This window comes from Oryctolagus cuniculus, chromosome 19 (assembly GCF_051225735.1).
Source record: "Oryctolagus cuniculus isolate XC-2025 breed Fujian yellow rabbit chromosome 19, ASM5122573v1, whole genome shotgun sequence".
Taxonomy (NCBI): domain Eukaryota; kingdom Metazoa; phylum Chordata; class Mammalia; order Lagomorpha; family Leporidae; genus Oryctolagus; species Oryctolagus cuniculus.
In genome coordinates, this window is record NC_142885.1 from 42737813 (window position 1) to 42859423 (window position 121611).

Here is a 121611-nt window from a genome sequence, read left to right on the forward strand (position 1 = left end):
CCGTGTGGAAGACCTGGGTGGAGCTCTGGGCTCCTGGCTGTTGTTTGGCCTAGCCCTAGCTGTTTTGGGCACTTAAGGGGTGAGCCTGTGAATGGAGTAGTCTGTCACCCTGGCTTTCAAAGAGATAAGTAGAATCACCCCAGAAAGAAATAGCACGCGGCCAGCATTGTGGTGCAGTGGTTAAGGGCCTGGTTTGAGTAATGGCCGTCCCGCTTCCAATGCAGCTCCTGCTCACGCACCTGGGAAAGCCGCGGAAGATGATAGTGTGGACATTTCAGCCCTTCCCTCCATTGCAGAGCCAGCAGGGAAAGTCAGGACTACCAGGCACAGCAAAGGACAGGGAGGGAACCTGACCCAAAGCGGAAGGAAAAAACCTGAAAAATCAGACTGCTACAGCCCTTGTCCTCAGCTTGGCTATTTCGAACCACTGGCTGCGGAGTTGACACCTTCCGCTGCCTGGTGCAGGTGAAACATGAATATGCCAGGGAAAATGAGCATGTCCAGAAAAAGAATATATACGTACGAACGTCTAGAGTGCCCCAGTGAAACATCATACACTGCGAAGCCCCCTCAGCTCTCCTCGGGCTGCATCCTTTAATAGGAGCGATTAAGAGTTGCCAGACGTTTGCACCCCGGAGCTGGGGTGCGGCGGATTAAGCTGCCAGTTGCAACACCGGTAGCCCATATCAAAGCGCCAATTCCAGTCCCAGCCACTCTGCTTCTGAACCAGCTCCCTGCTCATACACCTGGGAAAGCTGGACAAGTGGTAGAGCCCTTGCTGACGCGCATGGTGGACTTAAATGGAGTGACTAGCTCGTGGCTTAGGCCCGGTCCAGCCCCCAGCCATGGCAGCCATCTGGAGAGTGAATGAGAGGTTGGAAGCTTGCTTGCTCGCTCTCTCTCTCTTTGACTCTCCCTGTCACTCTGCCTTTCAAAAATAAAGTAAATCTAAAAAGAGAAAAGTTCAGGGCCAGCATTGTGGCATAGTGGATGCTGGCTCGCGAGTGCCGGGTGCTCCACTTGTGATCCAGCTCCCTGCTAATGGCCTGGGAAAAACAGCTGAAGACAGCCAAGTGTTGGGGCCTCGTCACCAGTGTGGGAGACCTGGATGAGCTCCTGGCTTCTGCCTGGCCCAGCACTGGCTGTTGTAGCCATCTGGGGAATGAACCGGTGGATGAAAGATCTCTGTCTCTCCTTCTCTCTGTAATTCTGACTTTCAAAAATAAATATTTTAAAAAAGATTTAAAAATGTACCTGGAATATAAAAATAAAACATTTTAAAATTCAAGAGGCGGGGCTGGTGCTGTGGCATAGTAGGCTAAGCCTCTGCCTGCAGTGCCGGCATCCCATAAGGTGCCAGTTTGAGTCCTGGCTGCTCTACTTCCAATCCAGCTCTCTGCTATGGCCTGGGAAAGCAGTAGAAGATGGCCCAAGTGCTTGGGCCCTGCACCCATATGGGAGACCTGGAAGAAGCTCCTGGCTCCTGGCTTCGGATCAGCTCAGCTCCAGCCATTGTGGCCACTTGGAGAGTGAACCAACAGATGGAAGACCTCTCTCTGTCTCTCCCTCACTCTGTCTGTAACTCTATTTTTAAAAATTCAGGAGACAAGTTACAGTTATCAGAAAGTAGAACAAAAAGGTGAAAAGATGTATAATAGCAAAATGTCTGATAGAGTAGAGCCAGGAGCTTCAGCGTTTGAGAAGAGCTCCAGAAAGAGGTAACAAAGCAGGTGGAAGAAAGAAAATCATCAAAGAATAATACGCATTTGAAATCTTAAGTTGTAAGTCACATGCCCCTTAAATTGCTAATATAGTGAATTTTTTTAAAGATTATTTATTTGAAAGTCCGAGTTACACAGAGGAGAGGCAGAGAAAGAGAGGGAGGAGAGAGAGAGAGAGAGAGAGAGAGAGAGGTCTTCCATCCTCTGGTTCACTTCCCAGTTGGCCACAACAGCTGGAGCTGCACCAATCCAAAGCCAGGAGCAAAGAGCCCTTCCTCAGGGTCTCCCACGTGGGTGCAGGGGCCCAAGCACTTGGGCCATCTTCCACTGCTTTCCCAGGCCACAGCAGAGAGCTGGATTGGAAGTAGAGCAGCCAGGACTTGAACCGGCGCCCACATGGGATGCCAGCACTGCAGGTGGCAGCTTTATGTGACACGGTTGGGAACTCCTGTGGTTTACAGGAGTGACCTAACAGCACCCACGCTGCTGAGCTCTGCGTAGCTCTCCATGCACGGCACTTCTGCAACGACCCGCTCCTGCAGCCAGTGTAGACAGGGTAGAACTTGTCACGGCATCTACACTGCTCCACATCCCACTGGGCCAAGAGCTCTTGGGGAGTTATTTTGTATTTCCTGGAACAGCCTCTCTTTGGTTGGTGATCAGTAAGTGTGTGTGTTGGCTGATGTGCGACCCCCGTCTCTGCCTGTCTCTAAAGTCCCTGGGTTTGAGCTATAATCTGGCAGGATGGGAACCCGGATGCCATAATCCCGAATGGTGAAATCCCCAGAAGATTAAATCCTGAAAATAATTCTGAAAAAAAAATTTCCTTTTTTTAAAAAAAATTTATCAGAGTTGTAGAGAAAGAGGAAGAGGCAGAGAGAGAGAGAGAGATTGATTGACTTTCCATCCACTGGTTCATTCCCCAAATGGTCGCAATGGTCAGAACTGGGTTAGGCAGGAGCCAGGAGCCAGGAGCTTCATCCAGGCCCCCCATGTGGGTGCAGGGGCTCAAGCACTTGGGCATCTTCCTCTGCTTTCCCAGGGGCATTAGCAGGGAGCTGGACTGGAAGTAGAGCAGCTGGGACTCTAACCATATGGATGCCAGCATCACAGGCGGTGGCTTTACCTGCTGTGCCTGCCCCTTGAAAAAAATCTTCAGTACATTATTTCAAAGTCATGTCTTTTGATTTTTAAAGAGGGATTTTATTTAAGAAACATTTAAAAAAAAAACATTAAAAACACAACAGTTCCCTAGGCCACTTAACAAAATAAAATATGGAGAGTAATAACATACATATTTTTGCAAACACTCAGATATACTAATGGTAGCCACGTATTGTGGGTCTCTGACTTCATCTGGGGACTCTGCACTAAGTGGAGAGTCTCTCCTAAAAATCAAGATCCATGTGCTCCTGTGGCTCTCGGTCTGCAAACTCCATCCTCATCCCTGTCTCAGCTCAAATAAAAACTCCTTGGCGAGGGCTTCCGCGACCTCCCAGCCAACACCCAGCTCCTTGCCAACTCATCTCCCTGTTCATTGGCTTCACAACTCATCCTAATCTGTATTTATCTTGGGAGTGTATTAGCTTACCTAATCATCGTCCCCTGCTGCTGCCGCCTAAGTTAGGGCGGCAGGTGTCTCCAGTAGCCCCACATAGAACAGCGTCTGGTTCATAGTGCTCAGAATATATTGAATGAATGAATGAATGAATGTGTGAGTGAGTGGGGGACCCTAGCACCCTTTCTTTTCACTTTTCTGGCTCTTGGCGTCTCCTAGTGATGCAAGGCTGGTAAAACGGTCATCTTCTATCTTGGAAGTACAGGTTAGGGTCTTGGATCTATTTGTTCACCAACACAGCTCTCTGATTGGTTCATTTTCTAGTATGGGGTGGGCAGAAAGAAAGAGGAAGAACATGATTGGCTGCTTCCTTGGCCTAGGTCCTCCTAGTTAACCTAGGAAAAGGTAAAGGTTTGAGAGCAAGGTAGGCACCCACACCTGCCTGGGAAAGAGGCGGGGCCGCAAAATGGATGTAGCAGGTAACAGAGATTGGAGGCTTGGGTGGAAATTAGAACAGGATCCTAGGAACCAGGAGGAGAAGGAAGGAGAGGGCACTGGAGCTCACAGGAAGAGGGGACAGAGAGACAAAAGTGAAGGCGTGGCCGGCGCCGTGGCTCACTAGGCTAATCCTCCACCTGCAGCGCCGGCACACCAGGTTCTAGTCCTGATCGGGGCTCCGAATTCTGTCCTGGTTGCCCCTCTTCCAGGCCAGCTCTCTGCTGTGGCCAGGGAGGGCAGTGGAGGATGGCCCAAGTGCTTGGGCCCTGCACCCCATGGGAGACCAGGATAAGTACCTGGCTCCTGCCATCGGATCAGCGCGGTGCGCTGGCCAACCGCGACGGCCATTGGAGGGTGAACCAACGGCAAAAGGAAGACCTTTCTCTCTGTTTCTCTCTCTCACTGTCCACTCTGCCTGTCAAAAAAAAAAAAAAAAAAAAGTGAAGGTGTGGCCAGGTGAGCGCAGCACACACCCGCGCGCGGGGCCCTGGGGAGCCCTGTCCCCCACTGAGCTGTAGGAGGTGGTGCTGGTGGCCTTTTTAGGTCATCTCAGAGAACTCCGCCTACTAGGCTGGGCCTCAGTTTCCTTGTCTGTAAAATGGGGGCAGCTGTACACACTGGTGGCAGGGACATCAGGGCGGGGGTCCCCCTGAGGTCTGCTCCCATGGTTTATTATTTAGTAGATCCATCGAGTGCCAGACCCCGAGGAAACAACCGTGACGACTTCCTGGGAACCTCCATGGGGACAAATAGTCCACGACATAGCACCACCTCTGCCTCTCGCTCCCCCCGGGGCCCATGGAACTCTGCAGGCCACAGGACTGCGGTAGGTGCTGGAGATATAGCCACGAGCCAAGTACGTATTGCCAGGGTGGGCATTCGACCTGGCGGTTGAGATGCCCGGGGCCCGGATAGGAGCGCCTGGGGTCGAGTCCTGGCTCCACTCTCCATGCCAGCTTTCCTGCTAATGTGCACCCTGGGGAGACAGCGGGTGACGGCTCAAGCCCTTGGGTCCCTGCTACCCACATAAGAGACCCAGATCAGGTGTTTTTTGTTGTTGTTGTTGTTGTTTTTGACAGGCAGAGTAGACAGTGAGAGAGAGAGAGACAGAGAGAAAGGTCTTCCTTTGCCGTTGGTTCACCCTCCAATGGCTGCTGCGGCCGGCCGGTGCACCGCGCTGATCCGAAGCTAGGAGCCAGGTACTTTTCCTGGTCTCCCATGGGGTGCAGGGCCCAAGCACTTGGGCCATCCTCCACTGCACTCCTGGGCCACAGCAGAGAACTGGCCTGGAAGAGGGGCAACCGGGACAGAATTCGGAGCCCTGATCAGGACTAGAACCTGGTGTGCTGGCACCACAAGGCGGAGGATTAGCCTAGTGAGCCGCGGCGCCGGCTCAGATCAGGTTTTTAGCTCCCAGCTTCCTGTCTCAGCTGTTGTGGACATTTGAGGGCTGAACTGGCAGCAGGAAGCTCTGTTTGCCTGGGTTTCTGTCTTTCTCTGTCTCTCCAAAAAAAAAAAAAAAAAAAAAAAAAAAGTAGAGATTGGTTCATTCACACATGAAGGATCTTTGGAAATGAAGACTTAGAGAGAGAAAGAATCTTCCCAAGGCCATTGGTGGGTGCCCAAGCCCCTTCACACCTACAGCTTCTGTGACCTCTGACCTGTCCAGGTACTCCCCAGCCCCGTCCTCAAACCACCTCCCCAGCTGTGGGCTGCTGCTCCTTACTGCTCCAGTGGTTGCCCCCCGTCCACCCCATGGTTTCCTGAAGAGCCGCGCTGGGATGACCTGCTGGGCCGTAGTGGGAAAGGTGGCCAAACGCTCAGCAGCAGGGGCAGAGCATGGAACTGCACCTGTTCGCCCGACCCAGTCCATCCACCCCGGCGTGAAAGCATGTATTGGCCCGAGGCCCCACTGAAAGCCAAGAAGGCTGAGATGTGACTGAGACAAGTGGAGAGGATTGCCCAGGGCCCAGTGCTGTGGCCGCCGCCTGCAGTGCCGGCATCCCGTATGGGCACTGGTTCGAGTCCCGGCTGCTCCACTTCCGATCCCGCTCTCTGCTATGGCCTGGGAAAGCAGTAGAAGATGGCCCAAGTCCTTTGGCCCTGCACTCACGTGGGAGATCTGGAAGAAGCTCCTGGCTCCTGGCTTCAGATTAGCTCAGCTCTGACCGTTCTGGTCATTTGGAGAGCGAATGAGCGGATGGAGGGCCTCTCTCTCTCTCTCTCCCTCTGCCTCTCCTCTTTCTGTGAAACTTTGACTTTCAAATAAATAAATCCTATGAACTTTTTTTTTTTTAAAGATTGACTGGATGTGGGGATGAGGTGTGGGAGGAGCTTGGGACGAGGAGTCCAGACAGATGGCACGATCATCCAGACCCTGTCCCCTCTGCTCTGGGTTTTCCTGGTCTTCAGGGGGTGGCGCTGGAGGACAGAGAACTTGGATATCCCTGCGTGATATGTTTTTTAATTAACTTATTTGAGAGGCAGAGTTGAGAGAGAGGGAGAGGGAAGAGAGAGAGAGAGAGTCTTCCATCTGATGGTTCACTCCCTAAATGGCCAGAGCTGGGCCAATCCGAAGCCAGGAGCCAGGAGCTTCTTTTGGGTCTCCCACGTGGGTTCAGGGCCCAAGGACTTGGGCCATCTTCTACTGCTTTCCCAGGCCACAGCAGAGAGCTGGATGGGAAGAGGAGCAGCCGGGACTCGAACCGGCATCCATCTGGGATGCCGGCATTGCAGGCAGGGGCTTTACCCGCTATGCCACAGCGCCAGCCCAATATTATAATGACTATTTTTTTTTTTTTCTTTTCGGCTTTCATCCATGGTTCCATGGTTCCGTGGTTCCTGGTTCCTAACTCCCATAGCTCTTGCTATTTCCCAAGTTACTAGAATCATACTGGGACGACTTAGGGCTCAGAGAGCAGAGCCCTCCCCCTCCCCCTCCCCCACCCCGCCACCTTTTCCTAACTCTGCAGGCTAATTCGGAGCAGGTCAGTCCAAAGTTCCAGCGGCAGAGAGAGACAGGATTGAACGAGAGGACCCCAGCAGGTGCCCCCTGCAGAGTGGGCCGCTTGCCCCGCATATCTGGATCCCAGAAGTGATCAGTGCTGTGTGCAGCGGAAGCTTTCTCTCCTCACTCTACCAGATGCCCTAAGCTTCACCAGGGACCTCCTGGGGGGCGGGGGCGGGGAAGGGCCGAGGCAGCCCCCAGAGAGCATCCTGCCAGCCTTGGAGAAACATCTGATCTGCGATCTGCAAGGCGTGGAAATCCTGACCCCTGAGCAGAGCCCTCCCGCGAGAGAGCCAGCGATGGTGCTGGGGCGCCTCCGCGTGTGTCCACAGACCCGCAAGGTCGCCCAGTGCTCTTGACCTCCAGGCGTCTGGTCCACCGCCTGCGGGACGCCAGCTGGCTGTCCTAGTGCCGCTTGAACTCAACACGTCCATCCTCTTCGCTCCGACGCCAACTCCTAGGTCTACCGGGTCTCCACTGCGTCAGAGGGCAGAACGGGCTATCTGACCCCTCAAGCCGGCCCCAGAACCCCCTCTCTCACTCTCTCCCATAGCCGGCCTGCTTACTGCCGTGTTCTCACCTCCCCAGCGGCACACAGATGAGTCAGCCGTGCATTCTGGAACTCTTTCTCTAAGCTTCCATACACACCACACTCGGTCCTTTTGCCTCCAATTTCCCTGGTCCCCTCTCTGTTCAATTGCTACAGGTTGGATGTCTTGCTTTCAATTATTCTCTTGCATAACTCTAAAACCTCAAAGACTGAGACGACCAAATCTGAACCTGTAGCCCTGAGCTCTGTACTAAAAACTCCTGCATCTTCCTGCAACTTGACACGCACCATCGGCTTGCTTTGTCCTAAACCAAGCTCCCGATGCCACACCCGTTTAATCCTGAACCTCATCGTCCCCAACTCCAAAGGAGTCACAATCCATCCACCAAGCTGCAAACCACCCAAACCAGTGGGTCCTGTTCCGTTCCACCCTTTCTCACAACCCTAGTTGAGACCAAGAGTGCACAGATGTCCCTCTAAAACCTGCCCCCAGGAGATCGGCACCCGCCTTTCAAGCACAGGTTGCAGCTGGGGTAGGAAGCTGCCCTGGGTTGCGAGGCTTGGGTTCTAGTCCTTCCCGAGCTTGCTCCGTTCATTCCCTCCCATCTTATCCAAACAATGGCCGAGCTTGCCTAGTGAGTTGTCAATGTCTCTAAGCCCTCAGAGATTGAATATCCAGGAATAAACTTCATTCTTAGTGTTTCCACCCAGCGGGCCCTCCGCCTCCCTTCCTGCCTGCCTGCCATTTCGCTTTGCCGCCACCTAGTGGCTCAAAATGGAAGTGACGCGCCTGCGCTCTCTCCACCCTTTACCCTCTGCCTCTACCCCGGGTCAAATTGGTACCTATCCCTTTAAGACATTTGGCCTAGGCGGAAGAATTCGCGATAAGCGTAGAGGCAAAAACGCTTGAGGCTCCCTCCGATTGGTCTAGTCCGGGTAAGGGGCGGGCTGTAACAAATTCCACGTATGTCATTGGTTTTTCTTCCGGCTCCGCCCCGGAAAGCAACCGAGGACGTCCATGATTGGATAGGGGACCTGGAGGCGGATTCGGAGCGTGGCGCGGGGTTCTTCGACCCAGTCACGGTTGCGGTGGGGTCGGCGGCATGTCCGGTGCTGGTGGGGACACCGGGGGAGAGGGCACTGCCGCTGCCGGCCCGTTCAGCTTCAGCCCGGAGCCCACGCTCGAGGACATGTGAGCAACCCTCGCCCGCCTGGGAGCGTGGAGGTCGAGCCCTTTCTCCCGCAGATGGGGGCGGGTCCCTCCACGTGGGCGGGAAAACGGCGGCGGCGCCCGGGACCCCGGCTGACCCCGGGCGAGGCCCGCGGAGCGGGCGCGGCGGAGCACAGCCGAGGCCGGGGCACGGGGTTTGGCCCCGTGGGTGACACGGGGGACGTGGCGGTGGCGCTGCCTCCTGGGGGAGCCTGGGGTTCGGCCGTGCGTGCGGGGGAGGCCGTGGACACAGCGACAGGGGATGCGGTAACGCAAGGGGGCTTGCTAGAGGGGCTCAGGCCTGCGCAGCGGCGCGCCCATTCCCATGAAGAGGGCATCGTTTGCTCAGGGCGGTGGTCCCAGGCCCCCTTGGGAGACCTGGGCGGGGCTGTGTCTGGTTCCCCTCCCCGACCCCCTGACTCTCCGGTCCTGTTCCAGTCGGCGCCTCCATGCTGAATTTGCTGCGGAGCGAGACTGGGACCAGTTCCACCAGCCTCGGAACCTCCTCCTGGCCTTGGTGGGGGAGGTAGGGGAGCTGGCGGAGCTCTTGTGAGTAGGGGCTTCCGGAAGAGGCTGTGTTTGGGGGGTGGGAGGGGAGGGAGGCGGCATTCGTGGGGTCATCAGACACCCATGGGTCCTGATGTTTCCCTCCTCGCTGCCGGGTTGTGTGCCTGGTGCTGCTGTGTGGAGGTGACAGCCGCCCCTGCGCGCTGCCCTGGGAGCGGTGACCGTAGCCTTGACCTCTGCTGCTCGGGCTGCGGGGAAGATGTTCCGTGGAAGACCCGCCTGTGGCACGGGAGACGGGGTTCGGGGAGCGGGGCACGGACTACGTTTCCCTGGGCAGGAAAGGGGCGCCTTCAATCCGGGAGAATCTGTTATTTTGATTATGAGAAAGCTCAGGGATTCTGTGTCTGTTTTGTTCCTGGTGATAGATAACTACTGGATGAGTGATAGGGCTGTGGAGGACGGGGGCGGGTCTAGCGAGTGAAGTGCATACCGAGAGAACGCCAGTGTAGACCAGGTCCAGGCCAGGGCAGTCCCTGCGGGGGTGGGGGAGGCCAGTGGCCCCCTCTTCCAGATCTGTGCTGGGGCTTCTGGGATGAAGAGGGACGGCCTCAGACAAAGCAGGCATGGTAGTGGTGGGAGACTGACAACACGAAGCGAAGTGATTCTTAAAAGACCTGGAATGTGACGGGTTCCATGAGGAAAATAACACAAGGTGATGAGAGAAAAGGGGTTTTTTTTGTTTGTTTGTTTGTTTGTGTTTTTTTTTTTTAAGATTTATTTATTTGAGAGGCAGAGAGAGAGAGAGGTCTTCCATCTGCTGGTTCACTCCCCAGATGGCTGCAATGGCTGGAGCTGAGCTGATCTGAAGCCAGGAGCCAGGAGCTTCTTCCAGGTCTCCCATGCGGGTGCAGGGGCCCAAGCACTTGGGCCACCTTCCACTGTTTTCCCAGGACATAAGCAGAGAGCTGGATTGGAAGAGGAGCAGCCGGCCTCAAACCGGCGACTCTGTGGGATGCCGGCACTGTAGGTGGTGCTTTACCTGCTACGCCACAGCGCCGGCCCCAAGAGAAGACTTCTAAGGTGCTGATAGCCGAGACCCGAGTGACAAGAAAGATGGGGCAAGATCTAGGGATGGATGGGGGAGTAGAGGGGCAAGCATTCGAGGTAGAGGGAAAAGTCGTGCAAAGGCCCTGGGCCAGCTGGCCTGTGTGCAAGGCAGAAGCATGAGAGACAGTGGTGAGTGGTGACGTTGGGAGAAGCTGCGGTTGGCTCGTGGAGGGCCTGGCCCATTTCTCCCAAGCCCGGCTGGGACAAGGGGTGGCTGTAGCAAGGAAGGGACAAAGCGTGATCCGTGCACTTTTGGAAAAAGGGCTGTGGTTAAGAGGAGGTGATGTCAGCAAGGAGGTGAGGCAGGCGACGAGGGAGTGGTCCGGGTGTGAGGTTTGGGCCAGGGGAGCAGCGGCATGGGTGGGGGGGGAGTGGAGCTGGGCCTCAAAGCTTCATCAGCAGGAAGATGTCCTCTCGGGCCACTTTGCGGGCTCAGTAGGGACAGAGGCCTGGGCACTGCCCTTGGGGTCTCTTTCCCACCCAGTATTTCCCAGGACCCAGAGGGCTGCGTTGTCCTTGGAGGAATTTGGGGGAGGGGGAGGAGTGTGGGAGTTCTTTGCTGCAAGGACTGGGGTGCTCCTGAGGGAGGCCGAGCCCTTGTCCTAGCTGGCATGTGTGTATGTGTGTTTGTGCACATGTGTGTGTTCTGCCGCCCCAGCCAGTGGAAGCCGGACGAGGAGCCGGGCCCCCAAGCCTGGCCCGCCCGGGAGCGGGCCGCCCTGCAGGAGGAGCTCAGCGACGTCCTCATCTACCTCGTGGCGCTGGCAGCCCGCTGCCGCGTGGACCTGCCCCAAGCGGTGCTCTCCAAAATGGACACCAACCGGCGACGCTACCCAGTGCACCTGGCCCGCGGCTCCGCCCGGAAGTACACGGACTTTGGCCGAGGGGCCGGCTCGGAAGACCAGGCCACAGGGGCTGCACCGCTTGCCTGTGAGTCCCCGGGCCAGGGCCCCACCTAGGAACGCGGCCTCGGGACTGGCAGCTCAGCCTGGCATCCGAAGAGCAGCGGGCGGCCCGGCCCTGGCACTCCTGGTCCTGTCCTAACAGATCCGGGGTCGAGGGCCCCGCTTCCGGAAGTCTGCCTCCCAGGAGCAGCCGGGAGATGGCTTCCTGGTGTCTTCTGCCCCAATAAAAGTTCTGGGTCACGAGTTCCAGGTTCTTGCTGGCTGGCGGGGAGGACCGTGCGCAGAGGCGCCCCTGAACCCCATTCCCCGGTGGTTACGCAGGGATCCTGGGCCCAGGCAGCCCCGCCGGGCCTGAGAAGGAGACGTGAGCCCTGGGGGTTAAGAGCCCAGGTCCTGGAGCCAGGCCATCTGGGGTCCTTACGGGCCAGGTGGCGGTCACCAGTGATGTCATCTTTGTGCCGTGGGGGTCTTCAGCCATAAGATGAAATCCCAGTGCCCGCCCGATGGGGGTGTAAGGTGGTGAGCTACTGGTGTGTCTAAGATGGGGCGCCAGGCCCGGAGGAGGGCCCTGCGACGTTGGCAGATACTTTCAACTGGAGACTTGTCAGGGGCCCTGCGAGTCAGAGCAGGGCCGCCTCTCCCTGGGAAAAGTGAGGCCCGCCCATTTCTAGGTGTTCCTCCGCACCTAGAGCTAGCCTTGTGTGTGATGTGCGGGACCTGACATCGGCGAGATCCCAGCGGCCTGCCTCCCCCACGCGTGGGGCACTGCCCGAGTCTTCCCTTGACAAAACCAGCAGACCCTCAGCCACCAGCTGTGCCCTCCCGCAAGGGCCGGGGCCTCCTGGAGGTGACGTCCACACTTACTCCTTCATCCACCCCGGGCTGGCGTTCACACCAACCCCACCCCTCTTCCCGCATCCCCCATGCTCAGACATCCCGTGGCTCACTCCCTGCTTCCTCCCTCTGGTGCTTCGGTCAGGCTCCCACCCTGATGCCATCTCTTAAGCCATCGCCTCCTGGATCCCTGCACACCAAGCTCACACTCAGCATGTCCAGCTCGGGACAGAACCACGGCCTCACGTAACGCTTCCGTCCAGCGTCTCATCCCATACCTTCCTCTCCGTGGCAGTGACCCGCGGCCAACCAAGCCGAGACACCAAGTCAGGCCCGCCTCCCTCTAATGCCCACGATGTCAGGTTCATCCTCAGAGCCCATCTGTGTTGGCACGTCCCGCCCCAGGGTGGGTGAGGCCTCCTTCCACATCATCTCTGCTGCAAAGGCGGCATTTGGAGACCCCTCCCATCCAACAGCTCCGGGCAACACCACTGCAGTCGCCCCGCCCCTCCCCGGCTGAGTCTGCATCGGGATGTCCCGCGTTTTAAACCTTTGCCATAGGGCTAGGAGGCTGCTGCTCCACTCCACGGGGCTGCACCCGGCCACACCTTGCTCGGATGCGCTGTGCTCGTGGGACCCTCAGATTGGCGACTTCAGGCCCCCGCACAGTTCAGTTGTCCCCTGGGTTCAAAGGCTACCCCAGCCTTCCTCCTCTCCCTCGCGCACCTCACTCACAGGCACGGGTGGGGTGCAGATAGAACACTTTATTCACTAACACGGGCCGAAGGAATGTCGCGAGGGGGACCGGGCACGGTTTCCAGGGACCCCAGCAGGGGAGCCGCCCTGTCTCCGGTCCCAGGGCAGCCAGGCCCGCCGTCCCGCCTCTCCCCAGACCCGAGCACCAAGGTTAGTGCACCCAGGGCAGGTCCCAGCGTGCGCCTCCCCGGGCCCGGCGGCTCAGCTGCCCTCGCACTCGGGGCAGCGCTCGGTGGCAGTGGCTGCTGTGGCGCCGGCCGGTAGCTTGAAGTCCCGGCCACAGCCGGCGCAGATGTAGAGGCGGCGCCGCATGTGCGCGCGGCGGTGGCGGATGAAGTGCGAGCTGAGACGGAAGCGGCGGCCGCACTCCGCGCACGGGTAGGGCCGCTCGCCCGTGTGCGTGCGCGCGTGCTCCGCCAGGTTGGAGCGGTGGCCGAAGCGGCGGCCGCAGACGGAGCAGCGGTGCGGCTTCTCGCCCGTGTGCACGAGCCGGTGCTTGGCCAGCGCCGAGCTCTGCGCGAAGCGCGTGCCGCAGTCGGCGCAGGCGTACGGCCGCTCGCCCGTGTGCGTGCGTCGGTGGCGCGCCAGGCACGAGCTGCCGCCGAAGGCGCGCCCGCAGTCCGGGCACGCGTACGGCTTCTCGCCCGTGTGCACGCGCAGGTGCTGGGCGTAGTTGGAGCTCTGCGCGAAGCGGCGGCCGCAGTGCGCGCACGCGTACGGCTTCTCGCCCGTGTGGCGCCGCCGGTGCTGCCGGAGGTTCGAGGCGGCCGAGAAGCGCTTGTCGCACTCGGGGCACTCGTAGGGCCGCTCGCCCGTGTGCGTGCGGCCGTGTTTGGTCAGCGCCGACTTCTGCGAGAAGCGCCGGCCGCACTCGGTGCACGCGAACGGCCGCTCGCCCGTGTGCGTGCGTGCGTGCTTGGCCAGCGTGGAGCGGCGCGCAAAGGCGCGGCCGCAGTCCGGGCACGCGTGGGGGCGCGCCGGGTCGGCCGGTGGCGCTGGCGCCTCGCTCGGGACCTGCGGGGAGAGGGGAGGGCGACAGGTCAGCCCTGACCGAGAGGCCCCGGAGCCGGCAGCCGCTGAGCCTCAGTTCCCAGTCTGTGAACAGGAAAAGCGGCGGGGGTCTGGGGGCGGGTGTGCCCACCGAGCGAGAACACGTTTCGTGCACAGCTATTTTTATTAATTCATCAGCTACTGGGAGTGTGCGATGTGCTGGGTTGCAGGAAAAGAGAAGTTCCTGCTTTCAGGAAGAATGGATAAGGCGAGTTGGGGGGGGGTGCTGAAGACTGGACGCGGTTTCAGGACAGCTTGCTGGTGTGGTCACATAAGCAAAGATCTAAGGGAGGTGAGAGGGCAGGCTGCGTGGATATTCCCCGGAAGAACATGACAGGCAGCCCGTGGAGTTCCAGAAATGGCAGGAAAAAGCGAGGACAGCAGATTGCGTGCGTGCGCGCGCGCGCGTGTGTGTGTGTGTGTGTGGGTGTGTGGCTGGCTCACTTTAAGGCCTTGTAGCCCACAAAGAGGACTTTGCCTTTGAATATAAATGGGAAGATGAACCACTGGGGGATGGCGGGGGGAGGAGGGGTGTGAGCCGGCAGGTGAGCAGATTAGACGTTTTAAAAGGCTTCAGTCAACTGCTGGGATTAAGGCAGGGAAAGCGGAGAGCGAGAGCGGGCGGCACCGGTGCCCAGGGAGGCTGCTCCAGCCCCCTGAGGAGCGCAGAGCCGGCGCCTGGAACGTGGGGGCGGTGACACGCACAGACTAGCTGGGAGAGGTGAAGAGAGAGGCGGCAGAGGGATCCAAGGGTTCTGAGCTTAGCAGCCGCAAAGGCAGTGTTGCCGGTGGCCAAGAGGAGGACGGTGGGAGGGGCAAGTCGGAGGTGACATCAGTTTCGGGCCTGGTTGGCCCTACAGCCCTGGACAACGCCCCGGAGCTCGGGTTGAGGCTTAGGCTGGAGAGGTGTGGTGAGAAGCTGTTAACCTCTGGGCGGTTTTCAGAGCTTGGACACCACCCAGCACCCGGGGAATGGGTAGAGCTGGCGGGGACAAGAGGCGGAGCAGGAGCTGGCAGTGAGGGAGGACCGACCCAAGAGGCCAGGGCAGGGCAGATCCAGCTCTCTCTCTCTCTGATCAGCTTTTAAGAGCAAGAACCTGGGGCCCGCTTTGTGGCATAGCAGGTAAAGCCATCGCCAGCAGCGCTGGCATCCCATATGGGCGCCGGTTCAAGTCCTGGCTACTCCACTTCCGATCCAGCTCTCTGCCGTGGCCTGGGAAAGCAGTAGAAGATGGCCCAAGTCCTTGGGCTCCTGCACCCACGTGGGCTCCTGGGTTCAGATCCGCCCAGCTCCAGCCATTGCAGGCATTTTCAGAGTGAACAGGCAGATGGAAGACCTCTCTCTGCCTTTCTGTAACTGTGCCTTTCAAATAATAAATACGTCTTTAAAAAGAAAAAAAAAAGTAAGCACCTGTCATTTTTTAAGCTATGAAGAAAAAGGGCAAAAACCCAATGCTATTCTGAGGCCTGAAATGAAAAAAAAATTTGTTTTTGAAAGTGAGCCAGTTTCATGAGGTCTGGGCTTGTAGAGATAAAATCAGACAAAGGAAATCAATGGTTTAAAAGCAGCAGGTGAAGGGAAACATTTGGTACTTAAAACACTTATGGGGGTGCATTGCTTCCTTAGAAAACAGCCAGTCACCCTGCAGGACCGATGGTGATGGGGGCCAAGCAATTAAGGACGTGGTTCACAGGCCAGTGTCAGGGCACAGCACGTTAGGCTGCTGCCTGTGACCCCAGCATCCCACATCCAAGCACAGATTCAAGTCCTGGCTGCCCTGTTTTCCAGTCCAGCTCCCTGCTAATGCAATGGGAAAACAGCGGAAGATGGCCCAAGCCCTTGGGCCCCTGCCATCCACATGGGGGGCCCAGATGGAGTTCCTGACTCCTGGCTTCAGTCTGCCCCCTGTCCCCGGCCACTGAGGCCATGTAGGGAGTGAATCAACAGATGGAAGATCTCTCTCTTTCTCCCTACCTCCCTCCGTCTCTGACACTCTTCCTTTCAAATAAACAAAAATAATTTTTTTTTCTTTTTCTTTTTAATTTGACAGGTAGAGTTATAGACAGTGAGAGACAGAGAGGTCTTCCTTCTGTTGGTTCACCCTCCAATAGCCGCTGCAGCCGGCGCACTGCGCTGATCCGAAGCCAGGAGCCACGTGCTTCCTCCTGGTCTCCCATGCAGGTGCAGGGCCCAAGCACTTGGGCCATCCTCCACTGCCTTCCTGGGCCACAGCAGAGAGCTGGACTGGAAGAGGGGCAACTGGAACTAGAACCCGGCGCCCATATGGGATGCTGGTGCCACAGGCGGAGGATTAACCAAGTGAGCCACGGCGCCGGCCCCCAAAAATAAATCTTAAAAGAACCTAGTTGGTGGCCAGCACCGCAGCTCACTAGGCTAATCCTCCGCCTGCAGCGCCGGCACCCCGGGTTCTAGTCCCGGTTGGGGCGCCGGATTCTGTCCCGGTTGCTCCTGTTCCAGTCCAGCTCTCTGCTGTGGCCCGGGAGGGCAGTGGAGGATGGCCCAAGTGCTTGGGTCCTGCACCCGCATGGAGACCAGGAAGAAGCACCTGGCTCCTGGCTTCGGATCGGTGCAGCACGCTGGCCATAGCGGCCACTTGGAGGGTGAACCAACGGAAAAAGGAAGACCTTTCTTTCTCTCTCTCTCTCTCTCTCTCTCACTGTCTAACTCTGCCTGTCAAAAAAAAAAAAAAAAAAAAAAAAAAAAAAAAAAAAAAAAAAAGAAGAAGAAGAAGAACCTAGTTGACCAAATGACGGGCCTGGCACTTAGTAAGGACAGGATAGGGTTAGCACCGCCCGCGTTCAATCTGCATAAAAATTACCACTATTTCCATTTCACAGAGGAGGAAAGCAGGCTAAGAGAGGGGGCAGGGGCGGCCAGGAAGCAGCCAGTAGCAAGGCTCCAAGGCCTTTTGCCCCCAGCCAGCAGCAGTTTGGGGCTTAGTCCCATTCCGGCCTGCCTGGGTTCCACACTCTGTCCGCCTCCAGCTTCCAGCCAGTGCCAAGCCCTGGAAAGCAATGGTGATGGCTCAGCTCATTGGGTTCCTGCCACCCACGGGAGACAGCCTGGGTCAAGTTCCTGGCTCCCAGCTCCTACCGTTGTGCGTATCTAGGGAACGAACCAGCAGACGGGAGCTCGCCCGCCCTCTGTCTCTCAACATAAATTACTGTTTTGAAAGCAATCGAGTTGTGGGAACCGACTCAGAAACTGGAAAACACGGCAATGTGGGAAATCAGCAAGCAGCCAGAGGCGCCCTGGTGTAGACGGCGCAAAGGACGGCCACTGTGACGGCGGTGACCCCTCATCTGCAGTTTTGCCTTCCTAGTTTCGGCGACCTGCGATACCGTGGGCCGAACAGAGGGAGTGGAAGATTCCAGAAATACAGAAATCTTAGGTTTGAGATGAATTTTATTAAAGGATATCATTCTACTGTATTAGTTACTGTTAATCCGCCTCACTTAGAAATTAAACTTTATCAGAGATATGGATAGAAGAAACCCAATGTGTACACTTATAGGAGCCAGGACCATCGTGGCTTCGGGTGGTCTTGGAACGCCATCTCCCGCTGATGGGGGGCAGGGAGACCACTGCTGTCAGCAGGGAGGCTGCAGCCTTGGCTGAGCGCACGCCCCCAGGCCACGCCTCAGAGGGATGCTACAACTCGCTACTTTAAATGGAGACGCTCCCCCACAGCCTCAGCGGGCTTGGCACAGGCCGAATGCAGGGTTGCACAGGCTGCAATCTCCCGGCTTTTGCCTTCTGCTGGGCTGACTTGGGCACACCGGCCAGCCATCGTGGGAGAGAACGTTTCTCGGTTTATGTACATCTTTCTGGTCTGTTTTTTTCCCACGCACCCTTCTCTAAGGTGACCATGGCCAACCTCAGACTGCATCGTGCTGGGTCCGCTGATTTAGGGACAAGAATTCTTTACTCAAGCAGCCCTGGGGTTGGCCCCCGGGAAGGAGGGCTCTTGGATGGCTGAGGAAGAATCTTAGCAAGAGGCTGAGTCCAGGGGCCCGCACTACGGTGTCACCGGTTAAGCCGCTGCCTGGGATGCGTGTTGGATTGCTGGTTTCAGTCCCCGGATGGAGGTCCAGGCTCCTGGCTTTGGCCTGGCTGGGCTCTGGCCATTGTGGCCATTTGGGGAATGAACCAGTGGATGGAAGACCTCTCTCTCTCTCTCTCTGTTTTTCCTTTTCTGTTGCTCTTTCAAATAAATTAATTAAATCTTGGGGGGGCGGTGGAACATGCTGGACCCAGCTCATGAAGACTGGAGTGAGTCCCTCCCTCTCTCTGCCTCAGTGGCGGTCCTGAGTCAGGCTAGGGGGCATCAGAATTCCCCGGCACGACACCAGCAGACACCAGAGGGTTCTGGGTGGCTGTGCGCAGGTTTTTACCTTCTTATTATGTATCTGTTCTCAGGTATGTAAGGAAAGTAAGAAGTTACATGAAACCCACAAGCTCATCAATATCATTGGTTAAAGACAGGCAAATTTATTTAACAAAACAATGTCCATCTATTTAAACAAGACCATGAGTAAGTAAATAAGGTGAGAACAACATCTGAGTAACGCAGGTGATTGAAACTTAGCAAATACCAGACAAGAGGGCCCTCGTAGGTCTAAAATTTTACAACTGTTAGATGGAAAAGAATGGTATTTGCACTGTAACAACGGGGCTCTATAGAGATACAATGTAGTGGGATAACATAAGCAGGTGTTGGAGGTTAGGGATTTTTGTCATCCCGATTAAATATTTTTTAACAAGGGCAAACATCTCGGCTGCCTCCTCAGCCGTTACTTTTCTAATTAATAATGACAACTGCAGGGCAGGTGTTCTGGCACAATGGTTAGGCTGCTGCTGGGGGCATCCCGTACCGGAGTGCGGGTTTGAGTCCTGGCACTTCTGAAGCAGCTTCCTGCTAATGCGCACCCCGGGAAGCAGCAGATGATGGCTTGAGCTCTTGGTTTCCTGCCACCACATGTGAAACCCAGATGGAGTTCTGAGCTCCTGGCTGCAGTCTGGTGCAGCCCTGGATGTTGTGGGCATTTGGGGAATGAACCAGTGGATGAAAGTTCTCTCTCTCTCTCTCTCTCTCTGCCTTTCAAATAAAAAATGGAACAAAAAAAAAACACCTCTACTGGTTATTGAGTAGTTGTGCTACGTTCTTTTTATCCATGTTCTTGTTTTAATGCTCACAATTCTTTGGGTTAGGTACCTCTGCCCGACCTTTTATAGATAAGATGTAGAAGTTAAATGATGACCCAAGCCCTACAGCTAAAAATGGCCAAACCGGAGCTTAAACTAGGAACACCCAGCCTCTTGGCTGTGATACAATTCCAATCTCACAGACTTGAGTCTGGAGCCCCCCCTACACAGCTGTCTCCTGCCCCTGGACCCTTCGAGGGGGCAGGTACAAGGTGTAAAACAAGACCCTACCCTCCAGTGCAGTGTCTTGCTACAGAGAGTACCATCTACAGCAGCGCTGGCAACTGGCTGGAGGCAGATGTCAGGTCCCACACCCCCCACCCCAGTGCCTGGTCAAGATCCTCATTTTAACAAGACCCTCAGCTGGTGTGCATGCAGAAACCTGATCTAGAAGGGAGAAGAGCAAAACCCCTGGAGAAGCAGGGGGGAAGGGGGAGGTGGGCCCTGCAGGTGGGAAGGGGTGGGGCTGTCTGGAGCTGGGGCGTGGGGTCAGAGTTAGGGTCAGGAGTCCGAGATGAAGCCACAAGGACAGGAGCTCAGAGCCCAAGAGCTCTCCGCACGCCCAGGGTTAAGAGCTAATAGTCGATCCCGAGGGGTTGCAGCCCAGGAGAGAGGCAGGTGCGGATGGGCACTGAGCCCTATGAGATAACCTTTTCTTTTCCTAATCAGGTGTTAGAAATTAGGTTTGGATGGGCAGAGAGAATATACGGAGCCTAATTCCACCCACAGGACGGATGGGTGGCAGCTAAGGGCCACAGGCTATCAGCACAGGGAGGCACTTTTGGGATCACGGTTTACAGAGACATGAAGCAAATGAACTTGCTGTGGACACAGGGCTACCCGATCCTGCGATGATCTTAGCTCTCGGTTCCACCCTCCTCCTCCAACCCCCAGCACCCAGGGGACACTCCTTAGACCGGCATCCAAGGGTGTCGGATCATCAATCCATTTTACAGACGAGAAAACCGAGGCACATGAGATAAATGGTGGAGCTAGGGTTTGCTACAGTCAGGCACTGTGTCACACCAGTCTTCCCCGGCTGCCCGCCCAGCTCCATCTGGTCCAGTCATGGTTGCCAAAAAAACAGCCCCTTCTCACCATCACTGTCGCTACCACCTCGGAGCAGACTACCAGCCCTCCCTAGCCCAAAGCAGCCAATCATTCTTGCAAATAGAAAACCCAAGCCCACCCCTCCGCTGACTTAAGGCTTCTGATGGCATCACACACAACCCCAAACAGATTCCTACCCCAGGCGCTTCCTTCTTTGGCCCCATGAACCTTTCTGGTCCCATCTCCTTCTCTGAACTTAGCAAGTTTCCTCCTTCCGGAATGCCTTCCTCCTCCTTCTCCTTTTCCTCTCCCTCCTCCCCCTCCTCCATTTGTCAACCCCTAACTAAGCCTTCCTGGCCCCAAGGCAACAATGCCTTCTGGGAAACCCTCTCTGCCGGGAGCTGTCTCTCTCCAGGCCTCCGGGGTGGTTTTCCTGTTCACCCCTTGTCCTCAGCACTCGGCCCAGAAAGCCTTTGATGAAAAATCTTCAGGAAGATGACCTGGCCCATGGCCCTGAACTTCCAGGAGAAGAAGAAATAGCAGCCAATACTGACATGTTTATTCTGTACCAGACATGGTTCTAATTATTCTAGCTCCAAGATTTATTGATTTATTTATTTGAAAGCGGAGTGATGGGGGGGGGGGAGAATGAGACTGATCTTCCATCTGCTGGTTCACTCCCCACATGCCTGGAACAGCCAGGACTAGGCCAGGAACTCGATCCGGGTCTTCCACATGAGTGGCAGGAACCCGAGTACTTGGGTTATTATCTGCATTGGCAGGGAGCTGGATCAGAGGAGGCACGGCTGGGGCTGGAACCAGCACTCCGGTATGGAATGCGAGCATCTCAAATGGGTGGCTTAACCATCATGTGTCACAATGCCAGCCCTGGTTGTGACTCTTATATGGATTAACTCGTTAGATCTTCACAGCTCCAAGAAGAAAGTGCTGCTACGGCTTCCCTTCTACAGACGAGGAAAGTGAGGCGTGAAAAGGTTAAGACACGCGAGGGAGCCGCAAGTCCACCCTGGGCTCCGGAGCCTCTGAGTTTAACTCACAGGAGGATTCCCAGGGCCGGAGAGGAGGAGGAGGAGGAGGCCGGCCGAGCCAGGAGGTGGGGGAAAAGCAGAGGTGGGAGTGACCCTGGAAGAGGGGGCCCGCGGAGCCCCGCTGCCCCCTGCCCCTGTGGGTCGCACCACACCCACTAGGGGGCAGCAGCACTTTCTTCCCCTTCCAAGCGGGCACTGAAACTGGCTGGGCAAGAGACCTCCAGCCGCACCTGGGGCTGCCGAGGCCTAGAGCAGCGGAGTCCTGTGGGATCCCGGGAGGCGGAAAGATACCTGGTGGCGGGTCCCGTGTGGGGAACTCGAACCCAAACCTTCCCCAGGCTTCCTCTGCGGCCTGCCCACCCATCCACCCAGTCTCGTCCTCCATGCTACTGCAGGACCGGCCCAGACCCCCTCCTTTGTGCCTCCCAGAGGGCCATCCCTCCACCTGGGACAGGAACCCCACTCAGACCCCCGCTGGTCTCACCACTGCCTTTACTAACTTGGAGACGTGCGGCCAAAGTGTCCTGAGCTGGTTTCCACACTGCCCAGTGCAGCAAGGGAGCGGACATTTAGCCTCATGGCTAAGATGCTTCCAGCCCACATCGGAGGGCCTGGGTTCGACCTCAGCTGCCGCTCCTGAAGCCAGGGCACCCTGCCAAGGCAGACCCCAGAAGACAGCAGGAATAGCTCAGGTCATTGCGCCCAGCGCCTCTCTCCAACTCCCAAATCCCTACGAAGTGGAGCCCATTCCACCTGCATCACAGACTCCAGGTGTTTACGAGAGCATCCGGGACACAGAAAATGCCGTGCGAAGAGTCAGCTGGGGTTACTGAAGCTGTTCCCTCTCCCCGCTAAGTCCAAATTCTGTTCCCACGCTGGGCCTGGCCACCCCACCCCCTCCACACGCACACACCCTGTGCCCTGCCGCCATCGGTCTAACCCCACTACACATGAAGCTTCTTGGGGCTCCGAGAGTAGTTTCCTCTCCAGCACCCAGCACGGCGCCTGGCGCACACAGCGGACATGGCATCTGCATGATGGGAGCTGGACAGTGGGCAGAAAGAAGAAACGACGCCAAAATTCCAGGTCTGCGGCCAGGGGATGCAGCAGGGGCAAGATGCCCTGGCTTCCGACTGACGCTACGCCCCCGGGGCTCGGCAGGCACCTACCTCCTTGTTGTCCACGGGGATCTTGAGCTTGACCACTTCATACTTCTCCTCACCCTCCTCCTCCTCACCCTTCACCAGCAGCACCATCTCCTCCTGCATCTCCTCCTCCTCCTCCTCCTCTGCCTGCTGTTCCCCTGGCATCTTGGTATCCTGAGGGAGAAAGCTGGGTCAGAAACTCAGGACCACCCCCCACCCCCCACCCCACCACCACCACCACCACGGCCCTGGCCCAGGGAAAGCCAAGCAGCCCTGATGTCCCCCCAACCCTACCCCGGTCCCATCCACCCTAGCTCGGCGCCACCCGTTCACCCCACTCGTCCCGGCATTCAAGGCCCCTCAACAGTTCGAATCTCCGGCCCCACAGTCGCCACCCACCCCGCGCTGAGTCACTCCCTGGAGCCCCGGTCGGCGCCCGGGAGCTCCAGGGCACGGGCTCGGAGGCGGGATGGGGCGGGGACCCCGGGGAGGAGCGCGCACTCACCAGCCGAGGGCTCGGCGCTCGCGCTGCCCCAGGCCTGGGCGCCCGGCTGTGGGGCACTCTGCGAGGCCGCGGCTCGGGGGACGGGGCGGAGGCGGGGCCCCAGCGGCGGCCGCTCATTGGCCCGACAGCAAAGGCCCCGCCCCCTGGGGGAGGAGCGCGGAGGGACCCAGGCGTCCGGCCCAGACCTCCGAGCGAGGGCGGCGAGCCCGGATCCGCCGCCCTGCGCCGTTCCCTCCCGGTTCCCCGGAACCTGGGGCCGCCCCCGGCGCGGCGTCCTAGGTCCTCGCAGCCGGAGTCTAACTTACCCTGGCGGCTCGGCTCCCGGGGCCGCCTCAGCCGTCTGCTCCGCCCGGACTAGGCCACGTGCCGCGCACTCCCGCCCCGGCCTGGGCCTCTGGCTGGCGCCTGCAGGCGGCCGCGGTGGCCTCCACACCTCTCCCCTCCCCCCCTTTTTTTTTCTCGGCCGTCTTCTCTCCTTTCTCGCCGGGCTCCCGCCTCTGGGCTATTTCGCTCCTTGAACACAAGCGTCCCGAGCTGCCGCCCAGTGCGCAGGGGCGCCCACTTTGCGCTTGGGTCTCTGGGCTGCACCACGGGGGGCTGGCCCCTTGTACAGATGAGTTCATTCTGGGTCGGGGAGGCCCACGGATCTGCCTACATTATGCATGGAGGGTGCGGTAGGCACCCTGACAACGGGGCAGCCTCGATGGGAAATTGGGTAGCCCAGGGCCAGGGCCAGTCCACGGAAGTATGTATTATTTTTGCCTCCAGAATATGTTTACTTTTAAAAATCGGCTTCAAGACAGCAGGAGTCTCTGTTACGAACTCTAATTGCCAGCGTCTGGAAATGGAGATATCCCCACGGAAGTCTGCATTTTCCACTTCTCTTGCAGAAGCAGGCATCTGGTGCTCCCATTTTGTGATCGGGCCACATCTCAGAAATGCAGAAGAGAACTGGCACTCAGTAACTGCCTACAGTCCATGTTGTCTCTGCAGCAGCCCTGTGGGGAACCAGTAGTATCATCTCCATTTGACAAATGAGAAAAACAAACCCGAGAAAAGTAAAGTGATTTGCTGGTCAGCAGGGGATTCCAACCTCGTGCTCCCTGACTGCAAGAAACCCGCCCCCCCTTCTCTCTCTCTCTCTCTCTGTCTGCAGAACCCGAGGCATAATTTGAATATCAGGATTACAGCTATTCAAATTTTGCCTCTTCCCCAGAGCTGGGAGAAAGGGAAAGGCCTAGGTATTCACATGCAAGATATAATATATATAATTTACTCGAAAGACAGAGTTACAGAGAGAGACCGATCTGCCATCCACTGGTTCACTTCCCAAATGGCTGCAATAGCCAGGACTGGGCCAGGCCAGGGCAGGCCAAAGCCAGAAGCTTCTTCCAGGTCTCCCTTGCGCGGGTGCAGGAACTCAAAACACTTGGGCCATCTCCCACTGCTTTCCCATGCACATTAGCAGAGAACCGGATCAGAAGTGGAGCAGCCGGGACTCGAACTGGAGCCCACAGGGGATGCTGGGGCTGCAGGCAGCAGCTTAACCCACTATGCCACAGCGCCAGCCCCTGACTGTGTTCATTCTTAAGTATTTATTCAATCCTGTTATGCACACAGCACTGTTGTGGGTATTGAAGATGAAGTAGAGAAAGAAGCTGTCAAAAAACTGGCTCCTCGAGCAGGCATTTGTTTGGTGCAGCAGGTAAGAGCCCTCGGGACACCCGCCCCCCATATGGGGTGGCTGAGTTGGAGTCCCTCCTCTGCTTTGACTTCCAGCATCCTCCTAACGTACACCCTCAGCCATAGCAGGTGACGGCCCAAGCACTGGAATCCCTGCCGTCCCTGTGGGAGACGTGGGTTGAGTTCTAGGCTCCTGGCTTTGGCCTGGCTGTTGAGGGCATTTGAAGAATGAATCAGCTGATAGAAGATCTCTGTCTTTGTCTTTCTCTATCTCTCTGCCTTTCAAAGAGAGACAGACTTGGCTCCCATGGCACTTTTTTTTTTTTTTTTAAGATTTCTTTGTTTATTTGAGAAAGTTACAGACAGAGGGAGAGGCAGAGAGTCTTCCATCTGCTGGTTCATTTCCCAAATGGCCACAATGGCCAGAGCTGCACTGATCCAAAGCCAGGAGCCAGGAGCTTCTTCTGGGTCTCCCAGGCAGGTGCAAGAGCTGAAGGTCTTGGGCTATCCTCCGTTGCTTTCCCAGGCACATTAGCAAGGAGCTGGATCAGAAGAGGAGCAGCAGGGACAGGAACCAGTCCCTGCTGGTGCCTCAGGCAGAGACTTAGCCTACACTTCTAAACCTGTCAAAAAAAACAACAAGGTGATTTCAGATGTCATGACAGATTAGGCTGCTGAGATAAGAGTAATACGCAGGAATGGGGTAGGAAAGTCTGGCTTCACGGCTTGCTTTTTTTTTTTTTTTTTTTTTTTTTTTTTTTTTTTTTTGACAGGCAGAGTTAGTGAGAGAGAGAGACAGAGAGAAAAAGGTCTTCCTTTTTTTTCCATTGGTTCACCCTCCAAGTGGCTGCTATGGCAGGTAAAGCCAGGAGCCAGGTACTTTTCCTGGTCTCCCATGCGGGTGTAGGACCCAAGCAGTTGGGCCATCCTCCACTGCACTCCTGGGCCACAGCAGAGAGCTGGCCTGGAAGAGGGGCAACCAGGACAGAATCCAGTGCCCCAACCTGTTAGGAAACTGGCGCAGTTGTAGCCAGATAGCCGCATGGCCCAGCTACCTGAGCCAGGCTCCACCCCCATCCTAATGGGATTCGATGCTCCTGCTTCCCGGCCCGCCCTCAGGCAAAGTTTTAAAAGGGTCTGTTCCTGCCAGCGCTGCGGCTCACTAGGCTAATCCTCCGCCTTGGGGCGCCGGCACCCCGGGTTCTAGTCCCGAATCCTGGTTGTCCCTCTTCCAGGCCAGCTCTCTGCTGTGGCCAGGGAGTGCAGTGGAGGATGGCCTAAGTGTTTGGGTCCTGCACCCCATGGGAGACCAGGAGAAGCACCTGGCTCCTGCTATCGGATCAGTGCCGTGCGCTGGCCACAGCGCACCAGCCGCGGTGGCCATTGGAGGGTGAACCAATGGCAAAGGAAGACCTTTCTCTCTGTCTCTCTCTCACTGTCCACTCTGCCTGTCAAAAAAAAAAAAAAAAATAGGGGGTCTGTTCCTGAACAAGTGCTCTCTTGGCCTCTCTTGGCTCCTCTCCTCCTCTCCCTTACAGTCTCCTTCTCTTTTCCCTTCGCCGCCCCTTCACTCCGGTCTGTAGGGTGTTCCCCAATAAACCCTTTCCCTTACTCTGGTGTCCGGTGTGCTTTGCGATGGCTAACATTAAGATATAACACAACTGGGACTAGAACCCAGTGTGCTGGCGCCACAGGTGGAGGATTAGCCTAGTGAGCTGCAGCGCCGGCCAGGCTTCATGGCTTTTATAACAGTCTCTGCACCTTAACTCATGAATGACACTGTAGGGTTTTTTTTATTTTATTTTTTTGTTTCTTTTCTATTTAATTTTTTTCTTTTTCTTTTTTTGGTTGGGTTTGTGTTTTCTATCAGTGAAGGCTGAGAGAGGAGAGCTTACAGTGAAGCACAACAGTTTCTAGGCAGACGCTTCCTGGTGTCTGTTGTATGAGAAGCCGATCACCCAGAATGGTGGACTTAAGAAAACTTAGAACTCTGGGGCCAGCGGTGCGGCGTAGCAGGAAAAGCCGCCGCCTGCAGTGCCGGCATCCAATATTGGCTCCTCCACTTCTGATCCAGCTCTCTGCTACGGCCTGGGAAAGTAGTAAGAGATGACCCAAGTCCTTGGGCCTCTGCACCCGCGTGGGAGACCCTGAAGAAGCTTCTGGCTCCAAATTGGCCCAGCTCTGGCCATTGTGGCCAGTTGAGGAGAGAACCAGTGGGTGGAAGACCTCTCGCTCGCTCGCTCGACCAGTGGATGTGTTAGGTAGGAATGTTACCGGAGAAATTGCAGGGTGGCCACACTGGGAATTTCCACAGCTGTGGTTACAGGATCCACAGGGCTAGGGATTGTGGTCCAAAAATATAGAGAATTGTCCCAACAACTTGTTAATGATGTACAAACCCTATCCACCACCATTCAGGACCTTCAAGATCAAATTGATTCCCTAGCGGAAGTGGTTTTACAAAATTGTAGAGGCTTAGACTTGCTTACTACTGAACAGGGAGGTATTCGCTTGGCTTTACAGGAAAAATGTTGTTTTTATACTAACAAATCCGGCATTGTTCATGATAAAATCAAGACACCTCAAGATCTGGAGCGTCGTCAACGTGCCATGGCTGAAAATCCCTTTTGGACGGGATGGAATGGACTGCTTCCCTATTTGCTACCGCTTCTAGGCCCCATTGTTGGGTTGCTTGTGCTATCTATAGGTCCTTGTCTTTTCAATAAGCTGATGACTTTTATCAAACAGCAAGTAGATAATTTAGCAGCCAGACCAATTCAGATACATTACCAAAGTCTGGCCATGGAAGATCCCATGGAGAACGTTACCTCTCTCTCTGGCCAGTGAGGTCTGGCCGGTGAAGTCACAGTCCCTCCAAAAACTGACTCTCCCCTTCGGTCTGCCACTGCCCCAGTCAGGAGCCCAGGAAGGGGGGCCCAGGCCTATCAATAAGACGAGCAGTAAGCCAACGACGGGCACCTTCCCGGAACTCACCCACCTAGACAGGAGTCCTTGGGGACTGGCAAGGATATCCAATGACGGGTAAGAGGTGCTGGAGCTCAGGGTCGATTCCTAAGACAGGCTCGCTCATCACGCTTGGCCTAACCGGTAGCCATTTCTGTTTAATTGATAAGAAAGTGGGAGATGTCGGGGACCACGCAGCATGTGGCCTCTTAGTGGAAAACTACTGAGGCAGGGCCAGACAGCCCAGGCCGGAGAGTACTGATAACGCAACCTTGTGTGACCTTGTGCCTTAAGACCTTGTAACCTTTCCCCTACTTGCACAAGCATTGCAGCTACAAAATAAACTCCCCCTCCTTCCCCCGCCCGACGTCCTGCCCTCCTAAACGCCCCTCCTTCCCAGCCCAACACCCTGCCTTTATGATATATAAGTGTGTGGTTGAAAAATAAAAATTGCAGCTTGATCAGGACCCTTGTCTTGCTGCCATCTTTGTGTCTCCTGTCCCTTCATTTCTCCTTCTAGGTGCTCGGCCCCAGTTGACGTCCCGCGGGACGGGACAGGTTCATAGATGGAAGCAGCTTCGTCAGACGGGACCTGCTTCTCAGGGTATGCAGCAGTTACGGCATGCTCTGCCCCCAGGAAGTTCTGCTCAGTTAGCAGAACTGATCACTTAACTAGAGCTCTAGAACTAGGTAAGGACAAGAGAAAATAACTCCCAGGGGTCTAAACAGCAAAAGGGAACTTACCCCAAGGAAGGCTAGCAAACAGATTTTACACAGCCTCTGTCAATGCTATAGGTACCAACCTGCTTGTACTTATAGGCACCTTTACTGGATGGGTAGAAGCCTTCCCAACCAGAACTAAAAGAGCTCAGGAAGTGACCAAAACTCTCCTGAAGGAAGTTATCCCACGCTTTGGTCTTCCAAAATCTTTACAAAGCGACAATGGGTCTTCCTTCATCTCCCAGGTTACACAAGGGATTTGTAAGGCCCTAGGAATAACCTGGCACCTTCACTCTGCATGGAGACCTCAGTCTTCCAGTAAGGTAGAAAGAGCCAACCAGGCTCTATGAAAAACATCACAAGTATAGAAATGTGTGCTTGGTAAGAAAGGTTAAGAAGGAAAGAGTTTTTTAAATAAGGAAAGGACATGGTTTGTAAGAATGATTATCCTGATGACTAGTTTACTCTAGACTGGAATGGAAATGATGGAATGTTTCAAGTAAGTTGAAGAGGGTGTGTAGAAGTCACAAAAGGTTATAAAAGAAATATTGGACATGCTAAGTGCTGTTCCGAGAGGTATCTGTGCCATGCTCCAGGAAGAATGTTGTCTCTGGGTCAATCAGACTAGACAGGTACAAACCCAAATTCGTACTTTTGCTGGATAAAGCCAAACAGCTCCAGGACCAGGCCAAGCAGGGCTGGGACTTCTGGCCTGACATCTGGTCATGGAAATCCTGGCTATCCCCTCTCCTTGGCCCAATAACTTCTGTAATCTTGCTGTTTCTCTTTGGACCATGTGTTTTTAATGCCCTTGTTTGTTTTGTCTCTAACAGAATAAAAGCTGTCGAACTCCAAAGAACTCCAAATGGTCGTCAGACAAGGCTTCCAGCCCATTCCACTGGACGACCTGAACAGCCCTCTGGACCGAGCAGGACAGTCTTTCCAAGGCCACTGTTGCACACCATAAGACAGATAGCAAGAGGAAATACCCGAATCCTCCTCGACACCCACATGCCAGCTTCGAAGAAGTTACAGAAAACGGAACTCCACCCATAATCCCAAAGAAGAATTTTGGGTATTGCCTCTTGAGGGGGGAAATGTTAGGTAGGAAGTCAGTTATGAGCTTATGTGTGTGTGACATAAAGGCCTAAAGAGAAGGCATCTATGTCCAGCATATGCATCTGCATCTCAAAGTCATCCTGACAATGTTTCAGGGGCAGCCCGGTATTCACATCCTGCCCTGCCCTACCCCCTTCTACCTGATAACCTGCCAGGTGGGGGTCCCCGCCCCTTCTGCCTGACAAATCTTCCACAATCTCCCAGATGCAGCCCAGCATCTGCATTTCAAACACCCTGCTCCGGATCCCCATTCTCTAGGGGGTCCTGCTCACCCTGCCTCTGAACCCAGGATGGCACCAGCTAGGATTCCTCCTGTCTGATACCTTCAAGGGAAAACTCAGATAGGAGCTTCTTAATATTTACAGCCATAAAATCCTTCATTTAAGGAGGAGATGTGTGAAGACAAAGACCCATCTCCTTAAAAACCCCTGGCCTCAACCAGACTGCACGCTCAGCCCTCTGCCTCTCTGCTGAGCCGCCCGTCTGATCTCTCTCTCAGGTCCTGTCTGGAGAGGTGCCCATCCGTCCTTACGGATGTCCCTTCCCTAATAAACCTTGCTATTTTACCTCCCACTACTCTCTGTCTCACGCCTGAATTCTTTCTTGGGCGAAGACAAGAACCCTGCATTTCTCCGGTAACAAAAATACTTGTAATTAGGCATTACACTAAGTGAAAGTTTATAATGAAAAAAAAAAAAGTGATTTCAGCTAATGGCAGGTGCAGTGAAGGAGATGGGGAAGATGACCCAGTAGGGAGTGGCTGTGGTTGGAAGTCTTGCTTAAGGTGGAGAGGGAAGGAATCCCTGGGGAACTGGCACTTGAATGACAAGAAAAGGTCACGGGTGCTGACAGAATTCACCAGCTGGCCAGCGCCGCGGCTCAGTAGGCTAATCCTCTGCCTTGCAGTGCCGGCACACCGGGTTCTAGTCCCAGTTGGGGCACCGGATTCTGTCCCGGTTGCCCCTCTTCCAGGCCAGCCCTCTGCTGTGGCCAGGGAGTGCAGTAGAGGATGGCCCAAGTCCTTGGGCCCTGCACCCCACGGGAGACCAGGAGAAGTACCTGACTCCTGCCATTGGATCAGCGCAGTGTGCGGGCCATTGGAGGGTGAACCAATGGCAATGGAAGACCTGTCTCTCTGTCTCTCTCTCTCACTATCCACTCTGCCTGTAAAAAAAAAAAAAAAAAAAAAAAAAAAAAAAGAATTCACCAGCATAGAGAGTGAGCAAAATTAGAGTCGTCAAGCTCACTGAGGGAAGCAGCTGACAAGACAGCTGGGGACAGGGTGAGTCCTACTGCAGGCTTCGATCTGAAGGGTGCTCCTGTAGTGGCAGCCCCTTCCTAGGGGGGCTGGTGTCACCTGCAGCAGGGACAGGCTGTCCATCGCACTAAGAACTACAATCCAAGAAGCGTACTTGTCCCTGCAATATTTCCCCACCGTGAATTTCCTGTGGCCCAGGAGATGATTTGCATCTCTGGGTGGATCTGGGGAGCTGATATCCTCCCTAGTTTAGGGGACTCCACCAAGTACCCTGGGGCCACCCTCCACCTTAGCTATTTGAAAACCTAGCAGAGTGTTTGGGACAGGGCTGCAGAGGCCTCGGGGCACAAGCCTGGCCTCTTGGCGCCTTGTTGGCTGGATCTGAGAGTGCCAGAAAAGGAAAAAGTAATAGAGAAATGGAACAGAGGGAGCCCGGGGCCCAGTTATGGCTGGAACCCCACTTATAGCCAAAGCAAGGCTGGTGCGCCCGAACTCAGGCGACTCAGCCAGGGCCCTGTGCTGGGGGCAGTGACAGCCCCTCCTGGAAGGAGTCAGCTCTGGCTGGAATCTAGGTGCTTGCAAAGGGAAGGAAAGGGCTCCATCCCTCATTCCACAAACGTGCACAGGTAACTACTTACAACCGGATCTAGTTCCTTTCATAATAAAGAAGTTGTGGTTTTAAAAAATATGAATATATTGGAGCAGGCCTTTGGTGCTATGATTAAGAAATTACTTAGGGGAGCTGGCGCTGTGGCATTGAAGGTAAAGCCACCATCTGCAGTGCCTGGATCCCATATGGATGGTGGTTCGAATCCCAGCGGCTCCACTTCTGATCCAGCTCCCTGTTCATGCGCTGGAGATAGCAGTGAAAGATGGCCCAAGTTCTTGGGCCCCTGCACCCACGTGGAAGACCTGGATGAAACTCCTGGCTCCTGGCTTTGTCCTGGCCCAGCCTTGATCATTGCAGCCATTTGGGGAATGAACCAGTGGATGGAAGACCTCTCTCTGTTTTCTGCTCTGCCTCTTCCTCTGTGTCACTCTGCCTTTCAAGTAAAATATATAAATCTTATTTTATGTGCTTATTTATTTTTTCTTCAGGTTTTTTTTTTTTTTTTTTTTGGACAGGCAGAGTGGATAGTGAGAGAGAGACAGAGAGAAAGGTCTTCCTTTTCCGTTGGTTCACCCCCCACAATGGCCGCTGTGGCAGGCGCGCTGTGCCAATCCGAAGGCAGGAGCCAGGTGCTTCTCCTGGTCTCCCATGGGGTGCAGGGCCTAAGCACTTGGGCCATCCTCCACTGCACTCCCTGGCCACAGCAGAGAGCTGGCCTGGAAGAGGGGCAACCGGGACAGAATCCGGTGCCCCGACCGGGACTAGAACCCGGTGTGCCGGCGCCACAGGCGGAGGATTAGCCTAGTGAGCCGCGGCGCCGGCCTATTTTATTTGTTTTTAAGAAAATGTACCCGGGCCGGCGCCGCGGCTCGCTAGGCTAATCCTCTGCCTGTGGCGCCGGCACTCCAGGTTCTAGTCCTGGTCGTGGCACCGGATTCTGTCCCGGTTGATCCTCTTCCAGTCCAGCTCTCTGCTGTGGCCCGGGAGTGCACTGGAGGATGGCCCAAGTACTTGGGCCCTGCACCCCATGGGAGACCAGGAGAAGCACCTGGCTCCTGCCGTCGGATCAACGCGGTGTGCCGGCTGCAGCACGCCAGCCACAGCGGCCATTGGAGGGTGAACCAACGGCAAAGGGAGACCTTTCTCTCTCTCTCTCTCTCTCTCTCTCTCTCTCACTGTCCACTCTGCCTGTCAAAAAACAAACAAAAAACTCTATCGGCAAAGTCATCTTTTTGCAGCTATCTTCTGAATTATTTTCTCCATAGCAGGATTTTTAATGGGGGAGTGACACGGCCCGATGTAATTTTACAAAGTTCACTGAGATCAACTTGAAGTCTGAACTGGTAGGGAAGGGAAACAAGGTAACCGGCAAAGAGAACTCCACCAGCCCCCGAAGGCGTCCATCCTGGCCAGGGGGTGATGCGCACAAATGGGCGGAAGCCCCCGACCCCGGCGCCCAGGAGCAGGTCCCAGGGTTTCCAGGGCGCGGGCAAGCTGGCCAGGGAAGGAGGGCCGGCCGCGCCGCGCCGTAGCGAGCTCTGATTGGCTTTCCAAGGAAGCCAATCAGATGGCTAAGATCTCGCGAGAACTTCCGGCCGAGGGCGGACCAGCCCCGCGCGCTGAGGAGCGGAGAGGCTGGCACAGGCGAACTTGCAAAGCAAGCGAGAGAACTTGATCGCTTAGGGATGGGGGAACTGCCTCTGTCTACTTTGTCCTTGGCCAATCAGGCCAATTCCTCTTTCCCCTCCCTCCCTATTGGCGCTCTCCTCTGACAAAGCTGGGAGTTGCAGGCCGGCGCCTGAGCACGCACGGGTCGCTGGGAAACGGCCTTTTCCGAGATGGAGGCGCCCCCGCGGCCCTCTGTGGGCCGTGCAGCCAGCTGACCTGATTCTCCAGAAGCACGGGTCTCACGGAACACCCGCTCCCCGGCGCAGCCTTACTTTTCAGGGCTCCACTGGCCCCTGGAGCAGCCAGGCCTGGGACCGAGGGCTTCAGTTGATGGACCTGCTGCCCCACCTCCTTCTGTTAACCAAGTGTCAAAAACTAGAAAACCACTGACTATGCGAGAGGACCCATTTCATGGGCTCGAAAGCGCTAGGGACCCGCTCAAGGTTGCGCAGGCTTGAGTGTTTTGCCTGGGGCGACCCCTCTCTCGACTCTTGCCATGGATGTGTGCGGGGTTGCTTCAAAATCTTCGTGGGGAAGTTGCAATTAAAACGTTTTGGTGTGCAAAATTCTTGAGATCCGCGCACAAAAAGTTCATGAAAATGCGCGCCACACACACACACACACACACACACACACACACCCAGCCCTCAGACAAGAAGCAGTTTATTAGCAAGGAGACAATGAAAACATGGCTGTGGACCTTGGAGCAGCTCTGCTCTGCACTCCCTCTCCCGGAAGTCCTGCCCTCTCCCGGCCAACTGATCTCTGCTGTTGCCCACCAAGATCTGTGCTTGGCCCGGCACCGGGTACCAGGAACGCCGTGCCTGCTGTCACGGTCCAGAAGCCAGGGTGGGCTGAGGCTCCTCCAGGTCCCTCAGGCCTGAGCCCTGTCCCAAGGGTGCGCTTCCTGGTCAAGACCAGATCCCGTGGCCCCTGGGTCAGGGGCGGGTACCGCCTGGGCCACACAGCGATGCCTCCCCGCTAGCAGGATGATCAAGGCGTCCCTGCCCGGCTGCAGATCCCCAAGTTCCTCCAGTCCCATTGTTACAGCCCTGAGGTCGCACAAAGCCTACTTCAGGGTGTTGGTCTCCCGGGGAGCAGTCAGTTCCGGACAGATAAGAGGCAGCAGGAACTCAGGGTTTGGCGTCCCCAGGCGAGTGTTTACTGAGTGCCAACTGTGCCAGGCAGAAGCTGCGGCACAGCCCACACTGGCCAGGTCCTGACTGAGCCCAGCCAGGACCGATTCCTGAGCTTCAAGGTTACGCTGTCCAGTCTCGATTTCTATCTAGTCGCTCCTGTCTCCCATGCCTCCCCCTCCTCCTCCCTCCCACCACCTCCCGGGCCCTCTGCTGCGCCTAGGCAGCAGACGGCTCTCCCTTTGGTCTTCCCGGTCACTCCAGTTCTGTCGGCGGCTCCTCCTTGAGAGGCCTCGCCCGAACGTCCCCTATGCCGAAGGGCCTCAGGACGAGGTGCCCGCGCTGGTGCTTGATGCGGGCCGAGCTGTCTCCGAAGCCCTTGCCGCACTCGGCGCACTTGTATGGCTTCTCCCCGGTGTGGGTGCGCCTGTGCTTCACCAGATCTGAGCTCCGCGGGAATTCCTTCCCACAGAAGCCGCACACGTGGGGCTGGCTGGGTCCAGAGGTCTGGGCCCGGACCCGGGAACGAGGCGCTGGCGGCGCCAGGAGGCCTGGTGGGTTATGCAGCCGCAGGAGAGTGGGCGGCGTCGGCAGCGGCCGGGCGCGTTCGCCGCGGTGGGTGCGCAGGTGCTTGACGCGAGCCGAGCTGTCGGCAAAGCCCTTGCCACATTCGGGGCACAGGTAAGGCTTCTCCCCGGTGTGCACGCGGTGGTGTTTCACCAGGTCGGAGCTCCGACGAAAGCCCTTGCCACACTCGGGACACTTGTGGGGCTTGTCGCCCGCCAGTGGCGGCGGCGGCTCCCCGGGTTGCGGGTCCCCAGGCTCCGGCTCCAGGCCGGGCAGGCCAAAGGGCCCCTCCCCTGAGTGCGAGGGGCTGCGGGGCGTCAGCAGCGGGCTGGTGGCAAGAGCAGGTGGGGGCGGGCTGGGGATCAGGGCGGCCAAGGGGTAGCCTTGGAAGCTGAAGTCCTGAGGCTCCATGTGCGTGAGGCGGTGGCGCAGCAGCGTGGAGCTGAGGCTGAAGGTGCGGTCGCACTCTGGGCAGGCGTGCGGCCTCTCGCCGCTGTGGGTGCGCAGGTGCTTGACGCGAGCCGAGCTGTCGGCGAAGCCCTTGCCGCACTCGGGGCACAGGTAAGGCTTCTCGCCCGTGTGCACCCGCAGGTGCTTCACCAGGTCGGAGCCGCGGGCAAACTCCTTCCCGCACACGTCGCAGGCGAAGGGCTTGGGCCCCAGGTGGCTGCGCTGGTGGCTCAGGAGGCTACAGCTGAGCACGAACCGTTTGCCACAATCGGTGCAGATGTATGGTTTGTCCTGGGCCTTTGATCCCGGGGCAGTGGCGGCGGGGGCCACCCGCGAGGGCTGCCGGCGGGGGACCACCGGCCGGGGGGGCTGCTCCCCGCGGTGTGTCCGCTGGTGCTTTATGCGGGCGGAACTGTCGCCGAAGCCCTTGCCACAGATGCCGCACTTGTAGGGCTTCTCGCCTGTGTGCGTCCTCTGGTGCTTGACCAGGTCCGAACTCTGCCGGAAGCTCTTGCCACACTCACCGCAGATGGTGGGGCGCTCGCCGGCGGGGATCCGGGGCCGAGCAATCTTTGGGGGACCCTGGGCCTGTGGCCGGGCTCTGTAGGGCTTCTCACCGCTGTGAGTTCGCTGGTGTTTGATGCGGGCCGAGCTGTCTCCGAAGCCCTTGCCGCACACCCCGCACTTGTAGGGCTTCTCCCCGGTGTGCGTCCGCTGGTGCTTCACCAGATCGGACATCTGCCGGAAGCTCTTGCCACACTCGCCGCACACCGCAGCCCGATCCCCGCTGGCCTGGCCCCAGCGGGGTTCGCCCAGCATCCGGAGGCCTCGGTCCCGAGCCTGAGGCTTTCCCAGCCCCTGTCTCTGGACCCACAAGTCATCCCAGCTCTCGATGCCTTCGGGTTTCAGAGCGGCACTTCCCACTTCGTGGCCCGGGCCTAGCTCTTCCTCTTCCTTGAATTCCAAGTCCTCATCCTGGGAAGTCTGTTCAAACTCATCCGGCTGACAGACCACCACGTTCTCACTCTCCAGACCTGAGGAAAGGAACAGGCAGCTGTGGACCCTGCCCTCGGGCTCAGCACCCCCTTTTTAAGACAAAAAAAATTTGGGGGTAATTTATTATTAACTTGAGACATAGAGCCCCATCTGTCGGTTGATTCGCCAGATGCCCGCGTGGGTCAGGGCTGTGCTTGGGCTGAAGCTGGGAACAGGGAGTGCAATCCCGGGGTCCTGTGTGGGTGGCAGGAACCCACTTACTGAGCCATCACCACTACCTCCCAGAGTGGGCGTTGGTGGGGGCGGGAGGCGGGAGCCAGAACTGAACCCAGGTACTTGGATGGGAGAGGCTGGAACTACCCAGCCACTACCTCTGATACCAACTTCCCCAGGAACACAGTCTGTGGGCAGGATTCTGTCTCTCTCTCCCTCCCTCCCAATTCGCTCTTACTCTACTAGACCTAATACATGTCAGTGACTCAACTGAGCCTGGTGATCCTCGCAGCCAGTCCTACGAGACCATCGCTGCCCCATCTTCCACGCCCCGCATCACTTGCTCACGGTTGTAGATGGTTAGAAAGGGGTGGGTGGGCGATGTGGCCCAGCGGGTGAGACTGGCGCCCTCGCCCAGGCCTGCATCCGTATCAGTCAGTGTGGTGTGGCTCCAGGCCTGCCGGCTTCCCGCGGGTTTCTGCTGATGAGCAGCCTGGGAGGCAGCAGGTGATGGCTCAAGTACTGGGGTCTGCCACCCACCTGAGAGCCCAGGATGGCATCTCTAGGCTCCCACTTCATTTATTTATTTATTTATTTATTTATTTATTTATTTATTTATTTATTTATTTTGACAGGCAGAGTGGACAGTGAGAGAGAGAGAGAGACAGAGAGAAAGGTCTTCCTTTCCTCCAATGGCCGCCGCGGCCAGCGCGCTGCGGCCGGCGCACCGTGCTGATCCGATGGCAAGAGCCAGGAGCCAGGTGCTTTTCCTGGTCTCCCATGGGGTGCAGGGCCCAAGCACCTGGGCCATCCTCCACTGCACTCCCGGGCCACAGCAGAGAGCTGGCCTGGAAGAGGGGCAACCGGGACAGAATCCGGCGCCCCGACCGGGACTAGAACCCGGTGTGCCGGCGCCGCTAGGCGGAGGATTAGCCTAGTGAGCCACGGCGCCGGCCCAGGCTCCCACTTCAACATGGCCCAGCCCTCCAAATAACTTTTTAAAGGTTACAAAGTAGCCAAGTGACGTTTCTAACTCAAGGCTGGCTGACACTGGAGCCTGTGTACACCACTAAGGTGTTTCCATTTGGAAAGCCTGGTGTCTGCTATGTCCATTCTATCTTGTTATACAAGAGACCTTGTTTAAGTTCATGGAAAATGCACATTATGAAAACACTATGTGGCCGGCGCCGCGGCTCACTAGGCTAATCCTCCGCCTGCGGCGCCGGCACACCAGGTTCTAGTCCCGGTCGGGGTGCCGGATTCTGTCCTGGTTGCCCCTCTTCCAGGCCAGCTCTCTGCTGTGGCCCGGGAGTGCAGTGGAGGATGGCCCAAGTGCTTGGGCCCTGCACCCCATGGGAGACCAGGAGAAGCACCTGGCTCCAGCCATCGGATCAGCGTGGTGCATTGGCCGCAGCGTGCCGGCCACAGCGGCCATTGGAGGGTGAACCAATGGCAAAAGAAGACCTTTCTCTCTGTCTCTCTCTCTCACTGTCCACTCTGCCTGTCAAAAAAAAAAAAAAAAAAAAAGAAAGAAAGAAAGAAAGAAAGAAAGAAAGAAAGAAAGAAAGAAAGAAAGAAAGAAAGAAAAAGAAAACACTATGCATGGGGCCAGCACTGTGGCGTAGTGAGTAAAGCCGCCATCTGCAGTGCTGGCATCCCATATGGGCGCCGGTTCAAGTCCCAGCTGCTCCACTTCCAATCCAGCTCTCTGCTGTGGCCTGGGAAAGCAGTAGAAGATGGCCCAAGTGCTTGGGCCCCTGCACCCGTGTGGGAGACCGGGAAGAAGCTGCTGGCTCCTGGCTTCGGATCAGTGCAGCTCCGGCCATTGGGGCCAATTAGGGAGTGAACCAGCAGATGGAAGATCTCTCTTTCTCTCTCTCTCTGCTTCTCCTTTTCTGTCTCTCTGTGCAACTCTTTCAAATAAATAAGCAAATCTTAGAAAGAAAAGAAAATACTATGCATGGATTTCAACGTGGTTTTTTTGCACCCAAATAAACTTATATTTCCATTTGTTTCTCCCTGAACTTTCGGAAGCCCCCCGGCATCAGCCCATCGGGTAATTTAGTACAACCACGGAGGAGACTCGAGAGGACTTGGACTCACACTGGCAGTCGTCCAAGGTGCGTGGTGGGCAGCAGGAGAGAGAGGAGCCTCACAACTTCTAACCATGGGTTCAGAACCGTCCCAAGAGCGATAGGCGGTAAGGAGGCCGGGACAGGCATTCCCAGCAAAGAGAAAATTCTGGAGAACTGGAATATGGGAGAGGGCGCTTGGGCCCGCCTGAGCTTGCAAGACTGGCAACTGAACACTAGGCTGAGGCTTTTAATTAGTAGACAGAAGGTTCTAGAGGAGAGCCAGGCTTAGATCTGCATCTAGACCAATCTGCCTGCGGAGTCCACCATGGAAGACAGAAGGGCTGAGGGACGGGAAGGAGGCCTCCAGCCGGGCAGAGGCGGCAGTGGGGGAGGGGAGCGAGTCCTTGAGAAGGTGCCCCTCGCGGCCCGGCACACAGCAGGGGCCGGGGCCGGGGATGGGGGGCTGCGCCCTCGGCGCTCTACCGCCTCCCCCCTCCCCTGGCGGCCCAGCTCAAGTTCCCTTTCGCGGGTCCCTGCCAGGCAGGGCCCAGCACTCGAGCCCCACCCGGCCATGACCCATCCAGGTGGCGCGCGGCCGCGGCCCTCACCTGTGCGGGCGCCCCTCAGCTGCTGCTCCTCCTCCTCCTCCTCCTCCGGGTCGCGGAGATCTGGGTCCCAAGGCTCCTCGGCGCGCTCCATCGCCCGCTCGCCGCCCTGGGGGCAAGGAGACAGACACCAGATCCAGCGGCCACAAGGCCATGTGCGGCCCGCGGGGCCCGGCCGCCGGCCAGCGTCGCGTCCCGAGCACCGGGCGCGGCTCCCGGGGACCCCCCCTCCGCCCGCCCCTGCACCTGCCGCTCCCTCGCTGGCACGCAGCCCGCCCCCCACCGCCACCCCCGCTCACCTCGGCAGCAGCCACCCCGGCGCCGTCCGGAGCTTCTCCGCGCGGGTGCGGGTGCCCGAGCCGCCGGCGGCCCCGGGATGCGAGCTCCGCGCCAAACCCGAAGCGGGCCCGGACCCAGGCGCCCCGGGGGTGGCCGCCGCGGTGGGGGGCGGGACGGGAAGCGGAAGCGCCGGGCCGCACGGAGCCTCTCTAGGACCTGGGAGGAGCCGCCCGCGCCGGCGGGAGCTCGGTGGCCGGCGGGCCGCCGCCTGCCCGCCGAGGGGGCTGCTCTAAGCCGCGGGACGGCGGCCCGGACTCGGTGGTATTAACCGTGTGCCTCCTGGGCCGCCGCTGGCCGGCGAGGGCCGGAGACCCGTCCCAGGCCACCCGCGCCGGCTCCCGGGGGCTGACCGGGAGCGCCAGCCGCCCCGGCCGGAGAGAGACAAAGAAAGAGGGAGCCCAAGCCGGACCCAGGGAAAAGGGGTGGGGGAAGAGACCGCGGCAGACAAAGGGCGGCGGAGACCCCAGACGGGGCGGGGCGGGGCGCCGCGGCTCGGGAAACAAAGCCGGGGCTGGGTCGCGGGGGCCGAGGGCCGGGGGCGGGGAGGGGGCGGGGAGCCCGAGGCCGGCGCGGGCCGAGGGGCGCGGGGTCCCCGGGACTCGCGGGGTCGTCTAACGGGCGCGGTCGGGGCCCAGGAGGCGGCGGCGGGGAGAGGGGTGGCCGCCGGAGACAAAGAGATGTGGGCGCAGATAAGACGCGGATGGGCGTCCGGAAAGAGAGGAGGAGAGAGCCGGGCCCCGGGGCCAGCGGCACAAAAGGCAGCCGTCCGCGAGGAGAAGCAGAGACAAAGAGGCAGCGACGCCAGCGCCGGGTCTGCAGCCCCGCGCGGGCCAGGGAGGAGGAAGCAACCCCTGCTTCCCATCTGTGGCTCTGGCTCAGGCTGCGTTCCCGGGGCCCCGGCGGCGTGACGGGCAGCATCTGGACCCTTGGCAGGCCTGGCCGTCGGGGAGGGGTGGCTGAGGCTCGGCTTGTTAATTTGCCTTAGCACCTTAGCGCTGAGCCCAGAGTTTGGGATCCAGACTTGGAACGCAGGCAACGTTTGTCCCCCATCCCCCGTCCGGGGTGCTACTGGTTTGAAGGGGCAAATGTAAAAAAAAAAAAAAAAAATTATTAAACATAGAGAACTGCACGGGCATGAAAGAGTTACCAAGAGCGCCTGGAGACGGAGCAGGGAGAGGTCTATTTGTGGAACGAGTCTGCTTGGTTTTTGTGTGCGGGGTGGTGCATGGATGTTCCCTTGCTGATCCTAATTCTGAAGACAGTCTCAAATGCTTGTGATACTTGAATGCAGAAATCTCCAAAAGATCAAAACCTCTGAAGTAGAACCCCCCCCCCCCAATCACGATCCTGCAAAGATGGGCCTCCTGGAATGTTCTAAATCCCACTTCTCTGAGAAGAAGAAAGCAGAATTCCAGGGGGCCATTAGTGAGGATGGTGGCATGCGCACCTGGGACACCTGGTGAAGCATTCACAGTGGACGTCCCTGCAGGAAATGAGTGTGTGTGGGGAAGGTCAGGGTCATCCAGTGTTGGGGAGGGGGCCAGAGCGGACAACTGTGGGAGGCAGGCTGCCCCTCCCTGAGAGCTGGGGCGAGTTTCCTCTTACTGCCCTGGACATTAGAGCCCCAGGTTCGCTGGCCTCTGGACTCCAGGGCATAAATCAGAGCCCCTGTCCCCCACCCCAGGTCCCCCGTCTTTCTGCTTCCTACTTAAGTCCCCTGGTTGGACTTGACTGAGTGATGCCACCTGGGGCCTGGGATATCCAGGTTGCACATGACCTGTCTCAGCCTCTATAAATACTTAAGCCAATTCCCCTAATAAACCCCTCTTTATACACGAGGGTCTTTCCAAAAGTTCGTGAAAAACTAAACTTATGGACCCAACACTGTGGCATAGCGGGTAAAGGTGCCGCCTGCTGTACTGGCATCCCATATGGGTGCCAGTTTGAGTCCCGGCTGCTCCACTTCCCACCCAGCTCTCTGCTGTGGCGTGGGAAAGCTGTAGAAGATGGCCCAAGTGCTTGGGCCCCTGGACTGGCATGGGAGACCCAGAGGAAGCTCCTGGCTCCTTCGGATCAGCCCAGCTCTGGCCATTGCAGCCATCTGGGGAGTGAACCATCGAATGCAAGACCTCTCTCTGCCTCTGCCTTTCAAATAAATAAATCTTAAAAAAAAAAATCTAAACTTACGCACTTTGTGCAAAAACTTTTTGAAATCATGCAGATTTCTTTTTTCCACATGAACTTTGGAAGAAAAAATGTTTTATTTATTTTCAGCTACTTCAAAGGCAAAGTGACAGAGAGATCTTCCATCTGTTGGTTCAGTTCCTTGCAAATGCTCTTAAAGACAGGCTGGAGCAGGGCAAAGCCAGGAGCCCAGAACTGCACCAGGGTGCCCCACGTGAGTTAGGTAGGGGCCCAAGCATTTGAACTATCATCCACTGCATTCCTGGTATAAGCAGGAAGCTGGATCAGAAGTGGACGAGCAGGGACTTGAACCAGCGCTCGCTCTGATAGAGGATGTAGGCCCCAAAGGGCAACTTAACTTAAAAGTTAACTTAAAAGTTCTGTGAGCTTTTTGAAGACTGTCTGGTCATATAGATTTCAGTTTTTTTGCACCAAAATAAAACTTATAATTCCATTTTGGAAGCACCCTTATATCTACATGCATATGCCATTAGCCTGTCTCTGGAGAACCCTGATACAGATGTGGTACTGGGGAAAGCAGGGTATCATTCCTTCTTTCTGTAGTCTTTACAACACAATAGACAAGAGTGGGATATTAATCCCTTGCTGGAAGACCAAGAGAAGGGGCAGGCGTTGTGGTACAGTGGGTTAAGCTGCTGCTTGTGACTCCTGCATCCCATGTGAGCACCGGTTTGAGTCCCAGCTGCTCCACTTCTGATCCAGCTCCCTGCTAATGTGCCTGGGAAAACAGTAGAAGATGGCCCAAGTGCTCGGGCCCCTTCACCCACTAAAGAGACCTGGAAGAAGCTCCTGGCTCCAGGCTTCGGCCTGGCCCAGACCTGGCTGTTGTGGCCATCTGGGGAGTGAACCAGCAGACAGAAGGGTCTCTCCCCCTCTCTCTGTAACACTGCCTTTCAAATAAATTATCACATCCTATTTTTTTTTTTTTTTTAAAGATTTCTTTAGGGGCTGATGCTGTGGCCGTAGCAGGTAAAGCTGCTGCTTGCAGTGCTGACATCCCATATGGGTGCTGGTTCAAGTCCCGGCTGCTCCACTTGCAATCCAGCTCTCTGCTATGGCCTGGGAAAGCAGTAAAGATGGCCCAAGTGCTTGGGCCCCTGCACCCACTTAGGAAACCCTGATAAAACTTCTGGCTCCCAGCTCTGGCCTGGCCCAGCCCTGGCTGTTGTGGCCATATGTGGAGTTAACTGGTGGATGGAAGATCTCTCTCTCTTTCTCTGTAACTCTGAATTGCAAATAAATCTTAAAAAGAAAAATTTGTCAACAATGATACACTAAATCCAACCTAGAAAAACAAGCACATGCTTTACTTTGGCTAATGGAGGGCATATTCAAAACTGTCCCCACTGTTTTTGTCATTTGTAATTTGTATTTATTTATTTGAAAGGCAGACACATGGTGTGTGGGGCGGGGGGGAGGGGGGGAACGGACAAGGAAGATAGACAAAGAGTGTGACAAAATGTGCTCTCCTATCCCGGTCCACTCCCCAAATGCCAGCTGGGGCTGGGCCAGGAGACCCAACCCCAGGTTTCCCCCCTGAGTGGCAGGGTCAGTCACTGCAGCCAGCACCACTACCTCCCGGAGTGCGCCTGAGCAGGAGGCTGGGCCTGCGAGCCGAGCAGGGACCTGAACCCAGGCACTCGTGATACAGGTCAGGGGCTTCCAACCACTGGGCCAAAGGCTGCCACCCCGGCCCCACTGTGTGTTTGTTGTTTCAATTTGTGTTCAATAAACAACACTTCACGCCCCTTTTGGATCTGAAAATTCTAGAACTTGGCCACTGGCTTAATATATAATTTTTAAGATGTCAGCAACCATTTGTTTCTTTTCCATTCAGCCTGATGCCTTTGGCTGTGCAGTCTCAGGAGGCCTGAAAGAGTTAAAGCTGTGTGTGTCTCAAGACGCCAGCAAAGTTCCGGATGGGCTGGAAGGTCATTGTGTGCGGGGGACGGTAGGCGGCTGTGCTGCTGTCTGATCACCCACAGGACTTTTGCCAAATCTGTGCTCTGTGCTCTTATTACAAGAGTGTGTGTTGAATGGATCTCCGGCACCCAAAGCAACATTAAAAACATGGTGCAGGGATGGGAAAATGGAGCCAGCAATGCTTGTGTTGGCACAGAGTGAAGGCCAGGAGAATTTCAGAGTGCACAGCCACATAGAGAATGAATGTGAGCATATTCTCTAAGGAGAGCCATGCCCTCAAAGGGGAAGAAAGAATAGCAACTATTCACCTTGAAAGCAAGAAGTTAATGACCTTGACTGCTGGCCAGCCTATGTGGGCAACCTCAGTGCTGTTGCTCATAACCTCTCCCTATAATATACTTTTCTCTCTTTTTAAAAAATCATTGGTTTTGGCCAGTGCCATGGTTTACTAGGCTAATCCTCCGCCTGTGGCGCTGGCACCCCAGGTTCTAGTCCTGGTCTTGGCACCGTATTCTGTCCTGGTTGCTCCTCTTCCAGGCCAGCTCTCTGCTGTGGCCTGGGAAGGCAGTGGAGGATGGCCCAGGTGCTTGGGCCCTGCACCCCATGGGAGACCAGGAGAAGCACCTGACTCCTGGCTTCGGATCAGTGCAACGCGCTGGCCGTAGCAGCCACTTGGGGGGTGAACCAACGGAAGGAAGACCTTTGTCTCTGTCTTTCTCTCTCTAACTCTGTCCAAATAAATAAATAAATAAATAAATCATTGGTTTTTTTAAGAGGCAGAGAAACAAAGAGAAAGAGTCCCATCTGCTATTATACCCCGCCAAATGCCCACAACATCTGGGGCTGGGCCAGACAGAAGCCAGGAGCCAGAAACCCAATCTGGGTCTCTCACTTGGGTGGTAGGGACCCAACTATGACCATGAACCTGCTGCCTCCCAGAATATTCGCTAGCAGAAGGCTGGAATTGGGAGCAGAGCTAGGACCTGAACCCAGGCACTCCTAGCTTCACAACCCAAGTCCTAACTGCTAGGCCAAATGCCCACCTCTGTAGTACACTTTTTTAAAAAAAATTTTTTTAAAGATTTACTTATTTATTTGAAAGTCAGAGTTACAGAGAGGCAGAGGCAGAGAGAAGGTCTTCCATCCACTGGTTCACTTCCCAATTGCCCCAACGGCTGGAGCTGCACTGATCCGAAGCCAGGAGGTTTTTTTGGGTCTCCCACATGGGTGCAGGAGCCTAGGGACTTGGGCCATATTCCACTGCTTTTCCAGGCCATAGCAGAGAGCTGGATCAGAAGTGGAGCAGCTGGGACTCAAACCAGTGCCCATATGGGATGCCGGCACTGCAGTCGGTGGCTTTACCTGCTACAGCACAGGGCCAGCCCCTGTAATACCCTTTTTAACTTGTTTTTTTCCTTTTTAGCTTTTCCTGGCTTTTAGTGGTTTTTATGTGTTCAGCTTTTCCCCTACTATTTTAAATGGTCAGTATTATTCAGACAGAATTGGAGAGGGAAGAAGCAAGAGTGAGAATCAATCTTCCATTTGCTGCTTTACTCCCCACAAAAGACCACAAGAGCAGCCAGGGCTGGGCCAGGCCAAAGCCAGGAGCCCAGAACTCCGTCCAGGTCTCCCACGTGGGTGGCAGGGACTCAACCACATGAGAGCTATCACCACTCCCTCCCAGGGTCTGCAATAGCAGAAAGCCAGAGCCGGGAATCAAAGCCAGCTACATCCATGTGTGATGCGATCATTTTTTTTTTTTAAAGATTTGTTTGTTTATTTGAAAAGCAAAGTGGCAGAGAAGAGACAGAGACAATCTCGCATCTGTTAGCTCACTTCCCAGATTCCTGTAACAGCCAGGGCTGAGCTAGGATGACAACAGGAGCCCCAAGCTCCACCCAGGGTCTCCCATGTGGGTGTCAGAGCCCAAGTACTTGGGCCATGGGGTGTGGGCAACTTCACCAGTGTCTTAACCACTAGGCTAAGCACCCGTTCCAATCAACACTAGTCTTAATTTTTAAAATAGATTTATTTTATTTTATTTGAAAGAGTTAGGGAGAGAGAGAGGGAGAGACAGAGATCTTCCATCTGCTGCTTCACTCCCTAGATGGCTGCAACACCCATAACTGGGCTAGACTGAAGCCAGGAGCCAGGAGCTTCATCTGGGTCTCCCATGTGGGTTCAGGGGCCCAAGCACTTGGGCCATCCTCTGCTGCTTTCCCAGGCGCATTAGCAGGGAGCTGGAGCAGAATGGAGCAGCCGGGACATGAACTAGAGGTGGCTTTACCTGTTACACCACAGCGCCGGCCCCAGCATTATTCTTTATAATCTGCTGTGTATTTCATCTTCATAGCATTTCCAATACTGGAGGTATATAGTGTGTAGACTCTTACACAGTTCTAATTCTTTTTACGCACCTTTTGCAAACTTGACTCTCTAAAAGTATGCTATTGGGGCTGGCGCTGTGGCGCAGCAGGTTAAAGCCCCCTTCTACAGTGCTTGCATCCCATATGGGTGCCGGTTTGAGTCCCGGCTGCTCTACTTCTGATCCAGCTCTCTGCTATGGCCTGGGAAAGCAGTGGAAGATGGCCCAGGTCCTTAGGCCCCTGCACCCACGTGGGAGACCTGGAAGAAGCTCCTGTTCCTGGCTTTAGATCGGGGCAGCTCCAGCCTTTTCAGCCAATTTGGGAGTGAACCAACGGATGGAAAAAAGACCCCTCTCTCTCTATCTCTCTCTCTCTGCCTCTCCTCTCTCTGTGTGATTCTGACATTCAGATAAATAAATCTTAAAAAAAAAAAAAAAAAAAGCTGCAACTGCCAACCATGGTGATACACGTTCATGTTTCACTTTTGGACGATTTTTTATAATTTTTCAAAAAGATTTTATTTATTTATTTATTTGAGAGGCAGAGTTACAGACAGTGAGAGGGAGACAGAGAGAAAGGTCTTCCTTCCATTGGCTCACTCCCCAAATGACCACAACAGCTGGAGCTGCGCTGATCCGAAGGAGCCAGGAGCTTCCTCCCAGTCTCCCATGCGGGTGCAGGGGCCCAAGGACTTGGGCTATTCTCTGCTGCTTTCCCAGGCCACAGCAGAGAGCTGGATTGGAAGAGGAGCAGCCAGGACTAGAACTGGCGCCCATATGGGATGCTGGCGCTGTAGGCGGAGGATTAACCTACTGCGCTACATACAGCACCAGCCCCTGGACTATTTTTTAAGGAACACATTTCATCTGCTCATAACTGTTACATGGCTATCATTAGTATACCTGAGTGTCTGTTTGCAAAAATATGTATGTTATTAATATCTATATTTTATTTTGTAAAGTGGCCTAGGGAATTGCCGCGTTTTTAATGTTTCTTAAATAAAATCCCTCTTTAAAAATGAAAAGACATGACTTTGAAATAGTCTTTTGAAAATTTTTGTTCAAGGGGCCAGCACAGCAGGTAAAACCACTGCCTGTGATGCTGGCATCCATATGGGTGCTGGTTTGAGTCCCAGCTGTTCCACTTTCAATCCATCTCCCTGCTAATGCCCCTGGGAAAGCAGAGGAAGATGACCCAAGTGCTTGCACCCCTGCACCCACATGGGGGGCCTGGATGAAGCTCCTGGCTCCTGCCTAACTCAGTTCTGACCACTGCGACCATTTGGGGAATGAACCAGTGGATGGAAGTGTGCGCGCTCTCGCTCTCTCTCTCTCTCTCTGCCTTTTCCTCTACAACTCTGATAAATTTTTTTTTTAAAAAAAGGAATTTTTTTTCAGAATTATTTTCAGGATTTAATCTTCTGGGGATTTCACCATTCGGGATTATGGCATCCGGGTTCCCATCCTGCCAGATTATAGCTCATACCCAGGGACTTTAGAGACAGACAGAGACGGGGGTCGCACATCAGCCAACACACACACTTACTGATCACCAACCAAAAGGAGGCTATTTCGGAAAATACAAAAAAACTCCCCAAGAGCACCTGGCCCAGTGGGATGTGGAGCAGTGTAGATGCCGTGACAAGTTCTACCCTGTCTACACTGGCTGCAGGAGCGGGTCGTTGCAGAAGCGCCGTGCGTGGAGAGCTGCGCAGAGCTCAGCGGCGTGGGTGCTGTGTTAGGTCACTCCCGCGGTTTGGTTCCCTGCCGTGTCATGTAATTGCTGTCTGGGCTTTGGGAAGTTACTTAAACTTCTCTTTCCTGAACTATAGAATCGGAGTGATCAAACCCGACCAGGATGGCCGGGGATGAAGGCATGGACAGCACTCAGCAGGGACTCCTGGCCGGAGGAACCACCGAAGGACAAGGTGGCTTTTGTGCTGGCCTTAGCAGGATGGCAAAGGTTTCACCGAGGTCCAGAGCCTGGCTGGAGTGGGGGCTGATGAAGACCTCCAGCTAGGTAGGGGGCCGACACTGTGGGGTAGCGGGTAAAGCCGCGAACTGCAGTGCCAGCTTCCCATATGGGCGCAGGTTTGAGTCCCAGCTGCTTCACTTCTGATCCAGCTCTCTGCTATGGCCTGGGAAAGCAGTGGAAGATGGCCAAGTGCTTGGGCCCCTGCCCCAGCATGGGAGACCAGGAAGAGGCTCCTGGCTCCTTCTTTGGATCGGCACAGCTTGAGCCATTGCAGCCCTCTGGGGGAGTGAACTAGTGGATGGAAGACCTCTCTCTGTGTCTGTAACTCTACCTCTCAAATACAAAAGATACCACATCTGACTAATTTATTGTCATAGAGGGAGGTATGGGGGCAGGCTGTGGCCAGTGGGTTAAGCTGCTGCCTGGGAAACCTGTATCTCATATCAGAGTACCTAATTCAAGTCCAGCTACTCCAAGCTTCCAGTCCAGCTGCTGATCCCCACGTGGGAGACCAGGATGGAGTTCCAGGGTTCTGGCTTCAGCCTGGCCTAGAGTGAACGAATGGAAGCTTTCTCTCTTTCTCTCTCACTGTGTTTTTCAAATCAATCAATACATTAAAAAAGAGAGAAAGACGCCATTGGAATGTGTGTATCCCATGTTGGTGTGTTTGGGTCCAAGGTTTGCCTCCACTTCCGATTCCACCTTCCTGAGTTCTGGCCTCTTGGCTTCAGCCTCAACTGTTGTGGGCATCTGGGGAGTGAACCAGTGGATGGAAGATCTGTTTATCTGTCTCTGTCTCTCTAACTTTCAAATAAATAAATAGTTTTGTTTTTGCTAAAATTAAAAATATATATAGAAGAAGGATGTGGGACCAGTGCTGTGGCGCAGCAGGTTAAACTGCTGCTTGTGACACTGGTGTCCCATGTGGGCGCCGGTTCGAGTCCCAGCTGCTCCACTTCCGAGCCAGCCCCCTGCTAATGTGTCTGAGAAAGCAACGGGAAGATGGTCCAAGTGCTTGGGTCCCTGCACCCACGTGGGAGACTGGGATAGAGTTCCTGGCTCCTGGTTTCAAGCAGGTCCAGGGCTGGCTGTGGTGGCCATCTGGGGAGTGAACCAGCAGGTGGAGGCTCTGTCTCTCTCTTCTTGGTCACTCTGACTTTCAAATAAATAAATAAATAAATATGTATTTAATAATGCTGAACAAACATATATAGGTGAGCCGGCGCCGCGGCTCACTAGGCTAATCCTCCGCCTAGCGGTGCCGGCACACTGGGTTCTAGTCCCGGTCAGGGCGCCGGATTCTGTCCCGGTTGCCCCTCTTCCAGGCCAGCTCTCTGCTGTGGCCCGGGAGTGCAGTGGAGGATGGCCCAGGTCCTTGGGCCCTGCACCCCATGGGAGAGCAGGATAAGTACCTGGCTCCTGGCTTTGGATGAGCACAGTGCGCCGGCCGCAGCGCACTGGCCACGGCGGCCATTGGAGGGTGAACCAACGGCAAAAGGAAGACCTTTCTCTCTCTCTCTCACTGTCCACTCTGCCTGTAAAATACATATATATATATATATAGGCATATACTTTAAAACAATGTTCACTTATTTATTTCATTGAAAGGCAGAGTACTAGAAGGAGGAGTTAGCATGGGTTGGGGGTGGCAGGGGAGACAAAGGGAACTTCCACCTGCCGGTTCACTCCCCAAATGGCCACCGTGGCTGCGGCTGGGGCAGACTGCAGCCAGGAGCCAGGAGCTTCCTCCAGGTCTCCCATGTGGGTGGCAAGGGCTTAAGCACTTGGGCCATTCTCCGCTGCCTTCCCAGGTGCATTAGCAGGGAACTAGATCAGCCGGGGAATGGAAGCGGGGTTCTGATCCGGGCTGCCGGCGTTGCAAGCATATACTGTTTATGGACATTAAAATGTCCCTTCTGTACAGGAAATGATGTTCAAAGTGCAACAGAAAAGTGCACTCTGAGTACCTTCCACAGCCTGCCTTAGGGAGGGAAAGGGAGGGGGAGGGGAGGGGAGGGGAGCGAGCTGGGGGACTTTCTCCCTCTTGGCTGAGGCTGCACACAAAACACCACAGCCTGGGCAGCAGGAACAACGGATGCTTGTTTTCTCCCAGCTCTGGAGCCTTCAAGTCCAAGGTCAAGGCCAGCAGGCTTGGTGTCCAGCTGGGCCTGTCTCCTTGGGCTGCAGATGGCTGCCCGTCTGCTGTGTCCTCACGTGGCTCTGTGTACACGTACACACACACACACACACACACACACACACACGATGCATCTCCCTCTTGTACCACTGAATTAAGCTGCACGCTCAACACTCCACGTAACCTTACTGATCTCTGTGAAAGCCTTTTCTCTTTTAAAAATATTTTTAATTTATTGATTTAATCTCTTTGAGCTGCAGAGAGAAAGAGAGAGCAAGAGAAACCTCCCGTCTGCTGGTCCACTCCTAAGCCAATCCAGTTGTCTAACACAGTGCTGGGGCAGGAGACAGCCAAGGGTTAACTGGGGGAGCTGAGAGAAGCACATTCCAGAAGTCTCTCTCCTAGGAGTCTCCTCCGTCTGTTTCTTTTCCTGGGTCTCTGCCTCCCTGTCCTTATTCTTGACCTTGAGACCGAGAAGGGCTACCAGAGGAAGCTGAGAAAGAAAAAAAAAAAGCTGGAAAACCTCCCCTTAGCAGCTGTAGGTGTTGATATGATAATGACCAGATGGTCTGGGTGCTCCCAGAAGCAGGCTAAGCCGCCCCCCCACCCCTGATCACCCCTATAAAAGATTCAGCCACCAATGGGGCTCAGGTTACTGCTTAAGCACGCACTTTCTTTCCAAGGATCAACTTCAGCTTTGCTGTTTGTCTGAGCCTCCTCCTCCCATGCACTGTATGAGGTTCCATGTCCCTGCTTTCTGGCCCTGGGCTCCCACAATCCTGCTGCCTCCCAGGGCGTGTGCTAACCGGCAGCTGGCACCTGAGGCAGAGCTGGGACCAGAAGCAGGCTCTTCCCTGTAGAGGGACCGAGGGACGTGGGCTTCGAGGCTGCGCCGCACACCTGGCTCCGGGCTGATTTCCTACCAGTTACTCCAAGAGACAGGGCTTTAGTGGTGGGGGCGGGGGACACAGTTCAGTGCATAACAGCTAAGAGGGGAATAATAAATAGAACCGAAAGGAGAGGAGTAAAGAAAATGGGGTTGGTGAGGCAGGCGGGATCCAGATGAAGCCGCGGTAAAGGAGACCAGCATCAGGGGCTCTGAGGTTAACGCACACACCAAAGGGAACCCAGCTCCTCAATGCTAAACTCACAGTTGGATAAATAACCGCTGGCCTCCAAGGCCAAAGTCATTCCTTCGAAAATGGAGCGCCGATAACAGAGCTGAAATGCATTTCATTTTACAAGCTGGAAACTGGTTCAGAGAGGTCATGTTACTTACCCAAGGTCACACAGCAAGTAAGCAGAGAGCTGAGGTCTAGGGAGTTCTTCCTTTTTCTCTCTCTCCGTCTCCCTCTCTCTCTCCTTTTAGAGATATGTTTCCTGTTCTTTATAAAGTGGTAGGTTTTTTTTTTTTTTTAAGATGTATTTGTTTATTTGAAAGGCAAAGTGACAGAGAGGGAAGGAGAGACAGAGATCTTCCATCTGCTGGTTCATTCCCCAAATGCCTGCAACAGCAGTGAAGGGGCGGGGGTGGCTGGGCCAGTCCCTGGCCAGGAGCCAGGAGCTCCATCTGGGTCTCCCACGTGAGTGGCAGAAACCCAAGTACTTGGGCCATCATCTGCTGGCCTGCCGGGGCTTTAGCAGGCAGCTGGGATTTAGCATGGAAGAGTTGGGACCGGAACCAAGCACTGGTTCTTTTTGTATGTTCTGCAGCCTCCAGCTAACTCCCTATAGCCGTTCTTCCAGGCACCCTGTGCATCTAAAATACTGTTTCTTGGTCTTTCTATGTGCCAGGCCCCCTGCACAAGACACCGGGGAATCCAGAAAGCAGAAGATGGGGCATTTGCCCTCGGAGTGCTCAGCCTGGGTGGGCATGGCAGGAGCTGTGACAGTGCTGGGGAGGCTACAGGAAGCAGAATGACTCTGCGGGGGTGGGGGGCAGCCGGAGACCACTTCAGGGGAGGAGGCAGAGCCCCTTTGGATAAAGAGGCGCGCACCTGGGAGAGCTGAGCGCGTTTGGGTGATGAGAGACAGGTGAGGAAGCCAGCGCCCGGAGGCTTCCGCTGCCACAGGCCCAGAGCTTGCACTTGACTTTGAGGTCACTGGGCAGCCCCTGAAGGAGTCTGATTGGGCTGGGCTAGGGGGTTCTGAAGCAAGGTCTCTGGCTGCGGAACCCCAAGACTTGGAGTCCTTTCAAGAATTCATTCAATCTACCGCACAAGCAAGAAAATTGCTGGTCCCTCCCACCTTGGTCCCATTTATAGCTTCTGGTCCACTCAGACCCTGGGGACTTTATTATTAGTATTACTGGGAAAGGCAGAGTGACGCAGAGAGAGAGAGAGAGAGAGAGAGAGAGAGAGAGAGGCTGGTGGTGTGGCACAGTGGATTAAAATGCTGCCTGCAATGCTAGCATCCTGGTTTGGGTCCCAGCTGCTCCACTTCCGATGCAGCTCCCTGCTGATGCACCTGGGAAAGCAGCAGAGGATGGCCCAAGTGCTTGCACCCCTGCACCCACGTGGGAGACCCAAATGGAGTTCCAGGCTCCTGGCTTCAGCCTGGGCCAACCCCAGCTGTTGCGGCCACTGGGGGAGTGAACCAGCAGATGGAAGATCTCTCTCTCTCTCTCTCTGTAAGGCTGCCTTTCAAATAAAGAAAGAGAGATCTTTCATCCGTCCTCTGGTTTACTCCCCAAATGCCTGCAACATTCATAGCCAGGCAGACCTAAAGCCAGCAGCCCAGAGCTCAACCCAGATCTCACACGTGCAGGAAGGGAGCTGTCTGAGCCATCCCTGCTGCCTCCCAGGCACAGGTCGGCAGGCAGCTGGATTGAGAGGAGACCAAGGACTGACAGGCGAGGTGTGGCTTACCCAGCTGCGGCAGCACGCCCAGCACGCCCAGCACGCCCACCCTGGAACGTTTCTAAACCATCCTGTCAAAGCCTTCCTCTCACCTGCTACGGACAGCGGCTGGCTTCCTTCCTCTCTGCCCGCACCCCGCCTCTCACCATGGTAAGGGGGGCTACTGAGGGGCTTGAAATAAAGCTGTGTGGAGAATGGAGGGGCCGAAGCTGCCTGAGGGATGATGGGAAACAGGGTGCAGGTGGGGGGACCCCCAGGTTCCCTTGGTCTTGGCTTCCCCCAGCTCTCTGCTCTGGGCGGGTTCTGAGCATCTGAGCTGCCTACCCTGCCCTCCCCCTCGCTGGCTGCACTCAACTTCCTGTCCCACCAGAGGAAGTGGGGTGCGACAGCAGGTGCAGCGACAGCTCGGGGAGCCATGGTGAGTCCTTGTGCCCAGGAACCCAGGCGTCTCGGCCCCTGGGCCCCTACCCCCAGGGTCGCTAGCCCCAGGTTGATCTACAGGGGGGTGTTTCTCCCCAGCCTCTGAGCTTAAGGGATGCGGGGGGTGTTGCCTGCCACTCCTAGCGCCTTCAACGGTCCCCCCACCCCACAGCAGGACAAGGAGTACGTAGGTTTCGCCGCCCTCCCCAACCAGCTGCATCGCAAGTCCGTCAAGAAGGGGTTTGACTTCACACTCATGGTGGCAGGTTTGCAGAGGAAACGTGGGGGAGGGGGCTGCCCTTAAGAGACACCCCCCCCCGGCTGTCCCTTCAACAACCAAGTGGGTCTGTGCTGTCCACAGGGGAATCAGGCCTGGGGAAATCCACCCTCATCAACAGCCTGTTCCTCACCAACCTCTACGAGGAGCGGCAGGTGCCAGAAGTCAGCGGTGAGAGGCCCCACGTTGCAAGCGTTGCCTTTCCATCCGGGGACTTGGGCAACCACTGCCCCCCCCCCTTTTCTCCTCTCTGGGAAAATGGGTGGAGGCAGCGGTTATGCTGGGAAAGGACATGAGCACTGCTCAGACCCCTAAACAGCTCCCAGACCTCCACCCCCACCCCCCACCCTCGTCCTCACAGCTCGCTTGGCCCAAACGCTGACCATCGAGCGCCGGGGCGTGGAGATCGAGGAGGGTGGTGTTAAAGTGAAGCTGACCCTGGTGGACACGCCTGGCTTTGGGGATGCAGTGGACTGCTCCGACTGGTGAGGGGGAGGAGAGGGGAGGGGGCCCAGGGGGTGGGGTGGACACCCAGGGAGCAGTTACAGAGCCGATCTGTCCCGGCTCCCTGACCCACAAGGTGACACCTGTTTCTGGGGACTATCTGGCCCAAGGTGCCCTGTGCTTTAAATATATATTTAAATATATATACATGGGCAATCATTTGGTGCAGTGGTTAAAGATGCCACTTGGGAGGCCCAGGATCCCCCTGGGTTTGGGCCCTGAATCTGCTTCTCATTGTGTCCTGCTAATGTGCACCGGGGAGGCAGCGGGTAAGGGCTCAAGTGCCTGGGTCCCTGGCACCTGGAGATCCAGATGGAGCTCCAGGCTCTTGGCTTCAGCCTGGCCCTGTCCTCAAATGCAGGGATTTGAGGAGGGAACCACTGCATGAGAGATCTCTGTCTTTCAAATAAAATGAGCAGAAGTCTTAAACATATATTTAGTTTTAATTAACACATAGTAATTGGACATGCATTGTGGGCCAGAGGATGATGGATGGAGAGACCCCCGTACTCAGAGCCATTCCTTACCCGCTGCCTGCACCCTGCTGCGCCAGCGCCAGCCCCTTCTCAATGCCTTTTAATGGAGGCTGAGAAACCACTTCTTCCCCCTACAGTCCTTGCTAGCCCCGCCCCCTTCCCTGCCTGCAGCCTCTGACCTCTGACCTCTGACCTCTGACCATCTCCCACCTCCCAGCTGGCTGCCGGTGGTGCGCTACATCGAGGAGCAGTTTGAACAGTATCTCCGGGACGAGAGTGGCCTGAACCGGAAGAACATCCAGGATTCCCGAGTCCACTGCTGCCTCTACTTCATCTCGCCCTTCGGCCGGGGGTCTGGGGGAACCCCCTGGGAGCTGGGGCATTTGGAGAGGGCTTTGGGGGCGGGGGTGGGGGATGTCTCTGCACCCCGGGGCTGGGCCCTGACCAACGCCTGGCTGCAGGCTCCGGCCCCTGGACGTGGCCTTCCTGCGGGCAGTGCACGAGAAAGTCAACATCGTCCCTGTCATTGGCAAGGCAGACGCCCTGACGCCCGAGGAGACCCAGGCCCTCAAGCAGAAGGTATGGCTGCTGGTGACCCCTGGCCTTTTGGGGCCCCAAGCAAAGCCAAAAGTCCTGATCAAGCTTGAACTTGAGCTTTGGCTTGGCTTTGATCTTGGATGGCTGTTTGGGAGGATGACCAGTTAGGCGGGCTGTGGGGGTGACTGAGGAGGGTGGCACGAAGCTGCCAGGGGAAAGCCTCGTCTCTGGAGGTTGAGAACCCGGTGAATACGCAGGCCTGTCTGGAGGCTGGGGCATAGCCATGATGACCTCTGACCTCTCTCTGGCCCCATGAAGCTCTGCCCCCCACTCCCCACTGTCTTCAGAGCCCTCCTCCACTGTTTACACAAGTGACCACCTCATCTTAGGATTTTGTTTGTTTCTCAAACCTCTATGTGCCCGAGATTCTGGTGCTGGTCATTCCCTACAGTCAGATTTCACCATCTCTGTCTCTGCGTGTCCCTCTCTGGTCTCTGACCACCGGGTGTAACTCTGGGTCTCTGGCCATGCACTGTCTTGCACTCATGCCCCGTGTTCCTCGCTGTCTCTGCCTCTGTCTCCCTGGAGATCCGGGACCAGTTGCAGGAGGAGGAGATCAACATCTACCAGTTCCCGGAATGCGACTCCGATGAGGACGAAGACTTCAAGAGGCAGGATGCAGAAATGAAGGTGCCGGGGGCATGGGGGGCAGAGGCCGCCGGGAAAGGGGTTCCTCCCCCCACCCCACAGGGGCCAGCGGTGACCCCTTGACCCCCGCCCTCCAGAACAGCATCCCTTTCGCGGTTGTGGGTTCCTGCGAGGTGGTGAGGGATGGCGGGACCCGACCAGTGAGGGGACGCCGCTACTCCTGGGGTACCGTGGAAGGTGAGTGACCCCCGGGCCACTTGCGAATCCGCGGGGCCCGACACGGGCTTTCGGGGTGGGCTGCGCTCCCCAGGAGGCCCTAGGGCTGCAGGCTGGGCAGACCCGAGTTCTCTTGTCGCTCGCTGGCCCGCCCCCCAGTGGAGAACCCACACCACTGCGATTTCCTGAACCTGAGACGCATGCTGGTGCAGACGCACCTGCAGGACCTGAAGGAGGTGACGCACGATCTGCTTTACGAGGGCTACCGGGCCCGCTGTCTACAGAGCCTGGCCCGGCCCGGGGCCCGAGCCAGCCGCAGGTGAGCGCTGCCAAGCCCCCGCCCCCGCCCCCGCCCCGGCCCCGCCTGTGTCGCCCAGGCCTCGCTCTTCGACTTTCTCCACCCACTGCGCCTCGGGTCCGGCTCTCAGGCGGCTAGATCCCCGCCTCTCGGCCTCGACACCCCTGACTCCCATGCCCCTCTCCCGCTGCCCCCCAGTAAGCTCTCCCGCCAGAGCGCCACGGAAATCCCTCTGCCCATGCTGCCCCTGGCCGAGACGGAGAAGTTGATCCGCGAGAAAGACGAGGAGGTGAGCCGGCGCCTCGCCTCCCACCCCCCACTCCCCCCCACCCGAGGCCCCAGGTCCTCCTGGAAGGGCGACTCCGGCCTCGCGCGGTCCCACCGCCCGCACTCTCGTCCCGCACAGCTGCGCCGCATGCAGGAGATGTTGGAGAAGATGCAGGCCCAGATGCAGCAGAGCCAGGCTCAGGGCGAGCAGTCGGACGCTCTCTGAGGACCCCCGCCCCGGCCCTGACTTACCTCGGCTCCGCCTTCGGTCTCTCTCTCGTCCAATCCTGGGTCCTACACTGCCCAGCGCCTAAGCCCGGAGCCCCCCGCCGGCAGACCCGCCCTGGCGTCCGCTTTGTTGCGGGCTCCCGGGCCGAACGCCTGCCTCTCCCCCGGCCCGGAGTTGGCGGCCCCGCCCCCGCCCCGCCCCGTCCCCCGGCGCCGCCCCTCCGGGCCCGAGCGTTCGCTGACTGAATAAAGACGGCGCGCCCCCCACCCCAGCCCCCGCCCCGAGCTTCCTTGCGAGCGGGAACGAGCCTCCGCGGGGCGCGAGCCCGCACGCCCCACCCCAGCCCGGCCGCCAGACACTGCGGGGGACGCCACCCATAAGAAACAGAGACCAGCCGAATTTTATTGGGAGTCGGGGCGGGGGCTCGGGCTAGCCGGGAGCGCGGGTCAGCGGAGGCGCCAGACGCTCGCCTACTCCTGGTCCTTGGCGTCCCCGTGCGTGATGACGTAGCAGATGTTCTTGTAGTCCACGTTGCCGCCCACGTCCGGGGGGAAGGCCGCCCACATGTTCTTGATCTGCGAGAGAGACGCGGGCAGCAGCTCGCAGCGATCCCGACGCGACCCCTCCCCGCCCGCCCGCCCCTTCGCCGCTGCGGGGCCCCTCCCTGCTCACCTCCTCCTGGGAGAAGCGGTCACACTGCGTGGTCAGCAGCTCCTCCAAGCTGCAGGGGGAGGGGGGGAGTGAGGAAGGCCGGGCTCACTCTGGATGCCTCCCAAACACGCCGGCCTCCCCACTTTGGCGCTTGTCCCATATTGGCTGTGAATATGTGGCAGTGTCGCCCTGTCCACGGTCCCTCCCTGCCTCTAGCAGTGCCCAGCCCTAAGTGGGACGCGAAGGCGGCCGCATGGGGGCAGCGGAAGCGGTCACTTACAACTGCTTCTTGATTGTGCCCTTTCCCTCGGGGTCCAGCACTTTGAAGGCGCCAGTGATGACATCCTCAGGGTCCGCACCTGGGCGGGGGTCAGAGGGCACATGAGCCCCGGGCGTCCCCCACCCCCACCCCGCCACACCCAGGGAGACGCAGCCAGGGGCATGGACCCCGACACTTGGCTTACCCTTGAGCTTCTCCCCGAACATGGTCAGGAAGACCGTGAAGTTGATGGGGCCGCTGGCTTCCTTCATCATGGCGTCCAGCTCCTCATTTTTCACATTGAGGCGGCCTGGGGTGGGGGTGGGAGGGGGGCACGAGCTGGAGCAGGGTCCTGGGGCTGCCAGGGCTCTGCTTGCTCCCATCACTTTGGATCATCCCGCCCATTTCTCCAGCTTGGTAGACTGAGGCCCCAAATGGACCGCACAGGGTGGAAACCGAACCCCAGGGCCACACGGAATGCCCGGGCCCTCTGCGGGTGGGGGCAGGCGGCTCACCCATGGCTGCGAAGGTGTCCCGGAGGTCTTCCTTGTCAATGATGCCATCGCGGTTCTGATCGATGACGGTGAAGGCCTGCGGAGAGCAATGGCGTGAGGGAGTGGGGGTCCCGCAAGGCCGGGCTCCAGCACCCCCTACCCTGGGCAGATCAGATCCTGGCCCCCTGCCAGCTGTCCTCCGCCACCCCACAGCAGGGAGGGGAGGAGGGAATTCTAAACCCTTCCCCTCCCCCGCCCCCAACAGGTGCACATTCCAGGGAGGGGGCTGTGGGGGGGGAGGGGCAGCAGAGGCCGTGTCTAGGCAGCCTTCAATCCCCCTCACCCCGAACCCCCCCCCCCCCACTCACCTCCTTGAACTCCTGGATCTGAGTCTGGTCGAACATGGAGAAGACGTTGGAGCTGCCGCCCTCTGCTGCTGCCCTTCTCTTGGCCTTCTTGGGTGCCTGGGAGGTGAGGGTTGGGCAAAGGGGTCCGTGAGCGGGGCCCCACACCTCTCTGTGGGGGCGAGCGATTAGATTCAGGGGTCTCTGAGTCCCTTCTGCTACAGCGCTTCTCTGGCCTGGGGCGCCTCCTCCTTGGGACTATTTTTTTGCGGAAGGGGCTGATAGGTTGTGTCTCCCGGCTCCCCATCTGGATGCCCTAAGTCTGCATCCCTCCACCCTGCCCAAGCAGCCGATGGATCGGCGGAAGCTTCCTTCCCTTCTCGGTCCCCTGAGCTCCAACTTGCTGTTTGAACCTGATCCAACTCATTTTCCCCTGTCTGAACCTCCCCTTTCTCAAGTATAAAACGGGAGGTAGAGGGGCCCCTGGGTTGGCTACTCCCAGAAGGTGGAGGGCGGTAAGGGATGGAGTGGACCCTTGTGAGAGTGGCTGGGTCCTTTGACAGGTGACTGTCTATCTGTTCTTTTCCCCTTTAGGGACAGCTAGAGAGGGAATAGTCTTTTTTTATTTTTTTTACCTTTTGTTGAATTAGGAACCAGCTCTTTTCTTCCAAAGGGTGAGGCTGCCCTGAGGACTAGGGGACAGGGCAGGGGCAGGGGGCATTCACACTTACCATGTCTTCGGTCTCCTGGGGGCAAGGCAGTGGCTCTGGCTGGAGAGGAGCAGAGAGGCAGAGTCGGTGTAGGGCGCTCCCTTTGGGGTTTTATACTCTTGCCCCAGGGAACCCTTAGCATACCAGGGTAACCTTAGCCCTGTGGGTGCCCACCCCAGATACCAAAATAGCCCAGCTCAGGGCCTCTCCTTTCTTGGAGGGCCCACAGCAGCTGGAGCCGCACAGAGGGAGGGAGGAGGGAGTGGGTCTTGGGATGTGTTTCTTACTAGGACCAGGGCAGGAAGAGGGGTTCTTTCCTCCTACAGGGGGGGCACACACCAAGGCCCAGCGCTGAGAGAGACAAGAACCAGGATCCTGCACCTACTCCGTGTGCTGGGCCCAGATCTAAACCCCATAGAAGTGTTGTGAGCACTGGCGGCATGCCAGGCAGCGTGCTGAGCTTTTGGGGTGCACTTCAGCAAATACATTCCCCCCCCATTCCCCCACATTGTGGAGTTGGAAGTCAAGTGCATGGATGTGTCTGTGTGGGAGGGAGGGGCCCAGGGTAGAGCCTAAGGGTGGAGAGAGCTATGGGTGGCAGGTGGGGGTCCAGAGAGGGTCTTCCACATCACCTATCAAGGTCAGGGGGAGTTTTGAGTAACGATGCTTCTCTTCCTCCGTGGGCCCCCGGTGTCTCCCTATAAAATGGGGATGAAATGGCCATCCCGTAGATCTCGCATTACAATTAACAAGTGGCCTGGCCCCGGTGGTGGTGGAGGTGGATTTACAGTCTTGCCCCAGAGACAGAAATAAATGCATAAAGTGACATCCCAGCTGTTCTGCTCGGGGGCCCAGAAGTGGGGGCCGAGCAGCCCTGTCTTGGAGGGGGGGTATGACAATGGCTCCTTGAAGGTCAGGTGGAGGTGGAGGGGCAGGCCAGCTAGGCAGAGGCCATGGCGTGGACAAGGCCTGGAAAAGTCAGAGGTGTTCAGGTTGTGAGAATTGAGCCAGCGCCCAGATGCTGGAGGGCCGTAGGAGCCCCTGGGGAGCCTTGGGAAGGTTTGAACCAGGAGAAGGACATGGTCTCGTCTCTCAGGGTCCTGGGGTGGGAGGCATCCTGGCTGGCTGGGATGGCCATGGTTTCTCTCGTCATCACTCTTGGTGCTTCTGGGGTGCCCTATCTTACCCGCCAGGCCTCAACGCCCCAACTCCCTCCCTGCAGTGGGAAACGGTGGTTGAAGGAGCCCCGGGTTGGCAAGGACACTCCTCCTCCTCCTGCTCCCTCTAGGACCTGATGTCCTGAGAAAGAGGCCTCCTCCCTTCCCCCTCCTTCGCCCCATGCCAATGCCTCTAAGACATTTTCTTTTCTGGGCACTGGGGCCTAGCCACCTGTTGTCTAAGAAGAGAGAAGGAGCTGCCCTAAACTTAGCAGCTGCCTTTGGCCTCCTGCTCCAGCCCCTCCCGGCCTTGGATGGCAGCTGCCTCGCCTTATATGGTTACTGTGGGGGGTCCAGGCCCCGGAAGGGCCCACTGATTCCTGGGTGGTGGGGAGCAGGACTCCAAAAAGAGGACTGGGGGCGTGCTCAGGAAGCGGGGGCCAAGTGGAAGGTGGGGAAGTTGAAGAGGAGGAGGTCGGACTTGGAACGGAAGAGGCCAGGAGCTGCGCCTGCACTGGGACTGGGGAACTTCGAAGCTGCAGCCCCCAGCAGGGTCAGAGAGAGAAGCAGGTGTTAAGGAACCCGAAGGTTGGAGCTCCTATGGTCAGGTCCTTAGGGCGTCCTGTGGGGCCTCTGGTATTGAGTTCTTAGAAGAAAATGGGGAGTAGAGATGTGGCAAAGAGGGAAGACTGATGGGACTGGGGTCCTAGCTCCCCCAAAGACTAGGGACGCAGATATGGGGTGCTCCTGGTGCTGGGGGTTCACGGACTTGGTTTCTGGGATCCAGAAGGGGTGCGGGGCAGTCAGGGCTGAGGGCTGGGAGCCTGGATTCTGGGGAGGAACACAGGAGGATGCAGCTGCGGATTCCCGCAGGAAATGAGGGATCCAGAGGGATGGGCCGGTTAGAGGACTGGGGGGCTCTGGCTGGAGTCGCCTGGGCTTGGCGGGGCGCCGGGGCTGGAGAATTAGGGACGGTGAGAAGTCAGGCGTGATGGACCACGGCCTTGGATCGCACAGCCCATCGGGGTGAGAGCCGAGGGGGCTCCCGAGCTGACGGCAGAACGCGGCCCAGAGGGGACTCGGGAAGGACAGAGCGGCGCTCCTATTGGTTAAGCGCTGCGCTAGTGCCCCCCGGCTCTCCGCGCTGTCTCCGACTGTCACCCCCATCCCGCTCTTGTCTCCGGTTGTCACCGACTATCTCCCGGCTGGCACCGCCTGCTGGTAGCATCCCTGCCCTTTCGATGCTACCATTGGCTGAGACAGCTATCTATCATCGCACCCTGGCGCTCAAGTAGGAGAACGCAACCGTTGGCTGCGTTGGAAAATTAATCACAAGTTTGGCCCGCCCTCTCCCGGCTGTCATTCCTTCTTGACCATCTTGGGAAACCTAAAGAATTCCTCAGCTCTTCCGATTGACTGCGGATGCTGTCTGTCACCACCCAAATAGAGCTCACTGTCTGTTCATTCGACCTCTGCCTACTCCCCTTTTCATTGGCTCACTTTCTACCATTCGTTAGCGAGAGGCTCGCAGGCCCCGCCTCCTACAGCACAGTACCCGCCCCCATCCCCGCCCTTCCGCGGTCATTCCCTCCTCAGCCATGCTTATTGGCCAGAAGATTCAGGTTTCCGCTTTGCTATTAGTTACTCCTTTAGTCCCGCCTCCTCCTGTTTGGACGCACCCCCTGATTGGCCCTTTAGACCTCTGCCAGCTCTGTTTCCTCCTTCCAGATTACCCACCTCCTTCCCGCCTCCGATCCCACCCACCCTTCCAACGATTGGCAGAACCCCAGTTCCTCCTCTCTTATCATTCGTCCAAGTCCTCTAACGAGGCGGGAGAAAAAAAAGGAGCGCGATGGGCCGGCCGGCGCGCAGGCGTGGAACGCGGAGACGCTGGCCGCTTAGCCGGCCGTGCGGCGTGTGCGCAGGCGCGACGTCGGCCGCTCGCCCCAAGCAAGAGGGAGGGGGCGGCGGCGAGAGCGCGCGCGGGGGTGAGAGGGCACGAGCGAGACCCCGGCGCCAGGCGCCCCCCGACCCCTGCCCCGCCTCCGCGCGCTCCGCCGCCGCTCGCGCGCCGCCCCGCCCCCGGCGCGCGCCGAGCCGCGCCCTTCGCCCTCTCCCCTTCCGCGGCGGGCCGCTCGGGGAGGCCTGAGGGGCGGTGCCTGCTGCGGCCTCCCCGGCGGGGGGGATGTGAGGGGCGGCCCGCGGCCATGGAGACGGGCCCGGCGCCCCTGGTGGCCCCGCCGCGCCGTCACGGCGCCCCCGCGGCCCCTTCGCCGCCGCCCCGGGGTTCCCGGGCCGGGCCGGTCCTGGTGGTGGCTCCGGGACCGCCGGTGACCACAGCCACTTCGGCGCCGGTCACCCTGGTGGCCCCCGGGGAGGCGCGGCCCGCCTGGGTCCCAGGGCCGGCCCAGACCCCGGCCGCGGCGGGCAGCACGGTGGTGGTGCTCACCCTGGAAGCCTCAGCTGAAGCCTCGGAGAAGCAGGTCTTCCCCGGCGCGGAGCCGCCCGCGCCCGCGCCCGCGCCCGCGGCAGCGGCCGAGACGTCCATGGCCTCGGCCTCCGGGACAGACCCTCCGAAGACCGAAGAGGCTGGAACCGCCCCGGCACCGGGGACCCCCAGCGGGACTCCCACCAGAACCCCTTCCAGGATGGCTCCTGGGGCCCTGGCCGCCAAACCCCCGCTTGCCCCGAAGCCGGGAACCACGGCGGCCCCCGGAGGGACCGCGCGGGGTGCAGCAGGACAGGTGGTGACAGGTGGACCCGGGGCCGCAGCGGCGCCGTCCGCGTCGGCATCGCCGGCTCCTGAGGACCCCTCGGCGCCAGGCGCGGGCCCTCCGGGGACGTGTGAGGCTCCCGTGGCCGTCGTGACGGTGACCCCCGCTCCGGAACCTGCCGAAAACTCTCAAGACCTTGGCTCTACGTCCAGCCTGGGGCCCGGCATCTCCGGGCCTCGGGGGCAGGCCCCGGACACCCTCAGCTACTTGGACTCCGTGAGCCTCATGTCCGGGACCTTGGAGTCCTTGGCGGATGATGTGAGCTCCATGGGCTCGGACTCAGAAATCAACGGGCTGGCCCTGCGCAAGACGGACAAGTATGGCTTCCTTGGGGGCAGCCAGTACTCGGGCAGCCTGTGAGTACCCCCCACCCAACGTCCTTGTCCCGGGGAGGGGAGTGGCACACCTGGGCCAGCCCGGGGCAGCGCAGCCTCCCCGGGGGGTGCAGGGGGTGGCGATGAGTAGCGGGAGCATCCTGGCAGGAGTTTCAGCCCCGAGGTGGGGAGCGCTGGGGCCGAGCCTAGAGCTCACCTCTGGGGCATTCGCATCCCCGCACCTCCATTTCCTCCTCGGTGGAGTCGGGTGTGGTGATACTGGAAGGTCACTGCCCCTGGCGCTGTGCTGTGAGACGGGCCTTGGCGCCCGCGGCCTGCATCCCCCAGGTTGGATGCAGCGGCCAGGGGGTGGCGGGGGAGGGCAGCCTGGTTGATGGAGGGAGACCCTGCAGGCAGCGACGGAGCGGGCGGGGGCTTGTGCTTTCCCCGGAGGAGAGGGGGTGGCCGAGTCCTCTTCCCCATTTCCTCACCTCCTGCAGCCTGGCTGACTCTTTCCTAGTGCCCTCCGGGGGGCCTGAGTCACCGGGAGAAGGGAGGGATTGCTCACCTCTGCTGGCCTCCCTCCAGATCCTGCCCGTGGCCTGGTGCCCCTTTAACCTGCTGGTCACTTCCGCGACCCCATGCCCCCGGCCCCTCAGGTGGCCAGGCCCTGAGCCTGGTCCCAAGGATGAACCCGGCTTCCCAGGATCGCGTCACCTGGGGGCAGACACTGGTGCTCGGACAGTCGCCTGCACTGCAATACCTGGCTTTATCCCAGAGGCCGGCAGATGGTTCCAGGAGCACACGGGGAGGGGGCTTTTTGGCTGGCCTGGGACCTCAGCTGAAGCTGATTTAAACTGTGGAGCCTAAGCAGGTGGCTGTGTGAGCCTGGGGGGGGGGGGAGGCTGTGGGAGGGGACTGCAGGCGGGGGTTATAAGGCAGTAAAAACTGGAGAACCTTACGTTGAGTGGCAGCGCCCGGGTCCTGAAGTTTGACCCTGGTGCTTTCCCAGACGGAGCACTTGCTCAGTGAACCGCTCTCGGGTAGCCTGGGTCTGGGTCCCGGCGGCCCCCAGCACCGCGCTGTCGCTGGTTTCAGAGCCCGGCCTGTGCGCCAGGGGCTGCGGGGTGCTCTTGCCCTGCTTCGTCATTGGATCCCTATAAGCCCATCGCCCATGCCCGAGGAGCCCACCTCTGAGCAAAGCTGATTGCGGCTCCCCACTGTCCCCAGGGCGAAGCCCAAGCTCCTTAGCCTGCACACAGACTCCTCTTTGTCCAGCCCTGCCTGCCTCTGCTCTCCCAGCACTCCTTGCCCGGCACTGTGCGCGTGGCCCTGCCTCCTACCTGCCAGGAGAGCCCTCCTGCCCTCTTTCCCGGCTCGGTTCTCGGTCCTCAGTGCCTGCTGAGCTTCCTGCCTCCAGGAAGCCTGCCCTGATATCAGCTTCCTCTCCTGTGTGTCTTGGGGGGTGCAGCTGTCTCCCTCTTGGGCTGGGCGTTCCTGGGGGCAGGAAAGGTAGCGACCTGTGGTCGGGATGAATGAGAGAGGGTGCCTGTGTTTGGGGAGTTCTAGCCCCTGCTCTTTAGTGGTCCTTGATCTGTGGTTTTCAGTGGTCCTCGCGACTGGATGTGGCTGGTCCCCACCTGCCGAGGCTCCTCAGCTTGAAGGGGCGGCCCTGGGTTTGCTCTCAGGCGCACTCTTCCACTCCACTCTGCCCTGGTCCTGGCTCCTTCGAGGTGGCTGAGCTCGGCCAAGCTCTGACACAGCCGTGGGCAGACGGGGCAAGGAGAACTTTGTTCCCCTGAAATCTGAGATGACTTCCTGGAGGAGGGGTAGAGGAGACTGCGGAGGCCAAGGGGTCTGAGTCTGGTGGGTGAAGCGCCAACAGTGGGCTGTAAGGAGGCCAGTACGATGGCGGTTCAGCTCGCCCTCTGCGCTGCTCCCTGTGTGCCAACACGCCCTTTCAGGTGGGTGCTGTCATTAACGCCCTACAGACCAGGAACTCAGGCTTGGGAGGATGACATGAGTTGCCCAAGGTCACACAGGGAGTAAGGTGCTGAAACTAGGGCTTGGAAGCCAGTCTAGTGCAAAACAAGACTTCTTCTGGTTAGGATTTACATATTTATTTGAAAGTCAGAGTTCCAGAGCGAGGGGGAGAGAGCTTCCGTTCATTGCTTCACTCGCCAGATGGCTGCAGTGCGCTTGGCCATCTTCTGCCGCCTTCCGAGCCATTAGCAGGGAGCTGGAGCAGAGTGCAGCAGCTGGGACTTGGACTGGCTACGCTACAACACTGGTCCCCAAAACGTGACTCCCCAGATTCGGATGTGTCACAGTGGGAGTGAGCACCATCTCCGTATAGCTGACAGCTGGGGAGGAAGCCCTTTTCTGGGTGTGAACTGGGGCCTCGATGGCCAGACGGCCAGGCACCCCGTGTGGGACAGCGCGTAGAGGGACCAGCTTCTCCTTGGAGCCCGGGGAGGGGCTGGCCCCGGCTCCCCGCCATCCCGGCTTTATACCACGGCCACTGACCTCCTCCTGCCCCCCCCCCCCGCAGAGAGAGCTCCATTCCCGTGGATGTGGCGCGGCAGCGGGAGCTCAAGTGGCTGGAGATGTTCAGTAGCTGGGATAAGTGGCTGCTGCGGCGCTTCCAGAAGGTTTGAGAGGGCTGAGGGGCGGGCAGCACAGTGCAGGGGTGGGGTGTGGGAGGCGTGTCCCGGGGCCTGAAGCCGGCCCTGCTGCCCCTCCGCCCCAGGTGAAGCTGCGCTGCCGGAAAGGGATCCCCTCCTCCCTGCGCGCCAAGGCCTGGCAGTACCTGTCCAACAGCAAGGAGCTCCTGGAGCAGAACCCGGGCAAGTTTGAGGTGCGTGCGGACCTGCGGGCCTGTCTGCGAGGGGCGCCCATTCCCCCACCCTCAGCTGACCCCTGCTGTCCGCTGCAGGAGCTGGAACGGGCCCCCGGGGACCCCAAGTGGCTGGACGTGATTGAGAAGGACCTGCACCGCCAGTTCCCGTTCCACGAGATGTTTGCTGCTCGCGGCGGGCACGGGTAAGGCGGCCCGGCTGCACCGGGTGGTGAGCGAGGCTCCAGGGGGACCCGGGGCGGGCTGAGAGCAGCGCTCGCCCTCCCGGACGCCTGGCAGAGGGATCGTCGTGGACTGTCAGCTCCTGTCACATGAAGGGTCTGGGGAGGGGTGTGTGTGGAGCTGTGGTCTGAAAGAGATGCGAGCCGGAGCCGGGGGCAGGGTTTTGCTGGCCGAGGCGTTACGTAGCTGCTGTGTGTCTGGGCAGTGGCGCTGGGCAGAGCTCAGTCGTCAGGAGCCCCTGGCGGTGGGCCAAGGCACTCGGGTTTTGTTCTGTCGGCCCAGCTTCCTCAAGACGGGCTGGCAGACCGCTCTCGAGGAGCGCACAAGGTCAGCCTCAGGTGGCCGGCTTCCAGCAAGAAGTCCATCCGTTCCTGGGGCCTACCAAGCGCTCGCTCTCTGCTGTCTGGGTCGAGGCATCCATGACGGCAGTGGTCGAAAAGACAAAAGCTCCCGCCCCGCGGGGTTGGTCATATTCTAGCGCCAGAGAAGGAGGGCAGGGTGTTGTGTGTGAAGTGGGGGTGGGGGTGGAAGAGGCGCCAGAGCAGGAGACGATGGGGGTGAGGCTCCAGGCGTGTGGCGGCTGCGTTGAGAACAGACTCCTGGGGGCCAGGGCAGGGTGAGAGCTGGGAGGAGGCTCTTTCCTAGTCTAGGAGAGAGATGACGATGGGTCAACCCGGAGGGTTGCGGAGGAAGTCGGGAGAAGTGACTGAATTCCCAGTGTATTTTGAGGTAGACTCGAGGAGTTGCTAATGGTTTAGACGTGGCGTGTAAGAGAGAGAGAGGTTAAATCTGACTTGTGAGATTTGGGGCCTGAGGAGTCGAGAAGGATGGGGTGACTGTTTGCGGGTGCGCCTGGGAAAGCGGGCAGAGGTGGGCCTGGGTGCATTGGGAGCTCGCCTTTGGGTGTTTGGTTCAGAATGCTCCTTGGACACGCAGATGGAGCGGGGAGCAGCTCGGCCGGGTCACGCACAGAAGTCTGGGTTTCAGGGGAGAAGGTGAAACTGGAGAGAAACTGGAAGTTGGAGCTGTCAACTTCAAGAGGGACTGAACCTTACCCACGGGGCTGGATGCGGTTTCCAGGGCAACGAGGGTAGATGTCCAAGAATGAGCCCTGCTGCTCCAGCGTTCTGAGAGTGGGGAGATAAGGAGGACCAGTGCAGCAGACGGGAATGAGAAGCAGCGGGCTGGGGGGCGCGTGGGCACCTGTGGGAGTTAGAGACCAACCTGTGTAACTGGTCTTGGAAGAAGGCGCTGGCCGAGCGGGAAAAGATGCTCAGTTCATAGTAGCAGAGGTGGGATGCAGGCAAAACACAGGTGAGGGTCATGTGCGCACGCCGGCTTCTGGGGGAAGCCGTCCTGTTAGGAGTGTGTGAGATGCAGGCTGGGACGGGGCCTGGGGGCATCACTTTTTTCTGGACAGGAGGTGGAGGTCTAAGCTGGAAGTGGCCGTGGAGCCAGAGGAAGAGACGTGAGGGGGTTCAGCGTGTGGTGTTGCTTGGCCCCGGTGACTGGCCGTGGGAGAGAGGAAGGCTCTCTGTCCTGGTGGGGCGCTGAGTGGATGCAGGTCCCAGACCCGGCGGAGGGGCCCCTTCGAGGGAGAGGACCAGGGCTAGGGCAGAGGTTCTTCTGGATGCAGAGACCGGGAAGACGGGAGGCACGGCTGCTTCCAGGCCGGGGCGAACTGGCCAAAGCCAGTGGGAGAGATAAGGCAGGCTCTGCCCTGCGGCGATAAACACATCCTCCGGGCAGTGCTAGAGGAGGCAGATGCTGCGGCTGTGGACGGCTTCCTGGAGAAAACGACCTTGGAGGCTTATGGGATGGTGGCAGATGAAGCAGGGAGAGGGTGCAGCCTGTTCTGGGCTTGGAGCACGTGGGTGCGCAGCCACGGGCAGAGGCCCAGGGTCTGAACCTTTGGCTCACGCTGGATAGGCAGGACACATGCGGTGGGGAAGCCCTGAGGTTGACCTGGAACGGCATGGGGGTCTGGCCTGCAGTGTGTGTTGTGGGGGCAAGTGTGGTTGGGGGTCCAGAGCCCCCGACAGCCCTGAAGCTCTCCCGCAATCCCCACAGGCAGCAGGACCTGTACCGGATCCTGAAGGCCTACACCATCTACCGGCCCGACGAGGGCTACTGCCAGGCCCAGGCCCCCGTGGCCGCCGTGCTGCTCATGCACATGCCCGCTGAGGTCAGCATCTGCGGTCTTGGGGCGCGGCGGGGCGGGGCTCTTGGCCTGCGCTGGAGGCGGGGGAGCTCCATGTCTCAGCCCCACCTCTCCCCTTACCCTTGCCCCCCTCAGCAAGCCTTTTGGTGCCTGGTGCAGATCTGTGACAAGTACCTCCCCGGTTACTACAGTGCAGGGCTGGTGAGTGTGCAGGCTGGGCGCGTGGGGCCGTGGCTGTTCCCCCAGGTGGCGGGGGGGCCTTGCCCTACCCCCCGGCCCGTCTGTCTGTCTTCTCTGGGCCTCCCCCCGCCGCGGAGCCCGGGGGCTGCAGCAGGCCAGGCCCTCTCGAACGGCTCACCCCACCTGCAGGAGGCCATCCAGCTGGACGGAGAGATCTTCTTCGCGCTCCTGCGCCGGGCCTCCCCGCTGGCTCATCGGCACCTGCGGCGGCAGCGCATCGACCCCGTGCTCTACATGACGGAGTGGTTCATGTGCATCTTTGCCCGCACGCTGCCCTGGGCGTCAGTCCTGCGCGTCTGGGACATGTTTTTCTGTGAAGGTAACTCGGTGGCCGGCCGGGCCAGGAGGGGGCTAGGCTTTCTGCGGGGGCTGCCAGGAGGTTCTGTGCCCTCGCAGGGGCCGTGGACCACAGGTCCTTGCTCCGGGGCTTCGTCGTCAGGAGGCCTGATCTCGGCTCTGTCGCTCCCTCCCAGGGGTCTGACACCCCAAACAGTTCATCTACCTGCTCGAGGCCTCGGTCTCCCCCTCAGTGACGTGGCGCGGGGCGCCGAGGCTGAGATCCTGGGTCTCACCCCGCCTCGTTCCGTGCCCTGACCCTGCAGGCGTTAAGATCATTTTCCGAGTGGCCCTGGTGCTGCTGCGGCACACGCTGGGCTCGGTGGAGAAGCTGCGCTCCTGCCAGGGCATGTATGAGACCATGGAGCAGCTGCGCAGCCTGCCCCAGCAGTGCATGCAGGAGGACTTCCTGGTGCACGAGGTAGGCGCGGGCCTCGCCCCTCCCCCGCTGCAGCCCGTCCCCGCCCTGCCCCTCCTCCAGCACCCCCTTCCTCTCCCTCCAGGTGACCAATCTCCCGGTGACAGAAGCCCTGATCGAGCGGGAAAACGCAGCCCAACTCAAGAAGTGGCGAGAGACCCGGGGCGAGCTGCAGTACCGGCCTTCGCGGCGCTTGCACGGCTCCCGGGCCATCCACGAGGAGCGCCGCCCCTCCTCCAGCCTCCTCAGCCTCCCCGGCCTCAAAAGCAGAGGCTCCCGGGCCGCGGCAGGGGCCCCCTCCCCACCTCCGCCGGCCCGCAGGGCCAGTGCCGGGCCGGCGCCAGGGCCCGTGGTCACCGCTGAGGGACTGCACGCATCCCTGCCCTCACCTACCGGCAACAGCACCGCCCTGGGCTCCGGTAAGGAGAGCCGGAAGCAGGAGAAGGAGCGGCAGAGGCAGGAGAAGGAGCGGGAGAAGGAGCGGCAGAAGCAGGAGCGCGAGAGCGAGCGGCGGGAGAAGGAGCGGCAGCGGCGCGAGAAGGAGCAGGAGCGGGAGCAGCAGAAGCGGGAGAAGGAGCGGCAGCGGCAGGAGAAGAAGAGCCAGGCCCGCAAGCTCTCGCTGCGGCGCAAGGCCGACGGGCCCCCGGCCTCCCAGGACGGCGCGGACGGCGGGGACAGGGCCTCGGCCGCCGAGCCCCGGCAGGACGCCTACTTCTGACCTCTGACCCCGCGCTGGACTGCGCGGCCCCCTCTGCCGCGGGAGGCTGCCCCAGCCCCTCAGCGGGCCGCGGCCGACCCTCCGTGAGGAAAGCGGCCAGGGCAGCCGCCGCGCGTGGGCGGCCGTGCCGGGCTGGAGCCCGCTGCCCCGTCAGGACTAGTCGGGGTCTCCGTCACTCCTGCCCCAGTCCCCCGGCCCCCCCAAGTGCTGCCCTGATTGACTGTCACCACAGGGCCGCCACCTGGGGCAGGCGGCAGCAGTTCGCGGATTCCTACACTCCAGTGGCTCCTCCTCCCCACGGTGGGGCGGGGGGAGCTGGGTTTCTTTTCCCTTTCTGCGGACCTGGGGTCTCCCCCACTTGCCAGCCCGGGCCCCGGCTCGCTCCTGGTCTCTGAGGCTGTGCTGTAATTATGTATGGAGGACGGGGCCGGCGGGTGGGGGTGCCCGCTCCCACTTCTGTCCTTCGGTTTCCATAATGCTCTGCGCTCTGGTTTATTTAAGGGGACGTGCACTGGGAAAGGACGTCTCCCACTTCCCCTCACACCCCCACCCCTCCCCCTTCGCTCTGTATTCTCAGGCCTCCCCTGCCTCGTCTTACCGGGACCCCCCCTTCACCTCCATCCCTTCCAACCCCTGAGTAAGGGGTCTTCCCTTGGCCTTCAGGGGGTGGAACCCAATGTTTACATTTTTCTTCTGTCTCTGCCCCCACCCCTTGTGGCGCTTTGAGGAACCGGAAAAGAACCTGCTGTTGTCCCTGGGCCGTCTCCTGCCGTGTTATTTGATGAAGGGGTTTGGGGCCGGGATTAGGGTGCAGGGTGGGAAGGAGCCAGGGCCTGGGTCTCCGGTGATCTCTGCAGATGGGTACTCCCTGGCCTTTGGTCTGCCTCTCAGTCACTCGACAAACACTGGTTGAGCTGCTCCAGCTTTGCCTGGGACCTGGCTTCCCGGAGTCCTCTGTGCACTGCCAGCAGCACCCGGATCTCCTTCCCAAAGCGCTCGTGTAGCTCCTGGAAGCTGGAGTGGGGCCCGAGGATGGCTAGAAAGCCACAGTCCTCGGCGGGGCACCTGGGTTCTTGGCCAGCCGCCTGGCACAGCTCCCGGTACTGGGCCTCCATGGGGGGAAGCAGCCTAGCCAGCCGCCTCCAGCTCACCCCGGCCAGCGCCCACAGCCAAGCCCTCAGCTCCTCCTGGCTTTCTGCGGCCAGCTTGTAGGCCCGCCCCCCTGTGCCCTCTCCCCCGGGGGTCACGATGGTGAAGGCGAAGGGCTCTGCGGCCTTAAGGCGAGGCTCCACCCGGCAGCTCTCCAACAGGATGAGGCCCAGGGGAGTGTGGGCTTCCTGGTGTTCCAGGTAGAAGAGGAGGTTTCCACGGAGGACAAACCAGCGGCGCTGGTAGCTGCTGTTTCGGGCCCCCTTCTTCAGCAAGATGCCCTCCTGGTCTGGGGCCTGGGCTCTGCAGCCTTGGAAGAAACTGAGCACAGACTTGCGGTGCAGTTTCATGGTGGTGGCCCTGGAGGGACCCTGGGGGAGAGAGGAGTGGTCCCCTGGTTGCCTGGGAGGATGCTCACGCCCTCCTAGCTCCAGCAGGCTCTGCCTGGGCACAGTCTTGGCCTGCACACCCTTGGGCGTTAGCTGTCTTGTCCCACCACCCAGGGCCAGGCCCGCCCACCTCCCCGCCTCAAATCCCATCACCTAGGCAGGGGTCGCTGGGCCCTGATTGCTAAGGGGGCGGGGGCTTCATCCCACCGCTGTGGTGCCGGAGGGACCATTGCCCTTTCCTAGGCCTACCTGAGAGCAGGCACAGGGGCTTCTGGGCTGGCCACAGGGCACCCGCGACAATGCCACCTCTGCAGCAGTGGCTGCCCCGCCTCAGAAATCAGGAACTGGCTCCGCGGACAGGCGTGGAGCACGTGATTTCCCCTGGGTCCTAAAGGCGGCTGGGTTCCGAAAGTGTCCCAAGTGCCCTCAGAGGCCATCAGGTGAGCCTGGCTTCCCTTAGGGAGAAGAGCAGGGCCGCGCCTCACGCTAGGAGAGGGCGCAGCTCTGACGAATGTAAGGCACTTGGCCAGTCTGCGGGAAACGGTGGTGCGAACCCCGGAAGGGGCACCTGGGGCTGGAACCCATTGGCTTTGCTCCTCCTCTGCCCTTCCATCCTGACCCTGGGCTCCCCTCTAAGTGGAGTTGCATCCCCCAGAGGCTGCGTGAGGGCATCGAAGCCACTTCGGGGCATCCTCCGCGCCGATCAGGGTCTAGGCGCCCGCACACTCCTCGCCGTTGCAGACCCGCGCGGCTCACGTCACTCCTGGCGGGGGACAGGGTTGGAGGTTGCCGCCCTAGCTCACTACCTACTTCCGCCCGCTCTTCCTGTTAGTCCTTCAAGTGGAGTGAAGCCACTTCCGGCCTGCGCCGTGCGCTTCCGGGTGATGGCGGCCAGGTGCCCCGGATACAGCCCTGGTGAAAGCATCTCTCCTTTTCTTCCCCTGCCTCCCCTAGATCCCCAGGTGAGCGCGCGCGGGGCTGGCTGCCGGAGTCCCCGTGGCTGTGCCGCCCTCTAATCTGTACACACCCCGGGACAGTTGGGGGGTCAACCACGTGGAATTGGGAGTTCGGCGCGAGGAGGAGGAGCAGAGCGGCCGGGAGCGCCAGGTCCTGGGTCGGCCCGGGCCCCGCGGGCTCCGAGGGCTTTGGGGTTGCGGGAGCGGGTGTGTGTGCCCGCCGAGCCCGGTAGCGCTCAGACTGCGGAGGCCGGATATGGGCGTGGTCACGTGGGGGAGCCGGGCCCCTGTCGTCGGGGTGGGGATACTCCCCGCGTCTGGCCTGGCGTCCCAGCTCCGTTAGCTCTGGGATGGCGAGCTGAGGCCGTGGGAGCCTCCGGGCTGCAGCTCCCGCTCTGGCCCCCGATTCTCTGTGCTCTTCCCTCCCAATGGACCTGGCACGCACCAGGAAGCGTGTCCTGTGGCCAGGGTTCTCTTGCAGTGGGTGGCCTCCCGCTCAGGCCGCTTCCTCTGCAACTTTTCCCCCATCAGGTTAAGGGAAGCCCCCCTGGCCCGTCATGCCAAAGCGGAAAGTGACCTTCCAAGGCGTGGGAGACGAGGATGAGGATGAAGTCAGTGTTCCCAGGAAGAAGGTGAGGGGGCCAGACCGTTTTGTTGGGGGGAGGGGAGGCAGAGCGGAGCCTGAAGAGGAGGGCAGGTCCCCCAGGACTGGGTTTGGAGGGTGCTCAGCTTGGGTGCAGATGCTGGAGCCTGGGAGGACCTGAGAATTCTGCATTTCTCATTTCCTGCTCTCAGCTGGTGGACCCCGTGACTGGGCCCGGGGGTCCCGGGAGCCGCTTCAAAGGCAAGCACTCCTTGGACAGCGATGAAGAGGATGATGACGACGAGGGGTCCAGCAAGTATGACATCCTGGCCTCAGAGGATGTGGAAGGTGAGTAGCACCCAGGGAGGGACGAGTGGGGACTTGAGGGAGGGAGGTTCCTGTCTCTCTTTTTTTTGCATGCCTCGCATGGGGCGACTCTGTCTCTGATGCAGGTCAGGAAGCAGCCACGCTCCCCAGTGAGGGAGGGGTGCGCATCACTCCCTTCAACCTGCAGGAGGAGATGGAGGAAGGCCACTTTGATGCCGATGGCAACTACTTCCTGAACCGGGACGCTCAGATCCAGGACAGCTGGCTGGACAATATTGATTGGGTGCGGCCCAGGGCTCAGCACGGCTGGGGTGGGGTGGGGGGGCTGGATCTGGGCTCCTGGAGCAGGTTTGTAGGAAACAACCCCCTGCAGCCCCCGACCCTGACCCCTTTCTTGCATTCTAGGTGAAGATCAGGGAGCGGCCCCCGGATCAGCGCCGGGCTTCAGACTCGGAGGAGGAGGACAGCCTGGGCCAGACACCACTGAGCGCCCAAGCCCTCCTCGAGGGACTTCTAGAGCTGCTGCTGCCCAGGGAGACAGTGGCCGGGGCACTGAGGCGGCTGGGGGCCCGAGGAGGGGGCAAAGGGAACAGCAAGGGGCCCGGGCGGCCCAGTTCCCCCCAGCGCCTGGACCGGCTGTCTGGGTTGGCTGACCAGATGGTGGCCCGGGGCAACCTTGGCGTTTACCAGGAAACTCGAGAGCGCCTGGCCATGCGGCTGAAGGGGTTGGGGTGTCGGACCCAGGGGGCCCAGGATTCCACGCCCCCGCCCTCCCTGGACATGTTTGCAGAGGAGGTGGCTGAGGGGGAGCTGGAGACCCCGACCCCTCCCCAGAGAGAAGGTGAGCTTTGGAGGGCAGAGGAGGGGCAGCGGTGCGGACTGGAGGCCGGGCAGTGGAGCTCCAATCGGCTCCGCCTCTGGTTGCAGAGGCAGAGTCGGCGGGCGACGGCCTGGTGGACGTGATGTGGGAATATAAGTGGGAGAACACCGGGGAGGCCGAGCTCTACGGACCCTTCACCAGTGCCCAGATGCAGGTGAGCGCCCCCCCCCCCCCCCCCCCGGCACGCCCCGCCCCACCCCCGGCCCGCCCCGCCCCGCCCCGCCGTGTCAGCCCCGCCCTGTCTACCTGCAGACCTGGGTGAGCGAAGGCTACTTCCCAGACGGAGTCTACTGCCGGAAGCTGGATCCCCCGGGTGGTCAGTTCTACAACTCCAAACGCATCGACTTCGACCTCTATACCTGAGCCTGCGGAGGGCCCAGTTGGGCGCCCCCCCACCTCCCCCGTTCTCTGCTGGACTTTGGGGGAGCCGGCCCCCAGCTGCCTTGGGCAGGGAGAAGATTGGAGGCTACTTTTCAATTTCTGTTTTTCCCAATAAAATGCCTTTAGTGGTGTGCGAGGGCCTCGGCTGTGCTGACGGCCAGGAGCCGGGGGCCGTCTCCACAGCCCTTCAGACTGTTATGTGTTTGTACGCTTTTTCCTCTGCCGTGGTCTCTCCCCGGTGCCTTGAACCCTCCTCACCTTCGTTTCCCGCCTCCCTGACTGGCAGGTGTCCTGTGTGGGCCCTGCCCTGATCTGCGCCTGCGCGGGCTTCTCGCTGTGCTGACCTCGCCTCCTCTGTCCTCACAGCCGCTGGGGACCTGAGCCCCGGGCCCAGGAATTGCAGGTGTTAGTGGGACGTCTCGAAGACCAAGGATGAGCAGGAATTCTCTTTTTTTTAATTTTTTTAAAAAAGATTTATTTATTTATTTGAAAGTCAGAATTACACAGAGAGAGGTCTTCCATCCGCTGGTTCACTCCCCAGTTGGCTGCAACGGCTGGAGCTGAGCCAATCCAAAGCCAGGAGCCAGGAGCTTCTTCCGGGTCTCCCACGTGGGTGCAGGGGCCCAGGGACTTGGGCCATCTTCTACTTCTTTCCCAGGCCATAGCAGAGAGCTAGATTGGAAGTGGAGCAGCTGGGACTAGAACCAGCACCCATATGGGATGCTGGCGCTTCAGGCCAGGGCATTAACCTGCTGTGCCACAGCGCTGCCCCCCCCCCTTTTTTTTAAGGTTTATTTATTTGAGAGGCAGAGTTACAGACAGACAGGGAGGGAGGGGTTTTCCATCCGCTGTTTCACTCCCCTAATAGCCACAATGGCTGGAACTGAGCCGATCTGGAGCCAGGAGCTTCTTCTGGGTCTCCCACGTGGGTGCAGGGACCCAAAGGCTTGGGCCATCTTCTGCTGCTTTTCCCAGGCCATAGCAGAGAGCTGGATCGGAAGTGGAGCAGCCGGTAATTGAACCTGTGCCCATGTGGGATCCCGGCACTGCAGGTGGAAGCTTAACCTATTACACCACAGCGCTGGCCCCAGGAATCCCCCTACTGGCTCTCCTCCCTCTTAGGAAGGGGCTAGGTGAGCCAAGGTCAGCCCAAGCCCCAACATTTTCCCTGATGCGTCTGTCTGCGGCGTTGGGGGTTCCCGTCGCTGGGGTGTGAACTTCACGTCCACACTGGAAGAGCCCCTCGGGCCACCTGGGCCGGCCCTGCCTTGTAGGGACCGAGAGAGGGGCAGTGACGCATCGGAGGACACACAGAGGGCTGGCCCACACCCAGTGAGTTCCTTTCCCAGGCCTCTGTTGGCACAAAGCCGCTTCTGCCTGGCCTTGGAGGCGTGGCAGCTTCCTCCCCCCGGGCGCCCACAATGTGCTTGGCCCAGGGCTGGCGCCTGAGGAAGCCCAGATAACCGGGGTTCTGCGTCTGCTGGAAGGGGATCATGGAGTCTGGCCCTGACAACCCCTCCCCCCCACCAGCCCCACTGGAGCTGCCCTTGGCCTCTCCTCGCGTGCGCCAGCGTAGATTGAGCCTTTTTCCACAGTGCCTGCCCCTTGGAATCTGCTTGGGCACCGAGCAGTGCTCCCCCTCGGGCTCCGATTGGCTTGATCCAGGCTGTGGCCGGGCCTCCGGTCTTTTCTTTGGGTCCCTAGTTTCAGCCAGGCAGGACCCTGCTGGAGGTGTGGAGTTGAGTGACAATGGAGCCTCTGAGGGCCACACCCTAGCTAGGCCAGGCACTGGGAGACTGGGGGGCTGTGTGGATGCTTTGACCATCCAGCAAACGCCCCTACCCCTCAACTTCTATGAGAAGTTGAAATACAAGCTCACCCTGTTGCAAAAAAGTGTTTGAAATCCATGCATTCCGGGGAGCTCCGGAAGTTCACGGCAAGTGTGTATTATGCAAGAACTGCATGAATTTCAAAATTTCTTGCTCAGAACACTTTTTTAAAAAAAAGATTTATTTGAGAGAGAGATCTTCCATCTACTGGTTCACTCCCCAAATGGCTGCAATGGCTGATCAAGAGCCAGGAGCTTCTTCCAGGTCTCCCATGTGGGTGCAGGGACCCGAGGACTTGGACCATCTTCTGCTGCTTTCCCAGGCACGGTAGCAGGGAGCTGGATCGGAAGTGGAGCAGTCAGGATTCAAACTGGCGGCCATGTGGGATGCAGGCACGGCAAATGGTGGCTTTACTTGCTAAACCACAGCGCTGGACCCATTCAGAACACTTAACAGTACTTTTTTCCCCCATGAACTTTTGGAAGTAGCCGCCTGCTAGGTCCCACTATAGTGCCAGACCAGACTGGAAGAAGCCGTTGGTGGTGAGAGAAGCTAAGGCAGAAGAAACCTGGCCAGTGCTGTTGACCCAAAGGCTAATCTTGATCTGCTTTCAGGAACGTTGAGAAGGAAGAGCACGTGGGGGTTGTGGGACGCCGGAGACAGGGTTTGCCTTCATTCCCCAGCGGGTGTGTCTGAGAGGTGCTTCGTAGGTGGGGAATGGGTGGAAGCCACAGGCCAGGTGCCTCTGACTCAACCTGTCCAAAGCTGACCTCACCTTCCCCTCACAGCCACCACCTGCGTGCGCCCTCTGCTGGCCCTAGAACCCGGCGACTAGGTGACTGCCCGTGGCAGGAGGGACTTGCAGGTGCCTCGGGTGCAGAGGTGGAAGTGAGGGTGCAGGACCTGGCGCTGCTGGCCCCGGGGCCCAGGGATGCAGGTGGCTCGCAGGGGCTGGAGAAGGCAGGAGAATAGACTTCCCCAGGCCCTCATAGGGAAAGGCGGCACTGACAAAACCCCTGGCCCAGCAGAAGCCGTTTTGGACTTCTGACCTCTGGGAGGGGAAGCTAATTCATGTTGCTTTAAGCCTTGAGATGCATTGTCATTTGTTTCCGCTTGTTTTTATTTGAGTAAGTTTTCTATATGCTAGAACAGTTGTTTTAGATTTACAGGAAGTTTACAAAAATCATTCCATTCCTCTATTAACATCTTACAATGGCCCAACCAGCGAGCACCATTGCTATGTTGTTTTTTTTTTTTTAATAGCTTTTTATCCATTAAATTATTTGTATTTAGGGGCCGGCGCTGTGGCATAGCGGGTAAAGCTGCTGCCTGCAGTGCTGGCATCCCATATGGGTGCTGGTTCGAGTCCCGGCTGCTGCACTTCCAATCCAGTTCTCTGCTATGGCCTGGGAAAGCAGTAGAAAGAAGCACCTGCATCGGAGGCTCAGAGGAAGCTCCTGGCTCCTGGCTTTGGATCTGCACAGCTCTGGCCATTGCAGCCATCTGGAGAGTGAACCAGCAGATGGAAGACCTCTCTCTGCCTCTGCCTCTCTGTAACTCTGATTTTCAAGTAAACAAAAACCTAAAAAAAAAAAAATTATTTGTATTTATTAGCGAGCGAGCAAGCTCTCATCCGCTTGCTGGTCTGCTCCCCCAAATGCTCAGTGGCCAGGAGGGGCGAGGTCAAAGCTGAGAGTGAGAGGCAGAGAATGATGGCTGGAGCCATCGCCACTGCTTCCCGTGTCTGCCTTAGCAGGAAGCTGCAGGCAGGAGCCTGAGCCAGCCCCCTCCCCCCCCCCCCCCCGAATCCTTTTATTTAAGGAATACAAACTTCATGCATTTCATAAATACAACTTTAGGAACATAGTGATTCTTCCCCCCTGCCCCCCCCGCCACCCTTCCTCTCCCTCTCCTATTCCCATTCTTATTTTTTTACTAAGTAAGATCTATTGTCAATCAACTTTATACACATAAGATTAACTGTATATTAAGAATTCAACAAAAAGTTTGGAAAAAAAAAAAAACACCTGTTCCTCAACAGTCGGACAAGGGCTGTTCAAAGTCGCTGCATCGCAGAGTGTTAATTTCACTTCTGTAGATTACCTATTAGGCGCTCTATTGGTTATCACAGGTCAGGGAGAACAGGTGGTGCTTGTCTTGGTGCTGGCTTATTCCACTAGTATGATGTTTTCTAGTTGCATCCATTTTGTTGCAAATGACAGGATTTCAATTTTTTTTACTGCTTTGTAGCATTCCATGGTGTACATATCCCATAATTTTTTTTCTGCATATCCTATAATTTCTTTATCCAGTCTTCAGTTGATGGACATTTGGGTTGATTCCATATCTTCGCTATTGTGAATGGAGCTGCATGAGCTAGATATTGAACCCAGGTGCTCTGATATGCTGGAAACAGAAGCCAAACCCCTGCCCCAACATGGCTGTTTTGTAACAGCTTTCCTTAGCTAGAATCCACCCACTGCGAGTGCACACCTCCTGGGTTTCAGTATGGGCACAGTGTTGTGCAACCATCACCAACATCTAATTATAGATTTTTTTTTTCTTTTTCATCCTAAAAGAAACCTGACCCCTTGGTAACCCCTTCCCATTCTCCCCACAGCACCTCACCCTCTAGCCGTGGCAGCCACTCAGTGACTTCGTGTCCCTGGAGTTGCCTGCCTGGGCCTTTCCGATGAACAGAATCCTGCTCCAGGTGGCCCTTTGTGTCTGGCTGTAGCAGGTTAAGCCAGTGTTTGCAGTGCCGGCATCCCATTTGGGCGCCAGTGCGAGTCCCGGCTGCTCCACTTCCAACCCAGCTCCCTGCTAATGCGCCTGGGAAAAGCAGTGGAAGACGGCCCAGGTGTTTGAGCCCCTGAACCCACATAGGGGACTTGGAATAAGCTCCTGACGTGGCTTCAGTCTGGTTGTTAAGGCCATTTGGGGAGTGAACCAGTAGGTGGAAGACATCTCTCTCTCTCTCTCCCCTGCTCCTTCTCTCTCTATAACTGCCTTTCAAAAACATTAATTTAAAAATAGTTTTATCTATTTGAAAGGCAGAGAGACAGAGTTTCCATTTGCTGGTTCTCTCCCCCAAATAACCACAACAGCTGGGCCAGGCCAGAGCCAGGACCCCAGAATTCAATCTGGGTCTCCCATGTAGGGGGCAGGGACCCCCTCAAGTCCTTGAGCCGTCACCTGCTGCCCCCCAGGGTGCGCATTAGCAGGGAGCTGGGATCAGGAGCCCAGCAGGGGCTCAAACCCAGGCAAGTGGGGTCTTAGCTGCTGTGCCCCGTGCCCACCCCCGGAGGTTACTGTTAGCCAAACTCTCCGCTTTATTTGGATCTTAGTATTTCCCACTCGCCCGCCCGCCCAGTACCCTGTTCTGTTCCAGGTCCCTTCTAGGAGGCCATATCACATTCCTTATCGTGTCCCTTAGCTCCCTCTGGCCTGGCAGGTTTGCTGGCCCTGATGGTTTGCAGAGTGCTGTTCAGGAACTTTCTAGAAAATTCCTAAAAGTTGATCTCGCCTGATCTTTCCTCATGATTATGTTAGGCAGGAAGTTAGGTATGAGCTTATGTGTGTGTGACAAAGGCCTCCGGAGAAGACTTCTGCGTCAAGCATATGCATCTACATCTCAAAGTTATCCCGATAATGCTTCAGGGGCAGCCCGGCTTCAGGGGCAGCCCGGTGTTCGCATCCTGCCCTGCCCCCTTCTACCTGATAACCTGCCAGGCGGAGATCCCTGCCCCTTCTGCTGACAAATCTTCCACAATCTCCCAGATGCAGCCCAGTATCTGCATTTCAAACACCCTGCTCCAGATCCCCATTCTCTAGGGGGTCCTGCTCACCCTTCCTCTGAACCCAGGATGGCGCCAGCTAGGTTTCCTCCTGTCTGATGCCTTCAAGGAAAAACTCAGATAGGAGCTTCTTAGTATTTACAGCCATAAAATCCTTTGTTTCAGGAGAAAATGTGTAAAGACAGAGACCCATCTCCTTAAAAACCCCTGGCCTCAACCAGACTGCACGCTCAGCCCTCTGCCTCTCTGCTGAGCCGCCCGCCTGGCCTGGTCAGGTGTCATCTCTCCTCTCAACATGTAACCTCACTCCCCCCCCCCCCCCAGTCTCTCAGGATCTGTCTGGAGGGGTGCCCATCCATCCTTACGGATGTCCCTTCCCTAATAAACCTTGCTATTTTACCTCCCACTACTCTGTCTCACGCCTGAATTCTTTCTTGTGCGAAGACAAGAACCCTGCAATTTCTCCGGTAACAATTACATTTGGGTTTCAGGGGCTTTGGGGGGGAAGACCACCAAGGTGTAGGCCCTCACTCTCACTTAAAACCCTCCATGAGGGGCCGGTGCTGTGGCGTAGCAGGTAAAGCTGCTGCCTGCGACCCTGGCATTCCCATAAGGGCACTGGTTCGAGTCCTGGCTGCTCCCCTTCCCATCCAGCTCCCTGCTGAAGGCCTGGGAAAGCAGCAGTGGGTGGCGCAAGGGCTTGTGTCCCTGCCAGTCACGTGGGAGACCTGGAAGCAGCTGCTGGCTTCAGCCTGGCCTGGCTCTGGCCACTGGGGCCAACTGGGGAGTGAACCAGCAGGTGCAAGATGTCGCTCTCCGACCCTCCCTCTCTATAATAAAGAACTCTTAAAAAAAAAGTTTCAGTGATTCCCCATTGCCCCACGGTAAAGGTCAAAGGCTCGAAGCTGGGGGGGCCACTGCTCCTTCCCCTTTCCTACTCTCCACCCCCACCCTCCCGCTCTGGCCTGGCCTGGGCGCCTTTCTTCCCTGTGTGTCTGGCAAAGACCAATTACTGATCTGTGTGATTCAGCCTCGGCCCTCCTCTTCCTCCCAGCTTCCCAGCCCAGCCGCTGCTTCCCTCACAGTGCCTAGGGCACAGGTGTCTCCCCAGTCTGACTCCCACAGCCGGCCCGGGACAGCGGAGTGAGTGAGTGTGGGAGTGAGTCAGCTCCTTCCCGGCGCCGGGGGGTCAGGGGACAGCCCCTGGGTGAGGCAGCCCGAAAGTTGGGGGCTGTGTCCCGGCTAGCGCGGCCTCGCGTGGGTGGGTGTCTGGACCTGTGACTCTCTCCTCCGGTGACAAGGCTGAGTCATGGGCAAATTACAGGAAGGACTCAAGGGCAAAGCTGCAGGGCACAGCGCTGCCTTCGGGACACCTGGCCCCGGGAAACCCAGCCCCTTGCCCTCGGCCAGCGGGAGTCTGAGCTCAACGGATGGCGCCAGGGGCTCAGGCTGGCCTTGGGAGGAGCCCAGCAGAGGGGGCGGGGTCCTGGGATGCCACGCCCCCTCTGCTATGTCGGGGGCCCAGCTGCGCAGACTCAGAACGCCCCCGCCGGCCGGCTGACCCCGCCCCTTCTCCACCGCCTTGCGCAGTCGCAGTCCGCGCCCGCCTGGACCTGCCTGGGTAGCTGGCTGGAGACCCGGCAGCGCTGGCCTTTGACGGGGATTCCTCTCAGGCGCTGATCGCAAGGCTGAGAGTTTGCGCTCCCTGCTCTGGCGAGTCCGTCGCCTCGGCCGAAGCCCCTGTGGGGGCGCTCCTCACACCCCAGGTCCCCGGGAGCCTCTTCCGAGTTGGGGTCAGGACCCCAGTCCCCTTCCACCTCTCCCCCACTGCACAGCAGGTGGCTGGCGGGGGGTCGCAGCCGCCTTGCCCCTCCCCGCTGGAGCCCTGTCCAGTCCAGCCTACCCTTTAGGTGAGACCCGGGCTGCCCATGGCCGATGCGGGCCGTGTCCTGATGCCATCAGACCCGGCTCCGGCCGCCACCTCCCGCCTCTGCCCTGCAGCCCTGCCGTCACCACTTCCCCTCCATCTGATCCCACCCAGGCTTCCCTGTGGAGGGCAGAGGAGGGCCTCTGGGAGATTCCAGGGTTTCCCTCAATATTTCTACTTACACATTGTCCCCATTTTGCTGACAGAGAAAAAAAGGCCCAGAGCAGGTGAATCGGCCCACCCCGTGTCGCACACCTGAAAGTGGGGAAACCAGAATTGAAACCCAGTCAGGACTGTTGGGGACATACCTGCTCCTGGTTTTGTTTTGCCTGTTACAAGACTTTCCTGAATTCCTGACCCCAGTCCTTTGTCACGTACTTGTCTTGCAAACATTCCCTTGAAGTCCATGGCTTGTCTCTTTCTTTTTAAAGATTTTTTTTATTATTTATTTGAAACGCAGTGTTAGAGAGAGATCTTCCATATGCTGGTTCACCCCCTACATGGCCGCAGTGGCTGGAGCTATACCGATCTGAAGCCAGGAGCCAGGAGCTTCCTCCGGGTCTCCCACGCGGGTGCAGAGGCCCAAGTACTTGGGCCATCTTCTACTGCTTCTCCAGGCCATAGCAGAGAGTGGGGTCGCAAGTGGAGCAGCCGGGACTCGAACCGGCGTCCATATGGGATGCCGATGCTGCAGGTGGTGGCTTTACCTGTTACGCCACAGCGCTGGCCCCCTAAGTGATGTCTTAACCACTGCACCAGACACCCACCCTGGAAATAACTTATTTGTCAAACAGACAGACAGCTCCTGTCTGCTGGTTCCCTCTCCTATGTCCAGCTGGGGCTGGACGAGAGCAAAGCTAAGAGCCAGGAACTCAAGCCAGGTCCCCCAAACAGGTGGCAGGACTCAACCACCCAGACCGTCACCTCCTGCCTCAAGGGTGGGCATTAGCAGGAAACTGAGTGGACAGTGGAGCTAGGACTCCAACCCAGGCGCACCCATATGACACACAGGCATGCAGACCCCTTACCCACCAGGCCAGGTACCTAGTCCTTCTAGACATTTTGGTTTTAGCTGTAACATTGAGATCTCTGATGCACTTTAAAACTTCATGGAATACGCAATTAAAAGATAAGTTAATTTCGAAGTTGTGTGAAAGTATGACGTAGCTTGCTTAACTTTGTCTATGATACACATTTTCCTGCATGTGGCTGCCCCACCATGCTAGCACGATTTATTAGGAAGCCGATTCTTTCCTCTATTGAACTGCCCCTGGCTCCCCTGGCAAGCATCAATCGACCTTCTGTGAAAGTACATCAAAAAGTTAGTAGAAAATGGAATTAAAAGATAAATTTAGGCCGGCGCCATGGCTCACTAGGCTAATCCTCCGCCTTGCAGCGCCGGCACACTGGGTTCTAGTCCCGGTCAGGGCGCCGGATTCTGTCCCGGTTGCCCCTCTTCCAGACCAGCTCTCTGCTGTGGTCCGGGAGTGCAGTGGAGGATGGCCTAAGTCCTTGGGCCCTGCACCCCATGGGAGACCAGGAGAAGCACCTGGCTCCTGCCATTGGATCAGTGCGGTGTGCCGGCTGTGGCGGCCATTGGAGGGTGAACCAATGGCAAAGGAAGACCTTTCTCTCTGTCTCTCTCTCTCACTGTCCACTCTGCCTGTCAAAAATAAATAAATAAATAAATTTAGAGGCCGGCACTGTGATGTAGTGGATAAAGCCACCGCCTGGAGTGTCGGCATCCCATATGGGCACCAGTTCTAGTCCTGGCTGCTCCACTTCTGATCCAGCTCTCTACTGTGGCCTGGGAAAGTAGTGGAGGATGGCCCAAGTCCTTGGGCCCCTGCGCCCATGAGGGAGACTGGAAGAAGTTCCCGGCTCCTGGCTTCGAATCGGTGCAGCTCCGGCCATTGCGGCCATCTGGGGAGTGAACCAGCAGATGGAAGACCTCTCTCTCTCTCTCTCTCTCTCTCTCTCTGCCTCTCATTCTTTCTCTGTGTAACTCTTTCAAGTAAATAAATCTTTAAAAATATATAAATTTATTTTGGTGGAAAAAAATTGTTGAAATCCATACATATGAAGGGGTCTTCAAAAATGGAAAATGTATATTAATGATGAAACTATGCATTGATTTTAACATTTTTGTCATTAAAGTGGATACTTTTTAAAAAAGCTTTATTTATTTATTTGAAGGGCAGAGTGAGAGAGAGAGAGGGAGAGAGCTTCCATCCCCTGGTTCACTCTCTAAATGGCCACAACAGCCAGGCCTGGGCCAGGTTAAAGCCAGGAGCCTGGAGCTCCATCTGGGTGTCCCATGTGGGTGTGGGGGCCCGAGCTCTCAGGCCATCTCCTGCTGCTTTCCCGGCACATTGGTGGGGAGCTGAGTCAGAAGTGGAGCAGCCAGGAATTGGACTGGTGCTCATATGGGATGATGGTGTTGCAGACTTGGCTTAACCCACTGTGGCACAATGCTGGCCCCATAGACATCTTCCAATTCCATTCTCCCACAAACTTTTTGAAGTAACCTCTTGTATCTTCATCTATTTCTTTCTTTATTTTTTTTAAATAAAAAGAGACTTTATTTATTTGAGAGGCAGAGTTACAGAGAGAGGGAGAGAGATTGATCTTCCATCTGCTGGTTCACTCCCTAAAAGGCCGCAATGGCTAGAGCTGGGCCAATCCGAAGCCAGGAGCCAGAAGCTTCTTCCAGGTCTCCCACACAGGTGCAGGGACCCAAGGACTTGGGCCATCTTCTACTGCTTTCCCAGGCCATAGCAGAGAGCTGGATTGGAAGTGGAGCAGCCAGGACTCGAGCCAGCATTGCTGGCACTGCAGGCAGGGGCTTAGCCTACTGCACCACACCACTGGCCCCAGTATAATGATTTCAAGACTTGTCTTCTGCTGTTGTAGCAGGCATCACAATTTCATTTTCTAAAAGAAAATAAAAGCTCCTTATTTTCTGTTTTTGATTCATTGTTATCACCCTGTCTTGAGTTTTTAAATATGGTTTATTTTAATGCTATAAACATTTTAAAAAATATTTATTTATGTATTTGAAAGGCAGAGTGACAATGAGAGGAGGGGAGAGAAAGAGAGAGAGAGAATCTCCCATGCAACATCTGGGGCTAGGCCAGGTGGAAGCCAGGAGCCTGGAACTCCATCCGGGTCTCCCACATGTGGCAGGGGCCCAAGCACCTGAGCCATCCTCTGCTGCTTCCCAGGCAGATTAACAGGGAGCTGGATCATATGCAGAGTAGCTGGGACTTGAGCCAGCGCCCTGACAGGGCATGTGGGCATTCCAGGTGCAGCCTTAGCCTGCCGTGCCAGACGACGGCCCTATGGACATATCTGTAATAGCCGCTTCAACGTCTGTGCTAAACGTGGCGTCTGGGTATGCGCAGACACAGTCTCTCCTGATTTCGTCTCCCCCCTGCGTTCAGACCGGATTCTCAGATGCTCCTGAAAGTTGTTGGTGTTGCTGCTTCCTGTTGATTAAAGATGAGTCCCCACGATGTGTGGTCCCTGACGTCTCGTCCGTTTTAAAAATCCTCCTTTTTATTTGTCAGCTTGAATTCCTGGAAGCACCCTGTGTCTGTGTGGCACGATGATCGGCCAGTCATGGGAGAGGGTTTGTGCCCAGTCACCCTGAGCCCTAGGGGGAGTTCTGTTCTCTCTCAGGGGACCTGGCTGTGGGTGGTCTCCAGGCTGCCTTGGCTTGGCTTCTCACTGCGATCCTCTGCAGGGTCTCCCCGCTGCAGGCGCACACGGCCTCGGCCAGCTCCACACTGGCCGCAAGTTGCAGCCACATCGGGCTAGTTTGGCCAGCAGCTCTCCCCACCTGCTTACCACCTGGGGGGGGTCTCCTCCGCTGACAACATCATGGGCGTGGGTGTCAGTTGTCTGTCCAGGTTGGGTGGACCCCATGAGGCCGGCAGTCCTCAGGGCTTCCAGCTTCCTGTCAACGCGCACCCTAGGAGGCAGCAGGGGTCGGCTCAAGTCCTTGGGTCCCTGCCACCCACATGGGAGGCCTGGGTTGACTGCCCATCTGGCCCAGCCCTGGCTGTTGTGGGCATTTGACAAATGAATCAGCAAAAGGGAAATCTGTGTGTGTTGGGGGGTGGAGGGTTGGGGGGAGTGGTCTCTCCACTCTGCTTGGTGGGACCCGGCGCTAATCCTGATCCCGCTCCGTGGGAACCACAGATTGTTCCACCTGCTCTTCTCTGGTTGTCCTTTGCCGGCCTCACACGGGCTGATCTGCCCTGATCTGAGGGCTGATGCAGGCTCTGCAGATGCCTGGTGTTGTCTGAGTGTGTGTGCGCGCGTGCCTTACCCTGCCCTGCAAATTCTACCTGCCCTGACTTTTCCTGAATTCTGAGCTCCGTAGCAGATGAGCCGTCCTGGGCCCCATCTCCCGGGTCTCTTCTCTCTTAGGGCCCCCTGTTCTGCTCCGCCTGGGGGCCAGGGTCTTGTAAGACCTAGATTTGCATGGCTTTTTACTTGTCTGAGAGAGACGGGCACAGCCGGCCCCTGCTTCTCTATTCCGGGTGGAAACCCAGCCCAGCTTTATGGCTCCTCACGCTGCTCCCCAGCCCAGCCCCACCTCGTGTCCCAGCGTGAGCTGCCTGGAGACCTCGGAGGTGGTGGTGGGAGCTCCACGCTCACGAATGTCCCCGAAGTTCTCCACGGAGGTCAGCAGGGGGCGCCATTCTCTGTGTTGTCAGCATTTCTGCAATGCCGGCCAGCGGCAGGGGTGGAAGCAACGGTGGCCATGGGCTCCTTGTGACACTGCTGCCACCAGCTAGTGTGGCATCCACTAGGAGGCGGGCCCTGGGACACCTTCCGGGAGCCCACTGGAGGTTTGTTTTGTGGGACTTTGAATGGGCTTTGGTCTGGTTGCCTTGGTGACGCACGAGGCTGTAGTCCTGCTAACCCCGGATGGGACGTGCTATTCTTATGTGGGTGTGAACCTTTGAGTAGCTGGCAGGTGCCATTTCCTGAAGAACTGGGCAGGCTGACCAGGGAGAAGGGACCTGAAGGGGCCGCTTGGGCCAGTGGCCATTTACCAAGTGGTGCAAAGCGATTTCCGTACTTGAACCCCTGAGACACCCCCGCCCCCCCAGGACGAGTGCGCATGCGCCAGCTGAACGTGGCCGGGCGGGGACTGCATGAAGACCTTGATGTTTGCGAGGGGTACGTCGGCAGAGCGGGCAGCTTGGCAGGGCAGGGGTCAGCTTTCCCAAGGAGCTGCAGGTCTGGGCGTCCACGTCCCCTCGGCGTGCTCCTGCCACCCTGAGCGCCTTCCTCGCCACAGGCTCTTTGCTGCCCACTCCTTGGCTGTAGCTCTTCCCTCCTCCCTTTGCTGACCCCCCGAGATGTGGCGGGGCTCCCCGCTGTGTGTCCCCACAGGTCCACTCTCTGTCCCGGGCGCTGCTGCAGGGCTTCTGTGAGAACTGGAACCCCCGGGAGGCGGAACCCCGGCAATGAGGCCCTCGCCCTGCACGTAGTAGGTACTCAAAAATATTTGTTGGGGGCCGGCGCCGCGGCTCACTTGGTTAATCCTCCGCCTGGGGCGCTGGCACCCATATGGGCGCCAGGTTCTATCCTGGTAGCCCCTCTTCCAGTCCAGCTCTCTGCTGTGGCCCAGGGAAGGCAGTGGAGGATGGTCCAGGTCCTTGGGCTCCTGCACCCCATGGGAGACCAGGAGGAAGCACCTGGCTCCTGGCTTCGGATCAGCGCAGCGCCGGCCGCAGCGGCCATTTGGGGAGTGAACCAATGGAGGGAAGACCTTTAAAAAAAAAAAAAAAAAAGAAATTATTTGTTGGAAGGGATCCTGGGGTGGGGGACAGCTACCAAAGGCTTAACTTCTTAGAACCCCACAGTCTCGGGGTCAGCGCTGTGGTGTAGCAGGTAAAGCTGCCGCCTGCAGTGCTCGCATCCCTTATGGGCACCAGTTCAAGTCCCAGCTGCTCCACTTCTGATCCAGCTCTCTGCTGTGGCCTGGGAAAGCAGTAGAGGATGGCCCAAGTCCTTGGGCCCTTGCACCTGTGTGGGAGACCCTGAAGAAGCTCCTGACTTTGGAGCGGCCCAGCTCTGGCCGTTGTGGCCATCTGGGGAGTGAACCAGCGGATGGAAGACCTCTCTCTCTCTCTCTCTCTCTCTCTCTCTCTCTCTGCCTTTCAAATCAATATACGAATCTTTCAGAAATAAAACAGAATGAAAAGGCAGGAACAGCATCCGCAGGTTCTCCCCTAACCTCCCCAGCCCGTAGCAACGGTTTCTGTGGATTTGCCTTTCCTGGACATTTCATGGAAATGGATTCAAACAACACAGGGCACTCTGCTCTGGGGTTTGCCTCTTGCACTTAGCGCCCCACTTGCAAGCTGCTGTCGCGTGCGACCGTGGCTTCCTCCCTTCCTTCCGACAGCCGAATGACACCTGATGTGTGGCTGCTCCGCGTTCTGTCTGCTCGTTCATCAGCTGCTGGACACGGGGGCTGATTCTTTTTGACAGTTGCAAGCAAGGCCTCTGGACACACTCGGGTGCCAGCTTGTGTGTGTGTGTATGTGTTATGTGTGTGCATGTGTGTATATGTATGTGTGTATATACGTGCCTTACGTGTGCATGTGTGCACATACATGTTTGCATGTGTGCATATGCGCACGTGTGTATATGTGCATATACATGTGTGTATGTGTGCATGTATGTGTGTATGCGTGTCTGTGTGTGCATATGTATGTTTGCATGTGTATTGTGTACATACATGTGTGTATATGTGCATGTGTATGTGTGTATGTCTCTGTGTATGTGTGTATGTGTGCACATGCATGTTTGCATGTGTGCATGTATGTGTGCATATACACGTGTGTATGTGTGCATGTGTGTGTGTGTGTTTTAATTCTCTTGCAGGTTGCTAGGGCCTGAATTTCCCTCTGCATTTCATGTGAAATTCGGTCCCCAATATAACGATGATGAGAGGGGCTGAGGCCTTCAAGAGGTGACTCAGGTTATTAACAGGGATTGATGGCAGACAGCCTGGAGGAGGCAGCAGCCCTGCGTCAGATCGGGGACCAGTCTTCCCGTGCACGCGGCATTCAAGACAAGAGATTTCTCTAACCCATCAACCCCAAACCACCTCCCTTCCCAGCCCTGGCTCCCCTCGTGTAGCCCCCTGTTTTATTTCGTTTATAATAAAACAACTTAGTGAAAAAAAGAGGGATTGTTGCCTTTCTCCAGGGATCATGTTACTTCTTGTCTTAATGTCTGTTTATTTATTTTCATTGACTCAAAAGGCAGAGCAACAGAGAGAGAAAGAGAGCGAGCGAGCAAGAGAGAGCTTCCATCTGCTGCTTCACTCCCCAGATGCCTGCAACAGCCAGAGCGGGGCCAGGCTGAAGCCGGGAGCCTGGAGCTCCATCTGCTCTCCCACATGGACGGAGGGACCCCAGCACTTGAGCCACCTGCTGCCTCCCAGGATGCACCAGCAGGAAGCTGGGGCAGAAGCAGAGAGGCAGGACTCACACTAGCACTCCAGGGGGGATGCAGGGTTTAACTTGCTGCATCCCAAGGCCTCCCAGGTTAATTCTTTTTTTCTTTTTCAATATTTTAATTTATTTGAAATGCAGAGCAGAGAGAGAGAGAGAGAGAGAGAGAGAGAGAGAGAGGATCTTCCCTCTGCTGGTTCACTTCCCAAATGGCCACAACGTCCAGAGCTGCGCCAATCCGAAGCCAAGAGCAAAGAGCTTATTCTGGGTCTCCCACAAGGGTGCAGGGGCCCAAGGACTTGGGCCATCTTCTACTGCTTTCCCAGGCCACAGCAGAGAGCTGGATGGGAAGTGGAGCTGCCAGGACTCAAACCGTCGTCCATATGGGATGCCGCTATGCCACAGCCCCTCCGGGTTCTCCGTTTCTTCTCAAAAGCTGGAGGAAAAACGACACAGAGCCTCAGGGCCGAGCGGACACTCGCAGGTCTTGTAACTATTGGGAGTCGGATGAGATCGACAGCAGCCCGCGCGGGTCAGCCCCATGGAAAACAAGATCTGAATTCTGATTTCTGAACCCTGATTCTACCGCTTGCTGGCTGTGTGACCTGGAGAGGCCCCAGCCCCCCGGGTAGGCGCGGCCGCTGCCATCTCCCCGGTCAGCACCGCACCGCGCCGCTCCCGCTTCAGGTGGGCTCCTCCGGCTCCCGGCCGTCCCCACCTCCCTACTGTGCACACCTGCAGGGGCGGCCTCCTCTGTGGGTTCTCAGACCGCCTACTTGGCCCCTCCCCCTGGTGTCTACTGGCCAAGGCAAGCTCGCCCCGCCCCCAGGCTTACCTTCCCCCAGACCTGCTCCTCCCCCAGCTTTCCCGTATCAGAAGGCGCCTGTCAGTCCTTGCAAGGGGTCTGATCAGCGTCCCCGGGCCCCGCTCGTGTTGCCCTCAGAGGATAGTCAGCGTCTCACCCTTCTCTTACCGGACCCGGGTGGAAACGAGAGCTGACGAGGGAACACAGTAGTGGTCACCTGGGGGAGGGAGGACTCCGGGGTCCCCAGTATGCCCTCCCCCCTTGAAGGGACTTTTTTTTTTTTAATAAATTTATTTATTTATTTATTGACAGGCAGAGTTAGACAGTGAGAGAGAAAGAGAGAGAGAGAGAGAGGTCTTCCTTCCATTGATTCACCCCTTAAATGGCTGCTACGGCCGGCACTGCACCAATCCGAAGCCAGGAGCCAGGTGCTTCTCCTGGTCTCCCATGCGGGTGCAGGGCCCAAGCACTTGGGCCATCCTCCACTGCACTCCCGGGCCACAGCAGAGAGCTGGACTGGAAGAGGGGCAACCGGGACAGAATCCGGCGCCCCGACCAGGACTAGAACCCGGGGTGCCAGCACTGCAGGCAGAGGATTAGCCTAGTGAGCCACGGCGCTGGCTGGGACTTTTTTCTTTTTTTGTTTTTAATTATTATTGGGGCCGGTGCTGTGGCACAGCTGGTTAACACCCTGGCCTGAAGTGCTGGCATCCTGTATAGGCACCAGTTCGAGTCCCAGCTGCTCCACTTCTGATCCAGCTCTCTGCTGATGGCCTGGGAAAGCAGTGGAAGATGGCCCAAGTGCTTGGGCCCCTGCACCTGCGTGGGAGACCTGGAAGAAGCTCCTGGCTCCTGGTTTGGATTGGCCCAACTCCGGACGTTGCGGCCATCTGGGGAGTGAACCAGTGGATGGAAGACCTCTCTCTCTCTCTCTGCCTCTCTCTGCCTGTAACTCTGTCTCTCAAGTAAATAAACAAATCTTGAGAGAGAGAGAGAGATCTTCCATCCACTGGTCCACTCCCCAGATGGCTGCAACAGACAGGGCTGGGCCAGGAGCCAGGAGCTTCTTCCGGGTCTCCAGGAACCACAAAGCCTCTTAAAGGGGCAGGGTGGGGGAGCTGGGGGAGGTGGTGGTTCAGCAGGCTTCCTGAGCCTCTTGGATGTGAAACCAGCGGGTCTTACCACGAATCCCTCTGATCTGGAGCTCTTGGTTGGTCATCTCCCTGTGGGTGAGCTTTTGTTCATTAGAAGCTGAGCAGAGGCGGAAGAGGCGCACACAGACCCATCCAGCGACGCTTGACACTTGCAAATGTGTGGCCAGTCCCATCTTAGAAAGGAGGAAAGGAAAGTATGTGGCAGGCACGGCTTCCCGCCCCTCATCATCCTCCTCGCGCGGCCCCAGGCATCTCGTGACTCGCTGGTCTCCCCACTTCCACTCTCGCCACCGCCGTCTGTTCCCCACCCCCACCCCCCGCAGCAGCCGGACAGATCCTGCCCAAGGTCAGGGCGACCGGCATCCCCTAGCAGAGTGCCTGGCTTGGAGTCCCCAGCGCGGCTCCTGCTCCAGCTTCTTGCTCATGGGCACCCTGGGAGGCAGCTGGCCAAATGGCTGAGAACTTGGATCCCTGCCACCTGTGTGGGAGACCCGGATGGAATTCGTTCCTGGCTCCTGACTTTGGCCTGGCCCAGTCCCAGCTATTGTGGGCATTTGGGACGTGAACCAGTGCATGGAAGATCTCTCTGTGTCTGTGTTTCTCTCTCTTCCTTGTCAATAAATAATTTAAAAAGTTAAAACAAAAAGTCCAAATCTTCCACCGGCTCCCCTACTGACAGTGCAAGTCCCGACAGTGACCTGGAGCTGGGTGCAGTGTCGCCTCCCTCCTTTGCTGACCCCACTCTCCCTTCATGCTCTCTGCTCTAGCCAGAATGGTCTCCATGGGGTTCCCACAACATCCCAGGCAATAACAACCTGGTATGGGGGCCTTTGAACTGGCTTTGTCCCCAGCTGGAATTCCGTTCCCCCAGAGGTCACACGAGTGGCTCCCTCACCTCTCAGATGTCACCGTCTCACAGACACCCACTTGTACAGATGAGCATTTCCGGCCCCCTCCTTGCTGCCTCGATGCCTCCATGACACCAGCGTTCTAGGTTTGTTGACAGCCCCGGCCACCAGGACAGCGGCTGTGAATTCGTCGGTTTTGTTACCGTATTCCTGCGCCCGACACCTGGTCGGTGTTCATCAGATGCTCGTGGATCAGGTGAGCACGGACTAAGTTGTGAGGTTGTGGCTGGCGCTGCGGTGCCAGCAGGAGAAGCCACTGCTTGCCACAGCAGCAACTTGGGTCCCGGCTGCTCCACTGCCAATCCAGCTCCCTGTTAATGCCCCTGGGGAGGCCGCAGATGAAGCTACAAGGACTTGGGCCCCTGCTATCCGCACAGGAGACCCGGATGGAGTTCCAGGCTCCTGGCTTTGGCCCGGCCTCGCCCTCAGCGGTGGTAGGCGTTTGGAGAGTGAACTGGTGGGGGGAAAAATCTCTCTCTTGCCCTCTTTATCTCTCTGCCTTTTAAATAAATAAACAAATAAATAGTCTTTTAAAAAAGTTTTAGGTAGGTACTCTATTCCTATTTTATTTTTTAAAGATTTATTTATTTGAAAGACAGAGTTACAGAGAGAGAGTTACTCAGAGAGCGAGAGAGAGGTCTTTCATCCGCTGGTTCACTCTCCAAATGGTCTCAGTGGCCGGAGCTGTACCTATCCAAAGCCAGGCGCCAAGAGCTTCCTACGGGTCTCCCACGCGGTGTAGGAGCCCAAGGACTTGGGACATCCTCCACTGCCTTCCCAGGCCATAGCAAGGAGCTGAACTGGAAGTGGAACAGCCGGGACTGGAATCGGTGCCCATATGGGATGCTGGCACCACAGATGGAGGCTTAACCTAATACGCCACAGGGCCTGCCCCCTCTATTCCCATTTTAAAGACAAGGGAAACTGAGTCTCAGAAGCGTTCCCAAGGCACACAGTTCACTCGTGGTGGCCTTCAGGCTGGTCTGACTCCAGGTCCCAGGCCCTTTACCCCGACTGTTACATCAGCGGTGTTTCCACGCCCACCAGCCTGAGCTGCGTTCTCCCGGGAGACTTGTCTTGTCTGCGGAGCGTCCGCATTCCCTCCTTTTTGCTCCTGTGAACTCAAGGACTTTTCTCTTTCAGGACCAGCCCCCAGGAAGCTCAGAGCCGAACATGCAGCTGGTCACTCTCCGAGCCTTTTCTTAGCCTTGGATTCCTTCTCTTATTTATGTCAACCTTGTCACCAGCTTCTTCCTGTCCCTTGTGAAGGAGTAAGACATGTCGTATCTGGGGGCCTGTGTTGTGGTGCAGCTGATGAAGCTGCCGCTGGTGACATCAGCATTCCATATCGGAGAGACAATCCCAGTCCCGGCTGCTCTGCCCACGCTCCACCCCCCTGCTGGTCTCCCACGCGGGTGCAGGGGCCCAAGGACCTGGGCCATCTTCCACTGCTTTCCCAGGCCATAGCAGAGAGCTGGATCGGAAGTGGAGCAACTGGGACTCGAACCGGCGCCCATATGGGATTCTAGCACCACAGGCTGCAGCTTTACCCAGTATGCCACAGCACTGGCCCCATTATTACAGTGCTTTTAGTCATTCAATATCACGGTTTTAATGTCTAAGAATTCCACTTTGTACTCATTTGCATAACATCCTGTCTTTTTAAAAAATATATTTTCATTTTATTTGAAAAGCAGAGATCCAGAAGGGGACACACACGCACACAGAGGGTGAAGAGTTAAAATTGTATATGTGCAGGTGTAAAAAGTTAAGCTTAAGCTTACAGGTTTAAACCTTCCTGGTACAGCTGTAAAAATAAGACAGAATAGCCCCTTGACAGTAGGGACTCCATTTTGGAGCACTTGAGACTCCATTCTGAGAAAGCACCCCCCACCCCCCCCACCGTGAGACTCTGGTCTGAAACTATGATCTCAAATAGTCAGACAATAGCAGTGCACTGGCCGGCGCCACGGCTCACTAGGCTAATCCTCCGCCTAGCGGCGCTGGCACACCGGGTTCTAGTCCCGGTCGGGGCGCCGGATTCTGTCCCGGTTGCCCCTCTTCCAGGCCAGCTCTCTGCTGTGGCCAGGGAGTGCAGTGGAGGATGGCCCAGGTGCTTGGGCCCTGCACCCCATGGGAGACCAGGAAAAGCACCTGGCTCCTGGCTCCTGCCATCAGATCAGCGCGGTGCGGCGGCCACAGCGCGCCGGCCGCGGCGGCCATTGGACGGTGAACCAACGGCAAAGGAAGACCTTTCTCTCTGTCTCTCTCTCTCTCACTGTCCACTCTGCCTGTCAAAAAAAAAAAAAAAAAATAGCAGTGCACTACATCACCCTTGGCAACGCACAAAAACCCCCTAGCATGATTGCTCAAGCTTAAAAGTAGAAAGGTTGCACCTGGGTTACCTGGGCTAATAATGAAGATGTGATTTGTCTATGTCTTAAAATCATAATTGCTGATTGTAAGATATTAGCAACCGCTTAGCAACTGTGTATTCTCCCCCCCTCTCCCGGTTTTGCGGTTTTTGCCTTTATAAACCCTAACCTTTGGTTATTCGGGGCTGCTCTGTTCATGATGATCAGACAGCCCCAGCATGCTGGATAATCAATAAAACTTCCCCGTGCTGTTTGCATAAGAGACGTGTCTCTTGGTGACGTTTTTCGGGTGGTCGACTCTAACAAGGGGAGAGAAGGAAACACAGAGAGAGAGAGAGACGGACGGAGAGGGAGAGGGAGAGAGAGAGAGATCTTCCATTCACTGGTTTACCTCTCAAATGCCCACAACAGCCGGGGCAGGGCCAGGCTGAAGCCAGGAACCTGGAACTCAGCCCCAGTCTCCCATGTGGGTGGCAGGGCCCCACCTCCCTGAGCCATCACTGCTGCCTCCAGGGAGCTGGAGTTGAAACAAACTCAGTTACCCCAGTGTGGGGTGCAGGTGGCCCAAGCCGTGTCTGCGCCACTGCCCCAAGTTCCCACCCATCACCTTGTGTCTATTGAAAGAAAGCAGTCTTCCAGCAGATTTCCTTAACATCAGATTTTTCCATTCTCTTTCTGTATATACATTCTGTTTTCTCTGTGTTCATTTTTAATTTTTTACATCTTTGCCTTGCATAACTAGAAATCCAATTTCTAGGAAGCCGGGGGAAGGGGATGAGTCGGGCTCTGCTGGTGGCTTAACCCCCTGCTCCCTGTCCCCCACCCTGGGTGTCGTCATCGTCCTGAGGCCGGCTTCCCCCCAGTGCCTGGCCCGTTCTTTCTCCAAGGCAGGGAGAACTTTCCAGGAGACCGTCCTGTCTCGATTTCAGGGGCTGGAGTCGGGCCGTCACGGCCAGGGAACTACAGGTGGTTCCTTCACGTTAAAGATTTTATTTATTTATTGGAGAGGTCGAGTTATAGACAGAGAGGGAGAGACAGAAAAGTCTGCCATCCATCCGCTGGTTCACCCCCAAATGGCTGCAACGGCCAGAACAGAGCCGATCCGAAGCCAGGAGCTTCTTCCAGGTCTTCCCATGCGAGTGCAGGGGTGCAAGTACTTGGGCCATCTTCTACTGTTGTCCCTGGCACATTAGCAGGGAGCTGAATCAGAAGTGGAGCAGCTGGGACTTGAACCGGCGCCCTTAAGGGATGCTGACGCTGCAGGTGGAGGCTTTACTCCGTACGCCACAGCGCCGGCCTGGTTACTTCACATCAATCGGACTTTTCTCTGGAACTGAAGGAGGGGTCGGCCCCTCACGCCGTGCAGCCCTGGGAGAGGGGATGCCTGAACAAAGTCGGCATCAGTCAGCAAGGAAGAAGGCAGAGCGGATGAAGGGGCTGTTTGATCCTGCTGTTTTCCTTTCACACTGTAGAGTTTTTGGTTTGTTTTGAGAGAGAGATCTTTCTTTTTTTTTTTTTTTTATTTTTTGACAGGCAGAGTGGACAGTGAGAGAGAGAGAGAGAGAGAGAGAGACAGAGAGAAAGGTCTTCCTTTACCGTTGGTTCACCCTCCAATGGCCGCTGCGGCCAGCCCACCGCGCTGAACCGAAGCCAGGAGCCAGGTACTTCTCCTGGTCTCCCATGGGGTGCAGGGCCCAAGCACTTGGGCCATCCTCCACTGCACTCCCTGGCCACAGCAGAGAGCTGGCCTGGAAGAGGGGCAACTGGGACAGGAACTGGCGCCCGGACCGGGACTAGAACCTGGGGTGCTGGCGCTGCAGGCAGAGGATTAGCCTAGTGAGCCACGGAGTCTGCCAAGAAGATCTTTCAATTGCTGGTTCACTCCTAAAATGCCTGTGACAGTGGGGATCTGGGCCAAGATGGCCGCCAGGAGCCGGGAACTCCCTCCAGGTCTCCCATGTGGGTGGCAAGGACCAAGCAGTGGGCCACCCATCACCCCTGCCTCTGAGGGTCCACGTTAGCAGAAAGCTGGAACTGGGAAAATGCAAAGACGCCAAACAGAGTCTAAGTCGTCACAGTCATTTACTGCAACAGCATCTACGTAGCTCAGAACACCCAGACTTTTCCGGTTTTAGACCCAAATCAAGACAGCCCTGACCTTAAATATCTGAGATGATGGAGACGTTCTTTTTTTTTTTTTTTTTTTTTTTTATCTTCATCAACATGATGGCCACCAGCCACATGTGGTTTCTGAGGACTTGAACTGCGGCTGGCAGGTGACAATCAGGGAACTGAATCCCATTTTTTTTTTTTAAGTTGGGTTGACACGTGATACCTGTACATCTTTGTCGGGGTGCAGCATGCTAGTTGAACACGTGGCTGCCAGGTGCGGTGATCAGATCACGGCAGTGTGCCTGTTCCTCGGCCCAAGGCTGGATCGGTCCATTGTGGGGGGGCGACAACCCCAGTCTTCTCCAGCTGTTCGCCATACACAGTCCAGCATTGCTCAGTGTTGCCCCCTACTGTGCTACGGCATGGGGGCGCTTGCTCCTCCTCACTCCCTCACTCTGAGCTGGTTAACCAGCGCCTCCCACCCCGCCCTGCCTCTGGTAGCCGCATCAACTTTTTCAGAGGAAGGAGAACTTGAGGTACTTGTCTTTCTGTGTCTGCCCACTTCACGTGACACAATGTTCACCGGGCTCCGCTATGTTGCTGTAGTTGACCACATGTCCGTCTTCGTCATGCGTGGATGATGTTGCACTGTGCGTCTATGCCACGCTATCTTTATCCATTCTCCTGCTGATGGACGCTTAGTCTGAGTCCTTGGATTGGATGGTTTTCCATTACTATCGCGAAATACCTGAGGCTGGACACTTTATAAAGAAAAGAGGTTTATTCGGTTCTCAGACCAGGAGGACCAAGGGTGTGGTGCTAGAAATGGCTGGGCATCACAGCAGGTGTTTGTGTGGGAGGGCGAGACCAGGGACCGGAAGCCAGAGCAAGGAGGGAGGCCGGTCTTCCTGTTTTTCTAACAACTCTCTCTCAAAGGAACCAGTGTGGGGGCCTCACAAGAGCCACCTGACCACTTCTGAAAAAAAGCAGCCCCCTCACTGACCTAATGACCTCTCAGCAGGCCCCACCTCCTTTCTTTTAAACAAATTATTTGAGAGGCAAATAGAAAGGGAGAGAGAGAGATCACCCATCTGCTAGTTTACTCCCCAAATGCCTGCTACACCAAGGGCTGAGCCAGACCAAAACCAAGAGCTGAGAACACCATTCAGATCTCCCAGGCGGGTGGCAGGGACCCAAGGACTCCAGGAACCACACACCTGCTGCTCCCCGGGGTGCCCATTTGCAGGAAGCTGGAGTCGGGTGCACAGCGTGGGCTGTGGGCCATGCACCCGGCGCCTTCACCAATGCACTGAACGTCCATCCCGTGGACTGCACACCCTCACATTGCCGCCCCGAGGGACCGAACTTCCAGCAGGTGAACCTCCGGGGAACAGCCACACGCGAACCACAGCGGAGCGTTCAGTGTCTCGGCTGTTGCACTGGTGCTGCGGTAAACACCTGGAGGCGATGGCTTTCCTCTCGGATGAGTTCGCCCTAGCGGGCTTGCTGGGTCCCGTGATGGTTCTAGTCATGGTTTTTGAGGAACTTCCACGCTGTGTTCCACAGTGGCTGCGCTAATTTACATTCCCCCCGACAGCATCGAGGAAGAGTTCCTCTTTCTGTGTCTCCTCCCCAGCACTTGCTATTTTTTGTCTTTTTTGATCATCGCTGTGCTCACTGGGGTGAGCTGATATTTCACTGTGGTTTTGATTTGAATTTCCCTGATGATGCATGGTTTTGACCTTCTTTTTTTTTTCAAGTATTAACTGGCAATTTTTATGTCTTTTTGTAAAAAAAGATTTATTTATTCATTTGAAAGTCAAAGTTACACAGAGAGATGAGAGGCAGAGAGAGAGAAAAAAAGAGAGAGAGAGAGAGAGAGAGAGGTCTTCCATCTGACAGTTCACTCCCTATTTGGCCGCAACAGCCAGAGCTGTGCCGATCCAAAGCCAGGAGCCAAGAGCTTCTTCCTGGTCTCCCACGCGGGTGCAGGGCCCCAAGCACCTGGGCCATCTTCTACTGCTTTCCCAGGCCATAGCAGAGAGCTGGATCGGAAGTGGAGCAGCCGGGACTTGAACCGGCACCCATATGCAGGCCTGGGCGTTAACCCGCTGCACCACAGCGCCGGCCCCTATTCTGGATCTTAACCTGTTGTTGGATGGATAGCTGCAAATACTTTCTCCCATTCTGCAGGCTGTCTCTCCACTCTGTTGATTGCTTCCTTACTGTGCAGAAGCTTCCTAGTTTAACATAATCTCATTGGTCTATGTTGGCTCCTATTGCTTGTAATTTTGAGTTCTTATCCCTCCCCCCCAAAATAATCTATGATCAGACCAAAGTCCTAAAGTGTTTATGTCTTTTTCTAGTAGTTTCACAGTTTCTGGTACAATATTTAAGTCTTTTGCTCTCTTTTAAAAGTTTTATTCAGGCCGGCGCCGCGGCTCACTAGGCTAATCCTCCGCCTAGCGGCGCCGGCACACCGGGTTCTAGTCCCGGTCGGGGCGCCGGATTCTGTCCCGGTTGCCCCTCTTCCAGGCCAGCTCTCTGCTGTGGCCAGGGAGTGCAGTGGAGGATGGCCCAGGTGCTTGGGCCCTGCACCCCATGGGAGACCAGGAAAAGCACCTGGCTCCTGGCTCCTGCCATCGGATCAGCACAGTGTGCCGGCCGCAGCGTGCCGGCCGCGGCGGCCATTGGAGGGTGAACCAACGGCAAAGGAAGACCTTTCTCTCTGTCTCTCTCTCTCACTGTCCACTCTGCCTGTCAAAAAAAAAAAAAGTTTTATTCATTTATTTGAAAGTCAGAGTGACTGGGGCTGGTGGTGTGGCACAGTGGGTAAAGCCGCTGCCTGAGACACTGGTATCCCAAGTGGGTGCTGGTTCAAAACCCAGCTGCTCCACTTCTGATCCAGCTCCCTGCTAATGTGCCTGGGAAAGCAGCAGAAGATGGCCCAAGTGTTGGGCCCCTGCACCCACCCATGTGCGAGACCTGGAAGAAGCTCCTGGTTCCTGACTTTGGCCTGGCTCAGCCTTGGCTGTTGCCGTCATCTGGGGAGTGAATCAGAGGATAGGAGGTCTCTCTCTCTTCGTCTCTCCCTCTCTCTCTGTCACTCTGACTTTCGAGTAAATAAATAGATTGGTTTTTAAAAAAGAACGAAAGGTAGAATGACAGAGAGTGAGAGAGGCAGAGATCTTCCGTCCATTAGCTCCTTCCCCATATGGCCCAACAGCTGGGCTGGGCCAGGCTGAAGCCAGCAGCCAGGAGCTCCATTCAGGTCTCCTACCTGGGTGGGAGGCACCCAAGAACTTGGACCACCTTACGCTGCCTGCCAGGCACATCAGCACAAACCTGGGTGAGAAGTGGAGCTGCCGTTGGATCCCAGGCGCTCTGATAGGGGATGCCGGTGTCCCAGAGGAGGCGTGACCTGCTGTTCCATGACACCAACACTGTACATTTAAATCCTTAATCCATCTTATTGGATTTTTGTACCTAAGGGGAGACAGTGGTTTACGTCCTTCCTTTGGCAAATGGATAGCCAGTTTTCCCAGCACCATTGATTGAAAAGATTATCCTTCCTACAATATTGGATCTTAGTGCTGTCATCAAAAGTCAGTAGACTATAAAAATGTGGTTTATTTCTGAGTTCTCTAGCCTGTTCCATTGAGCTGTGTGTGTGCCTGTTTTTAATGCCGTGACCATGCTGCTTTGATTATTGTAGCCTTGTAGCATATTTTGAAGTCAGATGGTATGATGCCTGCAGCTTTGTTTTGTTCCCCTCAGGTTTTCTATGGCTAGTTGGAGCCTTTATGATTAAGCATGAATTATAGGATTGTGTTTCCTGTTTCTGTGAAGAATGTCATTGGCATTTTGGTAGGGATTGCATGGAATTTGTAGACTGCTTTGGGTCGTATGGACATTTTGGCATCTTTATTTCTTGATTCTGTGAACATGGGGTATCTTCCCACCTTTCGCTGTCCCCTTCAATGTCTGTCTTTTTTTTTTTTTTTTTTTTGACAGGCAGAGTGGACAGTGAGAGAGACAGAGAGAAAGGTCTTCCTTTGCCGTTGGTTCACCCTCCAATGGCCGCCGCGGCTGGCGCACTGCGGCCAGCGCACCGTGCTGATCCGATGGCAGGAGCCAGGAGCCAGGTGCTTTTCTTGGTCTCCCATGGGGTGCAGGGCCCAAGCACCTGGGCCATCCTCCACTGCACTCCCTGGCCACAGCAGAGGGCTGGCCTGGAAGAGGGGCAACCAGGACAGAATCCGGCGCCCCGACCGGGACTAGAACCCAGTGTGCCGGCGCCGCTAGGCGGAGGATTAGCCTAGTGAGCCGTGGCGCCGGCCCAGTGTCTGTCTTTTAAAAAAAGAATTATTTATTTACTTGAAAAGGCAGAGTTACAGAGAGCGACACACACACACACACACAGAGTCCATCCGCTGGTTCACTCCCAATATGGCTGCAACAGTTGGGGCTGCGCCAGGCCAAAGCCAAGAGTCAGGAGCTTCCTCTGGGTCTCCCACATGGGTGACAGGGGCCCAAGCACTTGGACCATCCTCTGCTGCCTTCCCAGGCACGTCAGCAGGGAGCTGGATGGGAAGTGGAGCAGCCGGGTCTCCAACCGCTGCCCATGTGGGATGCTGACCTTGAGGGTGGTGGCGTCACCTGCTACGCCACAGCGCCAGCCCCAGGAATGCTTTCTTGGTTCCTTTTCTCGGATAGTTCACTATTAGTGTGTAGAACGCTACTGACTTTGCGATATTGGCTTTGTGTTCTCCCGCTTTACTGAATTTATTGATCCTAACCATTTTTGGTGGAGTCTCTAGATTTCCCCATACATAAGATTGTGTCATTTGCAAACAGGGACAATTTGATTTTTTTCTCCTTTCAAATTTGGATGCCCTTTCTTTCTTTCTCTTGTCTCATTGCTCGACTGGGACATCCAGATGAATAGTAGTAGGCGTCCTTCTCTCGTTCCAGATCTCAGAGGAAAAGCTTTCAACTTCTCCCATTCAGTACAATCCTAGCTCCGGGCTTGCCATATGTGGCCTTGGTTGTATTGATGAGTGTGTGTGTGTGTGGTGTGTTTAATTTTAAAACATTTATTTATTTGAGAGGCAGGGAGAGACAGACAAATAGAGCTTTCATCCACTGTTTTATTCCCCCATTGCAGCCTGCAATGACTGGGGCTGCACCAGGCTTAAGCCAGGAGCTGAGAACTCAGTCCAGGTCTCCCACATGGGTGGCAGGAACCCAAATACTTGAACCATCGCCACTGCCTCCTAGGGTACACATTGGCAGGAAGCTGGAATTGAGACCCAGGCCCTTTGACGTGAGATATGGATGGCCCAGCCCAGCTTCTCAACCTCTTAACCTCCAGACCAAATGCCATCCGGGTACTTTTTCTTCTTTGCCTACTTTGTTGAGAGTTTTTGGTTGCTGTTGTTTTAGCATGAAGGAATGTTGAATTTTATCAAATGCTTTCTCCTTGTCTATTAAGACGATCTTATGATTTTTGTTCTTCAGTCTTTTGGGGTGATGTTTTCATGTTTATTGATTTACAAATGTTGAGCCATCCTTGCATTTCTGGTATAAATCCCACTGGATCATGGTATAGAATCCTTTTGATGTGCTGTTGGATTCAATTTGATAGTTTTCCTTGATGATTTTTGCATTTATGTTCATCAGGAATATTAGTCTGTAGCTTTTTTTTTTTTTTTTTTTGACAGGCAGAGTGGACAGTGAGAGAGAGAGACAGAGAGAAAGGTCTTCCTTTTTCCATTGGTTCACCCCGCAATGGCCGCTGCGGCCAGCTCACCGCGCTGATCCGAAGCCAGGAGCCAGGTGCTTCTCCTGGTCTCCCATGCAGGTGCAGGGCCCAAGCACCTGGGCCATCCTCCACTGCACTCCCGGGCCACAGCAGAGAGCTGGACTGGAAGAGGAGCGACCAGGACAGAATCTGGCGCCCGAACCGGGACTAGAACCCAGTGTGCCGGCGCCGCAGGTGGAAGATTAGCTTATTGAGCTGCGGCACCAGCAGTCTGTAGCTTTTTAAAAAAATATTTATTTATTTGAAAAGCAGAGTTACAAGAGGAGAGAGAGAGATTTTCCACCCACTGGTTTGTTCCTCAAATGACCACAATGGCCAGGCTGTAGCCAGGAGCCTGGAGCCGCATCCACATCTCCCACATGGATGCAGGGGCCCCAAGCACTTGGACCATCTTCTGCTGCCTTCCCAGGTGCATTAGCAGGGAGCTGGATCGGAAGTGGAGCAGCTGGGGCTCAGACCTGCACTCATACAGGGGACAGGCAGCAGTATAACCCACTCACCACGACACTAGCTCCTGTAGTTTTCTGTTTTGTTGAGTCTTCGGCTTTGGTATCTGGGTAATGTTGGCCTTGGAGAATTAGTTTGGATGGGTTCCCTCCCTTCATTCTTTGGAATAGTCTGACAAGTATTGCTGTTTATTCTTCATTAAAGTTTTGAGAAAATTCAAAAGTGAAACCATCCAATCCTGGACTTTTCTTTGTTGGAAGACTTTATTACTTTTTTTTTTTTTTTTTGACAGGCAGAGTGGACAGTGAGAGAGAGAGACAGAGAGAAAGGTCTTCCTTTTTCCGTTGATTCACCCCCCAATGGCTGCTGCGGCCGTCGCACTGCAGGAGCCAGGTGCTTCTCCTGGTCTCCCATGCGGGTGCAGGGCCCAAGCACTTGGGCCATCCTCCACTGCACTCCCTGGCCACAGCAGAGAGCTGGATTGGAAGGGGAGCAACCGGGACAGAATCTGGCACCCTGACTGGGACTAGAACCCGGGGTGCCAGCGCCGCAGGCAGAGGATTAGCCTATTGAGCCGCGGCGCTGGCCAGAAGACTTTATTACTATTTTAATCTCATTACTTGTTCTTGGTCTGTTTGGATTTCCTACATCTTTATGTTTTGGTTTTAGTAGGTTGTATGTGTTGAGAAATGTATCTATTTCTTCTAGGTTTTCCAAATGTTTGGCATATGGTTGTTTATGATAGTTCCTAATGATCCTGTGTATTTCTGTGGCATCAGTTTTAATTTCTCCTTTTTCATCTTGGATTAATTTTTATTTTTTAAATTTTCATTTTATTCAAAAATCAGGGAGAGAGAGGGAGAGGGAGGGAGTACTCCATAGGTTCACTCTACAACCCAGAGCCAGGGCCAGGCTGAAGCCAGGAGTCCAGTACTCCATCTGGGTCTCCCACGTGGGTGACAGGGACCCGAGTACTTGAGCCATCATCTCCTGCCCCCCAGGGTGCACATTCACAGAGAGCTAGATTGGAAGCAGAGGAGCCAGACTTGAACCAGACCCTATACTCCAGTATATACACACTCCAGTATATACACTCCAGTATATATATACTCCAGTATATAACACTCCAGTATATATACACTCCAGTATATGCACACTCCAGTATATGCACTCCAGTATATACACACTCCAGTATATACACTCCAGTATATACACTCCAGTATATACACTCCAGTATATATACACTCCAGTATATACACTCCAGTATATACATACTCCAGTATATACACACTCCAGTATATACACTCCAGTATATACACTCCAGTATATACACTCCAGTATATACACACTCCAGTATATACACTCCAGTATATACACACTCCAGTATATACACTCCAGTATATACACTCCAGTATATACACTCCAGTATATACACTCCAGTATATACACACTCCAGTATATACACACTCCAGTATATACACTCCAGTATATACACACTCCAGTATATACACACTCCAGTATATACACTCCAGTATATACACACTCCAGTATATACACTCCAGTATATACACTCCAGTATATACACTCCAGTATATACACTCCAGTATATATACACTCCAGTATATACACTCCAGTATATACATACTCCAGTATATACACACTCCAGTATATACACTCCAGTATATACACTCCAGTATATACACTCCAGTATATACACACTCCAGTATATACACTCCAGTATATACACACTCCAGTATATACACTCCAGTATATACACTCCAGTATATACACTCCAGTATATACACTCCAGTATATACACACTCCAGTATATACACACTCCAGTATATACACTCCAGTATATACACACTCCAGTATATGCACACTCCAGTATATACACTCCAGTATATACACTCCAGTATATACACACTCCAGTATATACACACTCCAGTATATACACTCCAGTATATACACACTCCAGTATATACACACTCCAGTATATACACTCCAGTATATACACACTCCAGTATATACACACTCCAGTATATACACTCCAGTATATACACACTCCAGTATATACACTCCAGTATATACACTCCAGTATATACACACTCCAGTATATGCACACTCCAGTATATACACTCCAGTATATACACACTCCAGTATATACACTCCAGTATATACACTCCAGTATATACACTCCAGTATATACACTCCAGTATATACACTCCAGTATATACACACTCCAGTATATACACACTCCAGTATATACACTCCAGTATATACACACTCCAGTATATACACACTCCAGTATATGCACACTCCAGTATATACACTCCAGTATATACACACTCCAGTATATACACACTCCAGTATATACACTCCAGTATATACACACTCCAGTATATACACACTCCAGTATATGCACACTCCAGTATATACACTCCAGTATATACACACTCCAGTATATACACTCCAGTATATACACTCCAGTATATACACACTCCAGTATATACACACTCCAGTATATACACTCCAGTATATACACACTCCAGTATATGCACACTCCAGTATATGCACTCCAGTATATATACACTCCAGTATATACACACTCCAGTATATACACTCCAGTATATGCACTCCAGTATATATACACTCCAGTATATACACACTCCAGTATATACACTCCAGTATATATACACTCCAGTATATATACACTCCAGTATATACACTCCAGTATATGCACACTCCAGTATATACACTCCAGTATATACACACTCCAGTATATACACTCCAGTATATGCACACTCCAGTATATACACTCCAGTATATATACTCCAGTATATACACTCCAGTATATACACTCCAGTATATACACTCCAGTATATATACACTCCAGTATATACACACTCCAGTATATACACTCCAGTATATGCACACTCCAGTATATACACTCCAGTATATATACTCCAGTATATACACTCCAGTATATACACTCCAGTATATACACTCCAGTATATACACTCCAGTATATATACACTCCAGTATATATACACTCCAGTATATACACTCCAGTATATGCACACTCCAGTATATACACTCCAGTATATACACTCCAGTATATACACACTCCAGTATATACACTCCAGTATATACACTCCAGTATATACACTCCAGTATATACACTCCAGTATATGCACACTCCAGTATATACACTCCAGTATATATACACTCCAGTATATACACACTCCAGTATATACACACTCCAGTATATATACACTCCAGTATATACACTCCAGTATATACACACTCCAGTATATACACTCCAGTATATGCACACTCCAGTATATGCACTCCAGTATATATACACTCCAGTATATACACACTCCAGTATATGCACACTCCAGTATATACACACTCCAGTATATATACACTCCAGTATATATACACTCCAGTATATGCACACTCCAGTATATGCACTCCAGTATATATACACTCCAGTATATACACACTCCAGTATATACACTCCAGTATATATACACTCCAGTATATATACACTCCAGTATATATGTACTTCAGTATAGGATGTGGGTGCCCCAAGTGGCTTTTTTAACCGCTGTACCAAACAACCATCCATCAGCTTTGATTTTGTTTATTTGATTTTCCTCTCTCTTTTTTTTTCTTCTTGGTCTAGGTTTGTTGATTTTATTTACAGCTTCAAAAAAGCGATTTTTTGTTTTGTTGATCTTCTGCATTTTTTTCCGTCTCAAATGTATTTCTGCTCTGATCTTTATTATTTCTCTCCTCCTGCTAATTTGGAGTTTGGCTTGTTCTAGATTTGCTGGTTCCTTGAGTTCCAAGTCTTATTGAATGTTAATTAAAGTACATTAAAACATCCTGTGGGAGCAGCAGCTGCTACAGTGACAGTGCGTTCTAGACCGTGTGAAGCAGACAGAGCCAAAGTCATCCGTATTCAACCATTGCAGGGGAGATGTACAAACAGGAGAAACTGGGCGGAAGAGAGACACAGAAAGGGAAGCCCCGGCTTCAAGTCACCCGGCACCAATCAAGGAGTTGTTACAGGGGCCGGCGCTGTGGTGCAGCAGGTTAAAGCCCCAGCCTGAAGCGCCGGCATCCCATATGGGCGACGGTTCAAGTCTTGGCTGCTCTACTTCCGATCTAGCTCTCTGCTATGGCCTGGGAGAGCAGGAGAAGATGGCCCAAGTGCTTGGGACCCTGCACCCACGTGGGGGACCTGGAAGAAGCTTCTGGCTCCTGGCTTCAGATCAGTGCAGCTCCAGCTGTTGCGGTCATCTGGGGAGTGAACCAGTGGATGCAAGACTCTCTCTGGCTCTACCTCTCTCTGTAACTCTGTCTTTTAAATAAATAAAATAAATCTTAAAAAAAAATTGTTATAGCCAAGCCTCACCTGGCATTTCGGGGCCCCAAACTCAGGCACAGAAAGGTTACGTTTGTAACCCAAGGTCACACAGTCAGTGGCGGAGCCAGGATGTGGCCACCTGCAGTCCAGTCTCTTACCCACATGGCACTGTGGGGTGTCCTAACTGATGCCAAGATAGCATCAAGGGTCAGTTACAACAGACTGGAAAAGAAGAATTTATGTTTTCAATTCACACCCCAAATGGCTGCCATGCAATGGGAGCCTGGGCCAGGCCAAAGCCAAGAACCCAGAACTCCATCCAGCTCTCCCATGTGGGTGCAGGGACCCAAGCACTCAAGGCAGCCTCTGCTGCTTTCTCAGGCGCATTAGCAGGGAGTTAGATTGCAAGTGGAGCAGCCGGGACTCGAACCAGTGCTCCCATGGTATGCCGATGTTGTAGACGGCAGCTTAGCTCACTGCACCACAGTCCCACTCCCCACCCCCCACCCTGAAAAGAGGGATTTAGCTGACCTGGCAGGTGGGGTAGAGCTGAGTTGGGCGGGGCAGGGGGGGAAGGCTCACCCGTGAGAAGCCAGTGGATCACAGGAAGCAAAGCGCACTCACTGAGAAGGAGCGGAATTCGCTGCAGTGGTTACAGCACCAGCCGCGCCGCCTGCATCTTCTACCGCAGGTGCTTGTCTGAGTCCTGGCTCCGCTTCTGAGTCCACCTTCCTGCTCGTGCGCAACCTGGGGGGCAGCAGGTGACGGCTCAAGTCCTTGGGCCCCTGCCACCCACGTGGGAGACCGGGATGGAGTTCCTGGCTCCTGACTCCTGGCTGGTGTGGGCCTTTGAGGGGTGAGCCAGCAGCTGAGAGATGGATCTCTGTCCATCTGTCTGTGTCTGTCTGTCTCTCTGCCTTTCAAAAAAAAAAAAAAAAAAATCAGCCTGTTGTCCGGGCTTCGAGCTTCGAGTCCACCAAAAGATTCAACACTGGACAAAGCACCTTTCTGGGATCACGACGTAAGCAGTAGTGGGGGGTGCAGGAGGGCACTTCTGCGTCTGGAACTGAGGTCACATCACCACGTTGATAAACATGAAAACAAAACCCCAGGGATTCTCAGCTCTTTTTCTGACTGGCTGGAAATCCCCCTGAGGGCGCAGCCGCTGGCCTGGGCTGAGGGGACCGGGAAGCGGCTGATCCTGGTGGCCCTGGGGGGGCGGGGGGGGGCGGGGCAGCGTGGGAATCCGTGGTGTCAAAGGTCAACACAGCCAGACCACCCTGAGAGCGGTGAAGGCTGCGGCAGGGGGAAATCTAAGCTCGACTTTCGCTTGTAGGAAGGGGATTAAAGGCAGAGCAAGGGAGAGAGGAGGGGGAGGCAGGGGCTCTGTAGAGTCCCGGGGTCCGTGTCAGTGGGGCAGCGGCAGAAGTGAGGGTCCACTCCCCCTCCCCGCGTCCCCACAGAGCCTGGGACCCCAGCCTTCCTGCTGAGTCCAAGTCGGACTCCTCCTGAGAGACACAGAGGCTGCTCATCTTTCTGTATCCACAGGGGGTGGGTTCCGGGACCCTCCGCGGACACCCCAATTCTCGGAGGCCTGAATCCCTTAAATAATGGGTGCTAGTTGCCTGTATCTTACTCACATCCCTCTGTGAGCTTTAAATCACCTCTAGACAAGAGATGATGCAGAGGGTCAAGCCATCGCAGGCTCAAGTGCCGGCTGCTCTGTTTCCAATCCAGCTCCCTACTGATGCCCGTGGGAAAGCTACAGAAGATGCCCAAGTGCTTAGGCCCTGCCAACCCATGTGGGAGAGCCAGAAGAAGCTCCCAGTTCCTGACCTTGGATCGGCCTGGTTCCAGCCATTGCAGCCATCTGGAGAGTGAACCAGCAGATGGAAGATCTCTCTGTCTGTAACTCTGCCTCTCAAATAAATAAATAAATAAATAAACCTTATATATTAAAAAAAAAAAGCCATTTTAGTGAATGTTCAATTTCACGGGGCCAAGGTCATCCTGTTGGTATGGCCTGGGGCTGGGGCGAGTCTCTGCACACAGGTGTGAGTGGAGCTGGCCTACGCCCTGAGCCTGCAGCTCTGAACACCGGCTCCTCTCTCTCAGAGCAGCTGGGTCTGTGGGGCTCTTACCGAGGGCCCCACACACTGCCTCATCTAATCCTCCCAAGAACTTGGAAAAATAAGCCATTATCCCCACTTCACGAATGAAGACACCGAGGCGAAGCAACTGGAGTGGCCTGGCCCAAGGTCACACTGAAGGACAGGTGACGCAGGGATGCAGCCAAGAGCCGGCTCAGGTGCCTCGACCCCTCTTCTGTGGCTTCCTGGTTCCTGGGTTTTCGGGCCAGCTCCAGTGTGGCCAGGATCAGGGTCTAAGCTACTGTCTTGGTAAAAGCCTGGAACCCTCTGTGAGCTCTGATGACTTCTTATTTATTTATTTATTTATTTATTTATTTTTTATTTTTTGACAGGCAGAGTGGACAGTGAGAGAGAGAGACAGAGAGAAAGGTCTTCCTTTGCCATTGGTTCACCCTCCAATGGCCACTGCGGCTGGCGCGCTGCGGCCGGCGCACTGCGCTGATCCGAAGCCAGGAGCCAGGAGCCTCCTCCAGGTCCCCTACACCGGTGCAGGGGCCCAAGGACTCGGGTCATCTTCCACTGCTTTCCCAGGCCACAGCAGAGAGCTGGGGCTTGAACCAGCACCCATATGGGATGCCGGCACTGCAGGCCGGCGGCTTTACCTGCTGCACCACAGAGGGCCAGGCCCTCCCTTTAGTTGTTTAAAGACCCAGCTCAGGGGCCAGGGCTGTAGCATAGCAGAAGTTCCTGGTTCCTGGCTTCAGATCAGCCCACCTCCAGCCACTGTGGCCTTTTGGTAAATAAACCAGTGGATTTCTTTCTCTGTCTCTCTGGCTTTCAAATAAATAAAATAAATCTTTAAAAAAATAAAATTAAGGCTGAGCTCAAATATGGCCAAAGGCCATGGGAGGCAGATTATAGAAAAAGCTTTGCATAGGTTTTAAAAATTTTTGCATTTAAATTTATCTTTTAATTCCACCTTCTATGAACTTCAAACATTTTTTATGGGGCTGGCATTGTGGCGCAGCAGGCCCCTGTGGACTCTGCCACCCACGTGGGAGACCTGGAGGAAGCTTCTGGCTCCTGGCTTCAGCCTGGCCCAATCCTGGCTGAGGCAGCCATTAGGGGAGTGAACCAGCAATGGAAGACCTCTCTCTCTCTCTCTCTCTCTCTGCCCCACCTCTCCCTTTCTGTAGCCCCACCTTTCAAATAAATAAATAAATCTTCAAAAAAAAAAAAAAAAAAAGCCGGTTTTTATATTGTAACAGCAACCCATTGGGCCGGTGCCGCGGCTCACTAGGCTAATCCTCCGCCTTGCGGCGCCGGCACACCGGGTTCTAGTCCTGGTCGGGGCGCCGGATTCTGTCCCGGTTGCCCCTCTTCCAGGCCAGCTCTCTGCTGTGGCCAGGGAGTGCAGTGGAGGATGGCCCAAGTGCTTGGGCCCTGCACCCCATGGGAGACCAGGAGAAGTACCTGGCTCCTGCCATCGGATCAGCGCGGTGCGCTGGCCGGGGCGTCCACTGGAGGGTGAACCAATGGCAAAGGAAGACCTTTCTCTCTGTCTCTCTCTCTCACTGTCCACTCTGCCTGTCATAAAAAAAATTTAAAAAAATTAAAAAAAGCAACCCATGTGCATAATGGAAAATGAAAATTAGCCCCAGGGAGGTGGGGCGGGGGCCAGCACCTGGCAGAACCATTAGGATGATTTCTAGGAAGCCCACATTTCACATCAAAGGGCCTGGGTTCAAGTCCCGGCTCCACTGTCCATTCCAAGTGGGAAACCCAGATGGAGTTCTGACACCTAGCATAGGCCTGGCTTAACTCCTGCTATTGTGGGTATTTTATTTAAGGAGTGAACCAGTACACGAGAGATCTCCCTCTGTCTGTCTCATTTAATAAATATATAAAAATTTTTTATTATTTTTAATTTTATTCAAAAGGCAGAGTTACAGAGAGGTAGGGAGACCAGGGCTGGGCCAGACCAAAACCAGGAACCAGGAGCTTCCTCAGGGTCTCCCACATGGGTGGCAGGGACCCAAGCATTTGGGCCATCTTCCACTGCTTTCCCAGGTGCACTAGCAGGGAGCTGGATAGGAAGTGGAGCAGCCAGGACTGGAAGCAGCGCCCATGTGGGATGCTGGCGCTGCAGACGGTGGTGGTTTTACCTGCTACGCCACAATGCCGGGTCCCCCTTGATATTTTTTAAAAGAAAGACGGAACCTGAAATTGCCCACATACCACAAGGCAGGGCTTATTCCTCAGGGGACAGTCGGGAAAGAGAAAGCCAAGAGCCCCACCCCATCAGACCCTGGGCGGACCTCTTTCCAGACGGTTGGCCTTGCCAAGGTTTGCATCTCGGCTGGTCTTTTACCAATCGAAGATGCTGGCTCATGCAAGCCTTAGTCACCACGTGGCTTAGTTACGCATCCCCTACTGGGGGCCTCTGTGGCGACCCCGGTTCCTTGTGGTGCGGTCAAGGGCTCACCAGCCTGCAAAAATATTCACGGACCCTAGCCAGGGTTGGGACAGGAAATGCGCCACTCAGGTCCTGGCCCAACAGTTCAGGGGACCACAGATGGCAAAAGAAACCGCATACCTCTCCCTTCTGCTCCCCTGCACCCCGCTGTTCTCAGTACACTTTCCAATCGCCCCAGACCTCATCCCCAGCACTGCCCAGCCAAGCCCCAGAAATCCCCACGCAGAGTCCCACCTGCACCCTTAACTGACCTCAGCCAAACCCCCAGAGCTCCCAGGCCCCCTTGCAGGCTCTCATCACACAGGCGCTGGCTGGTGCGGGTGGGGCAGGATGCAAGGGTGGGGTGGGTGGAGCCAGGCCCACTTCCTGTCCCCCTGGGGCCCTGTCTGCCCCAGTCCTGGCCCAGCCTCAGGAGGAGCTGCAGCGGCTGCCCCAGCTCTGGGCTTTTATCCACGGATCCGGTAAGGGGGCGGGGAGGCGGGTTGTGACCTTCTGGGCAGGGGCCACAAGGAGCACTCGGGGCTGTGGCTCCAAAAGACCCCGACAGGTGATGGGAAAAGGGGACGCGGAGCCGATCGGGCTGATCGGGGTCAGGCCAGGCCAGGAGCGGGTGGCCACCATGGCGGGAGTCGGAGTCCATGGGGGAGCTGCCAGCATCTGCTCCCTGGTTCTTTCTGATAATAGCGAAGGCAAGGGTGGAAACAGCCGTTAAACCGCAAGTTAGACCTGGCAGTTGGTAGGGAAGTGGGCAGGAGGGGCTGCCTGGCCCGGGCCTCCCCCAGCTCCTGTGTGCTCTGCTTCTCCAGGGACCCCACCCGCAGGCGCCAACTCCCACTCACGCCTGTTGCCCAGGAAATGGCCCTGCTCCTCCTCCTCCTCGTCTTTGGGGGCTCCTGGCCCCCAGCGGTGAGCCCGGAGTCTGTGGCCTCCACGGCGTCCTTGGCCTCTTCGGTCTCTGAGACCCCACACCTCAAACCTGTGACCTCCTCCGAGTCGACAAGGGACCCATCCGAGAAGGCTGATGGCACCGGGGACCAGCTCCTACCTTCATCTTCCTCAGCTCACTTTAGAGACCCTGAGGAGTCCCCTCTTGGGACTCCCACTGATGGCACCAATGGCACCCTGGGGCCTGGGCCCACAACCTCCCAGGAAATTTCTAATGAGAAGCCATTAGTGCTCCCGGGAATCTCTAATGCAACCAGGGACCTTGCTGTCCTTGGGGCAGGTGGACCGATGACAACCAGCTCTCTGGAGACCTCCAGTGACAGCAGTGACTCTCTTGTCTCCACGGAAAAAATGCCTACGACAACCACCCCAAAGTCCCCCCAAAACACAAGTGTTAGGCCCTCCCCAAGTCCAGCTTCGGGATGGAGTAGAGCCCCTGTCACCACTGCGGCTAGCTCTGGGGAGACCTCCAGTGGGACCAGTGGAACTCCCATCACCACGGCAACTAGCTCTGTGGAGACCTCCAGTGGGACCAGTGGAACTCCCATCACCATGGCAACTAGCTCTGTGGAGACCTCCAGGGGGACCAGTGGAACTCCCATCACCATGGCAACTAGCTCTGTGGAGACCTCCAGGGGGACCAGCAGACCCTCTGTCACCATGGAAACTAGTTCTGTGGAGACCTCCAGGGGGACCAGCAGACCCTCTGTCACCATGGAAACTAGTTCTGTGGAGACCTCCAGGGGGACCAGCAGAACTCCCATCGCCATGGCAACCAGCTCTGTGTTGACCTCCAGGGGGACCAGTGGAACTCCCATCGCCATGGCAACTAGCTCTGTGTTGACCTCCAGGGGGACCAGTGGCTCCCGGGGCTCCGCAGAACAAATTCCCACGATGACTACCGAAGAGCCCTCTGGGAATGCAAGCATCCAATCCAAGTCGGGGGGCCTGGTGCCGGTGGCTGTGCTGATCGCCGTGCTGATGGTCATAGTGCTGGTGGCACTGCTCCTGCTGTGGCGCCGGAGGCAGAAGCACCGGACGGGGATCCTGATGCTGAACAGAAGTGGGGAGCGCAACGGGGTGGTGGATGCCTGGGCTGGGCCAGCGCGGGTCGCCGACGAGGAGGCTGTGGTAGCAACAGCACAAGGGCCTGGTGGTGACAAGGCCTCGGGGGTCCCCAAGACGGAGGAGTCGGGCCGGCGGCCCACGCTCACCACTTTCTTCGGGAGACCGAAGTCTCGCCAGTGCTCCGTGGCGCTGGAGGAGCTCAGGTCCGGGCCAGGCCCTAGCCTCTCGGCGGAGGAGGAGCCGCTGGTGGGCAGCGAGGAAGGGGTTGAGGATGCCCCCACTTCCAATGGGCCGGAAGTGGGGCCTGGGGCTGCACCTCAGGGCTTGTGAATACAGGAGCAGAGCCCAGAGCCCCGCCAGGCTCCCCCACCTTCCCTGCCACGGTCACTCCCAACCCCTTCCTGGCCCTGCCTTTTCTGTTCAGCTGCCCCCCAGATTCTCATCCTGCACCTGCACCCTCACTTGGAACCGTTCCCCCCCGCTTCTGCACCCTCCAGCCAGCCTCCGCGTTCAGCACCCCGGGGACTGCACGGCCCCATCCCCTACCCCAGCCGCATCGCCTTTCTTCCCATCTTTCTTTGGAACCTGCTGCAAGGAACCCACCCCGAGCGCCCCCGTGATTTGAGCCAGGATTTCTCGGAAGACCCCTCAGGGAGTCTGGAGCCTGGGCAATTGAAGACAGTGCCGGCTCACAGACTGCCGCCTCGGACGGGATATGGAAAGGTCATGTGGCCCCGTGGTTAGGACAGTCCCGCCGGCTCAGCCCGTGACCCTCCTGGAGTCCTGGGCCCTGGTTCCTGGGCTGGGTGGGGCCGGGAGGGGCCGTGCAGCTGTGCCCCGAGCTGGGCCTGTCACCTTTCCCAGATCATGTGGACTCTGGACTGGCCCACGTCCCAGCCACCCCCAGCCACCGCCCACCCAAGGACTGGGGCAGCCGCAGATGGCAGATGCAAGCATCGTAGCTGCTCCTCCCAAGGGCGGAGGGAGGGGGGTTTCTGGCCAGGTGTAGTTTTAAGCCCGGTGTGGGTCCATTGGTGAGTGTGGTTGACGCGGGCTGACGATTTTCCTCCTGTGGAGAGGAGTGGTGAGTCACGGCAGTGTCGGGGGAGGGGGCAGGAAGGGGTGCAGGCTGGGGGCCCCGGGACCGCTGAGATGGTGTGTGTTCCTGTTTGTTGAGAGAGAGAGAGAGGGAGAGACAGAGAGAGGGAAACACAGCTCAGTCCGCAGCCCAGCGAGGAATGCCAAGGTCCCTGCAAAGATCATGGGCGTGGCCCAAGTTGCAGGTGCCTGGGCTTGGCCACCCCACCGTACCCCTTCCTCGAAGGCTCCCTCGCTCCAGTGCACACTCGCGCCCACACCCACCCACCCGCACAGGCAGGGAGTCCGCCCAGTAGGGGGCAGTTCAGGGCTGTGAAACCACAGCCGCCCTCTTGCGATGCTGAATTCAAGCTCTGTCTAGGAGCTGAGCACTTCCCCTCCTCCAAGGGGAATTAGAGAGAGAGAGAGTGAAATCGGGAGAGGAGAGAGGCCGGGGTGCCAGACAGTTCCTCCAGGGGCCTGAGGTATGGAGGAGAGAGGAGAGAATGGGACCCGCCTGTGCCACCTCTGGGGGCAGCCCAGGCTACAGCCCGGGGTAGGGTGGGGGGATCAGGCCAGCGGCCTTTGCTATTTCCCTGGGGCCCAGAGGAGATTTGCAAAGAGGAAGTTGTTGAGTCAGTGGAGTAGCTGAGAGCACCCAGCCTGACCTACAAAGACAGACCTGGAGCGCTGTGTGGGCCAGGCAGCCTGGGGTGGTGTGGGTGCTGACGAAAGCGGGAGTTAGAAGTGGGCAGAGGGCAGAAGGGGCAGCAGGTGGCCTCAGAGCCACCTGCCACCGCGTGGTGCCTTGGCTCTGGGAGAAAGGCTGGGCTGGGCTGCAAACTGGCCTCCTACCAGCCAGGGTGGGGACCTCCAGGGCCACATTGGGCACCCCTTCCTCCTTCTCACGGGGTGCTGCTTTGTTTAGCCCAGGCATAGCAGAAGTGAGCTGCAAAAGTCCCTCGGACCTACCGCAACTGCCGTCTGACGTCTGTCAAACCAAGTGCCCCAATTTCAGCTTTAGAAGCTCCGGCCCCCTCCGTTGCCTTCCATAGCCATGCCACTGTCTAGCGCTGCTGGCTTCTGTGCCCACCCCACCCCCGGCAAATCCTGGTGAGAGAGACGCCAGAAAATACAAACATCGTAAATGCTAAAATAGAGGCTCACACCAAATTTCCCAAGTGTATCCAAAGGAGGGCTCCTGGAATTTGGGGGGGAGTGGGATGGGGTGGGGGGGCTGGGGGGGTGTCGGTCACAGTCACTGCTATGTTCCTGGTGGCCACTTGCCGCCCGGAATTTAATGTTCAAGTTCATTTGAATGAATGGGCTAAGGAATGAACGGAGGAGATGACCTCTGGCAGATTTTGCAGGCTGCGAAGGATTTTGCCAGGATAAGATGGGGACCTGCCGTGCTGGCTGACAACTGTCTCCTCAAACGCCAGGGAATGACTGGGGAATGCTTACAATACTGGGTTGAGAGGAAGCAAAAGCAAGTTATTAATTTGTAAATACATAGGATTCTCGTCTGTCAGAAAAATTCAAAAAGCTACAAGTATATGTTTATAGAAAAAAAAAAACACCGAAGCGTTTGCTGTGGTTTTGTGTAAAGTGGGACATTTATGTGGGCTTGTCATTTTGTTTATACTTTTCTGTATTTTCCAAGTTTATACAATAAATGTTTATTTCTTTGTGTGTGTGTGTGTGTGTGTGTTTTAGTATTTATTTTATTTATTTGAAAGACAGAGTTACAAAGAGAGGTAGAGAGAGAGAAAAGTTCTTCCATCCACTGACTCACTCCCCAAATGGTCGCAACAGCCAGAACTGAGTGGATCCAAAGCCAGGAGCCAGGACTTCTTCTATCCAGAAAAAGGGGCCCAAGCACTTGGGCCATCCTCTACTGCCTTCCCAGGCCATAGCAGAGAGCTGGATTAGAAGAGGAGCAGCCGGGACTTGAACCCCCTCCCATATGGGATGCTGGGGCTGTGGGCGGAGGCTTAGGCTGCTGTGTCACAGCACCGGCCCCAGGCAGGTTATCAGTCACTTCACCAATGTCCCCCTGGAGACAGACTATTTTTAGAGTCCACATATGAGTGAAATTATGTAGTATTTATCTTTCTGTGTCTGGCTTATTTCACTTAACATAGCGTCTCTCAGGCTCACCCACCTGTTGCCAATGACAAGATTCCACCCTGTTTGTGGCTGAATAGCATTCCATGAGTACAGGATGCATTGGGGATTCCACACCTTTTCTTTATCCATTCCTCCACTGATGGGCTCTTGGAACTCAAACAACCCTGCCACACAAAAACAAATACTCCAACTGGAAAGTGGACAAACATTCTGAAGACACGATTTCCAAAAGGATGTATACAAATGGCCAACAAGTACGCAAAAAAATAAATAAATAAATAAAAACCTCAGGATCACAGATCATCTGGGAAAGGTAAACCAATATCCTCTCACCTCAGTCTGAACGGCCCCTTACACACCGTGGCCGATGGATACCAGGATGGAAGGTTCCTCAAACAATTCCAAATTGAACTCCCATCCGGCCCCACAGTGCTGCTCCTGGGGTTATACCCGGCTGAGCAGTTGCCCTTAGCAAGATTCCCCAGGCTCCGTGCAGGTGTTGCTCCTGCACCCCTGGGGTCGTCAGGGTAGGGCAGGGTGTGTGAGCCAGTCCCACCCCCGCCTGGTCAGCCCTGGTCCCCAGCTCCCAGATTCTCAACCTCATCCAACTCCTGTCCTGCCTTGGACTTGTCACGGGCTTTTCTGTGGGGAGGGAGGGCAGAATTTAAAATGCTGAAAATATGTTTTGTCCAGACGGGAGAATAGCATTCCCCTCCCCCACAATGTCCAGTGCACTCTGTTGTGGGACGGGGGTCCCTAGCTAGCTGGATTCCAAGCTGTTCTCCATCTCAGCGGCGTGAGAGGAATTCAAAGAAGAGAGGTAAAGTGCGAGCACCAGTGCAGGATTTATGAAAGAGATCAAGAGCAGGTATAAGCGCAGGCATCGTCGAGGGCAGCCGCCCTCCACGAGGAAAGAGGGCGCCGCCCCCATCGGAGCTGAGTGTGGCCCTTCCATGGGGCAGGCGGTGGTGTCCTAATTGAATATGCAAATATATGCAGTGTGGGCGGGGCTTCTATCTGGCAAGGTGTCATAGAGCCTCACGGTAGAGCTGGGTATACTGCATTATGGGAGAGTGAGGCTCAAGTGCATCATGGGAGAGTGGGCGTGTTGAACCACCCAGGAAGGGGAGGGGTTTTAGTGGTGCACGGCGCCTGCGCAGAGACCGTCTCTCGGCTCCTTTGTTGCAAGGGGCTCCCTGCCTAGCCTAAGTCACTTCCAGCCTCGGTAACTAATATTCTCTCTCTCTTTTTTTTTTTTTTTAATATTTACTTTTTATTTATTTTTAAAGGTAGAGTTACAGAGACAGGAGGAGAACTAGATCTTCTGTTTGCTGATTCACTCCCCAAATGGCCACAACAGCTGGGACTAGGCCGGGACAAAGCCGGCAGCCAGGAGCTTCTTCCGGGTCTCCCACATTTGTGCTGAGGCCATCCTCCACGGCCCTCCCAGGCACATTAGCAGGGAGCTGGGTGGGAAGTAGAGCAGCTGGGCCTCAAACCGGCATCCCATATGGGATGCTGGTGCTTAAGGCCAGGGCTTTAACCCACAGTGCCACCGCACCAGCCCCTTAAAGTTGGTTTTTACCGTCAGGAAAGGCATCTCAACAGTGGTTCTGCCCTGAACATCAATGGTCACACCTTCTTGTCCTCTGCAGCCCCACTTCCGGCCCTGGATCCCGCGGGGAGGGCAGACCAGGCCTGGGGAGGAAGGATGGGCGAACTTGGCCTCAGGCAGCCCTGGCGGTGGGGTGGGGGATGGGGACAGCAAAGCAGAACCCATTCCTTAGCTCAGACCCTGGGTGCCAGGAGGCAATTGCACGAGGCTGGTTAACAAGGCAACCAGAAGGTTCTACACGTTCTACAAGGCCCAAGGTGGTAACAGAAGCAGAGCCAAACAGAAGTGGAGGGGGATTTAGGCTGAAGCGTCTACCCAGCCGGTGACTGCCCCGTTTGGGGAAGGCCACGGGGTGCGGGAAAGCCGGGGCGTTTCTGAGTCTGCGTGTTCCCAGTGACGATCTGCCTGCGGGTGCCTGTGTGCCCCATCCCCCCAGGGCTGGTGGCACCAGGACAGCCTGGCAGCACCGTGGCCGGGATCCCAGTTCAGGGGAGCTACCTGCTCAGCCTTGCACTGCCATTTGCCCAGCCTGGAGCCAGTCCACCCCCAGCTGGCCCGGCCGCCCTCAGGATTCGGCTTAAATGTCACTGCCTTTCTGGCATCCCCCCACCCCCACCCGGCCCGCCGCCGCCACCCTCACCCTAGCAACACTCAGCGTGTGACAACAGCATGAATCATTGGGCTGCAGCTATGTGAGGTGTCGCGCGCTGTTAGAGCGTGAACACCTCCGAGGCCATGTGTCACACGCCGCCTTTGCAGCTCCGGGGGCCAGCGCCCAGCCCTGGTGGAGGGATGCATGAATTAATGAATGGACAGACCATGACTTAAAAAAAAAAAATTGGAACGATTGATTTGAAAGGCAGAGTGACAGAGAGAGCGCTTCTATCTTCAACTCTAAAGATGACCACAATAGCCAGTTCTGGACCAGGCTGAAGCCAGGAGCCTGGAGCTCCATCCGGGTCTCCCACGTGAGTGACAGGAGTCCAAGCACTTGGGCCATCATCTACTGCCTTCCTAGTAGCATTAGCAGGGAGCTGGATCCAAGAGGCTGGTATTTTTTTTTTTTTTAAGATTTATTTATTTATTTATTCAAAGGGCAGAGTTACAGAAGCAGAGAGAGAGAGAGAGAGAGAGAGAGGTCTTCTGTCCACTGGTTCACTCCCCAGTTGGCTGCAATGGCCAGAGCTGCGCCGATCCGAAGCCAGGAGCCAGGAGCTTCTTCCAGGTCTCCCATGTGGGTACAGGGGCCCAAGGACTTGGGCCATCTTCCACTGCTTTCCCAGGCCATAGCAGAGAGCTGGATCGAAAGTGGAACAGCCGGGACTCGAACCAGCGCCCATAAAGGATCCCAGCACTGTAGGCAGCAGCTTTACCTGCTCTGCCAACGGCCGCCGCCCCCAGAGGCTGGTATCCTGAGATGAAAGTAGAAGTTGTAAAAAATCAAGATGGAGTCGCTTGTGACAACCCTACCACAGTTGAATACACGATGCTGGGAGGGGATGAGGGAAGGGTTCCCACGCTCCCTTGCCTGACAGAGCTGTCGCCAGACTCAGCCCAAAGCAGAGCCACACCCAGAGGCTGCAGCAGCCTCACACAGGAAGGACTTTGACAAGGACTCCACCCAGCAATGCCTGCTCAGCCTTGGACGAATGTCTCCCCGCTGTCAATCACTGTGGCCAGAGATGACTGTTTCAGAATATCTGATGTGAGCTCCTCGTTGTGCCTTTAGAAACTTCCTCTTGGGGCCAGTGCTGTGCCATAGCAGGTAAAGCCGCTGCCTAGTGCTGGCATCCCATATGGGCGCCGGTTCGAGTCCCGGCTGATCCACTTCCAATCCAGCTCCCTGCTAATATACCTGGGAAAGCAGCAGAAGATGGTCCAAGTCCTTGGGTCCCTTCACCCATGTGGGAGACCTGGAGGAAGCTCCTGGCTCCTGGCTTCGGATTGGCCCAGATCCGGTCATGTGGCCATCTGGGGAGTGAACCAGCGGATGGAAGACACCTCTCTCTCTCTCTCTCTGCCTCTGCCTCTCTGTAACTCTGCCTTTCAAATAAATAAATAAATCTTAAAAAAAACCACCTTCCTCGCATCTCTAGGCAGAGTTTACTGTCCAACTATTTCCAAATAAATGTCTTATTTTTTGGAGAATTTCTCTGATTATTTTGTATTGTTTTTATATTTTCTATCTAAGAAAACTAAGGTGCAGGAAAAGGTTAAACAGTGAGAGGCCGGGTGGTGGTGCAGCAGGTAAAGCCACCACCTGCACTGCAGGCATCCCGGCTGCTCCACTTCCCATCCAGCTCCCTGCTAATGCGCCTGGGAAAGCAGCGGAAGATGGCCCAAGTGCCTGGGCCCCTGCACCCACATGGGAGACCCGGATGGAGTTTCAGGCTCCTGGTTTCAGCCTGGCCCAGCTCTGATTGTTGCAGTCAG

At 56.5% G+C, this 121611-nt stretch overlaps 9 protein-coding genes and 2 long non-coding RNA genes across 22 annotated transcripts; 5 read left to right on the forward strand and 6 right to left on the reverse strand.

Annotated features, from left to right (window-relative positions):
* Positions 1-8205: 8205 nt before the first annotated feature.
* Positions 8206-11306, forward strand: DCTPP1 (dCTP pyrophosphatase 1). Its single transcript, XM_002721764.6, has 3 exons — positions 8206-8526; positions 8983-9093; positions 10817-11306. Exons 1-3 carry the CDS (start codon positions 8438-8440, stop codon positions 11115-11117), a joined length of 501 nt encoding a protein of 166 aa, XP_002721810.1. The 5' UTR covers positions 8206-8437; the 3' UTR covers positions 11118-11306.
* Positions 11307-12641: 1335 nt separating this feature from the next.
* On the reverse strand, positions 12642-23120 carry ZNF771 (zinc finger protein 771). 5 transcript variants are annotated; one of them, XM_089321177.1, is made up of 5 exons: positions 22680-22958; positions 22199-22348; positions 21943-22073; positions 21530-21681; positions 20525-21291 (listed from the first exon to the last, which is right to left on the reverse strand). In XM_089321177.1, exons 1-5 carry the CDS (start codon positions 22794-22796, stop codon positions 21185-21187), a joined length of 657 nt encoding a protein of 218 aa, XP_089177303.1. In that variant the 5' UTR covers positions 22797-22958; the 3' UTR covers positions 20525-21184. The 5 variants fall into 5 exon arrangements, with proteins under 5 accessions (XP_051690957.1, XP_051690955.1, XP_051690956.1 ...); XM_089321178.1 differs by having other exon boundaries at positions 20525-20945; positions 22680-22954; XM_051834997.3 differs by lacking the exons at positions 20525-21291; positions 21530-21681; positions 21943-22073; positions 22680-22958 and adding exons at positions 12642-13667; positions 22985-23120.
* Positions 23121-33346: 10226 nt separating this feature from the next.
* On the reverse strand, positions 33347-56606 carry ZNF48 (zinc finger protein 48). 2 transcript variants are annotated; one of them, XM_051834987.3, is made up of 3 exons: positions 56441-56606; positions 38747-38852; positions 33347-35888 (listed from the first exon to the last, which is right to left on the reverse strand). In XM_051834987.3, the coding sequence occupies exons 2-3, from the start codon at positions 38835-38837 to the stop codon at positions 34093-34095; spliced, it is 1887 nt and encodes a 628-aa protein (XP_051690947.3). In that variant the 5' UTR covers positions 38838-38852; positions 56441-56606; the 3' UTR covers positions 33347-34092. The 2 variants fall into 2 exon arrangements, with proteins under 2 accessions (XP_051690947.3, XP_002721811.4); XM_002721765.6 differs by lacking the exon at positions 56441-56606 and adding an exon at positions 39043-39177.
* SEPTIN1 (septin 1) lies at positions 52578-56688 on the forward strand. 5 transcript variants are annotated; one of them, XM_051834994.3, is made up of 11 exons: positions 52578-52695; positions 53138-53231; positions 53327-53413; positions 53604-53727; positions 54440-54574; positions 54684-54801; positions 55348-55449; positions 55545-55644; positions 55783-55942; positions 56120-56210; positions 56328-56688. In XM_051834994.3, exons 1-11 carry the CDS (start codon positions 52693-52695, stop codon positions 56412-56414), a joined length of 1101 nt encoding a protein of 366 aa, XP_051690954.1. In that variant the 5' UTR covers positions 52578-52692; the 3' UTR covers positions 56415-56688. The 5 variants fall into 5 exon arrangements, with proteins under 5 accessions (XP_051690954.1, XP_069920969.2, XP_089177305.1 ...); XM_070064868.2 differs by lacking the exon at positions 52578-52695 and adding an exon at positions 52928-53034; XM_089321179.1 differs by lacking the exon at positions 52578-52695 and adding an exon at positions 52928-53034 and having other exon boundaries at positions 53141-53231.
* Positions 56689-56794: 106 nt separating this feature from the next.
* On the reverse strand, positions 56795-58974 carry MYL11 (myosin light chain 11). Its single transcript, NM_001082761.2, is given in 7 exon segments — positions 56795-56992; positions 57090-57138; positions 57349-57427; positions 57533-57637; positions 57843-57918; positions 58190-58285; positions 58897-58974. Coding segments are annotated over 7 exon segments (513 nt in total). The 5' UTR covers positions 58900-58974; the 3' UTR covers positions 56795-56887.
* A 2912-nt stretch (positions 58975-61886) lies between these two features.
* Positions 61887-70830, forward strand: TBC1D10B (TBC1 domain family member 10B). The gene is made up of 9 exons (XM_002721739.6): positions 61887-63162; positions 65672-65771; positions 65870-65977; positions 66056-66162; positions 68270-68384; positions 68496-68561; positions 68730-68919; positions 69203-69357; positions 69440-70830. The coding sequence occupies exons 1-9, from the start codon at positions 62240-62242 to the stop codon at positions 70070-70072; spliced, it is 2397 nt and encodes a 798-aa protein (XP_002721785.4). The 5' UTR covers positions 61887-62239; the 3' UTR covers positions 70073-70830.
* On the reverse strand, positions 66713-67563 carry LOC149120510 (uncharacterized). Its single transcript, XR_016225872.1, has 3 exons — positions 67424-67563; positions 67255-67326; positions 66713-66845 (listed from the first exon to the last, which is right to left on the reverse strand). It is a non-coding gene; the product is annotated as an uncharacterized LOC149120510 (long non-coding RNA).
* LOC103345202 (sesquipedalian-1) lies at positions 70824-71998 on the reverse strand. The gene is made up of 2 exons (XM_008248744.5): positions 71860-71998; positions 70824-71592 (listed from the first exon to the last, which is right to left on the reverse strand). The coding sequence occupies exon 2, from the start codon at positions 71569-71571 to the stop codon at positions 70960-70962; it is 612 nt and encodes a 203-aa protein (XP_008246966.1). The 5' UTR covers positions 71572-71592; positions 71860-71998; the 3' UTR covers positions 70824-70959.
* A 33-nt stretch (positions 71999-72031) lies between these two features.
* On the forward strand, positions 72032-74935 carry CD2BP2 (CD2 cytoplasmic tail binding protein 2). 3 transcript variants are annotated; one of them, XM_089321180.1, is made up of 7 exons: positions 72032-72050; positions 73098-73198; positions 73362-73497; positions 73602-73759; positions 73882-74317; positions 74404-74510; positions 74609-74935. In XM_089321180.1, exons 2-7 carry the CDS (start codon positions 73124-73126, stop codon positions 74717-74719), a joined length of 1023 nt encoding a protein of 340 aa, XP_089177306.1. In that variant the 5' UTR covers positions 72032-72050; positions 73098-73123; the 3' UTR covers positions 74720-74935. The 3 variants fall into 3 exon arrangements, with proteins under 3 accessions (XP_089177306.1, XP_008246967.1, XP_008246968.1); XM_008248745.5 differs by lacking the exon at positions 72032-72050 and adding an exon at positions 72441-72572; XM_008248746.4 differs by lacking the exon at positions 72032-72050 and adding an exon at positions 72512-72717.
* A 14940-nt stretch (positions 74936-89875) lies between these two features.
* On the reverse strand, positions 89876-108702 carry LOC138847121 (uncharacterized). The gene is made up of 3 exons (XR_016225873.1): positions 108360-108702; positions 91762-91906; positions 89876-90210 (listed from the first exon to the last, which is right to left on the reverse strand). It is a non-coding gene; the product is annotated as an uncharacterized LOC138847121 (long non-coding RNA).
* Positions 108703-112650: 3948 nt separating this feature from the next.
* Positions 112651-117125, forward strand: SPN (sialophorin). The gene is made up of 2 exons (XM_008248747.5): positions 112651-112804; positions 113150-117125. The coding sequence occupies exons 1-2, from the start codon at positions 112674-112676 to the stop codon at positions 114684-114686; spliced, it is 1668 nt and encodes a 555-aa protein (XP_008246969.3). The 5' UTR covers positions 112651-112673; the 3' UTR covers positions 114687-117125.
* Positions 117126-121611: the final 4486 nt, after the last annotated feature.

What these genes read in the sequence shown, in the direction of transcription:
- DCTPP1 (XM_002721764.6), top strand. Translation starts at nt 8,438, where the DNA reads ATGTCCGGTGCTGGTGGGGACACCGGGGGAGAGGGCACTGCCGCTGCC. An exon ending in GAGCCCACGCTCGAGGACAT is followed by an intron (nt 8,527 to 8,982) that starts GTGAGCAACCCT and finishes GTCCTGTTCCAG; the next exon opens with TCGGCGCCTCCATGCTGAAT. An exon ending in GGGGAGCTGGCGGAGCTCTT is followed by an intron (nt 9,094 to 10,816) that starts GTGAGTAGGGGC and finishes CTGCCGCCCCAG; the next exon opens with CCAGTGGAAGCCGGACGAGG.
- ZNF48 (XM_051834987.3), bottom strand. Translation starts at nt 38,837, where the DNA reads ATGGAGCGCGCCGAGGAGCCTTGGGACCCAGATCTCCGCGACCCGGAG. An exon ending in GCTGAGGGGCGCCCGCACAG is followed by an intron (nt 35,889 to 38,746) that starts GTGAGGGCCGCG and finishes TCCTTTCCTCAG; the next exon opens with GTCTGGAGAGTGAGAACGTG.
- SEPTIN1 (XM_051834994.3), top strand. An exon ending in ATCTCGCCCTTCGGCCGGGG is followed by an intron (nt 54,575 to 54,683) that starts GTCTGGGGGAAC and finishes GCCTGGCTGCAG; the next exon opens with GCTCCGGCCCCTGGACGTGG. An exon ending in CCCAGGCCCTCAAGCAGAAG is followed by an intron (nt 54,802 to 55,347) that starts GTATGGCTGCTG and finishes GTCTCCCTGGAG; the next exon opens with ATCCGGGACCAGTTGCAGGA.
- SPN (XM_008248747.5), top strand. Translation starts at nt 112,674, where the DNA reads ATGCAAGGGTGGGGTGGGTGGAGCCAGGCCCACTTCCTGTCCCCCTGG. An exon ending in GGCTTTTATCCACGGATCCG is followed by an intron (nt 112,805 to 113,149) that starts GTAAGGGGGCGG and finishes CTGCTTCTCCAG; the next exon opens with GGACCCCACCCGCAGGCGCC.
- LOC103345202 (XM_008248744.5), bottom strand. Translation starts at nt 71,571, where the DNA reads ATGAAACTGCACCGCAAGTCTGTGCTCAGTTTCTTCCAAGGCTGCAGA.
- TBC1D10B (XM_002721739.6), top strand. Translation starts at nt 62,240, where the DNA reads ATGGAGACGGGCCCGGCGCCCCTGGTGGCCCCGCCGCGCCGTCACGGC. An exon ending in AGAACCCGGGCAAGTTTGAG is followed by an intron (nt 65,978 to 66,055) that starts GTGCGTGCGGAC and finishes TGTCCGCTGCAG; the next exon opens with GAGCTGGAACGGGCCCCCGG. An exon ending in AGGACTTCCTGGTGCACGAG is followed by an intron (nt 69,358 to 69,439) that starts GTAGGCGCGGGC and finishes CTCTCCCTCCAG; the next exon opens with GTGACCAATCTCCCGGTGAC.
- CD2BP2 (XM_089321180.1), top strand. Translation starts at nt 73,124, where the DNA reads ATGCCAAAGCGGAAAGTGACCTTCCAAGGCGTGGGAGACGAGGATGAG. An exon ending in GACCCCTCCCCAGAGAGAAG is followed by an intron (nt 74,318 to 74,403) that starts GTGAGCTTTGGA and finishes CTCTGGTTGCAG; the next exon opens with AGGCAGAGTCGGCGGGCGAC. An exon ending in TCACCAGTGCCCAGATGCAG is followed by an intron (nt 74,511 to 74,608) that starts GTGAGCGCCCCC and finishes GTCTACCTGCAG; the next exon opens with ACCTGGGTGAGCGAAGGCTA.
- ZNF771 (XM_051834995.3), bottom strand. Translation starts at nt 22,796, where the DNA reads ATGAGCGGCCGCCGCTGGGGCCCCGCCTCCGCCCCGTCCCCCGAGCCG. An exon ending in GAGCGCCGAGCCCTCGGCTG is followed by an intron (nt 22,349 to 22,679) that starts GTGAGTGCGCGC and finishes TTTCTCCCTCAG; the next exon opens with GATACCAAGATGCCAGGGGA. An exon ending in TCCCCGTGGACAACAAGGAG is followed by an intron (nt 13,668 to 22,198) that starts GTAGGTGCCTGC and finishes CTCTCCCCGCAG; the next exon opens with GTCCCGAGCGAGGCGCCAGC.